Source organism: Balaenoptera borealis (genome assembly GCF_965194805.1).
Source record: "Balaenoptera borealis genome assembly, chromosome: 11".
Classification (NCBI taxonomy): Eukaryota; Metazoa; Chordata; class Mammalia; order Artiodactyla; family Balaenopteridae; genus Balaenoptera; species Balaenoptera borealis.
The window spans coordinates 88532044-88653939 of NC_138868.1; the positions used below are offsets into that span (position 1 = coordinate 88532044).

Sequence of the window (121896 nt, forward strand, 5' to 3'; positions counted from 1 at the left end):
TCCACAACAAGAGAAGCCACCGCAATGAGAAGCCTGCATGCAGCAATGGAGAGTAGCCCCCCAGTCACCGCAACTAGAGAAAACAGCAACAAAGACCCAATGCAGCCAAAAATAAATGAATGAATTAATTAATAAAAAACCCACCAACTTTTCGTTTAAAAAATATATATATATACATATATATATATATATATACATATATATATATATATGTATATATATATATATATTACTGTGTCAGGAAGCTGGAATTTGAAGTCCTCTTTACTTCTGATCATTTATTTTAAAAAAAAGAAAAAGCAGTTCAGGAAGGATAATCTGTCCTCTGACACTATTTTAATCATATTTTTTTTTACCTTGTAAACCTATGTTACATAAAGAATTAATTCTTTGTAAGCTTTTTGGCTACTTGGATATCATTAGCTGAGTTTGGGTCAACTCTGGGGTAGCTTCTTTTTCTCCATGCCCATTTCAAGCTCTAACACATACCTGATATTCAGCCACTTGAAAGAAATAATGCCATTCTTTTCCTATGTCACTGAACAAACACAAACAGTGGGTAATAGTTTTTTAAATCAATGGACAGTTATACTTGGCTTTAAAAATTTTTTTAATCCATAGTCTTGTTTGTAATTTTGATACATATTATGGTATTTTAGGATGTATACATTTTTTAATTATAATATTTCTAAGAAACTGAAAAAAAAAACTACATCCATAATTTTGTAGATTTATTCACCCAACAGACATTCCAGAAATATCTGTTGAGGACCTACTTTGTGAAAGACACCATGATAAGGCACTGGAGTTATGGAGGAACAACATGATCTCATTACCACACTCTCCCAGTTATTACCCAGCAGAACTGTGACCTGAAACCAGATCTATCTGTCAACAAAGCCTGCAATTTTAACTACCATATATTATGGCCTACAGAAACATGTGCAGACTACACTATCAATAAATATTTTACTAAGTAAATAATAGTCTTGCCTATTCTGCTTGGTTGACAAACGAAACACATAAAATCAATGAAAATGAGCTTCCTTTCACTCACCACTAACAATAATAGAAGAGGACAAAGAAGCAAGAAAGTTCTTTTTCCTTTATTCTTAATATATTCAACAAATACTTGGTGAAACTACACTATGTGGCATGCATTGTACTGTGTGCTATAATTCCAGCGGTGACCAAAAAATCCAGGAAAATATAATTAAACAGCAAAGAGACATTAAAAGGGGAAAACTGTAAGAAAGACACAGGCAATAAGCAAATAAAATGGAAACAAACAAAAGAAAAATGATTACAGAGAAACTTATTCAACTAAAAGATAAAAGCATTTCAACTTCCTAGAGTGGTATTCTTGAAAGAAACTAGAAAAAATATAGAACAAAAATATTCAAAGACTTTTGAGAAAAGAAAAAATTTTGAGGTGGGGTGATGGAGAGAACAAAAACCTAAAATATGTAGTTTGAAAGGGCAATGGTGTCCCAAGGAAACATATGAAATGATCAATCATGAGATATATACCAATTAAATGGCTGCATTTTAAGGATAAAGAAAGACTCTTATGAGTGGCCAAAAAAACCTGACAGACAGTGTTTGGAGGCAGAGAGATTGAATAACATCCTCTGAACTAGAAGGAACTTTAAGACTGAAAAATGAAGCAGGCAACTCCACAAAGTGCACTTAGGAAATTTATTGTGGGTAACTTACATACTGGTGGGATTGGGCTAACAATGATCCAGAGGCCTTCACAGCTGCACTCCACACAGCTGACAGGGGCACAGGGGGATTTAAGGGCACCAAAGCTAAAAATAGAATCTGACCACTAGGAAGAAGCAAGTCCATGTTTCTGGGAACTGGGGGTTTTTCCTCCCCCTAGGGGGTCTCATGACCATTAACCATCTGCATCAGCAAAAGGCACTCTTCCAGTTTTCGTATCAGATGAAGGCAAAGGTAAAAGTTGATAGAGAACTTATCTGGCTTGGGCACAGTCCTTGTGAGGAGGCAAAAGCTCAGTCACTCAGAAAGGGGAGTGGGTAGGACAGCCGGCCTGAGATGGAGCTGACAAAATGGAGTCAGTGTGGTTCAGCCAGATAGATAGATAGATAGATAATGACACTAACAAACTTTGAAACAAACTGACCTTAGGTGGCTTCTTCATAAAATATGAGTATAGAAGTATAGAGAAATTTTGTCACTAAAATATTTATACCCAGATAATATGTCATCAAGGATCAAAGAAAGAGACAAACATTCTCAAGATACATATTTTACTAAAGGATATTGTGGGGAGGGCCTGACTGTGCTGTTTCTCTAGGACAGTGTCAGTTTCAAGTTATGTATATTTTTGAGAACATTTTCTTATCAAATATGAATTCTTTGTGCACAACAGATCTTCTCTTAGCAATTCATGTGCCTACTTTCAGATATGCTAGTCTGTGGGGCTCACTGTGAAGCCTTTTATATTATGGGTTCTCTATTTTTAGAATTTGTTCAGAAAAATCAGAGCCCAACCAGAAAAATACATTAAAGTTTCTACTGATGGAACATGAGCCACAGATTTTTTGTTAAAATCATTTAGATTAGATTCTTTTTGTAATATTGTAGCTGGAAAACCAAGTTTCCAAACAAGAAAGTTTGATATTATATCAACTGGATTTGATCCCCACCAATAAATTTAATAGTTATCAGTCACCCACATTTACTACTTAACCTCTTGTGCCTCTGTTTTACCATTTGTGACATGGAGAATCTTGAAAATAGCACTATCACTTGTTATTATGAAGCTCATCATCATGAATTAGTAGATCCTATGTGGTGTATGACTTTTCTTTCCATAATGAATAACTTTAAATCCTTCTGGACTTAGTCCAGCAACAATTCAAAAACAACAAAAAGGCAAAACAAAAAAACACACAGAAAAACATATGACATTATAGAGTTTATCATCCTGTGCTTCTCCCACACCACTTTTTAATTAGCCTTAGTTTAATGGAAATAGCATGGAATTTGTCAACAGAAATGCCTGGGATAACACTGAAATTTTGTAATATAAAAGTATGAAGCAAAAGTCAATTACTTAATATCTCTAATGGTTACTGTCTTCATCCATAAAACGTACTTAATAATCCCTATTTTTCGGTATTATGAGGCTTAAATGAGATAAAGTTATAAATGCTCAGAACAGAGTAAATGCTTAGTATTTAACATTCCCATTTGCCCTTTCTTATATTTCCAGAGCTTTGAAAGCACACTCACATTTAAGCATTGCTCAGAAATTGTCAGAATTATAAATGACTGTCCAGGGATAAAAGAATATTTACCTTAAATACTTTTAGAAGGAAAACATAAAATTGTACAGCAAAGTCTCTAAATGGTATTTGAAAGTAATCTTTTAAGTTTATAATGCTTATAAAGTTCTGCTAAATTTCTTTCTTCAAGTGGTGCCATTATACTTCTAAATTATTAATCGTACAAAGATCAAAGAAAGGATGACAATGTAATAAAGAGTGACCAAAAAAATCAGCAGAAAGAGCTTAGGGGGAAAAAAGGAAAGAGAATACTAAAGCTATTTGTCCTGGATAATATTCACTAAATCATTTTTTCTTCTCTTATATAATTGAAGTTCTTAAATGTTTATAAATATTCTTTTGGTTTTGATTTTCCTGCAGTAGAAGATTTTTAGACATAAAAATAAGTAATATGCCCTGTATCAAGACTCCATCTGTAAATGCCAACCATTTGCCAGCAGGTACAGATATACCACCCATAAAATATATCTGCTTCAGACTAGACAGGAAGTAGGGAAAACAAAACACACGTTAGTTTCAGGTTGGCTTATGCGAATTCTGCTTATCCAAATGTGTCTCTCACCTGTCTTGAGATTTTCCTCCCTCCCACCTCCTACTGCTCTCTTCTTTACACACTCCAGGTGTATTGAACATGTCTCTTTCTTTTTCAGAAAGAAGGTTTTCTTTTTTCTCCTAGCTTATGCTTCCAGATTTTTCATGATTCAGCTCAAATGCTCTCTACTCCTGAAAGTTGGCTCTGCCCTTCTTTTATTTGCGTATATCCTCCTATGTGTATAAAGCATCCTTTTCATACATCAAGCAGGGTATTTAGCAGCATGTAATGTAGTTCCTTCTCCCACTAGATTATGAAACCTTGGAGGACAGGTCTATATTTTTCTTACTTTTTATATCCAAATATATCCCAATTCTTAGCAAATAGAGAATTCCCAGTAATTGTTTTATGAATAAATGAGTTCGTTATCTATCTATAAATACCCTCATTTCCTAACCACTATTCCTCACCTGCTTTGAGATTGCTAGGAGTGGGAATGTTAAGAAAATGCTTCCTCAACTTAATCACTAAAGAATGAGAAGGCTTAAGAACAGAAAAAAAGAGGAAGATTTCAAGCATAGAATGAAAGTAGGTACAAAGGCAAAATACCTAAAATCCATGGCTTCTGAGAGAAGAGTGTGTATATTGTAACTGAATCGGAAAATTTTGTCTGGCTAATAGTAGACGATACAGTGAGAAAAAATAAAATGGGGCCATTTTAGCAGATTGATTTTAGATCCAGATCAAGAAGTTTAAATTACGGCCTCAGGAAAGTTAGGAGTTGTTCAATCATTTGGCATAGGTAAGTGATCTGATCAAAGATTAAGCTGCCAGTATATGTAGACCATTATTAGGTCAGAGGTCCTAGAACAAGAAGGCTAATCATTTCAAAGCTAAAAACCAAGGAAAATAAGAGCTGATATTTCTTGGGTATTCACAATATTCTCTACTTAAATGGTCTTATCATTTTTTAAAATGCTGCTGTAACAATAATCAGTTTATTCCCAGTCTACATAGGAGAAAATTATGGCCAAGAAAAGTAACATGATCACTCTTGTATCACTTTTCTTTGACTGCCATAACAAAGTGCCATAGACTAGATGGCTTAAACAACAAAAATTTATTTTCTCACAGTTTTGGATGCTATAAGTCCAAAATCAGATGTTGATAGGGTTGGTTTCTTCTGAGGCCTCTCTCTTTGGCTTATAGATAGCTGTCTTCTCCCTGTATCTTCACTTGGTCTTCTCTGGGTGTGTGTCCTAATTGCTTCTTATAAGGACAATAGTCATACTGGATTAGGGCCCACCCTAATGACCTTATTTTAAATACCTGTTTAAAGACTTTATCCAAGTATGGTCATATTCTGAAGTACTGGGGGTTAGAACTTCAACATATGAATTTGGGGAGACACAATTCAGCCCATAACAACTGTCAAACACTAAAAAGTAGCATAGTGTGAATTTGAATCCAGTCATCTGACTCCAGATTCTGTGACTGCTCTGGACAACACTTCACTCTTCCACGAAGTATGGAACTGAAAATGAAGATCAGGTGGACTTCTCTGGTGGCGCAGTGGTTAAGAATGCACCTGCCAATGCAGGGGACATGAGTTCGAGCTCTGGTGCTGGATGATCCCACATGCCGCAGAGCAACTAAGCCCGTGCACCACAACTACTGAGCCTGTGTGCCACAACTACTGAGGCCCGCGCCTAGAGCCCGTGCTCTGCAACAAGAGAAGCCACTGCAATGAGAAGCCCGCGAACCGCATCGAAGAGTAGCCCCTGCTCGCCACAACTAGAGAAAGCCTGCGTGCAGCAAGGAAGACCCAATGCAGCCAAAAATAAATAAATAAATTTTTTAAAACAAGAAAAAAAAATGAAAATGAAGATCAGGAGCTGGAGATGAGCTGGAGCGATCTCAGCTACCAGGTGCTGAAGTAGCCAATTAAGATTACAAACCAGAAGGAAAAGTAACTTTCAAGCCTTCAGTCACTCCCTGCAGTAGTATAAGCAAAACTAGTTTAAGCTGAAGTGGAGAAAGCCCTGGCTCTCCCCTGTTCCATTCTTGCTCATGAGAGAGCGCTGATCTAGGGCCAGCTGGATAAGCATAGGTGTGGGCACTGCCTCACTGCTGAGAGAGCCCAGGAGGGAGGGGAGAGGGGAGTGGGGAAAGGGCGAGGAGTGGACAACCACTGAGTCATGAGGCAGAGTGGAGAAAATGTGTTAACGGTCCCCTTCTCTCACCTCCGATAAGGAGACCTCAGCAGAGGTGCCTGAGAAAGTCTTCTGCCAAAGGCCCCTGATAAACAGGCCTCCAAGGGCGGTGCCAGTTCTAGGAATACAGATTATAGGTAAGAGGATGGCCAGCTTGGTGGGCGAGGGGGAGCAAGGTCCTCGACTGGCACTCTCTTCAAAGACTGCAGTGCACTGGCTGTGCACCAAATCCCCGGGCAAAGAGGGCAGTTTCCCTTTGTGAGGTTTGCCAGGTAAAGTCTTCGTAGTTGCCTATGGTTGGGCTTGAAAGACCACAAATAGGGTTTTGGCCAGTGTCTAAACTACTTAATAATTGAGTGTGTAAGAGTTAAGGGAACCTCCCCGCAAGATTCTGAGCCTGTGAGTTGTGGGAAATACCGTATGTATGCATGTGGAATAGCTTTTCCTTTGACGTGCTCTGACCAGGTCCTCATTGTTGCAGTTGTGTCTGCATGACATTCTCACAGTGACTTATTTTTTCCTCCCTTCCAGGTCCATTAAGCCTCTACCATGGTGAGTGGGACTATGGAGAGAATCAGGTTGTGGGTGAAATCATTTAGGAAAGGAACATCCTCAGCTGAATGTGGCTCAAGGTTAGTGGTTGTCCTGATCTGGAACTAGGAGATTTGCAACTCCCTTGGCAGCCAACAGTGACAGCAAACATTACCCTCAGATCATTAGTTCTAGCAATCTCCTCTTAATTTAGAATTTTTAAAAGCCAATAAGCCAGTATTACATAAATATGTAAAAACTGGTATCTTTGGCTCAACACTCCAGTAGATACAATTTCGTAGGTGAAAGGGGGCTTTGGTATCCTCATATGCATTCTCTCTGCTTGAGAAGAACCTGTTACACAGAGGTCTCTGGAGGGAACAAATATGTGGTGATTATTTGAGTTATATGCTTGGCACCATCCTTGCGGGATTGGGTACATTATTTCATACAATGTTCACAACAATCACGTGGGTAGGTAATGTTACCTCCACATTGCAGATTTTGAGACTGCCACGGACTGGACATTGATACTATGAATCCCATTAGAATGGAATCTGAAAAGAATGTGGACTTTCTTTGGGATCAGATCTACCTGCCTTCAGTCTCAGCTCTGTGACTGCACCATTGCTCTCTGATCTTGGACCAAATATTTGAAACAACCAACTCTCTATTTATATTTTTGGTGGTGCTTATGACAGTATCTGGCACATGGTAAATATTCTGTAAATGTTCATTTTCTCATATTCCTGTCCAGACCATAAATTTACCATAGAATCTAGGTCTGTTCTCTTCTCCACAATGATTTGTCTTTGTGCTATTAGTACTGTGCTTAATTTTACTCTTAGTTATTCACATATTTCTTTTAGAGTTCTAAAATAGTTTCTTTACTAAAATTTTTTAGTATATTATCCAAGGTTTATATGCCAAGAAATCAAAGGGAAAGAACAAAGTGAGACAAAAAGAGTTACATAATTCTGTAGAGAGAGAGTAAGCAGAAGTTTTTTATCTCAGACTTTTTGCCCAGTAGACCCAGCAGAAGGAAACACGAGTAAAGAGGTGCAATAAGATTAACTGGAGAACCATAAAGAAGGGCAAGGAAACTGGCAAATTTAGCCGGTAACTACTCGCACAATAAATCTGACTAATCTGCTACTGAATTTGAAAAGAAATTCCTGACCTTCGCTTTCAAAAGAAGAAGGAAACGTTATGGAAATGATTGTGATTTTATACTCTCTTAGCTGATGGTGATTTTTTAAAGGCATTTAAGCTATCTGCTGAACCAAGGATAAAATAAAGGAAACTGATAAAGCAGAAAAATAATATTTTAAGATGTTTCCTTAATGTTCATGCAAAAATATAAGGATCTCTGAATATAAATTTTCTATGGAATGAAACACTTGCCATGTAATATAAATTATTAGTGATGAATTTCTGGCACAATATTTTAGGTAACGTCAAGCAGTTAGAATTTTAGAACCTCTTCTATTCAGATACGTGCTCTTCAAAGGAAAACTTTTGGTGACATTGAAGAGTGTTGGAAAATCCTAGGTAAATTTAGTTTGAACCATTGGAGATTTTGGTGTATATGTGGGAAGGTGGTTCTTTTTTATATATTGAAAAAATTTTTTATTTATTTATTTTGGGGGGACTGCATTGGGTCTTCGTTGCAGCATGCAGGTTTCTCATTGTGGTGGCTTCTCTTGTTGCGGAGCGCGGGCTCTAGGCGCACGGGCTTCAGTAGTTGTGGCTCGTGGGCTGTAGAGCACAGGCTCAGTATTTGTGGCACACGGGCTTAGTTGCTCCGCGGCATGTGGGATCTTCCCGGACCAGGGATCGGACTGTGTCCCCTGTACTGGCAGGCGGATTCTTAACCACTGTACCACCAGGGAAGTCCGTGAAGGTGGTTCTTATACACACTCAACTTGCACTTTATACATGAAAGTTTTTAAAAAAATACTAACCACTGAATATCCCGTACTTAGAAATATTTACATTTGTTGTTTGAATTAATTATTAACTGCTTGGATTTAAGTTCCATAAAGGCAGGAATTATATGAACTGTCTGGCATACAGTAAGTGCCCCGTAGTAGTGTTAAAATCAATTAATGAATAAATTCTAATTAATAAACCTTTAAAATCTGAACCACAGGGAAAGGGGGAGTGATGAATGAGAGAGGAGAGAGATTTCAGAGTAATTGGGGGACAGGTATCAGGAGGTTGCAAGTACTTCATTTCGAAAGTTGAGCAACTTTGCAGAGGTAGACTAAAAAATTCCCCCTACGTTATTCATAGAGGGATTTGATGAATCACAGTGTAAACATCTAGTTATAAAATTGTATTTGATCATGAACTTCATCCCAGAGATGAGAGATAGAGAATGTCTTTAAAATACCTTCCTTATTCCCCAGAAGGATTCTAGTAAAAATGGGCTGATACTGACAGGATTTCCCCCTACCCTGTATAGCTTGTGAAGTAGGCTACTCAGTTGGAATTTCAGGTTTACTTGACATGTATTACATTCATCATTACCATCCTTTGAATTGTAACCATTTTACCTCTAAGTTTTTATATTTGTAATTTTTTGTGCATCTTATTCAGTATAAAGGTTGTCGTATGTGAATTTCTGCTTCCCACCTGAGCTTTGAGAAACAGCCCTACATTTCACAGTATTTGACTCACTACAAAATTCAAGTCTTGGGCCACTAATATTTGTCCTAGACAGGATTACTAAGAATGGAAGGAAATCTCTGCCCAAAGAATATAATGTTCCTCATAAAAATCTACTTATCTAGAGAAGAAGTTATAAAGAATACCTTTTCGTGATTATGGATAGTAGTGGTGTTAATGGTGGGGGTGTGTCCAGGATGCACTGCTTCTGAGATGCTTTGACTAAACTGTTTTAGTAAAACAGAGACTGTCTGATTTTTCTCATCATTGCCTCCTCTCTGTCTGCCACAGAGAGGATGCTGAACAACAGCTATTGGATCAAGAAATTATGTTTATGTACAAACAAGCCAGGCATTGATGATATGGGGATGAAACAGCTAGTCCTAGTCCTCAAGGAGCTCTCATTTTAATGGAGGGAATGTATATGATTATTGTACAAGACGATAATCCTACAAGTGTTGATAAACATCCAGGTGCTAAAGCAACACAAGGAAAACCACTGAATTCAAATCAATAAAAGTGGCAGAGAGCAAATGTTTCTTACAGGGGATGGTGTTAATTCTTCAAGAATGTCTAGGAATTAGCTATGTAAAAAATGGGGAAATTGGGCTTCCCTGGTGGCGCAGTGGTTGAGAATCTGCCTGCTAATGCAGGGGACATAGGTTGAAGCCCTGGTCTGGGAAGATCCCACATGCCGCGGAGCAACTAGGCCAGTGAACCACAACTACTGAGCCTGAGCGTCTGGAGCCTGTGCCCTGCAACAAGAGAGGCCACGATAGTGAGAGGCCCGTGCACCGCAATGAAGAGTGGCCCCCGCTTGCCGCAACTAGAGAAAGCCCTCGCACAGAAACGAAGACCCAACACAGCCCAAATAAATAAATAAATAAATAAATAATTAAAGGTGCTAATAATTTTTTTTAAAAATGGGGAAATAATTATTATTGACAGAAAATGTGTACAAACGTAGAAAAGAATGTCACATTGGTACAAGTGTGGGTGTAGCATAGTGAGAAGAAATTCTCCTTTTCTTTTTATCTTCTTTTGCTTGATTGTCTACTATTTTCCCCCTTTATTTCTTCCTTAGTACCAACACCACCAAATCCAATATATATTACCTTCAAAAGAGAAATTCAATTACTATATGTGTTATAGACTGAATTATGTCCTCCAAAATTCATATGTTGAAGTCTTTATCCCCCAGTACCTCAGAATGTGAGTGTATTTGGAGATAGGACCTTTAAAGAGGTAATTATGTTAAAATGAGATACTTAGGGTGAGCTACAATCCAATATGACTATTTTCCTTATGAGAAGAGAAAATTAGGACACAGACACATAAAGAGGGAAGACCATTCGAAAACACAGGGAGAAGACAACCATCTACGACCCAAGGAGAGAAATGCTCAAATGAAACCAACCCTGCCAACACATTAATTTCAGACTTGCAGGCTCCAGAACTGTGAGTAAATAAATTTCTGTTGTTTTAGCTACTCAGTCTGTGGTACTTTGTTATGGTAGCCCTAGCAGACTAATACAGTGAACAATATCACAAGTGTCCTTCCTCTACTGGTAAAAAGGTAAGGATTATCACACAAAAAGTATCAAAATAAAGGTCCTTCTCTCATTTTGTATTATAAAAACACACTAGAGCAGATGGCGCCTTAATTTCCTCTGGGTCCTGGTATTGTTGTCTTTGTTGTAACATTTGTTTGTTTCCCTGGACTTCTTTCAAAGACTATATGGTGCCAAATGTTTACCTAGGCACATGGTTGGAGAGATTATTGCTAGCTTTTTCATGCAAGAATACCTGATAAAGCTTCATAATCCTTTGATTCCTTTAATTTAAATTACTGAATAAACTGGGTTCCTGATGAAGTGAGAGCTAAATGTTCTAGCTTTATTACTTGGAAATATTACAAAATCTACTGGACTATATTTTTCTCTTTGAGTAACTTGCATTATCTTCCAGGAAATCTATTTTTATCACTTCAGCCAACATGACCCAACCCCCTGCCCTGTGTAGTTGAAGAAAATATATTTACCGACATTTCACGGAACAGAACCAAGAGTATTTAATTTTGATCTTTTTAATGAAGGTGAATAATTTTATATGGAACTAAATGTGATGGTTTACTTTTAGCAAAATAACCCTGAGATTCTAGAATCATGAAATAATACTTGTTCTGGCTGCATTTAGGTCTTTGACCAAGAAGCTATATTAATCGTTATAGTATCAAATGATAAACATGTGTTCATTTCTTACTTTCATTTGCATTTGCTATTATTTCAATTTCCACAGAGCTTCCAGTAATCACTGAAAGCAATATAATGTGGACTAATTATACAGAGTCCCTGTAGTTATTCAAAAAACATGGACTTTTCATTGTAATTCAAAAATATACCAAGAAAAATGTGGCTACTCTCTGCCCCTATCTCTAAATTTATTTTATTAGTGAAGATCCAAGCAGGAAAACAAAAAACCATCCTAAGTATTAAAAAATAAAGAAAATTTAAGTCAGTGAATTAAATATTCAGGCTGTGGAAAAGCAGAGGAGCTAAACAAGGAATTATGAAGCAACCCGGAAATGAATAACATTAGGAAAGAACATGTTCTCATGGAATGGAGTGACAACAGGAAGAGGCAGTGTTACTGGAAATCAAGGCATGGGATATCCGAGTCAAATCTCAAAGTATAACACATTTGTCAGTAGCAAAGTGGGACTGAGGAAAGAGTGCAGCTCATGCAGAGAAAGAGGGGGGTAAATGCCCTGGTTTCTTCCTTCTGCTCTCTAGTGTTCAAGACAGTGCCCTCAGAAGGCTGAAGGAGACAGATTGTTTCATGTGACTCAGGGCAGGATGGAGGATGGATCTGGACATAACTACAAATTTGAACAGCATTTTTAAAAGTTAGATATCAAATAATTTTTACATGATACAGATTTACATTTTGTGTACTGGAAGTAAAGTAAATGTGGGGGCAGAAGACAAAGAGGTAACAATAGAGGAAGCAGAGGGTTAGGCAGGCTGACAGAAAGCTTGGTGTTGGAATAAAGAAGATGGGCAACAAGAGAAGAAAACCACACTGCAGATGGAAATAAAGACAAAGAGCTCACAAACCTCATTCAGTCACTTATTTACCCAGTAAACATTCAGTGAGTGCCAATTATACTTCAAATATTGTGTCACTCAAGGAAAGGAAATATAATAAAATATCAACCCCTGTGGTGCCACAGTTCTCACAGGCTAATAGGAAAAGCTGAATATACAACATCAATTTTTTTTTTTTTTTTTTTGCTCAATAAGCGTTTATTGGATCATGATACAGAATTTTTTTTTTTTTGAGGTTTTCCAAGTCTCAAACCAAAAGCCTATAAAGAGCCACACCAAAACTAAGGTAAAATGTGTCAAAACAGCATATCTCTTAGAATCATTCTGGTCATAAAAGTGAATTTCATTTGAAATCCCTATCAACTGTTAAGTTTGAAATGAGTCATATTCGAAGGTCTAGACTTAACCAACACCAGCAAATGGAGTTTAAGGATAGCTTTTTAAAACAATACTCTTGTGAGGATGCAGAGAAAGAAGTGAATCCAGGCTCTGGAGTGGAAGCTCTCTTGAGATATCAGATACAGTAGCAGACACAAACCACAACAGAAATGTAAAAATGTCCTAGGCTGAAAACATACTATTGGGCAAAACGATATTTCGCTTTTCTAGAACACTGTCTGTTTAGAGAATCCTCAAACGATTCTTGCTTTTTAACAAAGTCTTCAAAAGGAGTAGAAAGTCATCCGTTCAGGGTAAGAGGTTGCTGCTACCAAGGAAGTAGAGTGTCTGAAAGTGTGCAAATCTCATAATCTAGTAGAGAACGTATGCCGCTGCGGACGCTTTCACCTCCAGGCGGTAAAACAAACCCAGTGTCACCTCAACACTGGGGCCACTCAAACCTCGCCACCATTACAAAACCGAAATGCCAAAGGTGCAGAATGAAGCCGGAAGCACTACCAGGCCAGGATCGAGTTCCAGGAGAAAAAAAATCAAAACCAAGAGAAGCACCCTAGGCCCTTCCTGTCGGAGCCGCCGTGGCCGGTAGGCCAGGCGACGGGCCAGGCTTCCACCCGAGCCCGGGGATTCACGGCGTACCCTGGCAAAGAGGGGGCATGGAAGAGGTGGACCCTGTCATAGTGGAGGTAAGAGGGGGCACGGAGTAGGTGGACCCTGGTATGGGGGGTCAGAGGGGGGCAGCGAGGAGGTGGACTCTGTCATAGTGGAGGTAAGAGGTGGCAAGGAGGAGGGCGACCCTGTCACTGTGGAGGTAAGAGGGGGCACGGAGGAGGTGGACCCTGTCACTGTGGAGGTAAGAGGGGGCACGGAGGAGGTGGACCCTGTTATGGGGGGTCAGAGGGGGGCAAAAGGAGGTGGACCCTGTCATTGTAGAGGTAAGAGGGGGCAGCGAGGAGGTGGACCCTCTGATTGTAGAGGTAAGAGGGGGAAGGGAGGAGGTGGACCCTGTTATGGGGGGTCAGAGGGGGGCAGCGAGGAGGTGGACCCTGTTATGGGGGGTCAGAGGGGGGCAGCGAGGAGGTGGACCCTGTTATCGGGGGTCAGAGGGGGGCAGCGAGGAGGTGGACTCTATCATAGTGGAGGTAAGAAGGGGCACGGAGGAGGTGGACCCTCTCATAATGGAGGTAAGAGGGGGAAGGGAGTAGGTGGACCCTGTTATGGGAGGTCAGAGGAGGGCAGGGAGGAGGTAGACCCTGTTAAGGGGGGTCTGAGGGGGGCAGCAAGGAGGTGGACCCTGTTATCGGGGGTCAGAGGGGGGCAGCGAGGAGGTGGACTCTATCATAGTGGAGGTAAGAAGGGGCACGGAGGAGGTGGACCCTGTCATAATGGAGGTAAGAGGGGGAAGGAAGGAGGTGGACCCTGTTATGGGAGGTCAGAGGGGGGCAGGGAGGAGGTAGACCCTGTTATAGTGGCCAGAGGGGGGCAGGGAGGAGGTGGACACTGTTATGGGGGGTCAGAGGGGGGCAGCGAGGAGGTGGACCCTGTTATGGGGGGTCAGAGGGGGGCAGCGAGGAGGTGTACCCTGTTACGGGGGGTCAGAGGGGGGCAGCGAGGGGGTGGACTCTGTCATAGTGGAGGTAAGAAGGGGCACGGAGGAGGTGGACCCTGTAATAATGGAGGTAAGAGGGGGAAAGCAGGAGGTGGACCCTGTTATGGGAGGTGAGAGGAGGGCATGGAGGAGGTAGACCCTTTTATGTGGGGTCAGAGGGGGGCAGGGAGGGGGTGGACCCTGTTATGGGGTGTCAGAGGGGGGCAGCGAGGCGGTGAACCCTGTCATTGTGGAGGTAAGAGAGGGCACGGAGGAGGTGGACCCTGTCACTGTGGAGGTAAGAGGGGGCACGGAGGAGGTAGACCCTGTCACTGTGGAGGTAAGAGGGCGCACGGAGGAGGTGGACTCTGTCACTGTGGAGGTAAGAGGGGGCACGGAGTACGTGGACCCTGTTATGGGGGGTCAGAGGGGGGCAGCGAGGAGGTGGACCCTGTTATGAGGGGTAAGAGGGGGCACAGAGTGGGTGGACCCTGTTATGGGGGGTCAGAGGGGGGCAGCGAGGCGGTGGACCCAGTTACGGGGGGTCAGAGGGGGGCAGCGAGGGGGTGGACTCTGTCATAGTGGAGGTAAGAAGGGGCACGGAGGAGGTGGACCTTGTCATAATGGAGGTAAGAGGGGAAAGGGAGGAGGTGGACCCTGTTATGGGGGGTCAGAGGGGGGCAAAAGGAGGTGGACCCTGTCATTGTAGAGGTAAGAGGGGGCAGCGAGGAGGTGGACCCTGTGATTGTAGAGGTAAGAGGGGAAAGGGAGGAGGTGGACCCGCTTATGGAATGTCAGAGAAGGGCAGGGAGAAGGTAAATCCTGTTATGGGGGGTCGGGGGGGCAGCGAGGAGGTGGAACCTGTCATGTGGGGTCAGAGGGGGGTAGCGAGGAGGTGTACCCTGTTAAGGGGGGTTAGAGGGGGGCAGTGAGGAGGTGGACTATGTCATAGTCGTGGTAAGAAGGGGCACGGAGGAGGTGGACCCTGTCATTGTGGAAGTAAGAGGGGGCACGGAGGAGGTGGACCCTCTCATTGTGGAGGTAAGAGGGGGCACGGAGTAGGTGGTCACTGTTATGGAGGGTCAGAGGGGGGCAGAGAGTAGGTGGACCCTGTTATGGGGTTCAGAGGGGGGCTGTGAGGAGGTGTACCCTGTTACGGGGGGTCAGAGAAGGGCAGCGAGGAGGTGGACTCTGTCATAGTGGAGGTAAGAAGGGGCACGGAGGAGGTGGACCCTGTCATAATGGAGGTAAAGGTGGGAAGGGAGGAGGTGGACTCTATTATGGGAGGTCAGAGGAGGGCAGGGAGGAGGTAGACCCTGTTATGTGGGGTCAGAGGGGGGCAGGGAGGGGGTGAACACTGTTATGGGGGGTCAGAGGGGGGCAGCGAGGAGGTGGACCCTGTCATTGTGGAGGTAAGAGGGGGAAGGGAGGAGGTGGACCCTGTTATGGGGGGTCAGAGGGGTCAGCGAGGAGGTGGACCCTGTTTGGGGGGTCAGAGGGGGGCAGCGAGGAGGTGGACTCTGTCATAGTGGAGGTAAGAAGGGGCACGGGGGCTTCCCTGGTGGCGCAGTGGTTGAGAGTCTGCCTGCTAATGCAGGGGACACGGGTTCGAGCCCTGGTCTGGGAAGATCCCACATGCCGCGGAGCAGCTGGGCCCGTGAGCCACAACTAGTGAGCCTGCGCGTCTGGAGCCTGTGCCACGCAACGGGAGGGGCCGCGATAGTGAAAGGCCCGCGCACTGCGATGAAGAGCGGTCCCCGCACCGCGATGAAGAGTGGCCCCCGCTTGCCGCAACTAGGGAAAGCCCTCGCACGAACTGAAGACCCAACACAGCCAAAAATAAATAATAAATAAATAAATAAAGTAGCTATAAAATTAAAAAAAAAATAAAAAAAGAAGGGGCACGGAGGAGGTGAACCCTGTTACAGTGGAGGTAAGAGTCGGCACGGAGGAGGTGGACCCTGTCAGTGTGGAGGTAACAGGGGGCACGGAGTGGGTGGACCCTGTTATGGCGGTTCAGAGTGGGGCAGCGAGGAGGTGTACCCTGTTAAGGGGGATTAGAGGGGGGCAGCGAGGAGGTGGACTATGTCATAGTGGAGGTAAGAAGCGGCATGGAGGAGGTGGACCCTGTCATAATGGAGGTAAGAGAGGGAAGGGAGGAGGTGGACTGAGTTATGGGAGGTCAGAGGGGGGCAGGGAGGAGGTAGATCCTGTTATGGGGGGTCAGAGGGGGGCAGCGAGGAGGTGGACCCTGTCATTGTGGAAGAGGGGGAAGGGAGGAGGTGGACCCAGTCATTTTGTAGGTAAGAGGGGGCAGGGAGGAGGTGGACCCAGTTATTGAGGAGGGAAGAGGGGACTTGGAGGAGGTGGACAATGTCATTGTGGAGGTAAGAGGGGGGCAGGGAGGAGGTGGACCCTGTCATTTTGGAGGTAAAATGGTGCAGGGAGGAGGTGGACCCAGTCATTGTGGAGGGAAGAGGGGGCACGGAGGAGGCGGACCACGTCATAGTGGAGGTAAGAGGGGGCACGGAGGAGGCGGACCCTGTCACTGTGGAGGTAAGAGGGGGCAGGGGGGAGGTGGATCCTGTCACTGTGGAGGTAAGAGGGGGCACGGAGGAGGTGGGGGCCCTATCACTGTGGAGGTAAGAGGGGGCACGGAGTAGGTGGACCCTGTCACTGTGGAGGTAAGCGGGGGCACGGAGGAGGTGGACCCTGTCACTGTGGAGGTAAGAGGGGGCACGGAGGAGGTGGACCCTGTCACTGTGGAGGTAAGAGGGGGCACGGAGGAGGCGGACCCTGTCACTGTGGAGGTAAGAGGGGGCACGGAGTACGTGGACCCTGTTATGGGGGGTCAGAAGGGGGCAGCGAGGAGGTGGACCCTGTTATTAGGGGTAAGAGGGGGGCAGCGAGGAGGTGTACCCTATTATGGGGGGTCAGAGGGGGCCAGCTAGGAAGTGGACCATGTCAATGTGGAGGTAAGAGGGGGAAGGAAGGAGGTGGACTCTTTTATGGGGGGTCAGAGGGGGGCAGCTAGGAAGTGGACTCTGTCATTGTGGAGGTAAGATGGGGCACGGAGGAGGTGGACCCTGTCATTGTAGAGGTAGGAGGGGGCAGCGAGGAGGTGGACCCTGTGATTGTGGAGGTAAGAGGGGGAAGGGAGGAGGTGGACCCTGTTATGGGGGGTCAGAGGGGGGGCAGCGAGGAGGTGTACCGTGTTACAGGGGGTCAGAGGGGGGCAGCGAGGAGGTGGACTCAGTCATAGTGGAGGTAAGAAGGGGCACGGAGTAGGTGGACCCTGTCATAATGGAGGTAAGACAGGGAAGGGAGGAGGTGGACCCTGTTATGGGAGGTAAGAGGAGGGCAGGTAGGAGGTAGACCCTGTTATGGGGGGGTCAAAGGGGGGCAGGGAGGGGGTGGAGCCTGTTAGGGGGGTCAGAGGGGGTCAGCGAGGAGGTGGACCCTGTCATTGTGGAGGTAAGAGGGGGAAGGGAGGAGGTGGACCCTGTTATGGGGGGTCAGAGGGGGGCAGCGAGGAGGTGTACCCTTTATGGGGGTCAGAGGGTGGCAGCGAGGAGGTGAACTCTGTCAGAGTGGAGGTAAGAAGGGGCACGGAGGAGGTGGACCCTGTTATAGTGGAGGTAAGCGGCGGCACGGAGGAGGTGGACCCTGTCAGTGTGGAGGTAAGACGGGGCACGGAGTGGGTGGACCCTGTTATGGGGGGTCTGAGCGGGGCAGCGAGGATGTGTACCCTATTAAAGGGGGTTTGAGTGGGGCAGCGAGGAGGTGGACTATGTCATAGTGGATGCAAGAAGGCGCACGGAGGAGGTGGACCCTTTCCTAATGGAGGTAAGAGAGGGAAGGGAGGAGGTGGACCCAGTTATGGGAGGTCAGAGGGGGGCAGCGAGGAGGTAGACCCTGTTATGGGGGGTCAGAGGGGGGCAGCGAGGAGGTGGACCGTGTCATTGTGGAAGTAAGAGGGGGAAGGGAGGAGGTGGACCCTGTTATGGGGGGTGAGAGGGGGGCAAAGAGGATGTGGACCCTGTATTGTAGAGGTATGAAGGGGCACGGAGGAGGTGGACTCTGTCATTGTGGAGGTAAGAGGGGGCACGGAGGAGGTGGACCCTGTCACTGTCGAGGTAAGAGGGGGCAGCGAGGAGGTGGACCCAGTCATTTTGTAGGTAAGAGGGGGCAGGGAAGAGGTGGACCCAGTCATTGTGGAGGGAAGAGGGGGCTTGGAGGAGGTGGACCCTGTCATTGTGAAGGTAAGAGGGGGGCAGGCAGGAGGTGGACCCTGTCATTGTGGAAGTAAGAGGGGGAAGGGAGGAGGTGGACCCTGTCACTGTGGAGGTAAGAGCGGGCACGGAGGAGGTGGACCTTGTCACTGTGGAGGTAAGAGGGGGCACGGAGGAGGTGGACCGTGTCACTGTGGAGGTAAGAGGGGGCACGGAGGAGATGGACCCTGTCACTGTGGAGGTAAGAGGGGGCACGGAGGAGGTGGATCCTGTCATAATGGAGGTGAGAGGGGGAAGGGAGGAGGTGGACCCTGTTATGGGAGGTCAGAGGGGGGCAGGGAGGAGGTAGACCCTGTTATAGTGGCCAGAGGGGGGCAGGGAGGAGGTTGACCCTGTCATTGTGGAGGTAAGTGGGGGAAGGGAGGAGATGGACCCTGTTATGGGGCGTCAGAGGGGGGCAGTGAGGAGGTGGACCCTGTTATTGTGGAAGTAAGAGGGGGAAGGGAGGAGGTGGACCCTGTTATGGTGGGTCAGACGGGGGCAAAGAGGAAGCGGACCCTGTCACTGTGGAGGTAAGAGGGGGCACGGAGGAGGTGGACCCTGTCACTGTGGAGGTAAGAGGGGGCACGGAGGAGGTGGACCCTGTCACTGTGGAGTTAAGAGGGGGCACGGAGGAAGTGGACCCTGACACTGTGGAGGTAAGAGGGGGCACGGAGGAGGTGGACCCTGTCATTGAGGAGGTAAGAGGGGGCACGGAGGAGGTGGACCCTGTCACTGTTTAGGTAAGAGGGAGCAGGGAAGAGGTGGTTCCTGTTATGAGGGGTAAGAGGGGGGCAGGGAGGAGGTAGACCCTGTTATGGGGAGTCAGAGGGGGGCAGCGAGGAGGTGGACCGTGTCATTGTGGAAGTAAGAGGGGGAAGGGAGGAGGTGCACCCGTATAATGGGGGGTCAGAGGGGGGCAAAGAGGAGGTGGACCCTGTCATTTTAGAGGTATGAAGGGGCACGGAAGAGGTGGACTCTTTCATTGTGGAGGTAAGAGGGGGCAAGGAGGAGGTGGACCCTCTCACTGTGGAGGTAAGAGGGGGCAGCGAGGAGGTGGACCCTGTCACTGTGGAGGTAAGAGGGGGCACGGAGGAGTTGAACCCTGTGATAGTGGAGGTAAGAGGGGGCAGGGAGGAGGTGGACCCTGTCTTGTGGGGGTCAGGGGCCATGGATAAGCTAAGAAGGTGGTGATCGTCCTGGGGAGGGTGGCCGATTAAGGGGTGTGGGAAGGACCGCCTAATCTGAGCTCTAGTTCCCCTTTTGTTCCTAACTCACGTTGTGTGTAGGAGGTGACTTTCTACCCCTCTGTCCATTGTCCCCACATGGAAACGTGAGACTACGTCCCCTGTTTCTTTCCGGGTGACGTCAGGCTCCACCCCGCACACTTTCTAGAGCGGTTGGTCCGACAGGCTCTGTGTGAGGCGCTGAGGACTTCATGGCACAGACTGTGGTGATCCGCATCCTCGGTTCACCGTCCAGCTGGAGAAACGTCTGTCACACAATCACCTGTGTGATTGATAATTTTCCCAAAGAAGATGCTTTGGATGCCTTAAATAAATAAAAAATAAAGTGTTGATATCTTTTTCAATATAGCTGCTTTCATTTGTAATCTTGTGTATTTTCTGTATTAAAAAGCATTATTCTTAGAAGAGATTTCCTAGACACACAAAAATGGTAAAGACCGTATGATTTTCAATCAATGATCAAAGGGGAGCCTCTAGTAGCGGGGGCAGATTAGATAGATAACCTGAGTCCTCAATGCTCCAGTGGGAGTAGATGAGCTGCTGAATGTGAGTTTTAAAAATCTGTTTAAAATGCATCCCTTAGATGATACGAAAGCAAGGAATCTGCAGAATCCCAAAATGAAGCGAAAGCAGACTTTGCCTGGAGGATTCTGCAGAATCCTGTAGAGCCTGTGCTTCTCCGAAGGCTGCCTGGCATCAGAATAGGAGACAAAGCCCGGGTCAGATGCCCCCTATCAGACTGAGCCCCCAAAAGGCTCCACCTTGATGAGGGGAAGTGACAAATTAACCCATCACAGTGCCAAGGGCACTTAGGATGCTTTGGGTGGGAGTGGATGGGTGCGTGGGGAGAGGGCACCAGGAGAACAGGGACCACGAGGGATCCCTGTTTGGTAGACGCCCACCCCCCAGCCCTGGCCCCTGAACTTTAGGCCACTAGCAACAAGAAATCCAAGTGCTGGCTGGAAGAATCCAACTTAACTCAGGCTTAACGTTGCGTGCAGCAACGAAGACCCAACACAGCCAAAAATAAAAATAAATAAATAAATTTTAAAAAAACAAAAAACAGCTCCAAGGAAAATGAGTACATCACGGTTAGAAATTACATGACATCAAGGAGGCGAGACACCATGAGTGAGAAGCAACGGGTGGCAGCTAGAAATAGAGCCGCAACGACTTCAGATGGTGGAAATAAAGTTTAATACCTTTAAGGAAATGAAAGGGAAACTTGAAAATCTGAACAGATAACAAGACATAACTAAGCACATTTGAAAAAGGGAAAATAGTGACATTTATACACCTGAATAAAGTTCAAGAAATAATAGGGTGGGGAAGAAGTAACATTCAAAGAAATAGAATTTTCCAAAGTTGTTGAAAGACACCAACCCTCAGATTAAGAAGCCCACAAAACCCCAAGCAGTATAAATATATAGACACAGATATAAGTAACAAAGGTGGGTCTGTTATAAAAGACAGCTGGAGAGGACGGTGTCCCCTCCCCACAGGAAAGACAGGTTATAATGAAAGCCTTCACATCCACAGTGGAAACCACAAGGCTCTATGATAGTATCTTCAAAGTGCTGATTAACTCAAGCAAGAATTCTATAGCGAGTAAAACAAGGGAAAGTGTGAAACTTGGGAGTTTACCATCAAAGGACCCTCACTAAATGGATTCTGGAGGATGGAATTAAAGCCAAAGGAAAATGAGCTCAGATGTGTGGCCTGAGTCTGAAGGAGAAATAGTGAACCAAGCGGCTTTGTGACACCTAATCAAACCAGCAACTATAAATGAAACAACGGTAACTTATGGGGAAATAAAGCAGACTAGATTTAAAATGCCAAGTTACTGTAGGTTATAAATTGGGAGGGGAGGTTGCAGAATAAAGTATTTTGGGGTCCTTGTATTGTCCAGGAGAAGACTATGGCTATTGATTACTGGTAACTTGTTAAATATGGATTAAATGGGCAAACACTAATAGAACAGACCCAGTGTAACCTTCAAAAGAAGTGAAGGGAAAAGAATAAGTGAAGGAAAACAAACAGTCCAAATGAAGGCAAGAGAAGAGGAAAAGGGGGAGAGGAACACGTAAAATGGGACAAGTCAAAATTCAAAATATGATGTTAGAGATAAAACCAAATCACAAAGGACTTCCCTGGAGGTCCAGTGGTTGAGACTTTGCCTTCCAATGCAGTGCGTGCAGGTTCAATCCCTGGCCAGGAAACTAAGATCCCGCATGGGATCTTTTGGCATGGCCAAAAAGCCAAAACATAAAACATAAGCAATATTGTAGCAAATTCCATAAACACTTTAAAAATGGTCCACATCAAAAAAAAAAAAAATCTTAAAAAAAAAAAAGAAACCAAATCATAAATCTCAATACATGTACGTGGACTAAATTCTCCTGTTCAGACCTTAAGAGTTATACCCTATTTTAAAAACAAAACAAATTTCAGCTATGTACTCTTTGCAAAAAACACACCTAAAGCACGCAGAAAGATAAAAGGCCCAACTATGGAAAAGACAGACCAGGCAATTAGTAACCAACAGGAGGCAAACTATAGTCATATTAATAGCAAAGGAGAATTCAGGCAAAAAGCATCATTAGAAATAAGGAAATTTGCTGCAGAACAATAAGTGATTCCATTCACTGGGAAAATGTATCGATTCTAGATGTGTGTCCCATGTGAATTTGTGTATAGCCTCATGCGAAGCCAGACTGACAGAATTAGAGGAAAAACTTGTCCAATCCATTGTCATAGTAGATTTTAACACACTTATCAGTAATCGGTAGATCAAAGGAACCAAGAAAATTAGTAAGAAAATAGAAGATGTGAACAGTGTCACTATCGGGCTTGAGCTAATGCACTTGACTGCATCTGACGTCTGGAAAAGACACATTCCTTTCAGGCACACATGAACACGTGCTGGTTTGGCACACGCTCGGATGTAAAGCTGACCTTGGTATACCTCAAAGAATTATGATCAGACTACATTTTTTAAAAACCGCAATGCAATTAAGTTAGAAAACAAAGCCAGTAAGATCATTAGAAAAATTCATTCACTTGGAAATTTCATAACACTTGTAATCGGCTCAAGGGTCAAAGGAGAAATTATAATTGAAATTAGACAAATTCATCATCTAACTTTTCACATCAAACTCATGGGATGCAATTCTTGAAAGGAAACTTAGAATAGTAAGAATTGGCCTTTGAAAAAAATAAGGCTCAAAATTGAGCTACGATCTAACGGAAATCAAAGACCCACAGGTGCAGAAGGAAGGAAATTAAGAGAACAGAAATTTGTGAAATAGAGAAGCACATCAACAAGGCAAAAACTACATGTTTGAAAAGACAAGATTCATTTTTTCTAAAGGCCCAAATGAAATGGAGTGAAAAAAACCATAACCACAGATGTTACTGAGAAAAAAAGATAAGATCCTGAGACCAACTCTCAACACCCTTCAAATTTTCATATAATTGATGACTACTGAGAAAGATAGAATTTAGCAAAACAGATTCAAGGAGAGAAACGAAGCCAGAATAATCCTCTACCTGTAAAAGAAATGCATGCAATGGTCAAAAATTTTACCATGAAGAAAACACCACATGCAAATGGCTTTATCAGAATGCTCCCAAACATTCAGGAAACAGATAATTCCATTCTTACATGAAGAAATAATAAACAATTCATTTTAAGAAACCAGCATAAGCCGGACAACCAAACTGACAAAAACGGAACGGGAAAGAAAACTACAGCCCAATCTTCCTCATGGACACGGATGCAAAAATTCTCAACAAATATGATCCAACCAGATCCAACACTGAAAAAACAAATCATGATCAAGTGACTTTTTATTCCAGGAATGAGACTGATGAATATGAAAATGTATTACTAGAACTGTTGTTAATTAACAGATTTAAAAGGATATGTTATCTCAACAGATAAAGAAACTAGAATTCAGCATCCATATATGACATTTAAAGTTTTTCTTAGCATATTTTTAAAAGAATAGTCATTTCCTTAACTTGACAAAAGACGTCGACCAAGAACACCCAGCACACATACTTTATGGAGAAGCACGGCAACATTTAAGATGAGGAATAGAGTGAAGACGTCCTTTCCATCACGCCCACCCCGCCTCCCCCTCAACGCTGCACTGGGGTTTGCGGCTGCCCCAGAGGAGTGAAGAAAAAGAAACGAAAGTTTTCATGGAACCCTGTTACCCAAGCTCTCACTGCTCGCCACAGGACAGGCCAATAATCAGGAGACGAGTTGCTGGGCAAAGAATAACGGCCTCCTTCGGAGAGCCCCCAAACCCAGAAGACGGTGGGCTCGTGCCCCCAGGAGCCGTCTTGCCTGCGGCAGCAGTCAGGCTCCTTTTATACCACAAGGGGCGGGACGAAAGCCAAGCACTTCCTGGTTCCCGTCAGCCTCCGGAGGGGAGGGGTTCATTTCTCCCTCCTGCAGTCATTCACAGGTGGGCCTGCTCAGGAGGTTTCTTGGGAGCTAAACACAGGTGTTTGAGCTGAATGCTCATTTACCTTCATCTCTCGGAGGCAAGGGTCCGAGATGGGCCATTGTGTGGAATTTAAGCTTATCGGCAACATCCCTTTAGTGATTAACTTGTAAGAGAATACAAAATGTTCTTCCCTCTTACAACTCTATGTTATATCAAAATGTAGAGTAGTACAACTGATGTGGAAAACATGTGTGGTGATCCCCCGAAAAATTAAACAGAGTTACCATCTGACCTAATAATTCCACTTCTGGGTATATCCCCAAAAGAACTGAACGTGGGGACATGAAGAGATGTTTACAGACCCGTGTCCACAGCATTACTCACAACAGCCAGGAGGTGGAGGCAACCCAGTGTCCGCTGATGGATGATGGATAAACAAAACGTGGGCTACACACAAAATAGAATATTATTCAGCCTTAAAAAGGGAGGAACTTCTGACACCTGCTATAACATGGATGAACCTTGAGGACATTATGCTCAGTGACATAAGCCAGTCACCAAAGGACAAATACTGTGTGTCTGATTCCACTTATATGAGATCCCCAGAGGAGTCAAATTCACCGAGACAGGAAGTGGATGGTGCGTACCAGGGGCTGGGGGAGGGGATGGGGAGTGAGCGTTTAATGGAGACAGAGTTTCAGTTTGGGGAAGATTAAATGATTCTGGACGTAGAGGGTGGGACGGTTGTACAACAAGGTGAATGTACTTAATGCCACTGAACTATGCGTCTAAAACTGCTTAAAATGATGGATTTTATGTTGTGTACATTTTACCACAAAGTTTTAAAAGTTGTAAGGATTCCAAAGGATTGTCCACAAACACTGGTCTCCTGATGCTGGTAGGAACTTCCCACCAAACCCAGGGGTTTATCATCTGCAGCTTGTGAATGAGGATGTGTTTCAGAGACTATATGCAAAATCACGTATCATTTTTCTGAGAAAGCTTCCATCAGGCTGTCAGAGGGTCTGTGACCCACACGAGTTCAAGAGCCATTCTGAGGGCCCCTCCCCTCTGCAGGTGTCACCTCCCCCCCACTCTCCTCCCCTCCCTCTACCCACCCCCAGGACACTTTTCTCTTTCATTCACTCAGATTGTTTAAACATGATGCAATGTATATTCGTAAATCTTTCTTGAACTCATTAGACAAGGTTTAATTTTTTAAGACAAGTGAGGCTCTGAAATCAACCAAACTTCCGTGTTTTTTCTATTACCCTTTTCTTCCTGCCTGACAATATTAAACAGGTCCACCTCTGGCTCGGGATGTGGAACAGCAAATCTGCAAACCCATGTGGATGCTTAATCCCCCAAACCGTGTTCTGTGACCTTAAATTAATTTCCAGCTAAATTTTCTTGCGTTTTTCTTCTTAATTTGGCATTTAGTGTGGACTGAATTCTAATACATTGAAGACCCCTGCTCGGTCCCATGGTCTGGGGTGGTGGGAATTCTTGGAGAGGTAACACTTCAGATAGCAGAGGGGAGGTGCCTCTGAGAAGTTGCTTCAACCTCAGAAACATGCAGGGAAGGAAAACTCTCGCCAGCTCAAGTTTCATCCAAGTGAACTCTGAGATGTGTTAACAAAATGTTTTTATTTCTATTTTTAAATGAAATGCATTGTTAGGTACTTGCATGAAACCTCGAAAGGCATTTACGTTCTTTGCTTTAACTCTTCCTTTGTGGCCACAGAAAGCGGGTAGGAAGGATGAACCGAGAACAGGCGCAGCAGACACAGCCCGGGCATCGTGCGGAGCCTGCGGCCCCGAGCCCGCCTGAGTGACGGTCAGTAGTCGTCGTAGTTGACGCTGGCTCCGTGCCTGAAGCCGTCGGGGCTCCAGGGACCGATCGCAGCATCCTCATCGTGGTGGCGCTGGTGGTAATCGTAGTAGTCGTGCCCATTCCGACCTCTGTTTAGCCCATAGGTGATGTCATCCTCAAATTTCTGCAGGAAAAGAGGATGAGAGGGGATGAACGTAAGGACACCGTTTCCCAGAGAACATCTTACTGACGCTGTTTCTCTGGGATCTTTCTTCAACGAGGAACAACCCCTCCTAAGAATAACTCCTGCCACAAGGACCTACTGTACAGCACAGGGAGGAATTATATTCCATATCTTGTAATAACTTATAAGGGAGAAGAATCTGAAAAAGAATATATGTATAACCGAATCACTTTGCTGTACACCTGAAACTAACATAACATTGTAAATCAACTCTACTTCAATAGAAAACAATAAATCATCGTTTTTTAAAAAGAATAACTCCTGGCTACAGCATCCCTGGGCCAGAGGTCAATACTAACCAGCTGGAGAACACTGCTGAAAGCTTTTTCCCCCAAAGGAGTACACACCCCTACCCTTGAACACGTCTGTCTGTGAGTTCTAAATATACCCCAGACTTCAACAGTTTTCTCTTTTTCAGTAAAGAAAATGGACACCTGCCCAATACAGTAACAGCTGGGCCTGTCCCCAGGCGCTGGGCATCTGATGTGGCAGACACTGACCCCCTCCCCGGCCCGCCCGGGCTTCGCGAACGTGGTGCATGAAACCACATTGCAGCCTCGGGGCAGGGAATTTGGACACGTCTGGTGGTGACACTCTCACACCTGTCGTGTTGCTCAGACAGGCCTGGATGCAGTAATTCAGGCCACAAACGCTTACTACGTGGGCGCGATTCAACCCTCATCCCCGTCTACTCACTCGGCCTGGGGCTCCAGACTCCTCTGACCCTCCCCCAGTCCCTGCCTTGAAAAGGAAACAGCTTGCTTGTCTCACAATACTGCAGTTTTTCCCATAGTGAAGTAGTCTCGTTCCTTGGTTTTTCTCATTTTATAATCTTGTTTGAGGTTTTGGCTTAACATACTTTTTTTCCAAACAATTTGTAAAATATTTTATGAATACAGAAATAATGCGGACACATTTAACAAATGTGTATGTGAGAGGGAGACAAAGAAAAAGGGAGAGATTTCCATTGCCAAAGGCAACCACTACTGACATTTGGATGCATTTCCTTCTAGTCTCTTCTATGCATCATATTTAGTTATTATACCCTTACTTGATCCCCATTTTTATTCTGGTTTTGTCACCAGTCATTATTTTAGCCATTTCCCCATGTCAAACTCTTAACACCCATTTTCTTGAACTGCAAATACAGATAATCAAGGAAATGCAAATTACTAAAATATGATATGGCATTTTCATCTATCAAAGAAGTAAATTTATTTGTTTTAAAAGTTGTTCAATGGCAATACCAGATGCTGCTGAAGATTTGAGAATAGTGGGGCTCTCACGCATGACTTATGGGAAGATGAAATTTGCTGGTATTTAACGACCGTGACGTGTGATTCTATCTTTTGGCCCAGTAACTCCACTGGACAAAATGATACTAAGTAAGGAGAAAACTACACAGGAAGATGCAAATAACAGTACCTGCCTTTTGGGTTGTTGTGAATGTTAGGTAATTCATATAAGTATGAGACCCGTGCCTGGCACAGTTTGGCTATAGGTGCTTAGTGATTTGCACAGCAAGAAAATTATATTTGAGTAGCAAAAGGATAATTAGGGAACAACTGGTATAGCCAACGTTAGGACTGGGAAGGACATTATACAGCTACAGGACTGCGTGCTATGCAGCCATTAACAATGATGTTTCGGAAGAGTTTACTTTTGTTCGCCTCTTGCAGTATTTTGTATACACCCTCCATTCACAATATGAGCCATGAGCCCGTTTGGAAAAACCCTTCCAGTTCCCCCCTGGAAGATGCCACCCTCCGTCCACTCCCTGGCTGGGGCAGTGAGCTGTGCTCTCCACATCAGGCCTCACTCAGCACAGCCCTGCCCATCACCCTGCAGACTCGCTCCGGGCCAGTGGAATCTCACCCCTTAACTCCGCCGCTGGCTGACCTGTACCTGGTCCCCGGCTGGGAGTCGGTGATGATAAGCAGTCTTTTTCCTTAATTTGGTGAATATGTCCATTCACGCTACCTGGACACATGAACCGAACCGTACTTCCTGCAGATGCATTGACAAATTTTCCCAGGAGCATCTGCAAAGACCCGTCTCTCTTTAAAAGACGCTTTGCATCTCTCTCCATTATCCTCATGGGTCTTTGCATCGATCTTGCTGTTTCTGACATTTTTGGGGAGGCAAAGTTGACAATGTTTTGGGAGGTGGTGAGTTATTTTTAAAGACACCCAGGCAAAACTGACCAGATACATTAAAAGAGTCCCTAAGAACACCAGGCTATCGATGAATTTAAGTCCCAGCCATTTTGGGCGGGGAAGTCTCTGGAACTCTGCTTCCAAAACCTGATGGGAGAGATTCCCATCTGGGCACACTGGGATGGAAAATTCTAGCTAATACTCTTACCTTGTCATATTGGCGGTAAGAGGGGGCAGGGAGGAGGTGGACCGTGTCATCATGGAGGTAACAGGGGGCAGGGAGGCGGTTGACCGAGTCATAATGGAGGTAAGAGGGGGCAGGGAGGAGGTGGACCCTGTCATAGTGGAGGTAAGAGGGGGCACGGAGGAGGTGGACCCTTTCATAATGGAGGTAAGAGAGGGAAGGGAGGAGGTGGACCCAGTATGGGAGGTAAGAGGGGGGCAAGGAGGAGGTAGACCCTGTTATGGGGGGTCAGAGGGGGGCAGCGAGGAGGTGGACCCTGTCATTGTAGAGGTATGAAGGGGCACGGAGGAGGTGGACCCTGTCACTGTGGAGGTAAGAGGGGGCATCGAAGAGGTGGACCCAGTCATTTTGTAGGTCAGAGGGGGCAGGGAAGAGGTGGACCCAGTCATTGTGGAGGGAAGAGGGGGCTTGGAGGAGGTGGACCCTGTCATTGTGAAGGTAAGAGGGGGGCAGGCAGGAGGTGGACCCTGTCATTGTGGAGGTAAGAGGGGGCATGGAGGCGGTTGACCCAGTCATAATGGAGGTAAGAGAGGGAAGGGAGTAGGTGGACTCAGTTATGGGTAGTCAGAGGGGGGCAGCGAGGAGGTGGACCCTGTCATTGTGGAAGTAATAGGGGGAAGGGAAGAGGTGTACCCTGCTTTGGGGGGTCAGAGGGGGGCAAAGAGGAAGTGGACCCTGTCATTTTGGAGGTATGAGGGGGCACGCACTAGGTGGACCCTGTTACTGTGGAGGTAATAGGGGGCACGGAGGAGGTGGACCCTGTCACAGTGGAGGTAAGAGGGGGCAGGGAGGAGGTGGACCCAGTCATTTTGTAGGTAAGAGGGGTAACGGAGGAGGTGGACACTGTCATTGTGGACGGAAGACGGAACTTGGAGGAGGTGGACCCAGTCATAATGGAGGTAAGAGAGGGAAGGGAGGCGGTGGACTCAGTTATGGGAGGTCAGAGGGGAGCAGGGAGGAGGTAGAACCTGTTATGGGGGGTCAGAGGGGGGCAGCGAGGAGGTGGACCCTGTCATTGTGGAAGTAAGAGGGGGAAGCGAGGAGGTGGACCCTGTCACTGTGGAGGTAAGAGGGGGCACGGAGGAGGTGGACCCCGTCACTGTGGAGGTAAGAGGGGGCATGGAGGAGGTGGACCCTGTCACTGTGGAGGTAAGAGGGGGCACGGAGGAGTTGGACCCCGTCACTGTGGAGGTAAGAGGGGGCACGGAGGAGGTGGACCCCGACACTGTGGAGGTAAGAGGGGGCACGGAGGAGGTGGACCCCGTCACTGTGGAGGTAAGAGGGGGCACGGAGGAGGTGGACCCCGTCACTGTGGAGGTAAGAGGGGGCAGGGAGGAGGTGGACCCAGTCATTGTGGAGGGAAGAGGGGGCATGGAGGAGGTGGACCCTGTCACTGTGGAGGTAAGAGGGGGCACGGAGGAGTTGGACCCTGTCACTGTGGAGGTAAGAGGGGGCACGGAGGAGTTGGACCCTGTCACTGTGGAGGTAAGAGGGGGCACGGAGGAGTTGGACCCTGTCACTGTGGAGGTAAGAGGGGGCACGGAGGAGTTGGACCCTGTCACTGTGGAGGTAAGAGGGGGCACGGAGGAGTTGGACCCTGTCACTGTGGAGGTAAGAGGGGGCACGGAGGAGGTGGACCCCGACACTGTGGAGGTAAGAGGAGGCACGGAGGAGGTGGACCCTGTCACTGTGGAGGTAAGAGGAGGCACGGAGGAGGTGGACCCTGTCACTGTGGAGGTAAGAGGGGGCAGGGAGGAGGTGGACCCAGTCATTGTGGAGGTAAGAGGGGGGCAGGGAGGAGGTGGACCCAGTCATTGTGGAGGTAAGAGGGGGGCAGGGAGGAGGTGGACCCTGTCACTGTGGAGGTAAGAGGGGACATGGAGGAGGTGGACCCAGTCATTTTGTAGGTAAGAGGGGGCAGGGAGGAGGTGGACCCAGTCATTGTGGAGGGAAGAGGGGGCATGGAGGAGGTGGACCCTGTCATTGTGGAGGTAAGAGGGGGGCAGGGAGGAGGTGGACCCTGTCACTGTGGAGGTAAGAGGGGGCAGCGAGGAGGTGGACCCTGTCACTGTGGAGGTAAGAGGGGGCACGGAGGAGTTGGACCCTGTCACTGTGGAGGTAAGAGGGGGCACGGAGAAGGTGGACCCTGTCACTGTGGAGTTAAAGGGGACACTGAGGAGGTGGACCGTGTCACTGTGGAGGTAAGACGGGGCACGGAGGAGGTGGACCCTGTCACTGTGGAGGTAAGAGGGGGCACGGAGGAGGTGGACCCTGTCCCTGTGGAGGTAAGAGGGGGCACGGAGGAGGTGGACCCTGTCACTGTGGAGGTAAGAGGCGGCACGGAGGAGGTGGACCCTGTCCCTGTGGAGGTAAGAGGGGGCCCGGGGGAGGTGGACCCTGTCCCTGTTGAGGTAAGAGGGGCCACGGAGGAGGTGGACCCTGTCACTGTGGAGGTAAGAGGGGGCACGGAGGAGGTGGACCCTGTCACTGTGGAGGTAAGAGGGGGCAGCGAGTCGTTGGACCCTGTCACTGTGGAGGTAAGAGGGGGCATCGAGGAGGTGGACCCAGTCATTTTGTAGGTCAGAGGGGGCAGGGAGGAGGTGGACCCAGTCATTGTGGAGGGAAGAGGGGGCTTGGAGGAGGTGGACCCTGTCACTGTGGAGGTAAGAGGGGGCACGGAGGAGGTGGACCCTATCCCTGTGGAGGTAAGAGGGGGCCTGGGGGAGGTGGACCCTGTCCCTGTTGAGGTAAGAGGGGCCACGGAGGAGGTGGACCCTGTCATTGTGGAGGTAAGAGGGGGCACGGAGGAGGTGGACCCTGTCACTGTGGAGGTAAGAGGGGGCAGCGAGTCGTTGGACCCTGTCACTGTGGAGGTAAGAGGGGGCATCGAGGAGGTGGACCCAGTCATTTTGTAGGTCAGAGGGGGCAGGGAGGAGGTGGACCCAGTCATTGTGGAGGGAAGAGGGGGCTTGGAGGAGGTGGACCCTGTCACTGTGGAGGTAAGAGGGGGCAGCGAGTCGTTGGACCCTGTCACTGTGGAGGTAAGAGGGGGCATCGAGGAGGTGGACCCAGTCATTTTGTAGGTCAGAGGGGGCAGGGAGGAGGTGGACCCAGTCATTGTGGAGGGAAGAGGGGGCTTGGAGGAGGTGGACCCTGTCACTGTGGAGGTAAGAGGGGGCACGGAGGAGGTGGACCCTGTCCCTGTGGAGGTAAGAGGGGGCCCGGGGGAGGTGGACCCTGTCCCTGTTGAGGTAAGAGGGGCCACGGAGGAGGTGGACCCTGTCACTGTGGAGGTAAGAGGGGGCACGGAGGAGGGGGACCCTGTCCCTGTGGAGGTAAGAGGGGGCACGGAGGAGGTGGACCCTGTCACTGTGGAGGTAAGAGGGGGCACGGAGGAGGCGGCCGAGGGCAGCGGGAAGCCGCTGAGCTGATACTCAGGGGTCGGGTGCTCGGGGTCGTAGAAATCCCCCATGTTCGGAGGCGGCTGCGGCGGCAGCTGCTTCATCGGGAGCGGCTGGAGACGGCGACGTGAGCCTCCTCCCCGCGGTAGGGCGACGGGAGGGAGGGGAGGGCAGGAGGCCGCTGGTCCGAAGGCGGCGGCGGCGGCAGCAGGGGCGGCCCGCGTTGCTTGCTAGCTGGGTCTCTCCCCCACACACTCACATGGGGAGCGACGCTTACCCCGCCCTCCCCTCTGCAGCACAGGCCCGGCCCCTTACAGAGACACGCACCCGCCGCTAGTCCGCTGCCAGTCGCTGTGCTGGCAGCTGCCGGTTGTCCTCAGGCTGGAGCGGGAGGAGCGAGAGGAGCGGGAGGAGCGGGAGGAGCGGGAGGGGCTGTGCGCAACCCGCGGACCCGGCCCGACTTCGCCGGCGACTTCCTGGAACAATAAGGCAATAGTACCACCATATGACCCAGAAAATTCACTTTTGGGTATTTACCCGAAGAAAAGAAAAACACCAATTTGAAAAGATAGGTACACCCCTATATCCATTGCAGCATTATTTACAATAGCCAAGATATGGAAGCAACCTAAGTTTCCATCAACAGATGAATTAATAAAGATGTACACATACACACACACACACACACACACGCACACACACACACACACTGGAATATTACTCAGCCATGAAAAAATGAAATCATGCCATTTGGGGCAAGATAGATGGATCTAGAGGCTATCATGCTAAGTGAAATAAGTCAGACAGAGAAAGACCAATACCATGATTATCTCACTTATATGTGGAATCTAAAACAAAACAGAACAAAACAAATGAACAAACAAAACAAAAACAGACTCACGGATTGAGAGAGCAAATAGGTGGTTGCCAGAGGGGAGGTGGGTGGGGGATTGGGTGAAATAGGTGAAGGAGATTCAGAGGTACAAACTTCCAGTTTAAAACAAATAAGTCAGGGGATATAAAATACAGCACAAGAAATATGGTCAATGTTATTGTAATAATTTTGTATGGGGACAGAGGGTTATTAGACTTATAGTGATGACCATTTCATAATGTATTTAATTGTCGAATCACTACATCGTACATCTGAAACTAACATAATGTTGTACTTCAACTGTATTTCAATTGAAAATGATCAACAAAAATGACACTAAAGAATCATCTTATTTCAAAATTAAACTGATGAATTAGGACATCAAAAGAATCTCAATCTAGATATGGCATAGAAATTGTCTTTAGATCCCTCTACTTCTTTCTCATTCCTTTTTTTAGTCAAAATATTTTATGGACTCTTTTGTAGGTGTACTGACTTGTCCTCATGGGCAAGTGCTCTCCATTGAAGACCCTCCTCCCCCCGGTTCTCCATACTGTCCCTGCTTATAACACTGTCATTTCTCACTATTAAAACTTTCCTATCTGTGTCCATTTCCTCACCTCTGCTCTCTGGTCAAAGACGATGGGGTACAAACAAATCAACCTGTTTTATTCAACTCTCCACTTCCATAATTTTGCTAATTTAAAATGTATGTGTCTAGAAAGAATCACACTTTCAAGAGGCTGAAGTCTTTAGCCAACTAGCATGTCTGTGTCAGTCTAGTTTCATCTCTGGGCAGCCTACCTTTCTTTGCATGCCACCAATCCCAGAAGAAAGCAAAAAGGCTCTGATCCCAAAACAGAACGAGGCTAAGATTAAAGAATCAGAAAGTAGAAATAATTTTACAATCGCAAAGTAAATTGGCAAAAAAGAACAGGAAATCTCTAATAATCATTCTTTTATTCATGTTCCATTTCTGGCTTTATTTGTATATTAATATTGCAGATGCATTAGTGACATAACAACTTGAATACTGAGTAGTTTTGTGTATAGGTAATTTTTTAAAATTAACCCATTTTCTAACCTCTTGTAGATGTTGAGGATCTTGAACTTAAATAATAATAAATACATATGCTGTGGACCCAGGAAATGTTGTCCGTGAAGAAGCAATGGGTCCTAGATTAGCACCTAGTGTAGACTGGTGAAGAACGAAGGCTCTATGTCAGTTCTGAAAAGAGAGCAGGGTCATCCATCATTAAGAGGTAGGTGATAGAGATTTTTAGGATAGAAGTAAAAGCCAAAAAAAAAAAAAAAGAAGAAGGAGAGGATAGGTTAGCGTTAAACAAAACAAAACAACCACCCAGTGCATTCTAAAAAAATAAAAGCAAGCTAGGATGTGCACACCGAAATATGAGAGGGGGCCACATGCTCAGAACTAAGAAGATACAGCATTTATGTCACGTTTTACCACTGGCAAAGTTCCCTTACATCATTTTCCTATTTTATATTCACAAAGGAGTGAGTAGACAATAATATGCTGAGTTAACAAAATAGGGTGTTCTGAAATGGTTTGAAGTCAAATGGCTTGGTTCAAGGTCACAGAATAAGTAACTGGCAGATCTAGGCATCACATCATGCTTATGACTCAGAGCTTTATATGCTCCTGATAATAATTATCATTATACTGGATAACTGTGTTGTACCTTATGTTTTACAAACATCTAAGGATACTATCTTTTCTTGAATCTGACCAATGCAGAGAATTCTAAGCTGAAGGAAGTTAATGCCAGCTGGATTGACAGGTTAAGAACCTCAGACAAATTCCTATATGAAGCCAAAATGGTAGAGCTTGTATCTATGCAGAAAAAGAGTCCTCTTTATCTAAGATGTAAGCACCTGAAAAAAATAGCTGTGGGTTGTAGCACAGTACAAATATTTTGGGGGCCCAGGTGACTTTGGCCTAGAAGTGGCAGTTTGGGCCACAAGATGACATTCTTGATTATTTTGTCTTACTTGGTCAAAATCTTACAGTTATTCATTCAATTTCTCAACAGGTAGAGTCAATGAAGTTTGAAAATATACATACTGCTTTAGCAAACATCCCACCATCATATCTGCCTTCTAATTTTAGCCTTTCTAGGATTATCTGAGTTACAGAGAACTACTACTTTATCTAAGAGCATGCCCTTCCCTGGGCGGGCCACACCCAATAACTGATGGAGGTATAGTATAAAGGCCCAGCTATTTTGGCTCAACATGGGAGAACTCTGACAGCGACAGACCATTATGTTTCAGAGCTCTCTGTGGTGCTGACTTTGTCATCAAGACTTCATCATAGCAGTTCAACTTTTCCCTCTGCTCAATCCAGTTTCCTTCCCCTTCCTTCCATGGGTATTGATCCCAAGGACATTCTTTAATAAATATTAATAAATATCCTACCCCTATGCCAGTCTCAGGGATTGCCAACCACAAGACCTGACTTGTGCCAATCGATGCCATAAATGAAATGAGAAAAGAGAAAATAACATCAGGTTTTAGTACTAGACTACTTGTTGTGCAAAGGCAGGGAGTACTTTATCCTTATATTAGAAGGAGCACAGACAGCAAGCACCCTGGTACCATGTGGCAGTCAAATTTGAAAACTGTCCGAGAGGAAAAGTGGGATGCATACTGGTAGAAGGGAACGCACTAGCTGGTGTGAATGGAACGGGCATTTGAAAAGTACATGGGTCACAGAAACCATAAGGACTGATTATTATATTTGACCTCCTCTCACCATAATGAACTAAATTAGTTTAGAACTGTACAAAGGCATTAGCTTAAAAATAATCATGCTTTCTCTGCTAAGCTAAGATACAAACCACAATGTCTCAAGCTCATGGTCAGGTCTAAACAAACCCCTGAGAATTCAAAAGGTTAGGATACATTATGCCTGAGTTATTGGAATGACAACTTATTTGTGCCTCAGGGAAGCTCTTTGCATTGAAGTGAGGTAAATGGTGAGATTTTATAGGCAAGCTTACATTTTTAAACTCCTTTGTCAGTTTTCCTTTTTCTTAGGGCTGACTTACCACAAAGTGACCATAACTTCACTTGTGTAAGCAGTGGGTTAAGAAATAAAAATTCAGTTTTAAAAGTTCATTGTTGTATACAACAATAGCAAAATATCCTCAACTCACTGGTCATACACAATTGGCTGTTTGGATTGCTATTCTGAGGAGGAGTATAAGGTATCAGAGGAAGAGAAAGGCATGACTGAAGAGAGATGTTTGCCCAAAGCACATGGGAAACACAAGTGAAATCATGCAAATAAAGAATCTTTCTTCATCATAGAACTCAGGATGAATAAATGAAAGTTGAGAGCTTCTAATAAGAAACAAGGGGAAGAAACTTCTCAATATTGACTAGACATGAATCATTGATAACGTCATCTCTGTTTTCTACAAATGGATTTAATTTCACAATATTTATCAACACAATCATTTCCTGAAGACCAGTAAAGATGTAAATATGTGTTCTCAACTACAAGCAGGTGGCAGGAGGACACAGATGATCCAGTCATGACTTTCCCATTATAAAGCAGTTGCTCAAAGGAATGTTTCTAAATGGAGGCAGGTGTCAATGAAATTCATTGAAGTCATAAAATGAAATATAGCGAACTCATGAGGCAATAGTGAAATTTTCAGAAACATAAATTACCATGATTTTTTTTTTTGAGTTTAGTGTGAATTTTTATAACTCAAGATTTGAGGATAATGTATTTTAAGTTAGGTATTGCAAAATTCATTTAACTAAAATAAGAAATGTCATGCTATTTATCTTGCTTTAAATGTAATCTGCCAGCTTTGCCTATGTGATATAACAAAATCTTAATCTGGTCAAAAAATGTTTAATATCTAAAAAGGAAAGTGTAGCAGGGTAACAATTTTGCATCATATTATTGACAGACTGAATATGCATAAAAAGGGGTTATCAAGAGGCTGTGGAGGTTGTATATACTAGGATGATCCAAACAAAAACTGCTCCTCGGGTACTTGAGCCAAGAGGTGAGAAGTAGTTACAGAAGATGAGAAGTTGGATTTGCTGCTCCTCTGCTTAAAACCAGCCGATGGCGTCTATTAATTTATAAGTAACTTGGTATTATAAATTCAAGGTCCTTGGAGATCTGGTTTCTGCCCACCTCTCCACTTCATTGCTTGCTATTGCCCCAAATGCATCCCATGCTCCAGACATAGAACACTGTGTTCTTTCTTCTGTGTCTCTCCTTATTTATCATATAGAGTGCCTTCCATCGGGAACGCCTCTCTTCTCTGTAGATTCATCCCTACTCGAGCTTCAAAAGTCCCCACTAATATTTCACCCCTTTTGAAAGTTTTTCCTGATTGTTCAACTGTCCCTCTACTGTGCTTCTGGCTGTTTTAGATATGTCCCTCTTGAGTTCTTAATCAAATCCAATTCTCATTGATTATTTACTTCTCTGATCACTTCATTAGACTACAGGCCTTAGCAAGTAGTAGTTATGCATTCATTCACTCTCATTCAACAAACATTTCAAAGGGACCACTGCATGCAATCTGTGAGGTACCAGAGGCCCATGTGTGCTCAAGCTGCAGACTGTATCCTTAAAAAACTTAGGCTAGTGGGAAAGAGCAAGTAACCCAGGAGGCATTATCTTCTCCAAGTGGAGGATGAGGGACTGGAGCATAAGCAAGTGACATAACATTTCCAAGGTCACAAGGCAGTAAATGGGCAGCCAGGATTTAAAGCCTGCCAAACCCACAGCCAGTATTTCTAATCCTTATAATCTACTGCTTTACCAGAAAAAAAATCTGAGAATAGACACAAGGCCTAGCCTATCTCTTACACAATCATGACATGTTCATGCTTGTGCCACATAGTATAAATCATTAAAAAAAAAATCAAAATGCAAAGAAGTAGTGCAAGCAATGACATAGATTGCATGTCATAATAGAATAAAACAGTGCTTTTTTTTCTATTGAAGATAATTCCCATGCAGAAACAGATAATGGAATTAATGAAGCCCACAGTTCAAGGTGCTTCACATTTATATATATCCCCATGATCAAGCATATGTTTCTGTAAATTTACAAAAGTCATAATGCATTAGGATTGTTGTCTCTGTCTACTCTGAGCTCCCTCTGTCACACCTCACCTCTTATCTGGATTGGCCCCACTTTTGTGACTTGATAGGGGAAGCTGAGTGAGAATGTACTTATTTTGGGTTTAGTGAGATATGATTGCGGGCTTAGCACCTATACCTGTGTAGAATTAAGTTATTTCTGGCAGTCCCGGTGTACAGATGGCTTTTAGGAGTATTCCTACCATCTGCTGTGTGAACTCACCCACTGATATGGCACAAAGGTACAAGGTCAGTAATTGTGCTTGCGAAATGGGATGTGTGCTATGTTGCTTCACTCCAGAAATTTGTGATTAGGGGGGAAACAACATTTGGGATGTACCAAACCCGAAACGTCTGAGAAATTATACTAACTGTTATAGATCAAATGAGAAACTGGAGACAGGTATTTCCAAATTTGGCATTAATCCTAAAAATGTACACAGCATTATCAAAAATTATCATGTAGCTGAAAATAACTTTTTTTAACGAAAATAAGCTACTTCAACCAAGCATGACAGAGAAAATAAATCATTTAAAACAATTCTTGCTATAGAAAAAGTTATAAAATCAATGTCATATGAAGAGGCTATCAAAGAGTATGAATCTGAAAATTACAGAGAAAAAACATGGTAGAGGGTGTCAGGGCAGTTAATTACTAAAAATAACATGTCTTTTTTTTTTTTTGCAGTTTGTGCTTTTGTGCAACTTGTCATCATTGAAAAAAAGTGTAATTGTAGTAATTTACTTTTCTCAACTCTAAATAAATGCTCTCCTTCCTACCAACTATTGTATACAAAATTTTGCATTATTATTTCTTGAAAGAGTCCCTACTAATTATATAAGCTTCAGGCTTCACAAATCCTGGATCATTCCTTACTCTCCAGCCAGAAGTAATTTCTCATTTGAATTTTCTGTGAGACTTTCATGGTCTCTATCTTCTTCTGCCACTTACTTGTTCTTGAATAAAGCTGAATTATTCTAGTTCAGTGCCTATGACATGCAAAATGTTATACAGAATTAAGAAGGCTTTCTAAGTTGAGAATCTTTGCTTAATATGACCTCAGTAGTGAGAGTTTATTAAATGGATATTTAAAAATTTCACTATAAAGAGAACATGCCTTTTTAAAATTTACAGTAAAAACACAACCCCCAAAACAGCAGCAGTACGTGGCTTTAAGCTATAAGCAAGAGAATATGGATTTTCGTACTCCTGGTTTCCTCACGGACTCTGGGTAACTGGTTGGGTGTCTTAGGTGAGGTGCTATCTTTTGTGTCTTTTACTTTCCTCAGCCACACAAATTGGTATAATATTTAACATTATCATGTCTCGAAGACAGGGTTCAAGAAAAAACTAAGATCCCAAGGAAAAGAGCTTTGTTTATTTTACCATAATAAAAACAAGATATGATTTCTTTTTACACTGCTGGTTATTAAAGATTTCTACTCAAATAAAACAAACACCAAGTACAAAATGATTAAGCAGGCTCAGAAACTTTAATATAACTCTTTGAAGTTCTGCCTAAGTTTCTAACTCATATTTACTTTCAAGTTCTCCATCTCACCATATCTCTTTCCCATGGGCTTAAACATCTCCCGGAAAAGAATGTTTTAAATGTTTTGTGTTGCAGTTCTCAACTGGAGGCAGTTCTTCCCCCCATGGGACTTCTGACTATGACTAGAGACGTTTTTGTTTGTCACGACTGGTTGGCGGGGTGGGTTCTGCTAGCATCCAGTGTTGTTGAGACAAGGGATGCTGCTAAATATCTTGCAAGGAGCAAGACAGCCACTGGGAACAAAGAATTTTATGGCAAAAAATGTCAGTAGTACCAAGATTGAGAAACGCTGATATGAGATGGCAAGCACACAAGAGTTGAGATTTAACATGACAACTTAGAATCCAGCTTTCAAAGGATGACTGAAACCATCAATTTTCAAGACACCAGCTCTCCCCTGCTTCATTTCAGTTTTATTTTCACATAAAAAATATGTGTGTGTCACGTTCTGGGGCTATGGATTTACATATCTTTTTTTCCTTTTGGTAAAAAACCCCAAAACAATCTTCTTTAATAGTCCAGAGCTCTGCTATTTCTCTCAAGAAAAATATAAGCCTTTGCACATTTATTTACCTTGTATAAATATTCTGATTGTTAATATTGTCCTTTGGGGGAGTTCATATCAGTACAGCTGTTTGGCACATGCAAATTTGCAACGAGCTGAACACTGATATGAAGCAGCTGATCAGGGCATAAAGGGTCAGGGAGTGTGACTGAACAGAGATAGTATCTAGAGAAGAAGTGAGGAAACAGAGAAGACAGCTGGGAGGATGAGTGTAACAAATTAAATTAAAATGTTGTTGCTCAAGCAAAAGTGGAAACTAGCATGAGAAAATACGGAAGAGAAAAATTCAAGAGACTACACTTACAACAGAGAGCAGAGAAAATACAGTCCGTCCAGGATTCTACATGGCTCCAGGAAAAGGCCATCCTATTGCTAATACCACTAGATACAGCTACAAGTCTCTCCTCTGGTCATCATTCTTTCCAGGGTTGAACTGACTGCAACAGGCAGCCATGGTCCGATGTGTCTGGCATAAAGTGAAACCAGAACCACTGTCTCTCAAGAAAAGAATGCTTAATTTCTGCTAATGTGCACTATAACCAATGTTACCTCACCTACAGAAAATAAATAAATAATTAAATTTCAGAAACAGTAAAGTTGTTAAAGAGGGAGTTCCTTATAGCATAGGATAGCTGAAGCATATAGCCGCGGGTGTTCCTGAATTCTCCTGCCTGCAGTTCAATGTCCTTGGTTATTACACTGGTCACAATGCAAATGACATCCTCCACTTAACATTTTGGTCCATGCATGAACACAGACACCAGCCCCCACCCCTCAACTCCAGTCATTCAGAGAGGAACACACACATACATAGATACACACGCACATACCAAATATCCTTAATGACTAAGGATTTTTTTTTAAGTTAAAATGTTAAAAAAAAAGCCCACAAATATCTAGAGATAATTTGAGTTTAAATTTACATTTATATCTCAAATACTTTTCACATGTACACACTACTATATTTAAAACAGATAACAAACAAGGACCTACTGTATAGCACAGGGAACCCTGCTCAATATTCTGTAATAACCTAAATGCAAAAAGAATTTGAGAAAGAATAGATACATGTATATGTATAACTGAATCACTTTGCCGTACAACCTGAAACTAACACAACATTGTTAATCAACCATACTCCAATATAAAATAAAAATTTTTTAAAAATCAAATATTTTTACAGCATGTACTACGTCCCAGGTTTTGTTCCAGGTCAAGTATTAATTTGACCTCACATCATCTCCATGAATATGGACTAATATCATCCTCACACAGATGGAGAAACCAAGACACAAGAGGTTATGCAAAACACATCCAAGGTCAACTAGCTGGTAAAAGACAGACTTAGGATTCTGATCAGGATGTCTGAATCCAGAGTCTATGATCTCTCACTATGACTCCCCAGTCTTTACTTTGTGATCCACCTAACTCCCATTTGAAAGTACATGACACGGCAGAGGCCATCATTAGCTCAGTCTGTTGGTAAGGCATATAGACATTCAGACTCCTTGAAATTCAGGCCAAGAGAGAAACTGTCAGAGACAGAGACAGGGACAGAGACAGAGAAAGGTATTTTAAATCCCCTCTCCTACATCCAGGCACTGAATCAAAGTTTTCATTACCTGTCTGTAACCTAGACACAGACACTGTACCTTTCACAAAAATTAACTCAAACTAGATTATAAAACTAAATGTAAAATATAAAACTATAAACTTTCTAGTAGGTAATATAGGAGAATGCTACAACACCAAAAGTGCCATCTGTGGAAGAAAAAAATAACTTGCACTTTGTTAAAATTAAAACTCTTGCTTTGAGAAAGACATTTAATTGAAAGGAAATATAATCCACAGATTTGGAGAAAATATTTGTAAAATAAATATCTGATAAAGGACTTGTATACAAAATATAGAAATAACTCTTAAAAACTCTACAGTGGGGCTTCCCTGGTGGCGCAGTGGTTGAGAGTCCGCCTGCCAATGCAGGGGACACGGGTTCGAGCCCTGGTCTGGGAGGATCCCACATGCTGCGGAGCAACTAGGCCCGTGAGCCACAAATACTGAGCCTGCGCGTCTGGAGCCTGTGCTCCGCAACAAGAGAGGCCGCGATAGTGAGAGGCCCGCGCACCGCGATGAAGAGTGGCCCCCGCTTGCCGCAACTAGAGGAAGCCCTCGCACAGGAATGAAGACCCAACGCAGCCATAAATAAATAAATAAATAAAAATTAAAAAAAAAAAAAAAAAGAAAAATATCCCCCAGGAATCTGAAAACAAAGACTAGATTCCAGAATAATTACTGTGAATGTACAGGGAGCATATCTCTTTAAAAAAACAAACAAAAAAAACTCTACAGTGAAAAAACTAACACAATTAAAAACTGGGCAAAAGATACGACTAGACACCTCATCAAAGAAGATGTCTGGGTGGCAAATAAACATATGAAAGATGCTCAAGATCTTGTTATCAGAGAGTTGTAAATTAAAACAAAAATTAAATATCACTACACACCTTTTAAAAGTTTGAAAAGCAGGGGAGGGGGGAGCAACACAAATTGCTGACCAGGATGCAGAAAAACAGGAACTCTCATTCATTGCTGATGGGAAGGCAGAATGGTACAGCCAATTTGGAAGACCGTTTGGCTATTTATTTCAAAGCTAAACATAATTTTACCATACACTCCAGCAATCATGCTCTTAGGTACTTACTAAACTGACTGAAAATATGTCCACATAAAACTTGCACATGAAAGTTATAGTAACTTTATTCATAGTCACCCAAACTGGAAGCATTCAAGATATCCTTCAATAAGTGAATGGCTAAAAAGACTGTGGCACATACATACAATAGAACGTTATTCAGCCATAAAATGATATAAGCTAATCAGGCCACAAGACGACAGATGAACCTTAAATGCACACTGTTGAAATGAAAGAAGCCAATCTGAAAAGGCTGCATATGGTATGATTTCAAATTACTTAATATTCTTTAAATGGAAAAAATCTATCAAGATAGTAAACACGAAGATGGGTGGTTGCCAAGTGCTGGGGTCAGGGAAAGTTAATGGGTGGAACACAGCGATATTTAAGACAGTTAAAGCTTTACCTATGATACTGCGATGTGGGATACATGACACTACACATTTGTTTAAACCCTCAGAACTTTGTGACGCAAAGAGCAAACCCTAATACATGCAAATTTAAAAAAATTCTTCTAAGCAGTCAGGGCATTTCAGGAAAGAAGGCAGAATGTGACCAAGGTATCTACGTGTATTGCAACATATGAAACATCCTAACTGAAGGGAGTGGAGGAAAACATTGCTGTCCTAAAGTTTGAAAATGAATGAAATCTATAAGACTAAAAGCAAGAGACTAAACGTAGGTACAGTACTCTAGTTGATAAAAGTTCTTTCTGATGGAGGTATAGGTTAACAATTCTGGTAACACTATACATGTATACTGGTATTGAAAAATAAATCAGTAAATGGATGGTAGATGGTGGGAGCCAAGTTTCTCATTGTTGAGAGCTAAGTGTTACCGATAAACAAGGGAGGAAGTTATGATGACTCATGTGGTAATGGATCAGAGTCAGATATATAAGTATGAAGTCATGTTTAGCTTAACATAGATAGATAGTTACACAGTGAAATATTTATAGAAAGATGCATACATACAGGTTATTATGTACACATATATTTCATTGTTCTTTCAGCTGAGAGAGCCTAACAGCAATGATATGAGAATACTAATGAGCATACTTAATGCTCAGATGTTGGTTTCTAATACTATTCTTCAATAAAAGGAACAAGAGTCTTCAGAAAAATGTCTCACTGAAGGACTGGGAAAGGAAATATACAAGAAGAGTCTGGAATATCTTGTCCAAAAGTATGGAATGTTTCATAAGGGAAAAAAAATCTCACAATGGTAGTGGTACATCAAAGTGACACAGGAGACAACTGAAACAGCTCCAAATGGCCAAAGTTGGAACAATTTTAGCAAAAAAATAACTAAAGCAGTATTGTATTAAAACCCAAAATACAAAATAAGTATGCGTGTGTCCATACTGATAAAAATAAATGAATATCTAAACAAATGAGGGAAAATGAATAAATCTCCCATGCAGAAGAACTCCAAATAATTTATCTAAATACTATTCCTTCAAGAAGGCTGAACATAACTCCCTACTCCATAAGTGCAGGCTGTACTTAGTGAGTTCCTTCTAAAGACTACAGTAGGGTGAAGAGAGAAAAAAAAAAAGAAAACATTCTAATGGAGAACCAGACAAACACTACTTCATCCATGTGATGAAGGTTAATTTCAACAGTGATAAGTAATGTTGATAGTATAACCTTGACACGATGTGATGAAAATTGAATTTACCTCTGTGGTCTTCCTCCCCCAAACCCATAATCCCAGTCTAAACATAAGTGTAAGACAAATACATATTGAGGGACTTTCTACAAAATAGATGACCAGTTCTCAAAACTGTTAAGATCATCAAAAACAAGGAAAGTTTGTAAAATTGTCACAGCGAAGAGGAGCCTTAAGGAAACTTGACAAATACAAGTATTGTGGTATACTGGATGAGACTCTGAAACAACAAAAGGACTATAGGTAAAGACTAAGAGAATCTCAATGAAGTACGGAATTTAGTTAATAATATATCAATATTGGTTTATTAATTGTACAAATGCACCAAATTGATGCAAGATGTTAGTGACAGGGAAAACCAGGTGTGGTGTATATGGGAATTCCTTGTACTGTTCCCTGGACTTTTCTATAAATCTAAATCTTTTCTGAAAAGTTTATTTTAAAATATTATGTTGAAGAGGAGAAGGAAAAGAAATTGAGTAAAGGATGGAATATGAAGAGGAATCAAACTATTCCTGAGATTGTGGCTCTGGATATAGCTACACATGTCCAGATACTCCTAGTTAACAGTGATGGAATCTATTTTGTGGCTACTGTTATGATGTGGAATATTTTTGCCAGAATCCATGCCTAACACTTAAATCTATAGTTCTCCATTGGAAAGAAGATAATGAAGCATGACAGTTGTAAACTCATGGAAAACTAGAAGGTGCCAGCCTATCTTACAAGCACCACCACTGCCCACCCTTAATCTCCACAACAGAAAAAAAAATCAATATTGTTACTTATTTACATAAATACACAAAAGTATTTTTATGGTTTAGACAAAGATGATATTTGTAACTTTTTTTTAATTTTTCCAATTTAGGAGAGTGGCATAATATATTGTATTGAAATTTTTATTTCAAGGGACAAACATTTGTTTGGAAATCAGTATGCTGGTATTACATGAAAGGTCATGTACATGAAAAGTACCTTTCAAAACTCTCCCCTATTACCAAACGATCTGTAAAATTAAAACTAATTTTCATTTTTATTCTAATGTTCAGAATACCTAAAATTATTTTGCTTTTAAAAGCCATGTATAGAGAAACCAAATTATATTCTGCATTCAGAAATCTAATTAAACTTGCAGTCGTCCAAATAGAAATCAAATCAAGACATATTTCAATGTAATGTACTTTGAAGAGAGAGATAGATGCAAATTTAAATGAATAAAGACTACTTCTTTGAAACAGACCTTTTAAAACACGTCAGATATACAAACATTTTAAAATCACCTTTATTAATTTGCACATCAAAGTATATCATTTAAAATATTTATCGTTATTTTATAAAAAAAGCAGAAAATTTGAACTTTTCCCAAGTTTACCTTGAGGTTAGCTTTATCATTATAAGGGAAGAGTATTCTATTTTTTTTTTTTGGCCGTGCTGTGCGGCATGAGGGATCTTAGTTCCCAGACCAGGGATGGAACCCGTGCCCCCTGCATTGGGAGTGTGGAGTCTTAACCACTGGACTGCCAGGGAAGTCCCGGAAGAGTATTCTTTTTTTTTTTTTTAAGATGTACAGAACAATTTTTATTAAATTTTACATGCAATTTTTTCTTTTTTCTTTGAATTTTTGAATTTTATTTTATTTATTTTTTTATACAGCAGGTTCTTATTAGTTGTCCATTTTATACATATTAGTGTATACATGTCAATCACAATCTCTCAATTCATCCCACCACCAACCCCCCCCCCGCCACTTTCCCCCCTTGGTGTCCATACGTTTGTTCTCTACATCTGTGTCTATTTCTGCCCTGCAAACCAGTTCATCTCTACCATTTTTCTAGCTTCCACATACATGCGTTAATATATGATATTTGTTTTTCCCAGAAGAGTATTCTTAAGACTATTTTCCACACAGTGGCAAACTGATATTTCCAGACTGGTATTATCCTTAGCGTTTGTAAACTCAGAATTAGAGTTTCTTTCCTTATAGTTCCTGCAAAATCCTAAACAATGTTCTCCCATTTTGGCCACACCCTCATGTGAGGAAGGACAATTACCATCAAGTGAATGATGTGTTCTAATCGAACAGACCTAAAAGAGATTCATCAGGATGGTACTAGAAAGTTACCTTATCAAAATCAGTAATCTATCATTTGAGTTACTGCAAGAATTTATTTCTTGTTTTATAGGAAAACTTCTTATTGCATGGAAACAGTCTTGATTAGGTCTAGACAGGACAGACATTTGTCCTACTTTTTCCCACTGCCTTATTTGCCCTTCCTCCACTTTTTCCACTTTTATAAACTTTAACTTTTCTCTAAAATCCACCTGTTTTCAGTTTCTTCCCCAAATTTCTTCAAACCACAGAAACAAAAGTGAACTTTTCCTCTGGATTATGAATGCATGTTTTTTTATGGTACTTTAAATATAGACGCTCAGAAGATACTTTGAATAAAGGGACACATTACTGAGGAAAGAAGAAACTGTTGCTTTCATCAGATGTTGAATAAAAGTGCAAAAGTTGCTCATGTGACCGTATTTGTGAAAAGAACGCTCCTGAGAAATATCTAATTGCAGTCATTGAAAATTTGGGTAAATAGTCATAAGCTTAAAAACTTGATAACATAAGAGAAGAAGGTAGCATTGTATATTTCATATACCAACCATTAAATTAATGCTGATTAATATAAAGGTGCTTGCTATGTATTTCTGATATTCTCAGAAGTTTTGGAAAATGGTTGGATGGAGGTAGATGTGAATCTGGAAAGAATCGTATCAAACATTGGCTTGGGGAAATTTATGTAGCTACATATATTTGAAGGCTTCAATTTGAATTAAGATGGAACTTTTTTTCTAGTGTATATGATATCACAGGAGTAGTATGTATGTGTGTGTATGCACACACATGTGTTTGGACAAGCACACACATATATGAAAGATGCATAAAAAGACATAGACAATAAATGAAGAAGTGGTAACATTTATGTAACTGCTGTTTCAATTCCCACCAGTAATTTTGAGCCAGAATATAACCTAATACTCAAGTTCTTAGCTACTGCTACTCCCAAAATATGCTAGATGTGGAAATTTATTTCTTTATTCCTGAGTTTTATGCTCAAGGAAGCAGCCTTTAGTTCAGTTAAAAAAAAAAAGTCTCATCCAAGACTTACAAACTTCTAAGTACCTATTATTGAGCAGAGATTCTTTTTTTTTTTTCAAGAGAGACATTGTCAAGGAGGAGTGATGGGAGACTAGGAGTGCATGTTACCAGCATGTTTGACCACAGGGAGAAAAAGATTTATATTTAACAGAAATGAGGAATATACAAAACCAACATCAATCAATTCACTCTTTGTAGTTAGGAGGAAGGTATTATTTATTGGTTGAGGCAATAGTTTATTAATTCATTTGTTAAATATATCTATTTATTAGCTGTCATCACATTCACATAGGATAAGTTAGTATTATTCTCACTAAAATAATACTAGGACTGCTAGTAATAATACTAGGACTGATATCAACCCATAACAATTTAGGGAGTAAGTGGGGAGTTGCTGGACAAATAGGGTCATCAATTCTCCATTACAAAGCAATGAGTAGAAAATAAATCTACTTCCCCTAAAAAATCACCGCTATTACTCAGGGCAATTCATTAACTATGATATACAATCTTAAAGAGATTATATTATAATCTTAAATTCTGTATGATTTTTCATACATTAGGCCTTAGAAAAGAGGGCCCAAGTTGTAATTAAGAGGTAATAATCTAACTTTCCAAAATTCAGTGCAGTCTCTTTAGGGAAGGCAGAATTGAGTTTTCTTCATTTCAATAGTCGACACACCTGTTCCTTTTAGTCTTCGTTTCCAGATAATTTCTGATTTCAAGGCGAGTGGGGCCATATTTCTGCTTTCTCTGCCCTAACAGAGAAAGTTATTCATGGTAATGTTGTCAGTGAGTTAAGATCCTGTTAGAATAGTGTGTTACTATCATAGAGGGTTCAATGGTTGGGAGGTATGAGAGCAACAGTTTCATTTAAATAATATTTTAATCCCAGGGGATTGATGCTCTTTCTTGATAAATGTGGAAATGTCTTCAAATCACTAATGAGAAAGATCAGTTGGGTTTTAGGTGCCCCTGGCTAGTCCAGTTCATAAATGCTTTTTACCACAGACACATAAAAGATATTTTTAGCCCATTTCACTCATCCCAAGACTCACTGCAAACTTGATTTCTTTATATCATGGACAGTTTTACTTGAACTTTAAAGTCAACTCTTGATCTTGTCAAGAATATAATAATTGCTCTGTAAAATGTGGAAAGACTCCATTAATGCCATTGAAATGGAATTTTCTCTCCAGTTGTGATAAAGCAATACCAAAGGTCTTTATACAAACTAAGGTACATCTGGTGTTGAATGTCACTAAATTACTATCATTACTATTAATATTATTATCAGAACTACTACTACACCACATTAGTTTACTACTTATTGTGCATTTCTATATAAACTGTTTTTTACAGTTTACCCAGCACTTTCATATCAGTTAGCTCACTTAGTGATAATATCAGCCTTGTGGGATCAAAGCTATTCCCGTTATACAATTAAGGCTATCCTGGCTCCAACAGTTACTTATCTTGTTTGCAGTTACAAAGTTACCAAGTAATAGATCCAGTCCTGGAACCTAGTTCTTCCAATTCCAATTTCAGCATCTTTTCTGCTATAACATGGATTTCCTCCTAACCTACTCTCTTGTAAGACTCTGATCTCTGAGGAGAATTCCAAGGATGAGGATGAATACCAAGCTAGAGTCACACCAAGTACATCCACCCCCACCACCTCCACCCACTTCCTCTCCTCCACAAGGGCAACAACAGCCCAAGTTGTTCCTCAATAGTTGGAAGAAACAAGGAAATTAGAGAAGGAGATCCTTTGAAGCAAAGGGTTAGAATACAAATTAAAGGTCTCACATATCCTTTAGATGCTATAAAATGAAACAAATTTAATGGATCAGAAAACGGAATATATATGACAAAAGTAAAATCACCTCAATGCCTTTTTATCCTGGCTGTTGCGTCTCATGATGGCTCTACCGAAGGCTGCTGCTTCATTCAGATCCAAGACAAGGACATGCTAACTGCTTTGATTTTTTAAAATATACTTATGTATTCAAAACAATAAATATTTGTGGAAAACTAAAAATATTAATCAAAATAGCATTTAAAAAAGATGCTTTGGATACCTTAGGACTTTTTTTTTCCTTCAGTGAAGGCTAACAACATTTTCATAATATATGGGAATATTTTTAGTTTTGACATTTATTTTCATACTTTATAAATCATTCAGTTCCCTGCAGTCAAATGATCTGCAGAGCTGTGGCTCTCTGTGGGGAGCCTCCATGCTCAATGTTTAGCAAATAAAGCATAAAAAGCTTGGCATTATATCTTTTAATCATGCATACCATTTGCATGGATTTTGACATCATTAGCTCATAGAGATTTCAGTGTTGGCTTATAATGGATTATATTAATAAAAGTAAAATGCTCAGAGGCCACCTTTACTAGTTCTACCTTTTAGTGACCTTGTTGTAACCTAGTATTGGTATTAAGAGCGAATTAACCGTTTTTGTATCCCCCTGGCTCTACCACAAAGTAGGTGATCATGGGCAACCTCTTTAACATCTCTGTGCCTCAGCTGTTTCTTCTCCATAATTATAGTAACTTCTTCAATTACCCATTATGAGGATTAAATAAATTAAATTATACAAAGCATGTAAAACAATGCCTGGCACCAAGTACTTAATGAATTTATTTTTATTAATGTCATTCTTATTATTATCATTAAAGATGAAGACACTTGGGAAGAGTGGAGAAGTTGAAGGTACTTGTTCATAAAAGGTGGTTGGCAGAGAGAGGCATGTGAATTTAAACCCACATCAACGCCTAATGAAGCAATTAGGCAGTAGGTACAAAAGAAAGGTATTGCTGAGGTTCTTCTTTCAAACTTCTAAAGGTTATAGAAAAAAAACCCTTGGAATATTAACTCTGCGTTTAAGAATCGGATTTATTACAAGGCATTTATACTTTAAAACATAAGCTTTATTTTTTTTAAACCCTTAATCCTTATACAATGATTGCTCTAGGTACTACATTCCCTATTAATTTGACTTTATTTTACAAATCAACTATAATTAACTGAAACAGTTAAATTAGCAAAGCAAAAGTACAGAGTCACACTAAAATGCTTCTTTCCTGTGTGTTCATTCATCTGCTCAACCCTAACTTAATGCTTTAATGCACATTATGTCCCAGTGTGTCAAAATCTCTGTACAACTAATCCCTAAATGAGGATAAATAACTCACTAACCTTGAGCTAGATAGTTTTGATTGAGAATATTCTGATTAATTTGTCCTTGTACACATTTTTCTCTTCAGTCTCTGAAACAGCTTTGTATCAAGAACATAAAATTATTTTCATTTGTCAAATAATAATTATGCTGGTGTCCTCTACATACCACCTTGTCTTTTCCTTGGGGAGGTACTACCCAGGAAGGAAACAGTGTTGATGATATTTTTAGAGAAGTAGTGAAAATGGAGATAAAGGTAATAAGTTTACTTAGAAACGCAGATCAAGTTTATTAACAAATACCAGATTTCTGACTTTTTTAAGAAGAATTCTAACTATGTAGTACTTCTAACAATGTAATATATGCATTTGGAGATGGATGGGTTGAATCACGTATCATGTGAAGAAATCAGGGAGAGGTGACATTTTGACCGCAAGCTGGATTTTTCACACATACGCAAGATTAAAGTAATATAAACTGGAAGCACAATTAAAAGAGTATTACATCCATATAAACTAAAGTTCCAAATTATTAATTAAACCAAATTTTCAAATGTATAATCAAATTATGTTTGATAATATCTTTTCAATCAGAAATAGTTTGTTTCTATGATATATTCAATAGAAAACTAAACCATAAAAGTTGAATTGTAATTGGGAAACTACAACAGTATATTGCTATTGGCTATCAGTATTTCTTGCTATCTTTGCCCTTCTCATATATGCGTATACCTCCATTTTTCTTAAAAGGTTTTTGGATTTTCCTTTAACATGTGAAGGAATAAAAATAACTAGAAGAGGACATACATGAAACTTAAGCCTTAGCTTGGGTGTTAGACAATGGCTTTTAGGCATGAATTGGTAGCTTTGATTCAACTGCCATTTTACTTGGAAATATGAATATACAATTTAATGTCTACAGGAATGACTGGGTCCTATGCTTAAGGACTGATATATTCAAAACAACTTGGTAGTCAAGTCACCTAAACTCAGATTTTCTGAGGAATCTTCTAGAACATAGAGCCTTTCCTTGAGAAAATATCCATTGTTCAGATAATGACCTTTTAGTCTCACAACAGTGTCTATTCTGTCAGCAGCCTCCTTGCTCAAACATTTCAGAACTGGGTAGCGTCATGTTTTGGCTTTAGAGCTAGACGCACCAGATGTACAGCTGAGTTTTGCCACTTCGAGAGATAATGAGCTCCACATCCATTTCCACATCTGTAAAATGAAGATAATAACTGCCTCTTAGATCCAATATGAGTATTAAATGAGCTGTAGAATGTCTAATAGGATGCAAAACGAGATTTTTCCTGTTTTTTTTTTTTTTTTCCAGTTTAGAAAGAGGCAACAAAGCTGAAGACAATAGGTAAAATTTACCCCCACGTTCCAAAGAAAGATGCTAGGCACATTTATAGATTATAAAGCACATGTCTGCTTCCCTTAGCACATCATTCAGCTCCAGTCTAAATATAAGATAATGCAGAAGATTAACAGGGAAGAAAGAGTGAAGACTCGTGTACAGAGGAAAAGTGTTCGCCTGCTGTATACTCTGTGTACCTCCCCAGTGTGCTTCACCTCTATCTCAAACCAAGTGTGGCAGACTCAAGAAAACTAGTCCAGAGAGTGAGTGTGACTGCAGGGAAAGACCTGCTTTTCACCCGCACACAAGCTCCGATAATGAAAGGTTCTTAGAGCTTCAGGAGACTAGAGTGGTAAGTGATAAATGTCTTTTCAGGAAAAACTGACCTGTGTTCGCTGGGGTTCCCATGGCACAGAAATTGATGTCTTACTTTTTTCCTGGGAAATTCTGAAGGACAAAGGTGCTGGGCATGTCCCTGATGACAAAGCAAAGAGAGAAAACTGGAGTGTAGCTACTTAGCTACTTGCCCTTCTGGAATGTGTTGGGTGTAATATCACTGTGTTATCCTGTGGTCTAGGCAAATGCTTGGAAGAAACAGAGCCCCAGACACATTGAAAGGGACCTGCCTAATAAGAATGCCTGCCAAGATGAGGAAACTTTTCTAACAAAAGGCCTGTGTGAGGTGCACGTTCTGTGTATGGGAACTGAAGAAACATTATAAAGTGTGAGCAGGGGGCTGCAACCAGTTTCCCAGGGAGGGTGGAGTAGAAACAGCAGAGGAGGTATGGATGTTGGGATCAGAGAGAATCTCCAGAAAATCCACAGAAAGTGTTCCACATGGAAAGAGAGAGAGAGAGAGAGAGAGAGGAGATTGCATTTGGGCAATCAAAGGTCAGATTACAACAGTACTAGTCAGTACTAACACCTCCTCCCACCATCTACCAGCTCTGGAAGAGCCCCTGTGTCATTAAAACTGGAAGAGTGGAAAAGCAAGGTGAATAAGCAGTGAATATAAGGCCACCGCCCCTACCCCCTCTTCCCCACTGCTGTTGTTCTGCTGTTCTCAGTCCAGAGCAGGTGTCTTAGTACATTTGAGCTGCTTTAACAAAAACACCATAAACTGAACGGTTTATAAACAACACATTTCTCACAGTTCTGGAGGCTGAGAAGTCTAAGATCATGGCACCAGCAGATTTGTGTCTGGTGAGGACCAACTTCCTAAATGGCCATCTTTTCACTATGTTCCCACATGGAGGAAAGAAACAGGGAGCTCTCTGGGGTCTCTTTTATAAGGGCACTTATTTCATTCATGGGGGCTCCATCCTCAGGACCTAATCCCTCCTAAAAGCTCCAGCTTCTAATATCTTCACATTGGGGGTTAGGATTTCAATAGGAATTTTAGGGGAAACAAACACTGAATCTATAGCAGAAGGTAAGGTGAGTATAACTTTGAACTGCATGGAAGGTTGAAGTTTGTAAATCATATTATTTTCTGGACTTTTTAATTTCTGAAAACTTGATTCTTGTAAACCTGAATGTGATTGGCAAAAGCAGCAGAATTGTCCTGTGTTAGTGTTCAAGAACAGAGAAGGCAGACTTGACTAATGTATAGAAATATTAGCATAGTAAGCAGAAAAAATGCATATACATTCTGAAAGGATATTCTATACTCTAAAATTTACTTTAATATGCCTTTGCAAAGAGGATGTGATGTGATAAGTTTGTGCATGCATCTGAGTGGGTGTGTGTGTGCACGTGTGTGTGAGATGTGTGTGCAGGTGTCTTTTTGTTCTACTACTCTACATGCTAGGAGGCTGGGTGTTGTGGACTTGATCCACACTACAGAATCAGTTACTACCAGTTCTTCACTATTATCATCTGCAGTCAACATCAATGGTTTATCAATTAAAACAGTGAATGTTATCTACGATTTTTTTATTGGTGAAAAGAGTGATGCTTAAAACATAGTTTATGTAGAAACAGTACAGAGGCATTTTTGCCTTTACATAATAGGGTATACAAATCTGGGAAACCATACCCCAGATTTCTTAAGAATGGTTCCCTAGATTTAAATTCTAAACAGTCTTGTTTCACAGCTGTTAATTCAAAAGGTACTTAAGTGCTTGACTCCAATTAGGTGGACCCTACTCTTAGAACATTGTTGTGTTGCGTCAGATAAATCTTTCACTCAAGGCACTACTGGAGCACCTAAAAGGACTGGCCGTAGGACTTCATGAACTTACAGAACTGGAATGACTCTTTTACACTAGTCTGTTAATGAGTGTTTGTATGTACCAGTGTATGTTGATTTCATTATACACTGGTAACAAGGAAGAGACATTATCCCTACCCACCTCTAACTATTCAGATGCTACTTTCATTGTTAATAAACCTAAGAGTTGTATGTGGTTACACTAAAACATTTTTCACTGAGATAATTGGCCTTCATTTGGAGACCAAAGAAAATAGCTTTTCTTTTGGAACTATCAGTAGCATAACTTGGACTGCGTCACTAACCTCCTTTAATGCCCTTGGTGGCTTGTCTTCACTAAAAGAATACAAGCTAAACCGCTTGTTTTGACATTCAAATCCCATCACAAACTGGCCCAACTTAACCTTCTTATCTTTCAATCTCTGCCTCACACAACCCACAGTCCAGCTACATTACAATCCATTTAACAACTATCCGTTAAACTGCTGCCAAGGAAACATATGTTTTGCCAAGTAAATCAGAAATGGTCCCTGCCTTGAAGAACAGAGTATGTTGAAGGAAGTAGCCTAAGAGACTCATAAAAAACTATTCTACCAAATATATGAAAAATGTTCTAGGAGTTCAGAGGAATGACTGAATATCTCTGGTGGTTTCGGGGTGGCTTTAAAGACTGATCTTGATTTCTGAACTGCAGGTTTCTTTCTCATGTTTTTCCGTGGTTGACCACGATGTTTCCTTTACATGGACTACTTTACCATCCTCATACTTTAACTTTATGAAAAAATTCTATTCATAAGGAGTCTGTTCAAATGTCTCCTTCGTCGTGTGCTTTCTCTGCAGATTCCTTCCTAACTCTCTCTGTGGGGACTTAACACTCCCAGTGCTGTGTTTCCACAACACACTATTCATGAATTTACTATAGAACTAATCATGTTGCACTTTAATAGAAGGTTTAAGTGTCTGTCTTCCCACTAAACTGTTTCATTGATGAAGATCCACCATGTAAGATTCTAAAACGTGTTTTTTTTTTAAATAACAAATTAATGAATGGAATTATGGAAATATAATTTAGAAGATTATTTAAGGTCAGTTAGAAATTCTGGATAAGAAACTTCTAAGAAATTTTTGTTGCTGACTCTTCTAGACCCAACCAGTTATATGAGTAGGTTAAATATTAATACCAAGGAAGCTAATAGCTTGAACCTAATCTCCAGGGAACCAGTCTGCTTAATTCTGTTCCAACATCAGCTGCATCCCAAACTCTAAACGACCTTTTTATAGATGAATGCAAAGGTAGCAACAGACTATAAGCATAAATGAGAGTGTTCTGCCTAAAATCATTAGTACATCTCTAATAGGGTTTTACTAATGGTCAATCTTTCATTTGATCACCTGTATGTTAAGAACTCAAAGGCTCTGAGTGACATTTATAAAAATATTAGCTCATGTACTGATACGACAGATGAGAAACAGACCCAGATACATTCAATGTTTTATTTACATAGTTTGAATATACAAATCATTATCCCTTCATGTAGCTTACAGTCTCATTGAATTAAACGTGTTACTACTCCACAAACATAACATTCATGAACTTGATATTCATGGTTTCTATATGCTTTGACCACACTGAAAATCCACAATATGATTCACTTGTGATTTACTGACTTAACAAAATTTAATACTATGATTCACTTAGCTTATGATCAAAGCCAAGCATCAGCTCATAATATGTTACTTTTCTTTTCTCATCTTTTCTCCATTCATTATTTAAGTAAATAATAACTCTTGAAAGTCATTTATGCAAATATTTATTATGAAAAGTTGGCCCTGGCACAAGGCAGAATGAAAGTCTGACTGAAGACACTGGATTAGAAGAAAAAAATAAAGCCGATAGATATAATAAACCCTTGGTTCTTACCCTGGGCATAATAGTTTTAGTTACTCTCAAGAGTAAATTGTCAAATTCAGTGTTGACCTATCGCTTGAACAAAATCTACAATATGGTGTGTATAAAAATAAGAGAAGTATTTTTTAACTGTTCTAATGAATTCTCTAGTCAATGTAACATTTTTACAACATAGGTGAAAAAATGTTGTGAAAACTGAAAAGATGGCAAGCATAGGCTGCGGGCACATGGTGTTTATATGTGGTTTTTGGTGATACTGTGATTCAGGGAGAATTTTACCTGCTTTGGTAAATATTTCTGCAGTTTTGATTTGGGAAATCTTTGAAGATCTGAGATATATGGCTTATGAATGCCAAACCTGAATTCCCAAAAAGTTAAGAAACAAATTAATGCAAAGATGTATATTCAATGAAGATTTAAGATCTTTGTGGAGCGGTGTTAGTCAAGAACGATTCAGAGATGAGCATGTGTGAACCTTGCACTAATTCAGCAATTCTTTTGTTTCTGTTGTGGACAAGAATTGAAATAGCTCCCACTAATTTAAAACAAAACACCATGATCAAGAGGCCAATCCTGCCCTCTAGGAATCATCATACTTACTTAGCACCGTGCAATTCCCCCTTTTTATGACTCCCCAAATATATCACGTATGTAATAACTTGTTTATTAGCCATCTTCCATTGCTTCCCTAGTTCGTCCTTTGGCTAAAACACATCATACTGGGACTTCCCTGGCGGTCCAGTGGTTAAGACTTTGAGCTTCCACTGCAGGGGGCACGGGTTCAATCCCTGATTGGGGAACTAAGGTCCCACATGCTGCATGGTGGGGCCAAAAAAAAAATGAAACACATCATACCTTTAATAATCAATAACCTGTCAGCTCAATAGTTCACTCAGAGCACAAACCATGTTTGTCTTGATCAGTCTCCCAAATTGAACACGATGTGGCACAGAATAGGTGCTAAACAGATATTATAAAATTAATTATAATAATTTGCAATATGAAAGATACAGATAAGTAAACATATCATTATGTTATATGACAAAGATTATGATAGATTAGCCAACGATCAAGTTGTGTCAAAAAAAGCTTCACAAAGAAAGAGATACTTGAGAGAAATTCTGAAGAAAAGGAAAGGGTTTTCTGAGGGAAAAGGCAAAAGAGGGAAAATATTTCCTATAGTACCAAACTATAAATAGCTACATAAATTCTGATATAAGCTAGTTTTAAGAAATAAAAGACTAAATTTAACTGAACTCTGGATTCAGACCAGCTTCAATTAGAGCCTGATGAATACTCAAAGATTACAGTAATATCCACCTCTTGGCTCCGCTTTCTCTCAGTTTGCTCCTCAGATAGTCTCCGACAACTCCGGGCTCTCACCTCATGATTGTTTCAGGTCTCAGTTCTAGCCTCATATCTTTCCCCAAACCCAAAAAGTAAGCCCAGAATTCCTAACTAAAGTCTAAAGTCCACTCTAATTGAACAAGCACAGTCTCCCTTCTAAATCAATAAGGTACTCTATGGTCGTGAGTCAGTCAGACACACTCCCAGAGAATATGATTTTTTATCTACAAACATCATGATTAGAATGTGGCAAGGAAGGTTTCTTAGAAGAAACGTGGCTAAGGGTTTCCATTAAGAGGGGAAAATGTGCACTGTTGCAGTTGTTATACACAACCACCAAGACAGGCCTTATGTTTTTAGTCCTAAAACCATCCACTGGAAAAAAAATCGGTTTCCTCATATAAGGAAGATAAAATCCATTAACATTTGCCCCCAAGGCACCCCGAAAATATAGCAACATAGGAAGTCGTTAAAATCAACAACTTCTATAGCCACAGCTTCTCAGAGTGTAAAAGAATCTTTGTCCCAGTTCCTAACCAGATGGTTAAATATGACATCTCTCGGTGGTTATGCAAGTATAAATTTATGCCTAGGTCCCAAGCCTGAATGAAACAAAAAACAGGAACATGAAGTACCCATGGATTCCACCTTGAAATAGAACTGAATCAGGCTAGGCGAACCTGAGACCCCTGGAGGAGTTTCTGTAAACAGCCTAAGATTAGCCACTTCCTCCTCCTCCTACAAATTAAATAAAATTTTCCCTTTAGTGGGAGGAAGAGAAAATGTCAATGTTGCCTTGGGGACACATTAAGCTTCTATATGAGGCTCAGTTTTCATCTGTTTTAGCTACAAAAGGATATACAGTCAGGAACCTAGAGAGCAGAGGTTAAGGCCAGAGTTTGTTAGACTTCCATGAGTTAAGAATGGACGTTTGGCTACGGGCCCAGCCTAATGTTACGAGGTCTTGACTAGAAAAAAAAGAGGAAAGCTAAATTGGGTCGCCCATAAATAGCAAGGTGTCTATCATCTGTACTGGCTAATACTATTAATTTAGCATTTGAGGCTGACTATTCTATCCGTACTTAATCTACCTTCCACTACCCTACAACAGGGATCTTCTACTCTAGCTAAACAGGTCATTTCTTGTCATTATCCTACCAAAAACTGGAAATTTATCACCATATCTACCTTTGAGAACTCTTCCTGTCGCAAGCGATAGAAGAGTCAAATCAAATGAGTGATAACCAATAAGGAATTCATTGGGCCAATAATTGAAATACTTGGAAGAAAGGCTGACTTTGGGCATAGCTTAAATTAGGGGCATAAACCATACCACCAAAGAGTAGAAAAGGGATTAATTCCCCAAGAGAAATTTTCAGAGCATTCATACTGGAAGAAAGAGGTATGTATGCAGGGATGGCAAAAAATAAACTAGCAAACACAGACACACAAATGAATGCTTTATGACACCACGTTCTATGGTCAGTCTGCGTCATTCCATCCCCCAGGAATACCCTCCTCCTTTCTTTTTAAAAGTCTGTCCTACTTTAAAATGTCTTTCCTTTTCTACTCTCTTTGGGTCATACTGATATATTCTTCTGAAAGTCCAGAACACATATTCTTGATCATTGATTTTTCCTTTGGCATACACTATAATCAACAGTTACCTCATTTTTCCCCAGAGTGATCAATCCCAACATACAAGCATCTGTGTATGCTGGTGAGAGTTAAATCCTAAATTACACTGCACAGAAGACAGAAAACTCTCCCCCTAGAAAAATGGTAGAATACAGTGTGTTAGTTTCCCAGGATAGCTTAGCAAAATTTAATTAATTCATCATGTGACTGAGGTACAATATTAAAGTTCTAATTTGACTTTCCCAAACAATCCTAAATCCCTTCCTGTTCTCTAACACCTGACCACTTATATTGGGAGAGGGAAGGACACTGCTCCCACCTCTTTCCTCGTGGACCAGGGAGGTGAAAGAGGGTGCCCATTCCCAATCATTTTGATGCCCCCATATTCTGCAAAGGTCTTCAACAATACGGAGGCTGGAGTCATGCACAAGGCACAGATGTTCCAACAGGTGTGATTGAGTGAGATGGCATGGGAACGGGGTAGAGAATACAGAACAGAATGTGATGTTTGTGAAGGATGAGTATCTAGTGTGGATGAGGACTAAAACAGTGGCCAAGTCCAGAGCTAAGAGGGTATATATTAGAAAGAAACACTAGGGGAAGACTAACACAAATGAAGAGATATTATGACATAGAAGCATAGACTGTAAGCCCTGGAAGAGACTCTGCTCTAGCTTCACTTTCAGGAAACTAAAGACTAAAATTAAACTGACATGGACACATCCACACAGTGACTATATTGCAAAACTCCCGTGCAGGCTCTCCTTTTGTTCTTGGTTGCCTTCTCCTTCTTTATAACCATCTATCAAGATCCTAATACTGACCATGTTCAGGGTGAGACAAGAACAAGATCCTAAGACTGAAAGGGTGGCTCTAACTAACTCTGGACACTCATGGATAAGAATGAAGCAAGGGATGTCAGTGATGTCTGGACTGTCAAGAAGAATAGGGTTGGTATGAGCCCAGGCAGTACACACACACACACACACACACACACACACACACACACACACACACATTAATGCATGTGTATCAAAGTACATTGTACACACGGTACATTGTATATTGTATATATGTATATATGGTACATTGTATATATGGCTACTCAGCAAGTATTAATGTAATGAATGTCTTCTCTAATAGTCAACTAAAAGAAGACACTATATTTTAATCTTTTAATTAATCCCTATCCTTGTATTATACAATGTCCTACTTTTTAGTAGGTCACACATTATATTGTTGACTCATAAATAAACAATTAATACTGGAACTTCCACTAGTTCCACCTATTCTCCTCATCATTTCTCTGTGATGAAATAAGTGGTCACTTTCAACTAAAATTGAAAAGTGTTTGCATATGTATTTTACAGAGCTAATAGAATGCTACTTTCTAAAAACTTATTTTTAAAGAATCCTTTATAATAAGGACATGAGGTAAATTGTTGAGAATAGTTTCATTTGTCTTCCAAGGCAAAACCAGAGAAAAAATGACCAAGCTCTCTGTGATTATTCTATGGTATTTCATCTGAAATTATGAAATATGTAGTAGCATTTTGGATGTAGAAGTTAGGCAACTTCCAAAATCCACACTCTAGGCTCTGCTACAGAATTGACCACTTCTTTACATACTTTTCCTTTGAGACTTGTCTCCACTGTGGCCTTGGAAATGGAGACTGCATTCTGAAACTTGACTGGCTGGAGGCAAATATTCAGTGGAAAGGAAGAAAAATAAAACACTGAATTGTGCTTATCTATCGAGGAAGCCGATAAGAATTCTAAAGAAAACACCTGCAGGATAGATACAGGGGAAAGATAATTTCTTCCATGTTAATGGAAAATAAACCAACAATGATGAGATCAAGATTCTTATATTACCAAAGATGTTTAGACCAGTACTCCCAGATCTTTGTCTTTTTGGAATTAGTCGTTAATCACTCTCAAGGGAGTTTCGTTTAAAAGGCATGTAGTTGCAAGAATTCATTAGGAAACTCACAGTGATATATGTATTTGTAGAACTCTTTTTGGTTTTCAGATTCATTGTCCCTGGTTATCATAGCAACTCATGAATGGCCCAGCAATTTTTGGTTTGAGAAGCCACAGGGAGTAAATAAGTAGGCAAAACACTAGAGATGGGAAATGGGGAGACATCTCATATCTAGTCAACATATATTGTAAGTCCCTTCCCTGCACAAGGTATTTTTTCACACATTTTCTCAATCCCATAGGCAACTCTGCAAAGTGGGTGTCCCACTGAGAACAGGAAGAAAATTGTTAAGTAACTTGCACAAGTTCTGGAATCTATCGATACTACGTGTCTGAGTCACAGTCAGAGATTCCTAGGACAAAGCCCACATCCTGTCTCTTACTCATTATGACCCCTGGGAGTTAGAAGACACTTGAAGGTCTGACAATGTAGGATACAGAAAATTATAGGCTGGCCTCTGTATCTAACTATTTGTGTGATCTTAGACAAGCTACACATGCTCTCTTGGCCCCACACGCATATTCTCACATAAGAGAAGCTTATAAATCTAGCTCTTCCCAACTCCAAGTACAATTTAGTCAAGTTAATCCAGATAACGCATAAACGTCCCGAATATCTCTGCCTCTTGTTTAGTGCATTATTCAATGTTGAGAGAAGACATCTCATTTCTAAAAGTCAGGTCACCTAGCTAGATTTTTTAATTTATTGAGGTATAGTTGATGAACAATGTAGTATGTTTCAGGTGTACAACATAGTGATTCACAATTTTTAAAGATTATACTCCATTTATGGTTATTATAAAACACTGGCTAATATTTGCTGTGCTGTACAAATATGCTTATAGCTTATTTATTTTACACGTAGTAGTTTGTACCTCTTAATCCCCTACCCCTATCTTGTCCCTCTCCCTTCCCTCTCCCCACTGGTAAACACCAGTTTGTTCTTTATATCTGTGAGTCTGTTCCTTTTTTGTTATAGTCACTAGTTTGTTTTATGTTTTAGATTCCACCATAAGTGATGATGACATACAGTATTTGTCTTTCTCTGTATCACTTATTTCACTAAGCATAATACTCTGCAGGTCCATCCATGTTGTTGCAAAAGCTAGATTACCTCTTAAAGATGAACACAGGGAAGACTTTCTTTTGGCTACTTTTATCTAGAGTGGGAACAAAATAGGCAAGTTTAATATCTAGCACAGAAAAAAAGTTCAAGTTTCCCTTTCCCACTCTCATTTTAAATAAAGTAAAATTCCCAACTGCTTCTGAAAGCCCATGATATTCTGAGAAGAGAACACTGTCTCATGTCAATGCAATGATGTCAATGCTAAAACTTACATGGCCTCACTGAACCCAAGACAAATTACAACCCCATCAAAAGCACTGAGCATCCACTGTCGTCATGGGGCATCAACACCCAAGTAACCAGCAGAAACCAGGGTTCTAATGCAGCCAATACTTTTTTGTTTGGTTTGTTTTCTTTCCAGTGCCTCACAAACTTTCCTCTAGAAATATTTCTCTTGTTAGAGAAAAGTGAATGCCCACAAACATCTTTAGGCTAATAGGAATTTTCTTTGAAATCTAACATTTTATTATAAAAATTAATCTAGGTATTTATTCACTTCCTAATAAATGCTCCTTTTTTAATATTAAAATTCAATAAGATTACTTATCAAGTAAAATAAATGCTCCCGAAATTTGTGATGTTAATTCTCTGCACGTTCATATATCCCTGTGGACAACTGTACCTGAACTGAGAAGCTCAGTTTTCACTACACAGATTCTGCTATTTGCCTCATGTGGATTATAATCCCCACAACATGGTCAGTCATCATATTCTGGATACTTACTAGTTATAGGCATTGTGCTAAATGCTTTTTTGGTATTATTTCACTTAATATTCTTAACTACTCTGTGAGGTTACACCCTTATTACATATGAGGGAATAGAAACACATAGAGATTCATTGAATTTTCTGAAGTCACACAACTAAGAAGTATCAGAGCAACCTCTGAACTTTCGCTTGATGCTAGGGTCTAAGCAACTACCTCTCTATTGCTTTATATGAAGAATCAGAATTCAAATTTCCATAGGGTATGGGATTATGTGATAAGTTCCATTTCTAGGTAGACAGCTCCTACTTCTATACCAGCCAGTCACTGTTCAGTTTACATGTATAGCTCAGAAAATTACAAAAATAAATGCCATCAACTTTTGGATTTACTTACGAGAAGTAGAAAATGAGAATCTTAAATCTAAGATTATCATTGTAGGTTATAGTTTCTACTCATAAACCGGAGCAAGAACCTTCTGCATAGAATTTTCAGAGACCATAAACCAGTATATTTAGTGTTTGAGAACTCAAATTATAAACCAAGAAAAAGCAAAGGACAAGCAAAACAAAAGCTGAAATGCGAGAATGTGTAAGATACAAACATGGGAAATATGCGGGTAGTTCATTGGTCATCTAAAAATATGCAGAATGCCACTATTAGCAACAGGATCCACCACAGCTGACTCAAGGGATAAGCAATGGTTTCTCCAATGCTCTTGATATAGATGAAAAGTACCCCTGAGTCATGCGGCACAATGAGTTTTGAAAAGGCAGAGCGATGGGTGAGAACATAACCATGGAAGCTGGGAGATCAGAAGCCAATGAGGAGTTTCTCCAGTGTGCAAATTTATATTAAGCAATAAGCATTCTGAATTTATGGTGACTTGCAGGACTTTGTAGACCCTCCCAACAAAGATCCTTAGGATTTTTTGATCAAATGCCTATGAAAAAAATTAAAGTATCTTTGAAAGAGGTCCAAGTCCCTTGTTTTTCAAATGAGGAAACAAGTCCAGAGTGGCCTTCTCTTGATGAATCTGCCCGCTGACTACTCTCAGGCAATGGGTCCTTTGTGGGGTTCATCCCACCCTAGTGCTAGGGGCTCAGCAGTGATTTAGTCAGAAACCAATCAGGGCATTGGGTTGGGTTGGAGGGGTAGCACTCTTTCCTTTTCCTGTTTACTCAGTGATTTTCTGTGTAGTTCTGGGGTTGGAGCAGAGGTAAAAGTTTGTCACCTCAGCAAAAGCAGCATGCCTTTGGAGTTGGCAGCAGCTATGTCTCTCTTTTCCTGTGTGGACACCAGCATGTCCTATGATTTTTTTTCTGAAAACTTAGCCTAAGGCCTATTTATAAAGCTGATGCAATGATTCTATGAGCTATAATATATCTTCCTAAAAAATCTCTTTGTGTTTAAACAGACAGACCTTGATTCATAAAAAATTCTCTCTCCATTGTACAATTATCTTCCTCTTGCTTTCCATACTTTTGCTGTTGTTATAGTTTTTAATACATGTCCCTTTCTCTTCTCTCCTATAGTTAGCTTTTTGATGCCCACTGACTTTTTGATGCTTACAGTTATCATTATGTATCTTTTCTTTCCTTTCGGCTAACTCCAGCCTTTAAAAAGTAGATGGAGCACCTGTTTGTTGGGTGCCTTTGTCTTCCCTGCAGTATCTTATTTCTTAAATGGTTGTTAAATGATTTCTTCTTCTGAGAAATTAAACATAATGAAGCTCATAAAAGTGACAGTTGTAATTTTACTTGGATATAATAAATGACCATTTATGTGCGTGTACTAGCTATTTCTATATATGGAAGAGTTTTGTTGGAAATAGGGTTAGGGATTTGCAGGGCTGAGGAGAACAATGGCTGCAAAAATAGTGCTAAAGATTACTATTCTCACCATCCTGAACAATTGTTTTCTGAGTATCTAATACTTTCATGTGGGCTTCTATGCTATGGCCCCAGTCTGAAGATGAGACTGGAATAAAGAGGGTCGTGGAAATGCTGTGAGAGTCAAGTGGAGACCTGAAAATTCTCAAATGTCAAGAAACCTATATTTTGTCAAGGACTCTGGCACTACTTACCTTCTTCTATGTCTATTTTCATGTAAGTTGCTTCTAATTTTTTCTTAAGTTATAAAAAAGGTAAAACTCCTTTAATATATATATATTACATGATTAAAAATAATACATGATTAATCAAGGAAATTTGGAAAATGTAGCAAAAAACAAAAGGTAAATTTCACTGGGATCGTATACCTCAGGACTAACAGATTTTACTATTTTGGTATATGTTTTTCTTGTATTTTTTGGCACAGATCTCATATAATTATAAACATCTACACAAAAGTTGTATAAAATATCTACATATAATTTTATCGCCTTATTTAGCGTTATACCCTGGGTATTTTCCATTGCCAATAGCGTTTTCTTTACTACCCATGTTACAAGTCTCTAAAACATTCCTTCTTGGGAGATATGTTATAGTTTAATTATTTAATGAATTCCACACTGTTGGACTCTTATTTCTTCTTATCTCTATTAAAAGCAACACTGCATTGAGCATTTTTGTTCCATTATTTCTGTGTATATCCCTGATTTTATTTGAAACAAATCCCTAGAAGTTGAATTTCTGAATCAAAGCTATACATGATTTGAAATCCATTTGAAAAATAAGGTCAAATTTCTTTCCAGAATAGTTTACTCATTGACCTCTATCCTCCTGCTTATATCACTAAAGACAGTGATTTTCAATTGTTTCTACCTTACACATGGAAATGCACTCATATATGCAGGATTTGATTAATTCACAGTGTATACCTGTACCCCACTACTTTATCTCCCACTTGAAAAAAAAAAAAACATTGGAATTAAAGTGAGATTGATTAACTACAAGAGATTCTTGAATCTATTGTAAAGAGATAATACTTGCAAGCTTCAGTGAAGTACATTTTCTGTAATTGGTCATAAATTATTGGTAGCATGCCTGAATCCATACTTCAGACGAGAACACAACCCTTACTTTAGAGAGAGGTTTCTGTCAATTGTTTCCCAGAAAGAGCTTTATGAATAAAGATTATGGCTATATATCATCATGTCAACCTGAGAATATTATCATAAACATTTTACCACAAGCCTTAATTTTTTTTTTTTAATAAAGTGTTGGGTAAGCCAAGGTACTGAGATTTATTCCCCCCCCCCCAAAAAAAGTAAATTTTTTTCATCTGGTATCAGGAAGACATGACACCGGAAAACATTTGAGGAGAGGTATCTATATATCTGCAACTATCTTTATCTCTATAGATTTTAGGAATTCCACCAATTATTATGCAGTAATGCAATGGCCCCATAAGCACTCCTTGTATGTTATCAGAAAGACCACTTTTTAATTCATTATTTTGAATTATAATAGATGTACTCAATTCTTAGTAGAATACTTTCAGCAGGCATTTAGTGAAATGATGGTTGTTGGGATTATTTTGTTTTACAACATCGTATTAGCATTAACTTTCCCTTTTACCAGGGCAGCCAAAGTATGCATATTATATGAACCTAGATTGCTCTTCTTGAGACAGAACGAGTTGAAGGCCCCTCGGCAGAGCCATTAAGAGATCAGAGTTATATTAAAAAATCCACAAAGGAAGTGAAGATTTCTATCAACTGGTCCATCTTTGTAAAGTCATATTAGGAACAAGTAATGCAGCTCCTTCTGTTCATAGAGCTCTCTGTTGGTCCCTCTTGAGGGAAAAGAAGTACAACATCTCTCTTATCTTGTGGGAGCTTATTCTCTATTTGATAAAATTACATTGAAAGCTACACCCAATATCTAAGAGCTAAAACATTTAAATGCAAGATTAAATGCAAAAAATAAACATTTTACACTGATATCAGTGCCACATAAATACGTATTATGGGCATCCAATACAGAGAAAATGTTTTATATAAGGGGTGAGAAGAAGGGCTTTTTAGAAGGGATTGAATCTGAATTTATCTGAGGGTGATATGTAGATGTAAGAAAAATAGGAAGACACTCTGGCAAGTATATAAATGGATCAACAGCCATTAAACAAGTTGCTGACAAAAGAGTTATAGTTGATTGCAAATTGCTATGCTCGGAAATAATCGGGAAAAAATGCCGTAACACAGTGATCGCTGTAAGGAGCCCTTGCCAATGAACCTGTCGTGACCCCCGACACAAACATCAGTTCTCAACCTTTGTGTATACGGTCATAATGTGAGAAATGTCTAAAATCTAGATTTCTGGATTATATCCAGAGTCCACATGTAAAGGGTCTGGGATGGGATCCTAGAATCTTCATGGATTCCAAGTATTCTGGTGATTCTAATTCAAGTGCTCTGTGGGCTACACTCTGGCTTTAAGAACTACCTCTCTAAAAGCACTGTCCTCCCAGTTGATATGTTTCTGCCCTGAATGACACTGGCAGGATGAGATAGTCACCTATTTCAATCACACATGGATTTTTTTCATAACTAGATTTAGAGAGTACAATTTAGAGCAGGCACTGGACCTTCCAAATACTTTACATTTCTCACAGAGACTGGCAGAGAGTTGGGCACAGAGTAGACATCTAATAAACACGAATAGTTGATGATGGTAACACCATAACTATAACTAGTCATGTGGCAACTGGTCATAGTTCTAAGCATCTCGAGAAGTTAGGATCTCTAATTATATACTTCTAACTGAACAAAAACCTTTTTACGTAGTAGCCTGTCTTCTAATTTTTGATCAGAGATAGTCTTCTGGGCTGCAATTAGTTGGATGTTCATCCTCTACCCCAAGGTCAGGGAACACAGAGCCTATTCTTTGGATTTCCTTGCATATCCTTAGTAGTCATGCTCTTCATTTTTTGAGACAAAGAAATAACCATTGCAAAGCCCACCTCATAAAAACCCCAAACCACCCATGACGATGAAAAGCTTGTTTTTATGCTGACCTTCGCACAACTAGAATTTCAGCAGAGTGGTCAGTCATTTCTGGGTTCTAGAACATATCCGGAAAGGTAACAAGAGTCAAATTCTCTAAAAAGTGCAGTGACTGAATGTGTGTGTGTGTGTGCGTGTGTGTGATCATGTAGTTTGACGGGGATATTATGTAATATTTATAATGGGTTTAGGTTTACTCCTCTGACTACTACTGAATGTTGTAACACTTTTTGGAAAATATAGCATTTGTTTGGGATCGTATGAGACCTTAAAAATCTGTTATTCTAAGGAAAGTACAATAGTTTATTGTCTTATGACTCAGTTATACTTCAGTGGAGTAGATTTATTTTCATCTGGTATCAGGGAGACATGATGCTAAGAAACCGTTGAGGGAAGATAGTTACTTTAATAGTGTGAAATGCAATAGACAAGGAACCATGAGACCCAGCTTCTCATCTTCATTTTTGGTAATAAGTAGCTGTATGACTCTGAATAAATCATTTCAAGTTAATCTTCAGCTATAAACAAAAGAAAACAGAGAGGATGCTTATTTGCCTCAAAATGTTATTGTAAATCCATAGTACACCAGCACCTTGCTAAGATGTTTGGATTTCTTAAAAATAAGAATTTAGAGAAGGAAGCAAGTCTCTTATGGAAATAACTCAAAGGCAATTTTAAAAAATATAGCAATCATGTCAACGTCTAGTATTTAATGATAGCTGGTCAAAAGTTAGGATTCGTTTACTAGAAATCATTTGAATTGAATAAGCTCCTAATTTAAACAGAAAAAAAAATGATTAAAAGATTCTGCAAGGGCCTCACCAAATATATAGAACACATTTGAAATGAATAGAGTCATTATTTAAAATCAGCATAACAGTTACTTTTCAATAGGCCAAGTAGTCTTTCCTAGCTTATCAAGTGACTTGTAAATGTTTTTTTTTTCCTTACAAAGATATCAGCTCAACCATTCTGAATTGAAAATAGCAAATTAGTCTGTAAGTTAGTGATCTATAAATCCATACTTGAAATATGATGAGTGATTATAATACTGTTTGATTTCTCCATGCTTCACAACAGTATTGGGAGAGTAAAATGAGATTAGAAGTGTTTGGTATGCAATTAACATAGTAAATACTGTCGTTTTTGTTATTTTTCGTTATAATCGTAGCAGCAATAGTGGTACTCATACTTGTAGTAGTATAGTGGCAATAACATTTGGAATTGGAGAAAGTCTGGATCTAAGTTCTTGGTTTGTCACGTACTAAAATTTCACTGTAAAATATCACTGTTAGATATGCAGTTTCTTTATGTGTAAAAATGGGAGTAATAAAATGATTTGATATACACAGTGGTCGAAAAATCAAATGTAAAAGAGCTCTGTAAATTATGAAGTTCTTTGCATACGTTGACACTCATTATTATTGTTATAACTTACATGTAAACAGATATTTTGTCTTTGCCCATCTTTATATTATTGGCTTTACCAAGCTTAATAATGCCCATTGGAAATGTTCTAATTCTAATTGTTTTCATTAAGCTTTTTTATAATTGTCAGTGGCCTTCAAGATCAACTAATCTATTCTAGACACTGTGTAGATTAGGAAAATCATCCAGGAGAGATGTTAAAACCTTGCCTAAGGTGACATAGTTTGTTGGTGACTGAGTGGGACCCTATCCGGTTTTTTTATTAGAGTTCTCCCATTACTTCATTAGTTATATAATTTATTCTTTAACACCAAATCTCCAAAGCAAACCTTGCAGGATGTTAGGAAATGTTCTATGTAAAAGCATTCTAGGGTCTAATAAACGTGCAATTCTAGATTAAATGAAATTAAGAAACTTAATCACATACATTCTTGAATATGATAGACTGTATTGTCTGAAACTCTAGAAAAATGTTATACTATCTATTATGGCCAAAAGCTTTTCAACCACTGAAAAAATGTTTTAAAGATTATGCTATTGGCTAAGTGAATTATGGATCACATTGATTGAAATGTTACTTTATCACACTGGAAGTTATAAGACTACCAGTGGGACATACCTGTTTTGGAAGGAATAACAGATGAAGGACCAAATGATCTTGAATTCTTCGGAATTAGCACTGCATACTTACCACCACTGTGAAGTATTTATATCAGTACTTATGTGAATTATATCTATACTGTTTCAGTATGCAGCCCATTGTTTCAATTGGATGTTTACTGGTACTGGCTTGTTTTCATATAATTGGGATAACCGACACAACTTTTTTTTTTTAATAATGTAAGATTTTATGTAAAGAGGTTACTATCTAATTGTATTGAGGTACTTAAATTCTAAAGGAATGTCACATCTGCATCATGTAGCAATAGGTTAATTTGGAACTAGAAAAACAATTCATGAAAAATAGAAATAGGTAGGAGACCCTGAGGAGCTGGCAAAAACAAACAAACAAACAAAAACCAGGCATTCAGAAGCATCAAGGATACAGAAAAAACAGATGTAAAGACAGAGCAGTAAGTCAGTCTAATTGAGAATTAGACATCCATAGAAGCAGATGCTAGACAAGGGGAGAAGAAATCTTTTAAAATTGCATTCAGGTTTGCTTCAGTCAGGAATAGTCATGTCTTCTTTCTGCTCTATTATAGTAACTATAACATGAACACATGATCTGCTTCCTAAATTGCGGGCCTCTAGACTTCAAGTAGAGCCAGTCAACAAAAAGTCATGAAAGTCAAAGACATAATTAGGTTTAAATAAGTTTTTATGAACTATAGATGCATAACAGATTGTCACAGAAAATTAAAGATGTGTAGATTTTATAAATATCTATGAATCAGTGGTAACCACTGTATTTATGTACACATAATTAGTTTCTTATTTTTCATGATGGCCCATGTGTCAAACGTGTACCACTGATCTCACAGCAGGGAATGATCCATTGCTCCACTACAGATTTCTTAAGGTCGAGGAAATATTTGTTGATTTGGCTAGTAGTGTGACATGGAAATAATAATGTTACCTAACTCTCCACAGGGCTGAACGTGAGAAATTAAATATGTAAGTATGTGTATATATATATATTTACCAAAGTATGTCAGATATAAACCTATGTTTATATATAACTATAAACATTATAGATAGAAAACAATTAGAGCACTGCCTGATACACAGGAAATGATATATATGTGCTTGTCATTAATACCACAAAGGGGATGATGACCACGATGGCCATGATGAAATGCTCACAGGCTTACAAGTCATTTAAAGCACATTCCAGAGTCCGGACAGGAAATTTATATCCTCATTACTGATTACTGATTAAATCCATTTCTGGAACACAACAAAGCATTTTTCCCCCACGTGACTTTTTTAAACTTAATTTCCAAGTTGTGTTAAGGAGGAAAAAAGAACACTAAACTTACAGACAGAAAACAGATTAAGAGCTCTTCAGCTTCCCTCTGTCTGTGCCACCTCCCCAACACACACACACTCTCACACACATGCACTCACACACATGCACTCACACACGCACTCACACTCTCACACACACGCACTCACACACACACACGCACTCACACACACGCACATTCTCACTATATGTATGTGACTTTGGTCCAATTAAATTACTTCTCCGAAATTTGAATTTTTCTTCTAGGGAATAGAGTTTAAGATTAATGAAATCTACCTCATAGATGTCTTGTGAGAACTACTGAAATTCTGTAGGTATGAGTTATCATCAAGGTATTAAATAAGTGAAAGGTATAAATACCGCTTTTGCTGACAATGGAACATATTTCTTTTTAGGCAGACCTGTTCAACTTTCTATGGACTAACACTCATCTCTTATACTTTATTTTCCCATGCTAGGAGTATGTGCGTATGCATGTTAAAAACATACTGTCACACCACTGAGATTAAAAGGACACAGCTCTTTCCCTACTTCTACTATCACCTTATTTTCATTTTCATATAGACATCCAAGCACTAACTCTAAATCATGAATATTCAATTAATATATTTTGAATGAAAGGATACAATCTGATTATATTAGAAATAGGGCAAAAAGATCTAGCATACAAAACAGATTCTAGAACGCTCAATGCTCCATAAAAGTTCCAAATGAAAAACAAATTCCAGGTACCTGTTATCATCAGGTAACAAATTGTGTAATAATTTCCACATAATATTTTGGCTGTTAAAATACATGTATAATTTGATTTAAGTAAATACTACCTATGACAGAAAATTCATTAAAAGATAAACTATACTGTACTAATTGGTAATTCACGGAATCATATTTATTGCATGTGTATCATGCACAGACACAAACAATTGTGAAATGGCAATTACCCTTAAGAAACATAATTTAACAGGAGAGGAGCCATGAGCACGTGTATTTACAAAAAAAAAAAAAAAAAAAAAAAGAATGTGAGCATTTAACACATAGAACAAACATTTTGTAGAAGTTTAGCAACAGGAAAAACTCCTTTATACAGAGAGTTAACCATAGGTATTTGGGAATAAAACAGTATTTTATCTCAGTGAGATCTTAATAGAGGCAGGGAAAAGAATTATTGTAAATTATTTTGAAAGAATAATATGCACACTGATTGAAAGTGTAAGTCATTTTTGTAGGATACGTGTAGGTTATATGAGGCTGGAAAAGTTTTGGAAAAAATAGATTTAGATCCTAGAGCACCAGGTTTATAACCTAGGTCACAGAGAATTATAGAAATTGTAAACAAAAGTGGAAATAGGTCAGACTTGTACTTACACAGGACTACGTGGCTGTCAATGGGCAAGAGGCTTGCTATGGAGAACCTGGAGGTGAGATCAGCTAGAAGTCCACACAGGTGCATGCACCAGGGGGAATGAAGAGGGCCAATCTTTCAGTCCCTTAGGCAGGCAGTCAGGGAGTCAAGGCAAAAATAACCTTTTATTGCCAGGCACCCTATTGAGTACTGGGGCTACAGTGGTGGTCAAAGAGGCAGAGAAGACAAATATTAAACTAATATGCATACAAATAAACACAAGCTTTATACTGCAATATATGCTAAGGGGTTATTGACAGAAAAAAGGATGTAAGAAGGAGGAGGTGTTTTTAGGAAGTTTTGCTTAGTTGTGTTGAATTTGAGGCACTGCCAGGATATCAGTGAGGAAGTGTCTTCCAGGCTCTGGGTTTATACCTAAGCTATAGATGTGCAGGTCAACTACATAAAGACAACAATTCAATCTATTGGAATAGATGCGCTGTGACAGAGATGACTAGAAGATAAAATAACTGAACTGGCAAATACTTTATAAATTTTATCTTCCTGTCCAGGTTTCCTATGTTTATTTGTAAAGAACTGACTTTTTCACTTTATGAAGTTGTAGGTTCAACACCCAGGAAGACTCTCAATTTAAGAAAAAAAAAAACAATAGCATGGAGATCTCTTTTCTTACAGTTGAAAGAAAATTTACAAAAGATTGTTATATCTCCTGATTGTAGAACTGCCTATACTGTAAAACAAGTCATACAAGACAAAAGAATCTACGAACAAAAAAATCAGTGATTGGTTGGGAGTCACATAAAAATTCTTTTTAAACACCTCAAAATAAATAAATGTGCCAAATTCTCTTGGAAGAATCCTCTGGTTGCCAAATGGAATTTATTATTTCTACAAATATTTTTCACTGGACAAAGATTAATGTCCAGTAACATCCAAAGCTATGAAGGCTTTGCTTAACTTTTACATTCATATTACACTGCCTTTTTTATGAGTAAAGATGATCATCTAAATCATAATGGAAATTTCCTTTAGAAAACATTTAAGTATTATTTATTTATTATACAAAATTTTTCTACAAAGCACAATTATTGACATCTCATTAAAACCCAAACCCTCAGAAATTTTTGATGAATGCAAACTATTAGTGTATAGCATTATTTCCTCAAAATTGCAGAGCAAGAAGGAAAACTGAGATTCTGAATAAGTAAAACCCAAAGGTATCAAAAAAGAAATTCTTCGCCTTGAATTCTATCAACACTGTCAGCTAACACAGAGTCCAAGTTATAAAATAACATAACTAAAAGGAATATTATCTTGCTCTTAATGAGAAAGTAAAACATGTATTATCCTTTATATAATTATGTAAAAGGAAACAGAAATAAAAGAGAGGAATGAAAGATGGCAGGACTTTTTTTTTTTTTGCAGTTTATGGATAAAATCCCTGATTTCATCAGTCATCCCAAACAAAACTAAGCCTTGATAGGCTTGAGTGTTCAGACAAACAAAATCTACTTCACTATTAACATTTTTTTTTTTACTTCATTGAATGTGTTTTCTGATACTTCATTCTATTGGCAAACCCTCTGTTCTTTTTTATAAAAATTTATTTATATAGTTCAGGAAAAAATAACTCAAGAAACAAATTGGCATCAGCTATACCACTGCAAAGTAAATGACATCAAGATTTATTTTTTATACATCTGACGTTTAAAAAGTACACATGTAAGTTAAGATACTCAAAAATATCAATCTAAAGTTTAGTTTACCAACAGGGACAGAATTCGAGTGCTGAAGTTCCAATCGACCAGAATCACCAGAAAGTTCAGTCAAGCAGGTTAAAGTAAAATCTGGGCTGGAAGCATGCTCATGTCTGAAGCATTCAGGAGAAAGATAATCCAGTTCAAACTTCACAGCTGACATTGCAAAATTCTTAAAGAGCTATCTAAATCAAAGTTTAAACTTTGATTCAAATAGTTCAAACTACTGAAGTTTTAAAAATCGTAGGAGGGGGAAAATCAGTTTTATAATCAGTAACAATCCCAGACTTTCCAATAATTATTTTCACTTGGAAATCTAAAAGAGATAAAACATGCAGAGCTGACTCTCTAAGAAGTTTTCTGTATTCACTCCTTTCCTAAGCAACTGACGTCAATAGGATGGATGGATTTTACAGTTGTTTTTCTTGAAGATATCTTGCTGCCTTTAAATGATAGCAGCCCTAAACCCATCTCAGAGAGGCTGCGATAGAAAGTAAAATGAGCTAAGTGAAGACATAGCCAAGGCAGCAGAGAGATGCTTTTACTAACTTGGTATTAGAAGGTCTCATTCACATATCTCTGTACAAAAGATCAGCTGGGTGGGGCTAAGGACTGTCAGAGAATGTAACTTTATTCCATTGGGCAGCTCATCAGAGGAATGTCTTAATTTGGAAGGAAGTTAATTCTAAATTATATTTCCTGGGTCAGGATTGTGAGACTGTAGTCCTGATGCCTATTGAAATATGCCTGTGATTATGGAGAGTAAAAGACGAGTTAAACTAAAAGGCTCTGCACAACAAAAGAAACAATCAACAAAATGAAAAGGCAACCTATGGAATGGGAGAAAATATTTGTAAACCATGTAACTGAAAGTGTTTAATATCCAAAATGTACAAAGAATTCACACAACTTGACAGCAAAAGAATCCAATTAAAGAATGGGCAAGCAACCTGTATGTCTTGGCCAACAAGTACATGAAAAGGTGCTCAACATCACTAATCATCAGGGAAATGCAAATAAAAAGCACAGTGAGATATCACTTCACACTCAGTAGAATGGCTATTACCAAAAAAGCAAAACAAAACAAATAAACAAGAAATAACACATGCTGACAAGGATATGGAAAAAAAGGAACTCTGCACTGTTGGGGGAATGTGAATTAGTAAAGCCACTATGGGAAACACTATGGAGGTTCCTCAAAAAATTTAAAAAAATAGAACTACCATATGATTCAGTAATTCCACTTCTGGATGTACATCCAAATGAAATGAAATCACTATCTTGAAGAGAAATCTGCACCTCCATGTTCACTGCAGCATTTTTCACAATAGACAAGACATGAAAGCTACATAAGTGTCCACTGATGGATAAATGGATAAAGGCAATGTAGTGTATACACAATGGACTATTATTTAACCATTTATTTCTTCATTCAAGTGAGTATTTATTGACCCTGTATTAGGTATTAACTTAGATACAAAAATGTCAAGGCAGGCTCACTGGAAAGGATGTGGGCTGGATATGGTCTCAGTGGGAAAGAGAGGTGTGATTGACTAGAGATTTTAATTATGACGATGGTATTAGGTATGGCAATAGATGTGCTACACGTGAGGAATGGCAATTTTACTTCCTATGTTCAGCACTCTTTGAGAAAGTAAAATATATATAATAGGTTTGCAAATCCATTGCTGTTACAATATAAAAAGGATTCTGGACAAAAAGTGACATGTCTTACTCATCATTAGTTACTGTAACTGAACAAACAAGTAAAGAAAACTGGCTCTCTGCTTCACATGCTTTTATAAACTATAAACGTCATCCGTCCCTCTGTACTCATAATACTGTTATATTTTGAGTATCAATATATGACATATTCCTATAAAACTACTTGAAATTCACTAACATTTAAATATATTTTATTAATCACATCTATATATCTTCAAAATTTCTTCATATGTATGTGAGAAATGTTATTGATTTGCTCTAAGACTATTGTTAATACACAGGTGGATTTATAAACTACACACAATTACTTGATACGGTCCATATATCCATAAACTGGGAATTACTATTCTCTAGTATATTAGAAATAAGATTTTATTGCTATGAATAATATACATGAGCAAACTCTGTCAACAAACTCACTTCACTGTCCTTTTCCACTAGTGATGTAGGTACAAATATCTGAGGCCTGAGTAATGTCAGTAATAAAGAACCTCTCCTTAATGTGGCTACTCAAGAACTGGAACCCTCAGCATGTTTCTATTCCTGGGCCTTTGGTCAGAATCTTTTACCTTCTACCCAGACCTCTGTAGACGTCAAGTCTTTTTTTAAGTCAAGAAGCACTGTATTCCCCACCTCTCCCCCCCAACAGCTTTACTGAGGTATAGTTGATATATAACATTGAGTAAGATGGAGGTGTTACCTAACTTTATGGTAGACTTCAAGTCTTTCATGAAGTGTTTTCCATGACATCTTAGCTAATACTTATATTTAGAATAGTTTTCTGAAAACCTTTGGAAATACCAGTGCAAACTTTTTACTCATGTCATCTTCCTGATACCTGGAACTTGTCCTCCAAGATTTTTCTTCTTAGAGTGGGAACATAAGATGGCAGGAAACAGTGCACAGAAACATCCTTCCTTTTGATTGGTCTAGCTCCAAATAGTTTTCTCTCAATCTGGATCAGTTTGTCTCTGTTATTATAGTAACCACTCACTTGCTAGTGGTTACAGTAAATTCAAGTCTCTGGTCCTTCATTCATTCTAAAATATAAACTGCATTTGCAAATCTTTGTCCTTCTCAGTAATGCTTAATTTTGCTATAATCTGTCTTCGGTTCTCTGAACAGGCCAAAGTAACTTTATTTTATTTTGAAAATAGTTAAACTTATCTAGAATAATTGCAATTTTAACTAGATCATATAATACATTTTTAAACAAGTATAATAAGCTTGCTTTTTACACAGGCTTTAGTGTACTTACAAATCCCCAAATGAACAATTGTTAGAAATGTAAGTCAGACAATATATTTTCACTGTCTCAGATGCTTTGCTCTTGGATGCACTGTGTGAAACAATTCACTAGACATATCATTTATCATTTTTCTGGTTTCAGAATAACTCTGAGCCCACAGGTTTATACTCTATCCTTTCCATTGAACTAACCATTGAACTAACTAACTAAAATCTATAGAATACCCTTGAACTAGTTGAAGAAATTTAAAAAATCTAGGAGTAGCAGAACAGTAAACATCAGAAAATTTTAGAAAATTCTGGAATATATGGTGGAGGCGAGTGCTAAACAAACTGAATAATGAGCAACTCCATGATGGCAAAAAGGAAGTTACCTAGAAGTAAGTGAAGAGTTTTACTCAGGATGACCATGGACAAATCCCCTCCCAGTTCAGAGCCAGAGAGACTGAAACTAAGACAGGATATGCTGCTTTGTCCCTAAGCATCATTTGATTCTAACCTCCCAATAAGAAGACAAGAGATGAGTGCTCAATCATTTCCTTAACTGAATGTCAGGGCAAGACAGAGAAGGAAGCATTCCCCAGGTAACTGCAGAGTGCCCCCCCAAAACTGAAGAAAGTCACTCTTCTCAGTAGCGAAATTTTAGTACACACTCAGCCTCCCCCAAATCTCCTGCCCTAATTCCCATTAACAGTTGCACCAAGTTCCATCCAACAAGGGTGGAAGCAAAAGCCAAGCCAGTGAGTAAGTCACAGGAATTTGGTTATTTTAACAAAATCCTCCTCACCGACTACCCAGGAGTAGCAACTGGTACAGCTCATGTGTTGAGTAAAATGCAGGTCGTTGTCTGTCAACCCAAGAGCCATTTCTGCCTCACGGAGAAAAAGAAAGTTGAAGAGAAACAACAATTTAAAGAATCAAATTGAGCAATCAAATAAAATGAGCTTCACCATATCATAGTAAATGCAAAAAAAACCAACATAATAATTTTACTCCCTAATTTCAATGAGATTTTAGAGGATATTATATGCATATGATAAAAATAAGCTGCTAGGAAAAGGAAACAGAGTAAAGAAAAAGTTGTTTAAAGTAAGTGAAAAGAACACTGAAAAGTCAACTCAGTGGAAGCACTGGATAACAGGGGCATCACTGCTAAAAATCACATTAATTGATTAGAAAATCAATATGAAGAATTATTTTGACTATAGAGCAAAATAAAAGTTGGAAATTATGATAGATAACATAGAAAATACAATATGTATAAAACAAAAACTAATAAAGAATAGGACTTACGATGAAAATATAAGAAAATGAAAACACTTAGGTTTATTGTGTGTAAGAAAATACTGATTCTTTAAATTCAAAAACCTCATTAACATCAATCAAAGGCGCCAAATTGAAAGAAGGTACATACCTTGACATCAAACATATTTTGGGGGCTTCCCTGGTGGCACAGTGGTTGAGAATCCGCCTGCCAATGCAGGGGACACGGGTTCGAGCCCTGGTCTGGGAAGATCCCACACGCCGCGGAGCGACTAGGCCCGTGAGCCACAATTGCTGAGCCTGCGCGTCTGGAGCCTGTGCCCCGCAACAAGAGAGGCCGCGATGGTGAGAGGCCTGCGCACCGCGATGAAGAGTGGCCCCCACTTGCCGCAACTAGAGAAAGCCCTCGCACAGAAACGAAGACCCAACACAGCCATAAATAAATAAATACATAAATAAAATTTTAAAAAAAAACAACATATTTTGATGTGATCTGAATTCCACAGTGAAAGATGATATCTAACAAGTTTCAATATAAAGTTGAGAGTGATGGAAGCAGTGTTGTGCAAACCTGACAGAGTGGAGGACTTCTTGGCTTCAATGTCAAACGAGGAAATAATATAAAGTGAAGTTCACAGGTTTCTGTTTAAAAGATATCATGTCTTCTAAGGAGATATTTCTCCAAAGAAGAAATACAGATGGCCAATAAGCACATGAAAAGATGCTCAACACTGCTAATTATTAGAGAAATGCAAATCAAAACTGCAATGAGTTAGCACCTCGCACCAGTCAGAATGGCCATGATTAAAAAGTCTACAAATAACGAATGCTGGAGAGGGTATGGAGAAAAGGTAACCCTCCTACACTGTTGGTAGGAATGTAAGTTGGTACAGCCACTGTGGAAAACAGTATGGAGTTTCCTCAGAAAACTAAAAATAGAATTACCATATGATCCAGCAATCCCACTCCTGGGCATATATCTGGAGAAAACCATAATTCAAAAAGATTCATGCACCCCAATGTTCAAAGCAGCACTATTCACAATAGCCAAGATATGGAAGCAACCTAAATGTTCATCGACAGATGAATGGATAAAGAAGATGTGGTACATATATATATACACAATGGAATATTACTCAGCCATAAAAAAGAATGAAATAATGCCAGCTGTAGCAACATGGATGGACCTAGAGATTATCATACTAAGTGAAGTAAGTCAGACAGAGAAAGACAAATACCGTATAATATCACTTATATGTGGAATCTAAAATATGACACAAACGAACCTATCCATGAAACAGAAAATGAATCACAGACATAGAGAATAGACTGGTGGTTGCCAAGGGGGAGGTGGGGTAGGAGTTTGGGATTAGCAGATGCAAACTGGTATATATAGGATGGATAAACAACAAGGTCCTACTGTATAGTACAGGGAACTATATTCAATATCCTGTGATAAGCCATAATGGAAAAGAATAGGAAAAAGAATGTATATATATGTATAACTGAGTCACTTTGCTGTATAGCAGTAATTAACACAACACTGTAAATCAACTATATTTCAATTAAAAAAAAGATATCATGTCTCCATAATTTAAAAACATGATAATAATAAAATATTATAAAACTAGCAAGATTCAAAATTATGTAACTCAAGTGTTATTTCTGAAAACATTATTTGAGGAAATACTCCAGCCAAATGGGAAGAAAAACAAAAGAGTCAGGATGAGGGATTCAAAAAAGAAAAACAATAAATAGCAAATGGTGAGTAAAAATAATCTGGTAAGACAAGTATTTATGCCTAAACAATTGCTGAAAAGTCTGTTCTGGAACAATACAAATAATTAGAAGAGAATTTCATAATTTATTAATTCAGATTATTTTTTAACAGGATTTAAGATGAAGAAAGAAAACTTTATCAATCAATAAATATCAGACAAATTAATTAATTGAAAGGAAACATTAAAATAATGATGAACAGATAAAAAGGGGAACAAATACATAAAATAACAATGAAAGTGGTCTAATGACCGTACTAAACAGGGACTCAGAATTACCTACTACTTTTTTCCCCTCTTCCCTTCAACCCTGACACACTTCAAATCACATTCCAAATTTCAGATAGAAATGTTATTTATAATAGATTGCTTCATATTGAAAAAAGGTATAAATCACTGAAAATGTTATAATAGTTAAGGACATACATAAAAGGATGTTAAAAATAGTGTGACTCCTAGATCAGTTTTGGTCAAAGGACAATACAATTATAGCAATTACCTACCTAAAAACTTTTCAATAATTATGCTCTTTTTATCCTCCTTTCTGCACTGCCTAGTAAATCTAGTACATATTAATTGAAATGATAATAATGAATATTCTTATTTCATTCCTAATCTCAGTGGAAATTTTTCAGTAATTCACTAAGTATGTAGTTTGTCATACGGTTTTTGTAGACATTCCTTTATTAGATTAAGTCCATCCACTTTATTCGTACTTTGATAAGAATGTATTGCTTTTATAAACAATATATGGGAGTTGACTTGTGCTGAATGCTTTTTCAATATCTACTGAGATGATTAATACGTTTTTTCCCTTTTAATGTGGTACAGTGATTAACTGTTAAATTTAAAACTAATTTTTATTCCTATATTAAGTTCAACACTGGCCTTGATGTAATGATTATTTTTATGTGTCACTGGATTTAAATGCTAATATTGCATCTAATGTTTATGAGATAGATCAGAATATAATTTTCTTTCTTTAGTCCTTGTAAGATGTGGTATTGAAGATGATGCTGTCCTTATATAAAATAGTTAAAAACTATTATTTTTCCTATTCTCTGGAAGAATTTCTTTTTAACATTGGTATTATTCTTTCTTAAATGTCTGATAAAACTAACTGGGGAAACTGAGTTTTGAAGTTTTCTTAATTTGAAAATTCTTATTAATCTAATCTCTTTAATAGAGACAGAATTTTTTTTTTCCTTGAATCCCTGAGTCAGTTGTGGAATGTTGTCTTTCTCAAGGTATTTTCCCTTTCTATCTACTTTTTAAAATTCTTTTGCACAATGCTATTAAAAACATCCTCTCCATATCTTTTTGATGTACATAGGATCTGAAGTTATTTCCATTTTTCATTCCTGTTATTGATAGTTTATGCCTTCTTTCCTTTGATTTGATCAGCCCTGTTTAGGGTATTTTCACTTCTATTAATGTTTTTAAATTGACAGTAGTAAGCTTTGTTGATTTTTCTCTTATTTATTTGTTTTACATCTCAGTTTCTACTTTTACTTTTAAAATTTCCTCTTGCTATTTTCTTTGGAATTAATTTGCTGCTGTTTTCTAGATTCCTAAGAGGCATACACAGATTTTCAATCTTTCTCCTTTTCTAAAGTATAAATTTAAAGTTACTTATTTTCCTCTGAACATGGCTTTAACAATATTTCATGTGTTTTAATATACTTTGTTATTAATAATTAATATTATTATCATTTTTATTCAATCCAAATTATTTTCTAATTTGCACTGTGATTTCTTCCTTGAATTACAGGCTACTTAGCACTTGTTTAATTTACAAATTTGGGGATCCTTCCTTCTTTCCTTCCTTCTTTTTTTCATTTGTTGGTTTTACTGATAAGTTGGGTGGTATCATGGCCAGGGACCATGATTTCCATCTTTGGACTTTTATTGAAACTTATTTAAGAGCCAGAATAAGATCTTGGGTGCAGTATTCTTACAGGTCAGCAAGGCCATTTGTTAATCAAATTGTTTAAGCTTCCAAACACTTGGTGATTTTTATCTCCATGGTTCATGAGTAACTGAGAAAATTCTCTTACAATTTTTTACTATGAATGTGTATTTATCTGTTTCCTTCAGTTTTTGTCATGTTTGCCTTATGTAATTTGAGGCTATGTTATTAGTGCAAATGCAAAGTTATAACGCTTCATAGTGGATTTAACCTTTTTTTTTTTAATGATATACTCCTCCTTATGTCTACTAATATTTATTGACTTATAGTCTGCTTTATCTGATATTAGTTTAGCAACACCAGGCTGGTTTTTGTCAATATTTGTATAGTATAACATTTTTCCACCTCTTTACTTTCACGCTTTTTGCATTATATATTACAGTTCTGACTCTTCTAAGGAGAATAATAATAAGATTTTTTAAAATCTCAATGACAGCCTTTGTGCTTTAATGGTACTTAATGCATTTACTTTAAATGTAGTTACTGATATATTTAAGTTTAAATCTACCATTTTTTTTCAATTTGCTTAACCTTTTGGACAGACCAATGGTTTTGTTCTGCTTTGTTTTTGTGCTATTCTTATTTTCCTATAATGTTATTATACATACTTCAATCTTTGCTTAGTGATCATCATAATACTGCATACTTATTTTAGTTTAATAAATTGGCGCTTTTGCCACTTCTTTAAAAATGCATAGACCTTAGCACTTTTTAACTCCCTTTATTTGTCTCCTGCCTTTTGGGGCTGTAACTCTAATTCTGTATATACGTTTAATCCCTACAAGAAAATATTATCATGGTTTCACTTCTATTTACTCAAATATTTACCCTGTCCTTTGTTCTTCACTTCTTTTTTGCAATTTCATATTTTTCTAAAACTTCTCTCAGATTCTTCTATCTAACTGCCTTTGTTGTTTTCTTTATTATGGGTTTTGTAAGCCATGACACTTGTTCACAAAAGTGGCTGGCAGAGGCAGCAGCAGAAAATATTTTTCTAACTGTCATTTGTGATTGTTATGGGATTGAGTGTGTTGCTCTAGTTACTTGATCTGAGGGAAATGTGTTTTATCAGCAAGCACTCTTCCATGGCAAAGAGAATCAGACTAGGGTTTAACCCATGTGTGAAAGTGAAGAGACTGCTCAGTACATGTGATCTCTCACACTATTGGATGAGACTATGGCAACAGATGGAAATGTAGTGTGAAGGTTTCTCAAACACTTCCAGGCTTAGTTAGACATAATGAGGTAATAGAAGTTGGTCTGTCTTTAATGCTTGTTCTACCTATAGGTTTAGAGGTTTCGCTTTACTCTGTTTCCTGTTTTTGTCTCCCCAATTGTCTTTGGATTTCCCTAAGAATGCCTGATTAAGCAGAGTCTACACACCCCAGCTCTTTTAGTTGGAATCCAGTATTACATTACTAAAGCCCTATTGTGGTGGTGCTTGTGGGGGGGAGGGAGCATCCTATAATCCTGTGATAAATTTCAGTCTTTTAGGTCCTATGTCTCACTCAATTTTAAATAAGAAACATATCCCCTCAAAAGACAACTCACAAGTCTGTATATTCATCTATAAATGTCAAGGTACAAATGACACAAGAAAGCAAGGAAACATCTTCTTATTCTTTTACAGATATAATCTTTTTTCCCTGAAATTTCACCAAAACTAATTTCTAATTATTGAGAAAATTATTCATTTAACCTCTGTTGTCTCATAGCCATTGTACATTGGACTTATCCAGGAAGTGTTAATACATTTTCCTTGGCCACACTTCAGATTTACAGAAGCAGAAATCCTTGAACTGGAGTTAGAGGAGCTGAATGTTTCAACAGCCACCTATGCAATCTCAGTAATGAGTCGTATTTAGGAATAAGTGGATTAGATATCACCCAAGAACCCTTCAGTTATTCAAGATGCTATGATATAAGATTCTAAAGACTTTATATTAGCTAGCTCCAAAACAATTCACTTAATGTTTAAAAGCAACTGAGAGATCATATAATGCAGACTTTTCATTTTATTCTATAAAGGAAGTCCAATAGAAATTGGCTGATTTGCCTAAACTTCCAAAATGAGTTATGAATATAAAAACCAAGACAAAGTTCAGCTTGAATCATGAGGCGTTTAGTGTCTTTAGAGCCAGAAAAAATCAGTAACAAGATTAAAATAGACTGCTTTTACTTGGTATCCAACTTTAACTTTACTGAATGTTATTGTATCTTACCATGGCTTTTGATCCTAAATCTCCTGATTGATCATTTTAACCTACCTAAGAGTCTCCAGATACCATTTTATACAATACCTCACACATATCAGGTTCACAAACCATGTTGAAGTTGCTCTAAACACTATGATCAATCAAACTGATTACACATCCAAATATATTTTCCCCAACACCAACAACTACTGATAGTGGAAAAAGCGTCCTTATCTCATTACACTTACAGTTCACGTAAGTAACGCGTATTCCCAAAGCCCTGGGTATTTGCTTACTAAATTTCTCAAGTGAGCTTCTGAGAATTAACTTCTGGGATTCAATCTCACACACCAGTGTATGTTTAAAAACTCTACTTAGAGTTGGAAGTATTCTACTTAGCACAAGTTTTATTAGAAATAACGGAAAAGTTATTTATTTGAATGCATTAGCTGCACATTCCATCTACTTCAAACTATAGCCACAAAAATCCTTTTTGTCAGACCACCACTGCACTTACCACATCACATGATTATTATCTTAAACCAAAGATGCATTATGGGTGTTCTTAAACATTAGTTTAGAGCCAAGCAATCAGGCATTTATAAGCAAGTCCTAGGATAATATCATGAATATATTTTCCACAAATATAGGGGCTTCATAAAAGAAATTTGCAGGGAAAAAAGGAAAAGGAAACATTTGTTTTTCTTGGAACAGGGCAGAGATAATTGTGGCCACTTGTGGAGTGTTCTGTGTTATAAAAAGCCTTACAATTCTGACTTGATCCTAGGGCACATAGGGTTAAGGATAGATGTGCCTCTTAAAGTTCCTAGATTCATGAAATTGCACATTACTATTTAATGAAGATCTTAAATTACATATCTCTGTAGAGGTACAAAGATAGATGAAAGTATATCAGAAAAAACAATCAGAACTTTGATTATAACGGTATGAAGAAACATCCCTATAAAACTACAGACTTAGTTTAATGGATATCTTACACTACAACATGTTATTGTGATACAAAATAATGATTTACAGCAGAGATAAAATATTCATTTTCCTTATTTTTCTTTCAAAATAATTAGAAAGGTAGCACAGAGTAACTGAAAAAGTGGGAACTCTAAAGTCATATGAACCTGGATTCAATCCTGTCTTGGATATTTAGTACTTACGTGCATCTGTTAAATTTATTTGACATATTTGAATCTATTTTCCCATGTGTGGAAAGTGAAATAGTGATACCCATGCCTAGAAGGATTGTTTTAAATATATTCAAAGCTGCTAGCATAACATCTGGCTCATGACCACCTATTCATTCAATACATGTTTAAAAAAAAGAGTCTGCAATATTCCAGTCATTGCTTTAGGCCTTGTTTATCAAGAGAATAGAAAAGATAGAATAAAGCCAACAAAGGTACAATGTGACCTAAAGAACAATAAAAAATTATTAAAAAGCAAAAACAAAACAAGTAAGAAGATAGCATGTGAAAGGGTGGTCAAGGAAGGGCTCTTGGGAGATGCTGTCTGTAAGGAAACTAGATGGAAAAAAGGGGGTGTGCTTTGTAGATATCTGGAGCAAGAGGCTTCCAGGCAAAGGGAAGAGTCCATAAATAGCATATGTACTGCATCTGTTGGAGGACAGTGAATTTGTAGAGGTTCTAATAGGTCCCTAGAATGTAAACTAGGAGACAACATCACAAAGAGCATACATGCAGTAAATTCTATAGCTAAGAACTAGGACACGGGGATCAGACTGTCTGTCTATATCCTGCGGCAAGTCGCTTAACCTTCTGAGTTTAGGTTTATTCATTTGTAAAGTAAACCTCCTAAGGTGGTTGTAAGAACTAAATGTGTTAATAAATAATAAAGTGCTAGCACATAGCAAACACCAAAGACTCTTATTTTTTAAATTAATACCAAACATAGAATAGAGTATCATGCTTCCCCTATTGGAAAATCAACTTCCATTTACCAAGAATATAGTCCAATGAGAATTCTTGGATTAACATTTTGAAATACATTTTATTTGTGTGAATCTTATGGGTGTTTTCTATTTTGAAAATATGTCTTTCCTGCTCTTCTCTTGTTTTATTTTTAGGTTTCTTTTAGATAGAGTAAGTATTTTATTTCCAAACTTTAGAAATCTTACTTAAGAGCTCTGCTATGTCTTGAACATCAGTGAGCTATACAAACAAACATTTTGAAAACTGATGAATCACAAAATTCAAAGAAGAATTTTAAAATTCAAGAATAAATAGTTTTGATGTCTTCTTTTTGAAAATTTTTTACAGTAGGGTTGAAGATTTTATCTACTTTAAGCATGACTGGAATGTGGCATTCAAATAAAATGCAGATCTCATAGCCTATAATAATGCCTTTTGTATTTAGACTATGAGTTTGCTGCTTGCTTTCTCATGCATTTTCCAACCCAATCCTGACAACAGTACAGTGAAGTGGGCATCATTTCCCCTACTTTAAAGAGGTAAAACCTAAGAGTCATACAGAGTTAACTTAAAATAACTGTGAGGTTAAATGTTAGAGGTAGAATTCAATCTTAGATGTTTTAAGTCCAACACATATTCCCTATTGTTATGGTCTGAATATTTGTGTCTCCCCAAAGTTCATGTGTTTAAATCCTAGCTCCCCCCAAAGTGATGGTATTAGAAGGTGGGTCATTTGGGGTCTGCTTAAGTGATGAGGGTAGAGCCCTCCTGAATGAATTTAGTGCCTTATTAAAGAGGCTCCAGAGAGATCTCTAGTTGCTTCCACCATGTCAGGATACAAGAAGTCTGGACCCAGGAAAAGGGCCCTCACCTGACCATGTTGGCTCCCTGATCTTGGACTTCCAGTCTTCAGTACTGTGAAAAATAAATTTCTTATGTTTATTAGCTACCCGGTCTGTGATATGATGCTATAGCAAGACACCTATCCAAAAACATCTACTGCTTTCTGTTAATTTTGCAAACACCCAGTCTACCATAAAGCTCACACTAATGGCTTCAGCTCACTGATTTTACTAGTCATATAACATACAATTGGGTTTGTGTTTTATAACTTTGTATATAATATTATCTCTTCCAAATGATTATAAACTCCCTGAGAGGACTGAATATTATATACATATATGTATATTTAATCTTTCAGAGTCTATAAAATGGGTATGAATATAAAGGGGTTATTTGGAAAATCTTTGATAAGCAAATTAAAATATCTGCACTTGGAAAGATTACAGGATTTAGAGCTACAAAGATTTAGACTGAAATCTGTTCTTTGCCATTTCCTAGATCTATGATCCTGAGCCTTATCTTCATCTTTAAATAAGACTAATAATTTTCTTCTACCATAGTCATTATGTGGATTGAATGTGTACAGGAGCAAAAATAACTTTCCCTCTACCCTTCTGAGTTTTTAGCTGAAACCACTTAGTAAAACACAGAATAATAAGAGAAAAAACAAACAGAAGTTTATTAAGATGTATACCTCATATACATGGGAGATACCCAGGGAAAATGAATAACTTCTCCAGGTGGCTTAGAATTCTAGCTTAAATACCACATTAATAAGGAAAGGGGAGGGAGGATGTAGATCTTTTAGGGGAGAGTACAAAGCTTGTCTAGGTGTTGGGTCAACTTCTACTCTACTCTCCTGTAATAAGGGTCAATCTTCCCTGGCTGATGAGACTCCTGGGAGGGGCCTTATGACAATTGAGTTCTTTTGGGGGGATTTGTTTTTAGGCAGATAAGAAGAGTTCAGAGTAAGCCTCTCCCCACATTTGCTGTTTTTCCAGTGCCAATAGCTCAAAATAATATATCAAAGGGACACATTTGGCATTGGCACATCCCGAACTCCTACAGTCATATTTTGGGGTGGCCTATTCTGCTACCCTTCAAATGTAAATCATCTACCATGATCTCGGACACATTATGGCCATTTCAAAGGTATTGGTGTTCCTAGTCCCCCCACCCCTCACATCTGTTGGAATAAACTGAACGAAGATTACATGTTATATTTTGCAACAAAAATAAGCTCATCTTTAATTTAGTATCCCAAAGACTCAGTAATGCTCTTGGTTTATCTTTCAAGTTATTTAGTTTTGAGAAGAAAAATATGCTTTTCACCCTTAGTAGCAGACTGTGCTCCATTTCACTTATAATTCAAATTTAGATTTTCAATTCTTCCTTTCATTTAAATAATCTTTGCAAGGATTCTTCCATGACTCTCATCCAAGAATATGAGAGATATGGGAGAGGCATGAGAAAGTCTTTACATATAACGCCATATAATTACCAAAACTATACACCTTAATGTATAGGGTGGATAGTGTCTGGTAATTTTCTAAATTTTTATAAAACTTTTGAAGTCATCTGTGGCAGCCATGAAAATGTAGCTTGCAGATCCACACCTATAGAGAGACTAATTAAGAGCCCTACCCATTACAATCTGAAATTCATTGCAATGTTTTTGCCAAGATCCCACTTCCCAAGAGCTGCTCCCAACCAATGACAGTGTGGCAGGGCTACTAAGGCAGACCCATTCCTGGAAGACTCGGAACTCCTTAAAGGATTCTGACCTTGTCCAAACTTTATTAAACTGTACTGCAGTCCAGGAAAATTCTACCCAACCTTCCCTCCCTTTCTGCTTCACAAAACGTTGAATTTACATCACAGTTTACTTACCCTCCCTGTCTTTTCTGACATCTCCCCTATTTCCTTTCCAACAGGTGCTTCCCTAATAAAATTCTTCCACATTTTACCCTGTTTGTTGACTGGTTCTTGAAGAAAACAGATTAACACACCATGTTATTGTCAAACTGAAATGTAAACAGGAAGAACAACTAGGTGCTGGAGGAGGTGGAATGCATAACACACAAAAAATTGAGAATATTTAGGTAGGAGAAAAGGTTTATAACATAGCCTCTAACAATAAACTATGCCAAAAGCATCCTTCCAAAATGCACACCTGAATATATTTTAAAAGACCTTAAAAATGTCTTAAGGTCTTGAGGTCAATATGGTATAGGCAAAAATTGTGGACTTCAAAGTCAGCAAGATTTGATTTGAATAACAGCCCTTCTACTTACGGGCATATGCATGTAAAATTAGGTGAGATACTTAACCTTCTGAGTCTCATTTACCTTTTACATAAAATAAGAACGATAGTAAGTCTTACAGATGCAGCTATCACCCGTAAAAATGCTTTCACAGTACCTCTGTGTTGTTTATAACCTGTATCTTGAATCTAGTGACTCCATCCTGATTTGTTGCTTTGTACCCTCACCTGATAACCGTCTTGATTCCTGATCCATCATCTCCCATCTTTATCTCTGTACTCTTGGACCCAATGCTTAATACTGCTTCTCTTATTCTTTAAACCAAGATTTGAACTTATGCAATATATATTCTATGTGTTTCTGACTGACCTAGGTAGGAAATTTTAAAATCTGTCCTTGCATTCTGGTACCCACTTATGGACTAATGAATGGTCTTTCTCTCAGGTTTGCTTGAGCTCTCAAAAGGGGGAAAAATGAAGAGAGAAGGATGAAGGTGAGAGTTAGAGTCATAGCTAGGTTGCATAACTTAACAGAATGCAACATGGCATGATGTACATTCCATAAAGATTTAGAGAACTCATCAAAGTCAAGGGAGATACAAATTATGTTTCTCAAGCCTTCACATGCACCTGCATTTCTTGAATATACTGTTATGTCTAGAGTATGAGTTTCTAAATCTTTCTGCTTTCTTTACCCTCATGGACAATTAATGCCTCATCTTATGCTCTAAAAATGTGATTTGATTCCTCTCAGCTCTTGGCTTTAAGCCTTCTACACACTACCTACCTTTTAAACATATAGATTGGCTCTTAAAAAAATCTAGGAATTAATTTGGAATTGTCATCTGTTGCACATAGTTGTTTTATACTACTGCCTTCATTTAGACACTATAAAAATTTTAATTACAAATCTTAAATTTTTTTAATTACAAAAATATCTCTCTAGTTAACATGAAGTAATACCTCCAACTCACTGCAATAGAACTGTATTGTGAAGGATGCTTCTTTTATTTCATACAGTAGTGAGTCTGTAAACTCAGTCTCCTACTGCCATTCCTTTCATTTAGAAGCATATTACCTTTTACTTGGACTACTGCTTTCATCTCTTATCTGATATTTCTGCCCTCATTTTTACTTGAAGTATGACATACAATATTAAGGTAATGAATCAATATTTGGAAATATAGCGAAATGACCACCACAATGAATCTAGTTAACATCCTCACCCTAGTTACAATTTTTTTTCTTCTGATGAGAACTTTTAAGATCTACTCTCTCAGCAACTTTTTAATATACAGTACAGTATCGTTAACTATGGTCATTGTGTTGCACATTATATCCCTATGACTTATTTTTTTTTTATAACTGCAAATTTGTACTTTTTGACCCCTTTTATCCATTTTGCCTACTCTACTCCCCACTGCCCTTATTCTTAATTTAATTAATCTGTCATTCAAACTTCCAGTTAAATAGATTCTCTTTGGGAGTGGTCAAATTTTTAACTTTAGATTAAGTTTTTAAATCTCAAAAATAGTTCAAGGAAGAAAATTTTTAGATGCCTAGATTCTTACCTTCCAGAATTAACCACCTTGAATATTTTGACACAACTGCTTTCAGAGATTTTTTTTCCAGATTTATAATTTTGAAAAATTATAGTAATAGTTATTACTTATTAAAATAATTTCCACTGGAAATAATAGCTCATTACAGATAAATCTGATACTCTTCTTTGACCTTCACTAGCCCAATGTCATTCCTTCACCCCGTTCACCCCAGCACTTTCTAGGGTAAAATTCAGAGGAGGAAATTATTCAAACCCCTTAGCCAAAATAAAGTTATTCTCATATCCATTCAGGATCCACAGTTTTATAAAGTAGCACACTATGATCCCCCAGCCTTAAACACTAAGTCTAAACACTTGTTGCATTTTCTATTCCAGAAAATACTTATATCTGAATAGTCCTACCTTCTTCCTTTGATATAAAAATCTGGCTTGAATAGGCCCTTTTGAAAATATTACAGCATCTGGGATGCCTTCCTTTATTCATTAGCCAGAGATGATTCTCTCTCTGTCATATTCACCCATGATTATACTTCCATCATAAAACTTGTCACACTACTTTGGTGTTACAGATATTTGTGTACCCTTTGCTCCTGATCTTTGAAGGATCTGAGAAGAACAGGCTGTTTCATCTTCATGTTTGCAGCTCCTGAATGAAGCATACTACTGGTCCTTTGCCTGGTTTCAATAAATTTTCATTTTAGATGAAAAGTTGAGGAAAGGTGATAATGGGAATGGAGGGAGTGGAACAAGACAGAAAGAAACTCCAACTTGGCATTACTTACTCAAATTTGATAAACTGTTTTAGATGTAACAGTAGAAATAATATATACAATGTGGAATGAAAAAAGGTCAAAATATACTCATAGGTGGGTACCGATTTAAAGAATTTAGTAACTTCCCTGGTATAGAACATTTGTTTAAGAATTTAAGTTTTTAGCACTAGGAAAAGGTTCTGCTTGACTAAGAATTATTCTTATAGAAAATTTTGTAATATAAAAATATCAAATAAAGATGCATGTACAAGTCTTAAAATTTAAATTTGCCCTCAAGATGAGAAAAAATAATTAGTAAATGATGCCTTTTTGCAAATAACTTTCTAGTTGATATCTCTGAAATGAAGCCTTAAAATCCTGATGCAAAGAGTATTTTTGTGTTTTAAGTTTCATGTGACTCCAGCCAGATCTTTCAACTTTTGGACTCTAAAATAAGATATATTGATAGAAAATGTGTTGATGATCAATTTATATTTATCAATTAATCTGGCAGATATCAAAGTAGTGGTATTTTGGGTATTGTTTTAATCTGAAAACAGAAAAGTAATTTTGTAATTACTAGCAATTATTTCCAATATTGTATAAAATCAAGTTGCATAAATATGATTGTATATGAATGTATCCAAATTATAGCTCTATTAGTTATTTCAAAATGATAGCTCTGAGCCACTTAATTAGCTGATGCTTTTAGATTAATTAGATCAAATGGTGAAAAACAAGGATGAGTGGATTTCAAACCAATAATAATGGGAAATTTGAGCTAAGGTATAGATATACAGTTGTATGGAAATGCTGGCTGATTATCTTTGGATTTATGGAGACCACCTCGCCAACAGTAAATTTGCCCTGCAGGATATAAACTGATCAATCACCTGTGTCTTAAATTTCAATCAAGCCAGTAGTTGCCTTGCAAAGTTGCTGAGACTATTGTACTTCCCAGGCTAGCAGCAAATTAAATGACAAGAGGACTCCTACTAAGTTTAAATTAGCCTTGTGAGCCCTTTTTTGTTTTTAACATCTTTATTGGAGTATAATTAGTTGCTTTAAAATGTTGTGTTAGTTTCTGCTTTATAACAAAGTGAATCAGCTATACATATATCCCCATATCCCCTCCCTCTTGCGTCTCCCTCCCACCTTCCCTGTCCCACCCCTCTAGGTGGTCACAAAGCACGGAGCTGATCTCGCTGTGCTATGCGACTGTTTCCCAATAGTTATCTATTTTATATTTGGTAGTATATGTAAGTCCATGCCACTCTCTCACTTCATCTCAGCTTACCCTTCCCCCTCCCTGTGTCCTCAAGTCCATTCTCTACGTCTGCGTCTTTATTCCTGCGTGAGCCCTTTTTCATAAAGTTTTTCCACATTCTAAAATTAATTCCAATCTTGCCTATTGTAACATCACTGGTTATAGATTGAATATAAGGTACCAGCAGAAAGCATTAATCCAGTAGGAAACTTAGATAAAATGTGCCTCAGAAATGGAATTATTCAGGGGCTTTAAGGTTAACAATTAATCAGACAGGGTATCTACTAAATTGAAGAAAGGGAAAGCAACAGACTATATTAACTAGGTTTGCTGTGTATCAAACAACTGCAAAATCCTAATGTTGATTTATTGCTCATGTGTCTGTGTGTGTCATACAGAAATACAGATTAATCTTGAGCAACAAGTGGATTATTCTGAAGTAGTGACAGTTAAAAAAATCACCTAATGTTCATGAAGATTTCACTAAAGTGACTTATAATACACTAAAGAGTTCACAAGGAGAAATCTCTAAATAAAGAAAAGAATACTTTATGTCCCAGATGGAATTTTTCATCTTTGCTCCCAATGTAATTAAGAATTAGTATATGACCTAAAACACATTAAGCCAAATGGTGGGGAAAACATCTGTTTTCACTTTTACATTGAGCATATTTTCTAATTAATTATTCAAATATCAAAACAAAGAAATATACTTCAAAAGTTTGTACATGTTTTAATCATTTTACATCTATCTTTTCTTCTATGAAGTCAGTCAGAAATCCCCCAGAACTAGCACTTCAGGATTATGTAAGTAGATATTTATACTGTTAGGTGGAGTTTGATAATTCTCCAAGATGCAAGATTTATTGCACTAATTGGTTTTCCTAACAGGGTTATAAAAGCCTGTCTGCTAAAATCTGGAAGCATCTATTTCATATATGAACTCATTATTAATCCATTGAGGAATGATGACAAGTGCTAACATTTGAGTGCCTAAATATAACATGTTTTGTGATAAGCACTTCAAATAAATTATCTTTTATAATATCACAGCTATCACAAAAGGAGTATTTTGAATGTTTACAGAAAGAAAAGAAAGGCTTACAGCTAGGTTAAGTAACATTGCCAGTTTACTCAGGTAGTAATGAAGGTGCCAGGATATTGAACTAGGTCTGTGTGACCTGAAGCTTGAACACTTAACACTACTAATGTTCATTCTATATTTACTGCTTTAGATATATAATTCTAAAACCAACATTGTGAGGTTGATGTTTATATCACCACCTTACAGGTGAGGAAACTGAAGTTGCATAATTTGCACAAGGTAACATTTTTATTTAGAGATTTGTATTTGTATTTGTAGGATTTGTATTAATGTCTTTATGACTCCAATGCCCAATTCAGCAACAATTTGATTTGGTACTTAATACTCACAACTTCTAAAAGAATCTTGTAAAAAACAAGAGAGAGAAATAAAATCAAGTTCAGATCAATGAAATCCCATAGCAATGCTCAGGAACATGCAAGACAGAACATGGCTATTTCTAAGATGTAAAGTGAATCCATTGAAATTGGACTGCTTTTGAATTGGCCCATCAATGACCATATTTGGGAGGTACATTTGAGCAAAAGTGAACAAAATAATTTTCCTTTATTTTATTTACTTTTTTCTTTAGTTCTCAAATTTCCAAAGGCATCATTTGAGTGAAAATGAAACAAGCTAATAGCACTGTTCACAGAAAAAACAAAACAAACGAACAAAAATTAAACTTAAACTTAAAAGCTTTTGCACAGCAAAGGAAATCATAAACAACACGAAAAGACAACCCTCAGAATGGGAGAAAATACTTGCAAATGAAGCAACTGACAAAGGATTAATCTCCAAAATATACAAACAGCTCATCCAGCTCAATGTCAAAAAGACAAACAACCCAATCAAAAAATGGGTGGAAGACCTAAATAGACACTTCTCCAAAGAAGACATACAGATGGCCAAGAGGCACATGAAAAGATGCTCAACATCACTAATTATTAGAGAAATGCAAATCAAAACTACAATGAGCTATCACCTCACACTGTTCAGAATGGCCATCAACAAAAAATCTACAAACAATAAATGCTGGAGAGGGTGTGGAGAAAAGGGAACCCTCTTGCACTGTTGGTGGGAATGTAAATTGATACAGCCACTATGCAGAACAGTATGGAGGTTCCTCAAAAAACTAAAAATAGAACTACCATATGACCCAGCAATCCCACTACTGGGCATATAACCAGAGAAAACCATAATTCAAAAAGACACATGCACCCCAATGTTTATTGCAGCACTATTTACAATAGCCAGGACATGGGAACAATGTAAATGTCCATGAACAGAGGAATGGATAAAGAAGATGTGGTACATATACACAATGGAATATTACTCAGTCATAAAAAGGAACAAAATTATGTCATTTGTAGAGACGTGGATGGACCTAGAGAGTGTCATACACAGTGAAGTAAGTCAGAAAGAGGAAAACAAATATCGTATATTAACGCATATATGTGGAATCCAGAAAGGTGGTATAGATGATCTTATTTGCAAAACAGAAACAAAGACACAGATGTAGAGAACAAACGTATGGACACCAAGGGGGGAAAAGGGGGAGGTGGGATGAACCGGGAGATTGGGATTGACATATATACACTATTGATACTATGTATAAAATAGATAACTAATGAGAACCTACTGCATAGTTCAGGGAACCCTACTCAGTGCTCTGTGGTGACCTAAATGGGAAGGAAATCCAAAAAGGAGGGGATATATGTATATGTATAGCTGATTCACTTTCCTGTATAGTAGAAACTAACACAGTATTGTAAAGCAACTGTACTCCAATAAAAATTAATTAAAAAAAAAGAAGTGAATAGTTGAAAGCAACATAGTTGGCAGACAAGCCTGAGTTTGAATCCTGGCTCTAGGACCCATTAACTACATGAGTTAGGGTACAATTCTTTCACCTCAAATAATTACAACTGTCTACTAAATGTAGATAATTTTAACTCACGGCATTTTTATAAAAATCAAATGATCTCAACCTATGCAAACCACCTAACACTCTGCCAGGCATACAGTAATTACTAAATTGTTAGCTTCTTTCTCATTCATCCTATCTGCAGCAGACATTGCTTTGCTTAAAGGAGGATTAACATTATTTTTCCCTCTATATTCCCTTTTTGTTCTTCTTGGCATGATTAACCCAACTCTATTTTCAAATATCACATATATTGGATAGATATATTGAATATATATTGCATATAGCAAGGATAAAATATTGTTTCTTAAAATATTTTTCCATTATATATAAGAAAAAATGTGTATGTGAATACTGGATTGTGATATAAAGTAAATTCTTACTGTGGGTCACCATCAAAATCATTGAAAGACATAGCTTAGTACAGTTCTGAGGGCAGAGTGAGCTCTAGGTAAACATGTAGTAGAATCTTTGCATCAGATAAACATTGTGCTTGGTTTCTAGTAAAAAAGACCTCCTTTAAATATTCAAGAGTTTTTTCTCTCGTGTAAAACAAATCAAAAGGCAGGCAATCCTGGGTTTAATCTAATGCTTCCTAAAATCAACAGGAACCTCAACCTCTGGCTGTTTTCATCCTCAAGCTTCCCTACCTGTCCAAGATGAACACTGCAGCTCTAGCCACAACATCAGCACCACACTTAATAATAAAAAGAGCCACAGAAGTATTTTCTCTCCCCTCCAAAAAATGAACCCTAAGTACCTCTCAGCTATTTGATTCCTATTTCATTCACCAGAACTTAGTTGCTTTGCTACAAAAGCTGAAAGGCAATGACTAACTGATATAAATCATTCAGTTGAGTTCAGTTACTAACGAAGATGGTAAAAGTGTATTTTAGAAGGCTCTTTCCCTGAAGGGGGGGGGGGGTCTGTATTTCTTTTTCCCATTTTGTTTTATCTCACAGGAAAGAGGTCTTGTAGCATTTGCGTATCTCAGAATTATGTCATGTATGAGAGGAAATCAATATTAAGGAGAGAGATTTAAACTTTGTGGATGCTCAACTCTTAGCAATGTCAGGAATAATTAAAGGAACAACTATGAGATAATGCAAAATACCCTGGTGTGAAGTGATGAGAAAATGCATGCAGGTGAAAGAATGAAGGAGGAGGGGATTTGGGATAAACATGAAGGATTAGAAACACCAGTGGACAGATAACATTAGGTGGATGGAAAATAGCTGCTTTCTCTCTTCTTCAGACTCCAAGATACTATGAGTAAGACCAAATCCTTTCTGTGCACACTGAATGACGTTCTCAGCTATTACAGGGTAATCCCAGAGTTAAAAATAAATGAAAGGATCAATGATTGGCTGAATGACTTATTGAGTGGTATTTGTCTATTGCCCCACAGTATGACAGGAATCAGCTGCTTCATTCACCTCAAAGGGATTAAAACAATTCAAAAATGTTGGTGATCACATAGACGACAACTTTCACTGATTGACTACTTCCATCTTTTAAAATGATTGCTATTTTGTCCTCATGTTTTTCATCAAGGAACATATAAATACTCATCACTTCTTCTTTAAGTATTTGGTTCAAAGGCCCCTTAGAAACCTCTAGCTCAGTCCTTCAGATAAGCAAAAAAATACAAAATCCCTTAGCACTTTAGTAGTGTAGAATTCCAGTCAGTGTCATTTTAAATTTCTATTCCAAGCCTTCAGTTTTTACTGATCCTGACCAGCATGCCCTGTTTTTAAATCACTTTGAGATCCACTAAGATGCTTACTAGGGAGTTTTCTTAATATGATCAAATGCCTTGGAAGACTAAAATCATCCAGGGTGCTGGTCAGTTAAGGAATAAAGACACAAGCTATAGGTGAGTTTTTAGCGCTTCTTATCATTGGTGGATTTGTTTTTTGGTTTAGTTGCTCTCTTCTTTTTTTGTTTTTTCTTTTTTTTAATAAATTTTTAACCATTTTTATTTTTAACATTTTTTTAAAATTTTTTATTTTAATAACTTTTTTTTTTTTTCTTTCTTTCTTGTTTTCTCCCTTTTCTTCTGAGCCATGTGGCTGACAGGGTCCTGGTGCACCAGCCGGGTGTCAGGCCTGTGCCTCTGAGGTGGGAGAGCCAAGTTCAGGACACTGGTCCACCAGAGACCTCCCAGCTCCACATAATATCAAACGGCAAAAGCTCTCCCAGAGATCTCCATCTCAACGTTAAGACCCAGCTCCACTCAACAACCAGCAAGCTACAGTGCTGGACACCCTATGCCAAACAACCAGCAAGACAGGAACACAACCCCACCCATTAGCAGAGAGGCTGCCTACAATCATAAAAAGGTCACAGACACACCAAAACATACCACCGGACACGGTCCTGGCCACCAGAAAGACAACATCCAGCCTCATCCACCAGAACACAGGCACCAGTCCCCTCCACCAAGAAGTCTACACAACCCACTGAACCCACCTTAGCCACTGGGGGCAGACACCAAAAACAACGGGAACTACGAGCCTGCAGCCTGTGAAAAGGAGACCCCAAAAGACAGTAAATTAAGCAAAATAAGAAGACAGAGAAACACACAGCAGATGAAGGAGCAAGGTAAAAACCCACCAGACCAAACAAATGAAGAGGAAATAGGCAGTCTACCTGAAAAAGAATTCAGAGTAATGAGAGTAAAGATGATCCAAAATCTTAGAAAAAGAATGGATAAAATACAAGAAATGTTTAACAGGGACCTAGAAGAACTAAAGAGCAAAGAAACAATGATGAACAACACAATAAATGAAATTAAAAATTCTCTAGAAGGAATCAAGAAAAGCATTGAGGACAGTCTTTGAGGACACTGTCCTCAAGAAAAGCATTGAGGACAGTCTTAGAGACCTCTGAGACAACATTAAGTGCACCAACATTCAAATTACAGGGGTCGCAGAAGAAGAAGAGAAAAAGAAAGGGACTGAGAAAATATTTGAAGAGATTATAGTTGAAAACGTCCCTAATATGGGAAAGGAAATAGTCAATCAAGTCCAAGAATCGCAGAGAGTTCATTACAGGAAAAATCCAAGGAGAAACACGCCAAGATGCATGTTAATCAAACTATCAAAAATTAAATACAAAAAAAAAAATAATAAAAGCACAAGGGGAAAACAACAAATAACATACAAGGGAATTCCCAGAAGGTTAACAGCTGATCTTTCAGCAGAAACTCTGCAAGCCAGAAGGTAGTTGCAAGACATTTAAAGTGATGAAAGGGAAAAACCTACAACCAAGATTACTCTACCCAGCAAAGATCTCATTCAGATTCTACAGAGAAATTAAAACCTTTACAGACAAGCAAAAGCTAAGAGAATTCAGCACCACCAAACCAGCTCTACAACAAATGCTAAAGGAACTTCTCTAGGCCGGAAACACAAGAGAAGGAAAAGACCTACAATAATAAACCCAAAACAATTAAGAAAATGGTAATAGGAACATACATATCAATAATTACCTTGAATGTAAATGGATTAAATGCTCCCATCAAAAGACACAGACTGGCTGAATGGATACAAAAACAAGACCCATATATATGCTGTCTACAAGAGACCCATTTCAGACCTAGGGACACATACAGACTGAAAGTTAGGGGATGGAAAAAGATATTCAATGCAAATGGAAATCAAAAGAATGCTGGAGTAGCAATTCTCATATCAGACAAAAGAGACTTTAAAATAAAGACTATTACAAGAGACAAAGAAGAACACTACATAACGATCAAAGGGTCAATCCAGGAAGAAAATATAACAATTTTAAATATTTATGCACCCCACATAGGAGCACCTCAATAGGGAAGGCAAATACTAACAGCCATAAAAGGGGAAATTGACAGTAACACAATCATAGTAGGGGACATTAACACCCCACTTTCACCAATGGACAGATCATCCAAAATGAAAATAAATAAGGAAACACAAGCTTTAAATGATACATTAAACAAAATGGACTTAATTGATATTTACAGGACATTCCACCCAAAAACAACAGAATACACTTTCTTCTCAACTGCTCATGGAACATTCTCCAGGATAGACCATATCTTGGGTCACAAGTCAAGCACTGGTAAATTTAAGAAAATTGAAATTGTATGAAGTATCCTTTCCCCCCACAATGCTATGAGACTAGATATCAATTACAGGAAAAAATCTGTAAAAAATACAAACACATGGAGGCTAAACAATACATTACTTAATAACCAATAGATCACTGAAGAAATCAAACAGGAAATCAAAAAGTACCTAGAAACAAATGACAATGAAAACATGACAGCCCAAAACCTATGGCATGCAGCAAAAGCAGTTCTAAGAGGGAAGCTTATAGCAATACAATCCTACCTCAAGAAACAAGAAACAGTTCAAATAAACAACTTAACCATACACTTAAAGCAATTAAGAGAAAGAAGAACAAAAATACCCCAAAGTTAGCAGAAGGAAAGAAATCATAAAGATCAGATCAGAAAGAAATGAAGGAAACAATAGCAAAGATCAATAAAACTAAAAGCTGGTTCTTTGAGAAGATAAACAAAACAGATAAACCATTAGCCAGATTCATCAAGAAAAAAAGGGAGAAGATTCAAACCAATAGAATTAGGAATGAAAAAGGAGAAGTAACAACTGACACTGCAGAAATGCAAAGGATCATGAGAGATTACTACAAGCAACTATATGCCAATAAAATGGACAACCACAAAGAAATGGACAAATTCTTAGAAAAGCACAACCTTCCGAGACTGAACCAGGAAGAAATAGAAAATATAAACAGACCAATCACAAGCACTGAAATTGAGACTGTGATTAAAAATCTTCCAACAAACAAAAGCCCAGGACCAGATGGCTTCACAGGAGAATTCTATCAAACATTTAGAGAAGAGCTAACACCTATCCTTCTCAAACTCTTCCAAAATATAGCAGAGGAAGGAACACTCCCAAACTCTTTCTAAGAGGCCACCATCACCCTGATACCAAAAACAGACAAAGATGTCACAAAGAAAGAAAACTACAGGCCAATATCACTGATGAACATAGATGCAAAAATCCTCAAAAAAATACTAGGAAACAGAATCCAACAGCACACTAAAAGGATCATACACCATGATCAAGTGGGGTTTATCCCAGGAACGCCAGGATTCTTCAGTATATGCAAATCAATCAATGTGGTACATCATATTAACAAACTGAAAGATAAAAACCATATGATCATCTCAATAGATGGAGAAAAAGCTTTCGAAAAAATTCAACACTGATTTATGATAAAAACCCTCCAGAAAGTAGGCATAGAGGGAACTTACCTCAACATAATAAAGGCCATATATGACAAACCCTCAGCCAACATCATTCTCAATGGTGAAAAACTGAAACCATTTCCTCTAAGATCAGGAACAAGACAAGGCTGCACATTCTTACCCCTATTATTCAACATAGTTTTGGTAGTTTTAGCCACAGCAATCACAAAGGAAAAAGAAATAAAAGGAATCCAAATTGGAAAAGAAGAAGTAAAGCTGTCACTGTTTGCAGATGACATGATACTATACATAGAGAATCCTAAAGATGCTACCAGAAAACTACTAGAGCCAATCAATTAATTTGGTAAAGTAGCAGGATACAAAATTAATGCACAGAAATCTCTTGCATTCCTATACACTAATGATGAAAAATCTGAAAGAGAAATTAAGGAAACACTCCCATTTACCATTGCAACAAAAAGAATAAAATACCTAGGAATAAACCTACCTAAGGAGACAAAAGACTTGTATGCAGAAAACTATAAGACACTGATGAAAGAAATTAAAGATGATACAAACAGATGGAGAGATATACCACGTTCTTGGATTGGAAGAATCAACATTGTGAAAATGACTATACTACCCAAAGCAATCTACAGATTCAATGCAATCCCTATGAAACTACCAATGACATTTTTCACAGAACTAGAACAAAAAATTTCACAATTTGTATGGCAACACAAAAGACCCCGAATAGCCAAAGCAATCTTGAGAAAGAAAAACGGAGCTGGAGGAATCAGGCTCCTGGACTTCAGACTATAACTACAAAGCTACAGTAATCAAGACAGTATGGTACTTGCACAAAAACAGAAATATAGATCAGTCGAACAGGATAGAAAGCCCAGAGATAAACCCACGCATATATGGTCACCTTATTTCTGATAAAGGAGGCAAGAATATACAATGGAGAAAAGACAGCCTCTTCAATAAGTGGTGCTGGGAAAAGTGGACAGCTACATGTAAAAGAATGAAATTAGAACACTCCCTAACACCATACACAAAAATAAACTCAAAATGGATTAAAGACCTAAATGTAAGGCCAGACACTCTAAAACTCTTAAAGGAAAACATAAGCAGAACACTCTATGAGATAAATCACAGCAAGATCCTTTTCGACACGCCTCCTAGAGAAATGGAAATAAAAACAAAAATAAACAAATGGGACCTAATGAAACTTTAAAGCTTTTGCACAGTAAAGGAAACCATAAACAAGACAAAAAGCAGCCCTCAGAATGGGAGAAAATATTTGCAAATGAAGGAACTGACAAAGGATTAATCTCCAAAATTTACAAGCAGCTCATGCAGCTCAATATCAAAAAAACAAACAACCCAATCCAAAAATGGGTCAAAGACCTAAACAGACATTTCTCCCAAGAAGATATACAGATTGCCAACAAACACAAGAAAGGATGCTCGGGCTTCCCTGGTGGCGCAGTGGTTAAGAATCTGCCTGCCAATGCAGTGAACACGGGTTCGAGCCCTGGTCTGGGAAGATCCCACATGCCGTGGAGCAACTAAGCCCGTGAGCCACAACTACTGAGCCTGCGCATCTGGAGCCTGTGCTCTGCAAAGAGAGAGGCCGTGACTGTGAGAGGCCCGCGCACCGCAATGAAGAGTGGCCCCCCCGCTCGCCGCAACTGGAGAAAGCCCTCGCACAGAAACGAAGACCCAACACAGCCAAAAATAAATATAAATAAATAAATAAATTTAAAAAAAAAAAAAAAAAGAAAGGATGCTCAAGATCACTAATCATTAGAGAAATGCAAATCAAAACTACAATGAGGTATCACCTCACACTGTTGGTAGGAACGTAAATTGATACAGCCACTATGGAGAACAGTATGGAGGTTCCTTAAAAAACTAAAAATAGAACTACCATATGACCCAGCAGTCCCACTACTGGGCATATACCCTGAGAAAACCATAATTCCAAAAGAGTCATGTATCACAATGTTCACTGCGGCTCTATTTACAATAGCCAAGACATGAAAGCAACCTAAGTGTCCATCAACAGATGAATGGATAAAGAAGATGTGGCACATATATACAATGGAATATTACTCAGCCATAAAAAGAAACGAAACTGAGTATTTGTAGTGAGGTAGATGGACCTAGAGACTGTCATACAGAATTAAGTAAGTCAGAAAGAGAAAAATAAATACCGTATGCTAACACACATAAATGGAATCTAAAAAAAAGAAAAATGGTTCTGAAGAACGTAGGGGCAGGACAGGAATAAAGACGCAGACGTAGAGAATGGACTTGAGGACATGGGGGGGGAAGGGTAAGCTGGGATGAAGTGACAGAGTGGCATGGACATATTATACACTACCAAATGTAAAATAGATAGCTAGCGGGAAGCAGCCACATAGCACAGGGAGATTAGCTCGGTGCTTTATGACCACCTAGAGGGGTGGGATAGCAAGGGTGGGAGGGAGACGCAAGAGGGAGGAGATATGGGGATATATGTATATGTATAGCTGATTCACTTTGTTGTAAAGCAGAAACTAACACACCATTGTAAAGCAATTATACTCCAAAAAAGATGTTTAAAAAATAAATAAATAAAAGACACAAGCTATAGCCAGGTATGACAGGTCTGAGACTAGTTCCAATAGTCATCCTTGCCTTTAAGAAACTTACAGTTTTTGTCTCATAATTTTTTTTCTTTCCTGAACCTTCAAGGCACTCAACAAATAACTGGTTAATGATGCTCTAAATTGTATAAAGCTCTCAGGTTCAATATTAGTGGAAAGAGAATTTCAAAGAGTTTTTACTAAGAAGCCCCACATATTCACACGGGCAAATGGGATGTCCTAAGTTGCCATAAATGTATTAAATGCACAATCATAGAATGTTGTTGTGAAAATAGATTTCAAATGTTATTTAAGGAAGGGAGGGAGTGGGAGAGAGAGAGGGAGGAAATAGGGAGGGAGGGAGAGAGAGATAAAAAGAGAAAGAGAGAGACAGAGACAGAGACAGAGGGACAGAGAGAAAGTGTCTTCAACCTCACAGGTTGAATTGGTTAATGCCCTAGAATAGTTCATTTATTCCCTGATGTTAAAATACGTATATAAGCAAATTCCAATCGGTGCTCCTTATAACACTAACTTCTTTAGATGTTAAAACTGTTATCATATGGTAGCTCTACTTTTAGCTTTTTAAGGAACCTCCATACTGTTCTCCTCAGTGGCTATATCAATATACATTCCCACCAATAGTATAGGAGGATTCCCTTTTCTCCACACCCTCTCCAGCATTTATTGTTTGTAGATTTTTTGATGATGGCCATTCTGAACAGTGTGAGGTGATACCTCATTGTAGTTTTGATTTGCATTTCTCTAATAATTAGTGATGTTGAGCATCTTTTCATGTGCCTCTTGGCCATCTGTACGTTGTCTTTGGGGAAATGTCTATTTAGATCTTCCGCCCATTTTTTGACTGGGTTTGCTTTTTTGACATTGAGCTGGATGAGCTGTTTGTATATTTTGGAGATTAATCCCTTGTTGGTTGGTACAGCCGCTATCGAGAACAGTATGGAGGTTCCTTAAAAAAGTAAAAACAGAGCTACCATATGACCCAGCAATCGTGGCCCTGGGCATATATCTGGAGAAAATCATAATTGGAAAAGATACATACACCCCAATGTTCATTGCAGCACTATTTACAATAGCCAGGACATGGAAGCATCCTAAATGTCCATCAACAGAGGAATGGATAAAGAAGGTGTGTTACAATGGAATATTACTCAGCCATAAGAAAATAATAAAATAATGCCATTTGCAGCAGCATGGACAGACTTAGAGACTGTCATATTAAGTAAGTCAGACAGAGAGAAACAAATGTCATAGGATATCTCTTATATGTGGAATCTAAAAAAAAAAGGGTACAAATGAACTTATCTGCAAAACAGAAACAGAGTTACAGATGTAGAAAACAAACTTATGGTTACCAGGGGGTGGCGGGGGGGAGGATAAATTGGGAGGTTGGGATTGACATATACATGCTACTATATATAAAATAGATAAATAATAAGGGGTGACTCTATAGCACAGGGAACTCTACTCAATAATCTGTAATGGTCTATATGGGAAAAGAATCTAAAAAAGAGTGGATATATGTATATGTATAACTGATTCACTTTGCTGTACACCTGAAACTAACACAACATTGTAAATCAACTATACTCCAATAAAAAAAAAAGAAACATTAAAAAAAAATGTTCTCATAAATCTGAAAATAAGCACTTCGAGGATATATAAAAGACTGTTAGAATATTAAAACTTCTGATTTTTTTTCAGGAAGAATCAGATTAACATTAATTCAGAATTTCTCTAACATATATATATATGTATTTGAAGAGAGCCACTTCTTTTTTTTTTTTTTTTTTTTGGTTAACAGTTATTGCATATTGGGAAACAGTGCACCATAGAACACTATGTAAGAAAAGCTAAATTCATTAAACCAGGCTGTCACCAGTACTACAACTAATAACTAGTAGGAGGAGATCACACAATAAAATGTCATTTCACTATAACTGTTTTCAACGTTCAGGCTGGTTAACATTAATGTAAATTATCAAAGTAGCACCCAACTTTCATGGAAGAATCAATACAGAATATTCCCTGGACCAGTCCATGATCTTTGATTATGGAAGAATTCAACGGGATAAAAATGTCTACATCTTTCCTATGCACCTGTCAAGTATGTGAGTACAAATATAATGCTATCACCAACTCCTGTACTACACAGTCCTAAATGGAATTTATTTTTTTCTCTCTTTCTCCACCACGTATTCTTCCCCTTACTATTTTATGTTTCATGTTGCTTTAACTTATGTCATTTTTTCCATGAGAATAAATCTTCCTTTCTTCTTTTTTCCCTAAAATTACACAATATAACTTTGTTTGAACTTCAGAAAGAATTCAAGCCAAGGAGGAAGCTGATTTGGCATTTATTTCCCATGAATATCTCTTGTTATGCTTATGCTACTTTTTTTTTTCCAAATATGGTCCCTTAAGAAAAAAAAACTTAATTGTACTTATTTATGCATTTGTCTCACCGTCCTTATTTTTATACCGTGCACAAGTTTTGCTCTCTATTGTGGCTTATGCCACTTATTTTTAAAGAATCAGATAGATTTATATTCACTTAAGAAATACCAATCTTATTTCTCACAAAACCAAGAGATCAAGTTAGCATGTGATGACAATCACATTTCAAAGATAGTATAATCTTTTAGAACTGGAATTCCTTGAAACAAACTAAAAGTGCATGCTAAAAGTGTAAAAACAGCTTCAGTAAAAATCCAACCAATAACATGGTCTCTCATTGAGTCTCTAAATGCTTTAAAAAAATTATAACTTTAATGAAAATTCAGGTTAATCATACCTTACTCCATTTCTTAGAAAGTTAATATGTACAGGTGACAGTAAAGGGAATTATGATGAACAACTATGTTTGCTAAATAATCAGATATATGATGCAAGCATGTATTAGCTAAGCTGCTTTTGATTTCATGGAATAAAAATCCCAGTGGCTTTAGCACTTGAAGGTTATAAATGTAACTAGAAAGGCAGAGGTAGGGTGGGTTCACTAGTTGTGAGGTTCAGTGTCGTCAGGTTTCTGCTGTTTCTCTGTGGTTCCCTCAGGCTGCCTTTTCTCCTGTCATCACTAGCAGCCTCCCAGCCTCCCATGGCCTCCTCATGGACAGCAGGGACAGAGTGGAGTCTCTACCCCCAACCATCAAAAAAAAAAAAAATTAAATAAAGTCCTGGATTTGCCAAGACCTCTGGAGTTACACAGTGGCAAATGGATAAAATGATACCTACAATGTCTTCTATAACGTTCTGGATGCTTGGAAAATCAAATGAGGAAAGTGGTGATAGGACTCCTTTCTTCTTTCATTCATCCACTCATTTATTCACATAAGAAATATTTATTAAGAGCTTGTTACGTGCTTGACAAAGTTGTAGACACAGGATACAGCGGTAAACAAAACAGGCATACATTCATAGAGCTCACATCCTACTGGGGAGCCAGACGTTAAATAAGTATATAATGCAATTTCAAACAGTAACAAGAAATGTGAAGATAAATCAAGCAGAAACCAGAGATAGAGACTGGGGTGTTTTTTTTTGTTTTTTGTTTTTTTTAATCAAAGAATAATCAAGGATGGGCTTTCTGAGAAGACCTACATGAAAAAGGAGTGCATGTCAAGGGGAAGGCATTCCAGATAGAAAAAAATGGTCTGAGGCAAGAGTGAACTTTGCCTGATTTGACTTTCAGCAGGACCAGTGTGGCTGTCACACAGTAAAAAACAGGAAGAGAGGAAGGAATGAGGCCAGGGAGGAAGCCAGGAGTCAAAACAAAGTCTGGCAAGACAATTTAGAGGATTCTGAGCAGAGCACAATATGATCTACATTCTAAAAACTCTGCTCCTACTGTTTTCGGGAAATTGAGTGTAGAGGATCAAGAGTGGAAGCTGAAAAGCTATTTCAGGAGCTATAGTGTACAGGCTGGAGATAGTGACTTAGCTTATTGAACCACTGGTGAAAACAATGAGAATTTGTAAAAATCAAAATATTCTTTTGAGGATACAGTAAATCCAGGAGATTTTGAGAGTATCATATGGTAAATATACTTCAATGGAGATATTAGCCTGAATAGTGCTATGTTATTTCATCTACTTTTTAGCTGACGAGAGAACAAACAAATGCAGTCTCTTTCTGTTGCAATGTTTAACTCTGAAGTTCCATCTTGGGAGGTGTTCAATAAATGTTAATTTCCAAACTGTGTTCTTACAGTAGAAGCATTAATGCTACACAATGCAACTGACACAAATCCAAATCTTTGCCTCACATAGCAGCTTTATAACTCTGGACAAATTTCATAACTTCTGTGATTCAATTTCCTCATTTATAGAGTCAAGATAGTAACTTACACAACTAGGGATTATCATACGAATCATACTTCACTAAGTGAAGTAAGTCAGACAGAGAAAGACAAATACCATATGATATCACTTATATGTGGAATCTAAAATATGACACAAATGAACCTATCTATGAAACAGAAACAAAATCAGGGACAGAGAATAGACTGGTGGTCGTCAAGGGGGACTGGGGTGGGAGAGGGTAGGAGTGGGAGTTTGGGATTAGCAGATGCAAACTGGTATATTTAGAATGGATTGACAACAAAGTCCTACTGTATAGCACAGGGAACTATATCAATATATTCAATATCCTGTGATAAATCATAATGGAAAAGAATATGAAAAAGGATTATATATATGTATAACTGAGCCACTTTGCTCTACAGCAGTAATTAACACAACATTGTAATTCAACTATACTTCAATAAAAAATAAATTTAAAAAAAGATAGCGAGTAAGATCCAACGAGGAGCCCAAGAGCGAGCGCGCAGCCCGAGAGCTCGAGCCGCCTCCGCCGCCAGCGCCTCGAGATCCGCACCGGCCTCCCGAACAGCGAGCCCCGGCCGCCGCGACCTCCAGCCGCGCTAACCGCCGACCAACCGCCACCGAGGCGACCGAGGGAGAGCGGAGGAGGCGGCATGAGCGAGGCGGGCGAGGCCGCCACCACCACCACTACCACCCTCCCGCAAGCTCCGGCGGAGGCGGCCGCCGCGGCCCCCCAGGACCCCGCGCCCAAGAGCCCGGCGGGCGGCGGCAGCGGCGCGCCCCAGGCCCCGGCCCCGGCGCCCGCCGCCCTGGTCGCGGGCAACCCCGGCGGGGACGCAGCCCCCGCGGCCCCGGGCACCGCGGGCCCTGCCTCTTCGCCCGCCGCGGGCAGTGAAGACGCGGAGAAGAAAGTTCTCGCCCCCAAAGTCCTTGGCACTGTCAAATGGTTCAACGTCAGAAACGGATACGGATTTATAAATCGAAATGATACCAAAGAAGATGTATTCGTACCTCAGACTGCCATCGAGAAGAATAACCCACGGAAATATCTGCGCAGTGTAGGAGATGGAGACACTCTGGAGTTTGATGTGGTTGAAGGAGAGAAGGGTGCAGAAGCAGCCAACGTGACCGGCCCGGGCTGCGTTCCCGTGGAAGGGAGCCGATATGCTGCAGATCGGCGCCGCTACAGACGCGGCTACTACAGCAACCGCCGTGGACCGCCCCGTGACTGCGCTGGGGAGGAGGAGGAAGGGAGCTGCAGCGAAGGATTTGGCGCCTCCGCCGCTGACGGGCAGCTCGCTGGGGCCCTGAGTCAGCGGCGCCGCCCCCAGTACCGCCCCCAGTACCCGCGGCGCTTCCCGCCTTACCACGTGGGACAGACCTCTGACCGCCGCTCCCGGGTCTTTCCCCATCCCAACGGAACGCAGGCGGGTGAGATTGGAGAGATGAAGGATGGAGTCCCAGAGGGAGCACAACTTCAGGGACCAGTTCATCGAAATCCGACTTACCGCGCAAGGTACCGTAGGGGCCCTTCTCGCCCACGACCTGCCCCAGCGGTTGGAGAGGCTGAAGATAAAGAGAATCAGCAAGCGGCCAATGGTCCAAACCAGCCACCTGCTCGCCGTGGATACCGGCGCCCCTATAACTATCGGCGTCGCCCCCGTCCTCCTAATGCTCCTGCACAAGATGGCAAAGAGACCAAGGCAGGTGAAGCACCACCTGAGAACCCTGCTCCAGCCCCCGAGCAGAGCAGTGTCGAGTAACATCCGGCTCCCCAGGCACCTTCACCATCAGCAGGTGACCTAAAGAATTAATGACCATTCAAAAAATAAAGCAAAAAGCAGACCGCAACCTTACCAACACCAAAGAAACGTCCAAGCAATAAAGTGGAAGACTAATAACCAAGACGTGGCCATTAGAATGCTCACTACTATTCTTTACGAAGCAAACAGCTATACAAGGAAAGCGTCAGCCAGTTTTTCCAGCAGCTGAGATCCTGGGAATGCCTGCACGCAACAAGAGAGCAACCTCCCTGGTTTCAGCAGCCACTAGGTTTATATTGTTTTCCTGGTTTTTACTGTTTTGGTAATATGAATTGAAAGAAGAAATATTAATACCACATGGGGAGACCCGCCCCCAACCAAAGAAATCTAAAATATGTAGTAAATGCTTTTTTTCCCTTTTTTGTTCATTTTGGATGCTGGTGCTAAACTTTCACGAGTTAAAAAGAAATTTTATGCCCTTATTTATTTTGAGGATGAGGGGAGGATAACAGTTTGCTTTCTTATGTGACTCTCTTTGAAAATGTGCAGTATGAAATTCCTCAAAAATAAAATTTTTACCCTTGAAAGGAAAAAAAAAAAAAGAGAGCAACATAACTCAATAGATTGTCTCAAGTAGTAAGTGAAAATGTGAATCACTAAGCACACTCTATCATGCATTAGCAACAACTCAACAGGTATTAATTTATTTTCTCCTATAGTCTGCATAATTATTCTCAGGCTTTTGATATCATGAGAAATTTCATTGCGTGTGCACGCACAATAGGAATCACTGCCAAGACTGATGTGCAACTGTCTTTAAGGGAGAAGGTGGTTTTAATGACATGCCCAGTGGACCAACAATTTTTTAGCAACTGCCAGAAGCTCTTGGAGTAAGACATGATTATGCCATGGAAATGAAGAAAAAAAATCTTTATGTGCTGGGAATTTGACCATTCTAGGCATAGATAATTTCCCTTTGGCAGGAGGCCTGAATGTTTACTGGCTTTTGCTTTCTGTTCTCTGAAAAAGAGAAAAATAATTTTTCCCAGGAAAATTTGAAGTTCTCAGAGCTATCTATGAAGAAGATTTTGAGGAGACAAACTTTATTATAATTTAACTAGGCATTCTGTGACCTTCAGCTATCACTGAATAAAATCACTATCTCCATGACCATTTTTAAAGTTGCACATTTTATTCAAATTTATGTATGATGATATATGTTCATTTGAAAAAATAAAATGGCTGTTTCTTAACTTTATGATGGCAGATTGAACAAAGCTTAACTCTTGTAATGTGCCTCGATGTCTATTAGTTATGGTCCTCGTATCTATGAACTGCACTGTAGTTAAAATACAAAAACAAGCCAAGGGGACTCCCAAAATTCTTATTTAGTAGCTAGAAACATAAGCAGAGCTTAATTCTGATAGAGCATCTACATACCAGTGGAAGTTTATAGGAACACATGTGTTGTCTGTTTCACAATAGTAACTTCAGTGCTTGCTTGTTCAATCAAGTACCTACTTCACTGATCCTTTTCTTGTGAAAGCCACCCAAAAGCCTACTGTATCCACACTCTTCGCACACTCTCCTTTGCTATTGCTCTTGATTTGTTCTCACTTGGACTTGAACTCACTTGGACAGCTGTCTCTTCAGTAGTCTGGTTCCTTCTCCCTCTCACCAATATTCTCACTTTGGACAAAACTTCCTGATTCACAGATCTGATAATGTCTGGTATCTGCTCAGGAACTCTGTGGGGTTGCTTATTTCCCACCAAATAGTTGAAGGAGAGAATCTGCTATCCTAAAATATGTCTCTATGGCATAAAGATTATTTTAAACTGATTACTTTTAAGAAACCGCAGACACAGGAGAAGCTAAGAATACCTAGCAGGAGTTAATCTTTTGTAATGTAAATAGACATTTACATTGATAAGGGAAATCTCCTTCTAAGGGTGTCTCCATTGCTATACCAGGAAGAGGAGGACAACTAAATCTCCAGAATGTCTCATCAATGGAGAACACCTGGTCTTAAATCTGCATAACAACTGTACCTTTGTTTATTGTGCTTTGCCTGAAAACCTCCCATAACTGGTTCTCCACTCCACAACACACACCTTTTATCTTTAGCTGGAAGTGGTATTTAAGGTAATGGTTTGGGCCATTTTGGGGAGTTACTCCATTTTCCTGGGTCTCTCCCATGTATACAGGACGTATACATGTTATTAAACTTCTGTTTGTTTTTCTTCTGTTAATCTGCATTTTATTATGGGGGTGGGGGGCTTCTCAGTCAAGAATTTATCAGTGTAGAGAAAAAACTATTTTTCTTTCACTACATAGTCATTTTTTGGACTGATGTTCAAAACCTTGAGGATGTAGCTTCAGTATTTCTTTCCACTCACCTACAGAGCCCTACACTTACAGCTGCAGTTCTGATTCATCAAATTTCTGATTCCAGCAAGTATCTAAGTGGATTCTCTCTTCTCTGAACTCCACTACTACTTGCAGTTCCCTTTGGGCACCCATCTCATTGCAGCTTTTATCACTGATTAGTGGAGTACTTGGAAACTATAACCTACTACTTCTGACATTTTTAAGACCCTTAGCTTGTTTCCCTATTTCCTCTACCAGGTGAAGGCTATCCCTTTGCGGAGGAGGGGGAGTGGCAGCAGAGACTGCTCCTTTGTGTGTGTTATGATTAAAAGAAACACTTTGAATGGCTCTTTTTTTTTTTTTCCCTCTTCAAAATAAACTATCATCCTGCTTCAAAATGAGGGACTTGTCTTTAGGAGCCAAGTTGCTCAACATAATAAAAACACTTTCATCTAATTAGCTGAATTGTGAGGCTGGAGACGGTAAAGATGCAGGTGACGGTTATGATGATGACGGTGAGACTCAGATACCTCCAGGATATCAGGGCCTACATTCTGAGTCTGCACATGTATACGGGGGTATTCGTATGGGGGAAAAGTTTTCCTTGAAGTTCATTAGAAGGTGGTAGGGACCAGGAGGGACCCCTGACCTTTAGAGGAATGTGACATATGGATTCTAGTAGCAGTCATTCTTATATTCAATATTACATTGCTTTTTTCTTCATTTTAATATATTAACCCATGCATTTAACAACTCATTTTTATAAACCTACTATATACCATATACTCTAGGTGCTGGGGTTATGGTCAGAGGCAGATTTACTGGGAAGCTAATGGAATAAAAGAATCATGGCCTCTCACATAAGGCCTCTTCTAAGGAGCCCTAATTAATATAATTATGTTTCTTAAAAATTTGCAGAATAGGACAGTATAACCACAACCAGTTAAAAATGTTTAGTCTTTTTTATTTCTACCTCCACTTTATAATATTTCCCATCTTGTCAGTGGTTTTAGCGTGACAATTAACAGTTTTAGAATCTGATTTAAGGAAAGTTGAGTTGAGAAGGTACATTTAGTTTGGGATTAATGGATTATATATTCCAGTTAATAGTCCTTTCCATGTAGATTAAATTATAGTTAAATTACTACTAACAATCTGGGAATAGGAGTGGTGTCCAGTAATTCCCTGACCATCGACACTAGCTTATGAGTTTCCACTTAGATGATGCTGTTATTGATAGATCTAAGCAATCATCATTCAGGGCAGGAGAAGGGTTGGGATAAAAGTGAGACTGCAGGAGATGCTGGTTGACAAGGACACTGGGTAGAGTGGACGCAGGAATTGGGAAGAAGATTGTCTTGAGAAAGTGTCTGTGATTTGGAGTGGCTGAAATAGAGATACCTTTATAATAGGACACACACAACTGGTTGGGCGATAATTTGTTACAGCTGACAGGTAATTTCATACACTACAGGTCAAGGTGGTATCACGTTAGGACACAAGAGTCATTCATTTTGGCAATATGCACTTTTCTTTGATGCCAGTTTCTGGCAGGCTGTATATACATGACATATACCTAGGGGATACAATAGATTTTACAGATATATTTTTCAGCCTTTATAAGCCCTTTGGTATGATAAATATTGCTAACTTTAATTAGTGCTCTATTTTTTACTTTTATATTAATATACTTTCTCTGACACTTTCATATTCTGTAACCACAGATTTAACTGCAAGTATCCAAAAGCATCTCTTGACTAGACAGAGACATCATTCATATGTGACCCTCTTTTTCTTCTACATTCAGTACTGAACATAAGCTTGGGCTTGTAGTACATTTCCTCTTTCAATTCATATTCAAGTAAGGTAAATTGAAAATGGCAAAGAAATGTGTTTCCAATAAACTATCTGTTATAGAGCTTGACCTGGGCATATGTGCTGTGGGATTAGAAGGAAACCTCAAATCTGTGAACAGATTTTTAGGAAATACTGTAGTATCAGAAACTAAGACTGCTTATTCCAGAGCATTCACTCCCTTGTGCTATTTGATTTAAAGGAAAATATTTCTTCTTAACACAGACTGCCAAATATCAGCCTAATTCCATCCTGCCCTGTTTAGTTAAATAAAGCAAATTCAATGCTTATTGGGCTAGAAGAGGGACATTTAACTTCTATAAACTTTCTGCCCCAACACTCTACCATCTTTAAGTGGCAATAAAATTTAGTTCTTTTTTTTTTTTTTTTTTTTCTATTTTTGGTTTTCTGTGTTCTCTTGTTTGGAAACCTTTTAATTCCACCCATAAACATTTATAGCTGAACTCTCTTTCCCCATAACATCTCTTTCCCATACACCTTACTTACTCCTAGTAAAGATCTTGTTTAAAATTTTAAAAATCCAGTTAATGTTCAGCACTTTCCTCTGTGACAATCCTGCAAACAATGGCTGATTATATCAATCTCCAGAAGACTTCTCAGAAACCTATCTATAGATATTTTTAAACTCATAATACAGGACATCAACCTCCTTTAATATTGAAAAACAGACAAAGAACTCACAGTTTTTTCAGATTCATAAGAAATTTCAGCGATGAAAGTCAAGTGAACACAAATCATGGAAGAGATTAGACTTAAATATAATCACCTCATAGGTGTTAAACTGGAGCAACAGGTATCATTATCTGCAACTCACGAGTAATTTTTGGATTTTAGCATCAAGTTCATCAAGTCAAGAATTCTCATTGTGAGAAATGTCAGGCCAAATCATAAAAGCTGGCAAATATTCGGAGCAAAACACCAATATAAAATTTAAAGAAATGTGTTGCTGATAAAGATTTAATAGCAAAAACCAACACAAAACCATTCTGTTTATAGATGTTCTTCACCAGGTTACCAGGACCAAATTTGCATTTTTTCTGTGATATTCTTTGAGATTTAATGCTGGAAATTCTTCTGGAGGCCAATTAAAAATTTTCTCTGATCCTTCAACTCTCCTTTCTGGACTTTACTTCTTCCACCATCGTGTAATTCAAAATAATCAATATGCCAAAGTAGCATATTTGAAGTGGCCTGCCTTGTACCTCATTACCTTAAGAAGTATCAAGGTCATGAAAGTTAAGGAAAGACTATGGAACTGCTCCATTCTGAACATTACTAAAGAGACATGACAACTAAGTGCAATGCATGATTCTGAAATCTATTTCTGGGCTCTAAAGGACATTTTGGGGACAAAGTTTAGATTTGAAGGGGTATGAGGATTAGGTTGGAAATGATTCAACGTTAACTTCCTGACTCCTTGAATTAAAGTTACTTAAGAAACAGCTGAGGCAAGAACACTCTGACCCTCCTTTGTTCCCCTGAAAGCAGGAAATAAATCTCCCATGTGAAAGGTACCCTCCCTGTAGGAGGTAGGAGACATCCTTACCACCAGAGACAGAGAATTTAGAGCCTAGAAAGCTATATAAACAGACCTTGTTACTTCTTTACTAATTTAATACCCCAAGCCCAAACTTCTTTTCCTTCTCAATTCTTCACAAATTTATTGTTTCTTTGTCTAAAAGGTATAAAAGCTTCCTGCTTTGGTCACTTCTTTGGTTCCCTTATCTATGGGACATCTGTATGTGTGAATTTCTTTTTCTTCTGTTAATTTGTCTTGTGTCAATTTAATTATTAGTCCAGCCAAAAGAACCAAGAGGGGCGGGGAAAATTTCCCCCTCCCCAACAAAGGTTAGAGGTCAATTGTTTTGTAGAATGTTCTTCAGTTGGGTTTATCTGATGTTTCCTCATGAGCAGATTCAGGTTATACATCTTTCGATAGATATTGCAGACGTTATACTATGTTTTTCTCATTGTAGCCTATTAGGGGCACAAGATTTCAATTTGTCCCATTACTAATAATGTTTGATCTCTTAACAAGGGTGATAACTGTTAGGCATCTCTTCTCCAAAGTAATATTTTTTCGCTTTATAATAGATAGGTGTTTTGTGGGGAGTTGCTTTGAAATTATATAAACATACTTTCGTCACAAATCTTTAAATTTATTCCTGTATCTATTTTTATTATTCTGGAGCTTCTGGTTTCTCATTTTATTCAATGGATCATAATCCATTACTATCCTGTTTATTTTTGTGCTTAAATTATCTGAGAACAAGCTGGCTTCTGTGTCCTTTTAAATATTATTCTATGAACATTTCTTTACTTTTTGCATGAGAAGTGTCAGGCTAATCTTCAAGTGCGGTTGCCCTATCCTTGGATTCAGTCACTTCTCCAACAATCACTCATTTCTTGGAGAAGAGAATGGCATATAGGCATTCTGGTAGCTACATTAAAAACATAAAAAGAAACAGGTATATTTGAGTTAAAAATATATTTTACTTAATATATACAAGTTATTATTTTAGCATATAAACAATATTAAATTACTCAGACATTTTGCATTCCTTTTTTCATACTAAATCTTTGAGATATACTGCATATTTTAACTTACACAAAATCTCAATTTGGATGCTGAATTTCCATGTGAAATACTTGGTTTATATTGAGATTTCAAAAAATTATCATTTGGAAAAATTAGATTCATATTTCCAAATTGATTCAAACACACTTAAAAGTCTCCCAATATATGAATTAAGTATTCATTTATAAAATTATAGCTAAACTAATTTAAATGAAATAGAATTATAACCATTTTCTTGGTCACATTTTTTCAAGTGCTCAATAGCTATATGTGATAGACGCTACTATCTTAAATAATACAGACCTCGTCACTTAGAAATAAGGAGGGTCTGAGTTCCTGCATGTTGTTGGCGTTGATAAGAAAGAGTAGATATCAGTAACTTTGAAGTGATGCAATCCATTTGATTTGGAGACAGATTAGATCTGGGGTTATGAGAATTTAAAAGGAAATTCAAGAATAACTTGCATTATTCACCTAATACATTATAATTTTGAACAATGTTTCTCAAAATGTTTAGTGTGAAGAAATTTTCTTGGGGAGATACTTAAAAACATATATCAAATTTCTTGTTCTTCACCCCATTCGCTCAGATTCTAGTTTAGAAGTCTACAGTGGGGCTTAGAAAACTGCATTTTATTTAATTCTGCCTCAAATCGATTTGGACAAAACTTTGAGAAATACTCCCTCCAGAGTTTGACTGCATTAAAACCAGTTTTCAAACCAGTATTAAGAATATTGTCCTGCACTGTAGGCAATGCTGAGCCACATCAGCATTGCTTTATCAATTGCCTACTGTACTAATGACATGCACCTGCAGTCATAACTCAGCGTGTTCAGAATCTTGCCAACAGGTGTGGATAAACGGAGAGTGTCATCAGATCATTAAAAACACAACAAATGACAAATTATCCAAGTGACTGATTCTAAACAATGAAGTCTACTGCTATCCCTCCCCCAGGCTGCCAATATTCAAATTGTGGCTATGCCTCTACACAAAGGTATTTTCCTGGCCTACAATTATAGAAGGTCAAGAGAAGCAGTGTTCTTTACACTATTTAGAGATTATTCATCTGTCAAGAAAAATACTGTTAGTATTTTGGTCATCCATACACTGATGTCACTTTCTGCTTTATACTGCTTTGTTTTCTTCCCAAAATTTTATAAACATGTATCTTGTAAGATTAGACTTAAACTTGTATCACTTTTTAAGTATTTAAACTTTTTAATCTTGTACCACAGATTTAAAATGCAGCTTTCTATTTCCCAATATCTCTCATCTAGTCTTTTTAATCCTAATTATTTAAGAAAATAGCAAGGCACTAAAGAAGGAACAAAAAACAAAACTTTGTTCAGGTATTTCTGCAGATGGGCTCACTTTATAACAGTTGTGCCAATGTTTCTAGATAGTAATTTAAAGGGGGAAACTGAGTATATGAGAACAAAATAAGTAAAAGGTATGATTTGTGTCATGGCAATCAATAATATTCAGAGAGATTATTCTGGGGCTCTGAAAGTGCTAATGGGTACCTTAGGGTCAGACAAATATTTGATAGCATCAATAAAACATCTGATAATTATGATATTCTTTCATGGGCTTCCTAGACAACTAAAGTCACAGTGTTAAGAATAAAGTGGGGGCTTCCCTGGCGGCGCAGTGGTTGAGGATCTGCCTGCCAATTCAGGGGACACGGGTTCGAGCCCTGGTCTGGGAAGATCCCACATGCCGCGGAGCAACTAGGCCAGTGAGCCACAACTACTGAGCCTGCGATTCTGGAGCCTGTGCTCTGCAACGAGAAGCCGCGATAGTGAGAGGCCCGTGCACCGCGATGAAGAGTGGCCCCTGCTCGCCGCAACTAGAGAAAGCCCTCGCACAGAAACTAAGACCCAACACAGCCAAAGATAAATAAATAAAAATTAAAAAAAAAAAAGAATAAAGTGGTCCTTTCTGAAAAACAGTCAAACAATGTTACTAAAAAACCTCCTTTGACTACAGTGTACTTGGACAAGAGACTCCATGAAACTCTAAAATGTACAAATCACTGCTATAAGGGATGTGCCACAGATGTGCCAAGATCAAGAGATGTACCCTTAGCTCAACAGCTGGGCAGGAGAGACTGATCCCAAACAGAACCAAATTACAAGCCCGAGTGGGACGTCATAGCTGGAATTTAAGCACGTTTTTACGGAGCACATCTCTAAAGGAAGCTGTGACTGTATTTCCTGCATGTCACAAAATTCACTCCTCCAAACTGACACACCCATCAAAGAGATACTTCAGTCCCTTTTCACCCTTTTGTCAATTTTGTCTAGGCAGCTATTATAGTTCATCTGTTTGACACCCTGAAACAAAAGCAGAGATCTATCAATTTTCATTCCTTTTCATACACCTACAAGTTGATCTATTCCTAGAAAATCATCCTGCATAGATTAACACCACTACTCTTGATTTAAGTCAGAGTAATGTGTTTTCTTCAGAGAGCTATCAGAGGGAAAACAGGAAATAGGATGGAGTCAACTTCCTGTTGATGCCTAGGAATATCGAAGAATACATCTTCTAGGTGTGAATAAGGATTGATTAAATTTATTTTTGAAATTCATATAGCTGAAAAATTGTATAGGTGAATTCAAAACTAGGTCCCATTTAGAAATGATTTCTTGTACCTAGTTAGGTCACTGGAGAAGAAGAGATGGAACTTGCTTCAGAATCCCTGTGTAAATAATTGTATTAATTAATTCTATCTTTAATAATGTGTTGCAAAACTTATTTCATTCTTGTTCCAAAATTAATAATCACACATTAATACTAAATCTGTTTGCTGTACCCACAAAGTCCAAAGTTAAGCATCCATTCAGGTATTTTTATATATAAATACCAGGATAAGTCAATCCAAACTGACTCTTTCTGTCAAGATACTTCTGCCCAGACTTGGCCAATCCAGGTAAACTGCTTTCTTTAAGAATTCATTATAAACTGTTAATGTGTGTCACTTGCTACACACAAGTAAGTTTAGCTTTCAGGATACAAACATAGTATCCAGAAAGTCCATGCCTTTAGGAAATTCACAGTCCAGTGTGTGTGGGGGGAAGGGAGGAGGGAGAGGATGGTCAAGAAACATAACAAATAGTAATTGTACATTGTGTTCTGAGACAAATGTTTATAATGAGGTGTGACAGATTGAGACTGGTTCATAGAGGTGGCTCAAATTAAATGCATGGAAATTTCCCCCCAGAATACAAACTGAAGACATTCCACACAAAAGGAATGGCAGTTACAAAACAGAAGTGCTAGCTATTGTATGTTTTAGGAAAGGCACACTGTTCAACTGTCAAGAGTATAGAAGGTCATGCAGGATAATAGGGAGGATTAAGAACAGGAAGCTGAAAGCGGAGAGCACACTATTAAGAGCCATGCGCACCATGCTAAGTGAACTGAATTTTATCCTTTGGTGGTAAGATATGATTGAAGACTTTTAAATTGGGGAACACTAGCTTAAAACATATAGTTCAGCCAAATTATTTGAGATAATTGCTTAGAAACTATAGTAACTGCAACCACAAAGAAACAGGCTTCAGTTCCACAATCTCTACTTCATTGTTTTCTCTGTTTTTCATCTCTTAGGTCCATTTCCAGGGATAATAAAAATTCTCAGCAAATTAGAAATAGAAGGAAACTTTCTCAACCTGAAAAAAAGCATCCAAGGAAACCCTTCAGATAATATTATCCTAATGGTGACAGACTCAATGTTTGTCATCTAGAGCTCAGGCTCAGTAGCTGTGGCGCACGGGCTTAGTTGCTCCGCGGCATGCGGGATCTTCCCGGACCAGAGCTCGAACCCATGTTCCTTGCACTGGCAGGCAGATTCTTAACCACTGTGCCATCAGGGAAGCCCACTTGCAAAGTATTTAAAATTGCAGAACATATAAACACTTGGGCCATAATGGTCATTAAAAATTAAAAAAAAAAAAATCACTCCACACTGAAACCTGTAAGCTTGACAAATCTGTAACAGATAAAAGAATGAATAAACCTTGGGAGACATATATTGCTTTACATACTGAAAACTAAACCTAATTGCCTCATAAATAACCAAGCAAAATACACAAGCAATAATCTTAGGCCGAAATTAAAGTTGTTAAACTGATTATGCTGAAATAAACAGATGTCCATATGAGCTTCATTTTGAAAAACACAATCTCTCCATTTTTATTTTATTTAGCAAGATTTTCACTGTACCTATCTGCTTCAAGTCTGATAATTTCAGCCAGCAGTTTATTGCATATAATTTTGCCAGTGATCTAGAAATTCTCCATGTAGCTAAAAAGATATACTTATTATTGCTGATCTTAGCCTAGCAATGGCTCCCAATGAGGCAAAACTTCCATGTCTTCTAGGAGGGGTCAACAATGGGCTAAAAGGTATGTATTCTTAAATTGCCATCATCACAATATTTGAGATTTTCTAGAGTTAACTTTGTCCTCTTC

General features: G+C 39.0%; 3 protein-coding genes and 1 pseudogene across 20 annotated transcripts; 3 read left to right on the forward strand and 1 right to left on the reverse strand.

The window, feature by feature from the left end:
• The first annotated feature begins 13520 nt into the window (after window positions 1–13520).
• LOC309606444 (uncharacterized protein) lies at window positions 13521–31687 on the forward strand. 16 transcript variants are annotated; one of them, XM_082343569.1, is made up of 6 exons: window positions 13521–14053; window positions 14137–14694; window positions 15560–15601; window positions 18201–18386; window positions 18428–18743; window positions 29686–31687. In XM_082343569.1, the coding sequence occupies exon 6, from the start codon at window positions 29906–29908 to the stop codon at window positions 30653–30655; it is 750 nt and encodes a 249-aa protein (XP_082199695.1). In that variant the 5' UTR covers window positions 13521–14053; window positions 14137–14694; window positions 15560–15601; window positions 18201–18386; window positions 18428–18743; window positions 29686–29905; the 3' UTR covers window positions 30656–31687. The 16 variants fall into 16 exon arrangements, 13 of the variants coding, with proteins under 13 accessions (XP_082199695.1, XP_082199691.1, XP_082199690.1 ...); XM_082343565.1 differs by lacking the exons at window positions 13521–14053; window positions 14137–14694; window positions 15560–15601 and adding exons at window positions 15196–15249; window positions 16475–16557; window positions 17476–17517 and having other exon boundaries at window positions 17560–18386; XM_082343564.1 differs by lacking the exons at window positions 13521–14053; window positions 14137–14694; window positions 15560–15601 and adding exons at window positions 15241–15282; window positions 16385–16557; window positions 17476–17517 and having other exon boundaries at window positions 17560–18386.
• Window positions 25958–109956, reverse strand: LOC309606481 (augurin-like). Of its 2 annotated transcripts, XM_082343645.1 has the most exons (6): window positions 109841–109956; window positions 79157–79410; window positions 74779–74882; window positions 62587–62632; window positions 32515–32663; window positions 26217–26326 (listed from the first exon to the last, which is right to left on the reverse strand). In XM_082343645.1, the coding sequence occupies exons 2-5, from the start codon at window positions 79162–79164 to the stop codon at window positions 32564–32566; spliced, it is 258 nt and encodes an 85-aa protein (XP_082199771.1). In that variant the 5' UTR covers window positions 79165–79410; window positions 109841–109956; the 3' UTR covers window positions 26217–26326; window positions 32515–32563. The 2 variants fall into 2 exon arrangements, with proteins under 2 accessions (XP_082199772.1, XP_082199771.1); XM_082343646.1 differs by lacking the exons at window positions 32515–32663; window positions 62587–62632; window positions 74779–74882; window positions 79157–79410; window positions 109841–109956 and adding an exon at window positions 28292–28822 and having other exon boundaries at window positions 25958–26326.
• Window positions 29585–31480, forward strand: LOC309606455 (uncharacterized protein). The gene is made up of 2 exons (XM_082343592.1): window positions 29585–29601; window positions 30104–31480. Exon 2 carries the CDS (start codon window positions 30748–30750, stop codon window positions 31363–31365), a length of 618 nt encoding a protein of 205 aa, XP_082199718.1. The 5' UTR covers window positions 29585–29601; window positions 30104–30747; the 3' UTR covers window positions 31366–31480.
• LOC309606431 (Y-box-binding protein 3 pseudogene) lies at window positions 109277–110794 on the forward strand (annotated as a pseudogene). The gene has a single exon. The product of its transcript is annotated as a Y-box-binding protein 3 pseudogene (transcript).
• Window positions 110795–121896: the final 11102 nt, after the last annotated feature.

Excerpts from the sequence above, each read along its gene's own strand:
- LOC309606444 (XM_082343569.1), top strand. The coding sequence starts at position 29,906 with ATGGAGGAGGTGGACCCTGTCACTGTGGAGGTAAGAGGGGGCACGGAG.
- LOC309606455 (XM_082343592.1), top strand. The coding sequence starts at position 30,748 with ATGGAGGAGGTGGACCCTGTCATTGTGGAGGTAAGAGGGGGGCAGGGA.
- LOC309606481 (XM_082343645.1), bottom strand. Across the intron at positions 62,633-74,778 it reads CTCGAATTCTGTCCCTGTTG|ATAAAAGTAGCCAAAAGAAA; the intron begins GTAAACTAAACT and ends TTCCCACTCTAG. Across the intron at positions 32,664-62,586 it reads CCTGTGTTCATCTTTAAGAG|GAAGTCGCCGGCGAAGTCGG; the intron begins GTAATCTAGCTT and ends TTATTGTTCCAG.